The 133,133-nt window shown below is 61.4% G+C and overlaps 8 protein-coding genes across 21 annotated transcripts in view; 4 read left to right on the top strand and 4 right to left on the bottom strand.

Annotated features, from left to right (window-relative positions):
* The window catches only part of LOC119147802 (maestro heat-like repeat-containing protein family member 7), a 10,413-nt gene extending 4,922 nt beyond the window's left edge, over nucleotides 1–5,491 (bottom strand). For 2 of the 6 annotated variants that reach the window (XM_037387218.1, XM_037387223.1), the window contains exons 1-12: nucleotides 5,194–5,491; nucleotides 4,741–4,859; nucleotides 4,283–4,368; nucleotides 3,381–3,503; nucleotides 2,914–2,993; nucleotides 2,537–2,657; nucleotides 2,327–2,413; nucleotides 1,640–1,744; nucleotides 1,164–1,347; nucleotides 771–880; nucleotides 358–507; nucleotides 2–156 (exon numbers count right to left, since the gene is read on the bottom strand). In XM_037387218.1, the coding sequence (XP_037243115.1) occupies nucleotides 2–156; nucleotides 358–507; nucleotides 771–880; nucleotides 1,164–1,347; nucleotides 1,640–1,744; nucleotides 2,327–2,413; nucleotides 2,537–2,657; nucleotides 2,914–2,993; nucleotides 3,381–3,503; nucleotides 4,283–4,368; nucleotides 4,741–4,858 (1,319 nt within the window). In that variant the 5' untranslated portion in view covers nucleotide 4,859; nucleotides 5,194–5,491. Of the gene's footprint in view, nucleotide 1; nucleotides 157–357; nucleotides 508–770; nucleotides 881–1,163; nucleotides 1,348–1,639; nucleotides 1,745–2,326; nucleotides 2,414–2,536; nucleotides 2,658–2,913; nucleotides 2,994–3,380; nucleotides 3,504–3,948; nucleotides 4,081–4,282; nucleotides 4,369–4,740; nucleotides 4,860–5,193 lie in introns of those variants that run through there. The other 4 variants (XM_037387220.1, XM_037387219.1, XM_037387221.1 and 1 more) reach the window with 4 other exon arrangements.
* A 3,554-nt stretch (nucleotides 5,492–9,045) lies between these two features.
* Nucleotides 9,046–24,332, top strand: RBM5 (RNA binding motif protein 5). Its single transcript, XM_037383102.1, has 24 exons — nucleotides 9,046–9,204; nucleotides 9,343–9,790; nucleotides 10,152–10,307; nucleotides 12,102–12,171; nucleotides 12,657–12,730; nucleotides 15,073–15,156; nucleotides 15,853–15,913; nucleotides 16,074–16,139; nucleotides 16,289–16,449; nucleotides 17,494–17,591; nucleotides 18,048–18,135; nucleotides 18,349–18,426; nucleotides 18,515–18,587; nucleotides 19,116–19,201; nucleotides 19,552–19,630; nucleotides 19,897–19,988; nucleotides 20,527–20,691; nucleotides 21,145–21,291; nucleotides 21,372–21,443; nucleotides 21,872–22,051; nucleotides 22,257–22,331; nucleotides 22,813–22,910; nucleotides 22,989–23,118; nucleotides 23,681–24,332. The coding sequence occupies exons 1-24, from the start codon at nucleotides 9,188–9,190 to the stop codon at nucleotides 23,804–23,806; spliced, it is 2,724 nt and encodes a 907-aa protein (XP_037238999.1). The 5' UTR covers nucleotides 9,046–9,187; the 3' UTR covers nucleotides 23,807–24,332.
* Nucleotides 24,333–44,565: 20,233 nt separating this feature from the next.
* Nucleotides 44,566–68,148, top strand: LOC119147423 (semaphorin-3F-like). 2 transcript variants are annotated; one of them, XM_037386405.1, is made up of 19 exons: nucleotides 44,566–44,728; nucleotides 47,838–48,007; nucleotides 57,291–57,451; nucleotides 57,623–57,685; nucleotides 58,136–58,255; nucleotides 59,679–59,759; nucleotides 61,979–62,072; nucleotides 62,464–62,583; nucleotides 63,594–63,733; nucleotides 63,811–63,925; nucleotides 64,132–64,201; nucleotides 64,307–64,451; nucleotides 64,568–64,790; nucleotides 65,608–65,696; nucleotides 66,014–66,055; nucleotides 66,305–66,462; nucleotides 66,542–66,609; nucleotides 67,424–67,557; nucleotides 67,644–68,148. In XM_037386405.1, the coding sequence occupies exons 2-19, from the start codon at nucleotides 47,887–47,889 to the stop codon at nucleotides 68,052–68,054; spliced, it is 2,355 nt and encodes a 784-aa protein (XP_037242302.1). In that variant the 5' UTR covers nucleotides 44,566–44,728; nucleotides 47,838–47,886; the 3' UTR covers nucleotides 68,055–68,148. The 2 variants fall into 2 exon arrangements, with proteins under 2 accessions (XP_037242302.1, XP_037242304.1); XM_037386407.1 differs by lacking the exon at nucleotides 59,679–59,759.
* A 2,760-nt stretch (nucleotides 68,149–70,908) lies between these two features.
* Nucleotides 70,909–75,966, top strand: GNAT1 (G protein subunit alpha transducin 1). Its single transcript, XM_037385676.1, has 8 exons — nucleotides 70,909–71,200; nucleotides 72,624–72,666; nucleotides 72,899–73,040; nucleotides 73,115–73,272; nucleotides 73,356–73,484; nucleotides 73,570–73,699; nucleotides 73,786–73,939; nucleotides 74,196–75,966. Exons 1-8 carry the CDS (start codon nucleotides 71,095–71,097, stop codon nucleotides 74,384–74,386), a joined length of 1,053 nt encoding a protein of 350 aa, XP_037241573.1. The 5' UTR covers nucleotides 70,909–71,094; the 3' UTR covers nucleotides 74,387–75,966.
* A 12-nt stretch (nucleotides 75,967–75,978) lies between these two features.
* Nucleotides 75,979–91,409, bottom strand: GNAI2 (G protein subunit alpha i2). The gene is made up of 9 exons (XM_037385675.1): nucleotides 91,229–91,409; nucleotides 82,309–82,351; nucleotides 81,987–82,128; nucleotides 81,446–81,606; nucleotides 78,812–78,940; nucleotides 77,556–77,685; nucleotides 77,183–77,336; nucleotides 76,600–76,807; nucleotides 75,979–76,436 (listed from the first exon to the last, which is right to left on the bottom strand). The coding sequence occupies exons 1-8, from the start codon at nucleotides 91,344–91,346 to the stop codon at nucleotides 76,617–76,619; spliced, it is 1,068 nt and encodes a 355-aa protein (XP_037241572.1). The 5' UTR covers nucleotides 91,347–91,409; the 3' UTR covers nucleotides 75,979–76,436; nucleotides 76,600–76,616.
* A 1,673-nt stretch (nucleotides 91,410–93,082) lies between these two features.
* SLC38A3 (solute carrier family 38 member 3) lies at nucleotides 93,083–107,661 on the bottom strand. 3 transcript variants are annotated; one of them, XM_037384980.1, is made up of 16 exons: nucleotides 107,529–107,661; nucleotides 100,012–100,163; nucleotides 99,779–99,863; nucleotides 99,571–99,686; nucleotides 99,044–99,117; nucleotides 98,871–98,963; nucleotides 98,715–98,796; nucleotides 97,816–97,898; nucleotides 97,601–97,659; nucleotides 96,960–97,133; nucleotides 96,746–96,825; nucleotides 96,210–96,310; nucleotides 95,987–96,111; nucleotides 95,374–95,518; nucleotides 94,800–94,903; nucleotides 93,083–94,690 (listed from the first exon to the last, which is right to left on the bottom strand). In XM_037384980.1, the coding sequence occupies exons 2-16, from the start codon at nucleotides 100,119–100,121 to the stop codon at nucleotides 94,586–94,588; spliced, it is 1,536 nt and encodes a 511-aa protein (XP_037240877.1). In that variant the 5' UTR covers nucleotides 100,122–100,163; nucleotides 107,529–107,661; the 3' UTR covers nucleotides 93,083–94,585. The 3 variants fall into 3 exon arrangements, with proteins under 3 accessions (XP_037240877.1, XP_037240875.1, XP_037240876.1); XM_037384978.1 differs by lacking the exon at nucleotides 107,529–107,661 and adding an exon at nucleotides 102,379–102,548; XM_037384979.1 differs by lacking the exon at nucleotides 107,529–107,661 and adding an exon at nucleotides 100,687–102,338.
* Nucleotides 107,662–115,619: 7,958 nt separating this feature from the next.
* Nucleotides 115,620–128,932, top strand: SEMA3B (semaphorin 3B). 6 transcript variants are annotated; one of them, XM_037387086.1, is made up of 19 exons: nucleotides 115,964–116,495; nucleotides 119,234–119,379; nucleotides 123,445–123,578; nucleotides 124,543–124,703; nucleotides 124,788–124,850; nucleotides 124,936–125,055; nucleotides 125,132–125,225; nucleotides 125,315–125,434; nucleotides 125,736–125,881; nucleotides 125,976–126,090; nucleotides 126,182–126,251; nucleotides 126,334–126,478; nucleotides 126,586–126,805; nucleotides 126,894–126,985; nucleotides 127,155–127,196; nucleotides 127,301–127,458; nucleotides 127,570–127,625; nucleotides 127,703–127,842; nucleotides 127,921–128,932. In XM_037387086.1, the coding sequence occupies exons 3-19, from the start codon at nucleotides 123,473–123,475 to the stop codon at nucleotides 128,359–128,361; spliced, it is 2,289 nt and encodes a 762-aa protein (XP_037242983.1). In that variant the 5' UTR covers nucleotides 115,964–116,495; nucleotides 119,234–119,379; nucleotides 123,445–123,472; the 3' UTR covers nucleotides 128,362–128,932. The 6 variants fall into 6 exon arrangements, with proteins under 6 accessions (XP_037242987.1, XP_037242983.1, XP_037242982.1 ...); XM_037387090.1 differs by lacking the exons at nucleotides 115,964–116,495; nucleotides 119,234–119,379 and adding an exon at nucleotides 115,620–115,788; XM_037387085.1 differs by lacking the exon at nucleotides 119,234–119,379.
* Nucleotides 128,933–129,760: 828 nt separating this feature from the next.
* Nucleotides 129,761–132,006, bottom strand: LOC119147727 (2'-5'-oligoadenylate synthase 1-like). Its single transcript, XM_037387092.1, has 6 exons — nucleotides 131,696–132,006; nucleotides 131,227–131,521; nucleotides 130,972–131,147; nucleotides 130,648–130,889; nucleotides 130,428–130,560; nucleotides 129,761–130,348 (listed from the first exon to the last, which is right to left on the bottom strand). The coding sequence occupies exons 1-6, from the start codon at nucleotides 131,888–131,890 to the stop codon at nucleotides 129,845–129,847; spliced, it is 1,545 nt and encodes a 514-aa protein (XP_037242989.1). The 5' UTR covers nucleotides 131,891–132,006; the 3' UTR covers nucleotides 129,761–129,844.
* Nucleotides 132,007–133,133: the final 1,127 nt, after the last annotated feature.

The following is a 133,133-nucleotide window of genomic DNA, read 5'->3' as shown; positions in this document are numbered from 1 at the left end:
CTAGGTGCATGTTGGGGAGCACTGCAGCAGGCCGGCCACCACCTCGCTGGGGTGTTTGTCTGCCAGCACGCGCAGGGCCCTGTCCAGGCTGTTGACGGCTACCAGCATCCTGATGGAGGGCAGGTTTGTGTAGATGGCGCGCACGATCTTCAAGACCTGGAGAGGAGACACAGGAGGGAGTAGGGATGTCAGTCGGGTGAGCGCGGCTGTTTCCCCAGCTCCCACTGGGAGCTGCTTCTGTTCCCGTTGTGGTATGCCAGCTGGAGATGGTGTCAGCGCTGGCCAGGTGCAGAGCCGGGGGAGGAACGGTGCCCCGGGGGGCTGGAGCATCAGCTGTGCCACCCCTGGGCGACTCACCTGCCCCGGCTGGAAGGCAGGGCCCAGCACAAGGACATCCACCATGTGGGCAGCCACGCGGATGCTGTAGGTGCTTGGGTCTCTCATGTTCTTGATGGCTAGGAGGATGATGTCTGCCCGGTCAGAGGGACGGAGGTATTTCGTGAACTTCTGCGGCATGAAGGAGAGGAAGGGAGATTTGTCACCTAGAGCATCCCCCAGAGCATCTTGGCTGTGCAGGGAGTGGGACGCAGAGCCAGGCTGCACTGGGCAGATGGACGGTGGGGGTCAGGGTGCCATGGGGAACCAGAGCTCACTGGAGGCCTTTGCCTCGCCCCTGCTCAGGATCGGCGCAAGCCCCCGCTATCGCCATGCATCAGGTGTCCCTTCGCTCATGCTGATCCCGCCAGCCAGGAGCTGAAGGCCCTTCTTACCAAGAAGATTTCTCTGGCACTGCTGGTTTGCAAAAGCTGCTGGGGCTGCCTCGCTTGCCAGACCTCCTGGTGCTCCAGCTGCCCTCTGTCATGCGGCCAGCGCTGCCTGCCTGGGGAGGAGAAAACCCGGGGTGCTGAGAGAGAGGGTGCAGAGCTGGAGGTGCAGTCTGAGTGCTGGGCAGAAAAGGCACTGGCAAAGGACTGGGACGCCCTGACAGGTCTGTGGAGCAGATACGCAGGGAGGGTCCAGGGCTATTGTGAGCAGGGCTGAGAGGAAATGGCTCTTCAGACTGCAGGCAGGCAGGCAGGTTGTATGCGGCTTTCTCTGGCCAAGGAGGGTGGCCACTGGCTGCCCATGCTGGGGGGGACCAAGCCCGACACGGCCTCTCTTACTTCTCTGCTGCAGGATGAAGGTGTGCAGGTGATGGAGAGCGACTGCAGCCTCGTGGCGGGTCCTCTCATGCTTGCAGGTGCAGCAGAGAATGAGGTGCCCCACCAGCAGCCCCAGTATGGCAAACTGATGACTCTTGGAGCACTGGTGTCTGAGGACTATAGTTTGTGCAAAGCAGGAGCAGACCTGGGGGAAGAGAGGCAGTGCAGGCACAAGGTGAGGCCGGTCACAAGGTGAGCCCCAGCTGCTCCCAGAGCAGCCGGGCACCAGGCCGGAGCAGGGAAGCCAAGTTCCTGCCTGTGCCTGCGGCAGCCCTGCCCGGCCCTGCCCTGGGAGAGAGCGTGGACAGGGCAGGGACAGGGCAAAGACTCCTGCTCCCAGCCTCCTGCTGACTGGGTGCCCAACTTCCCCAGGAGGTGCCAGGGCTCCGGGCTGCAGGGACAGGGCAGTGGGACTGCCCAGACCAGGAGCTCGGTACCTGTGGCATGGAGCAGGTGGTGGTGAATTGGATCAGCGTGGCAATCCGCGCCACGGCCCTCTCCTGCACTGCTTCCCTCTGGGACTTGGTGAAGGGCAGCAGGACCTGGGAGGAGAAAAGCTGCTGGTGTGCCAGGGAGGTGGCATGGCGCAGCACGGCAGAGGCAGGCTTGCTCCGGGGCAATGCCTGGGATGGGGCATGTGTCCTTCTTGCCTCTCGCAGCAACCTGCTGCGGCCAGGCAGGTCGCCGCATCCCACTCCTGCTGCTGCCTCTGCTGCCTTCCACTCCTTCCCCCTCAAACAACGTCCCTCCACCCCCCACCCAGGGACCCCAAGGCTCTGTGGTGACCAGCTCCCTGGGGAAGGGTGGTGGGGGCTCTGGGATATGTGCCGTGGTAAAGCTGGAGGGGGAAAGCCCCAGGGCTGGGCTCCCCTTGCCAAGCCAGACAGGCAGGTCTGTCTGGGCGGGAGTGTTGGGCAGGATGGGCAGCAAGCACGGCTGCAGAGGTGGGGTGAGCTGTGGCAGGAGAAGGGGCTCTGGCAGCAGCCAGGAGGCAAGGGGCTAGTGGGAGGGGCATGGCGGGGAAGGAGGGGCATTGCCTGCCCCATTCCTTGCACCAGGCGCTGGGTGGGTCACCGCTGGAGCCGGGGGTCACTGCCCATAGGGACCCTGTGCCAAGGCCAGACCTGCAAGATGTTCTGCAGCTCCAGGATGCCAAGCGTGCCAGCACTGCATACCAGCGCCTGCAGCATGCTGTCCATCACGGCCATGGTCTGCGAGGGAGACAGAGTCTTGGGGGCAGCCCTGGAAGCCAGGGAGGGACGGCCATGGCCCTGCGGTGCCCAGGAAGGGACCCTGGGGCAGGGGATCTCCCCGTGGTTCACCCTGTGGCATACCTTGGAGTAGAGGGAAACCTCGGGGTCCTGGGTGTCCTCCTGTGGGTGCTGGTAGAAGATGCTGCAGAAGCAGGCTTGGAGGAGGCTGCTTGTCTTCTCCTCCAGAAGCAGTCCCACTCTGCTGCAGGGACAAAGGGGTGCTCTTGGGGCCCAGCCAGGGAGAGGCAGACTCTGGGGCTGGAGACCTGGCTCGGCTCCCACGCCGCAGGGGTCATGTCAAGCCCCACGCTACTGACACTCAAGTTGAGGGGGAAAACCCTGTACCGCCCCCTGCCCCTCCCTCTCAGACCCAGCACTGGGGATGCCCCCCATATGGGACGAGTGCTGTCGGGGCCACCTGGCACCGAGGAGGCCAAGCTGGGGGCCGGGGCAGGTACCTCATGGAGGTGATGGCCAACATGGCTTGCTGCCGCACCGTGGTGCCCAGGTCGTCAGTGGGCTCCTGTTGCAGCAGCACCTGGGGAGCACAGCAGGGTGAGTCACGTCAGGATGGGGCAGTCTCCTTCACCCAGCAAGAGCCTGCGGGGCTGGCAGAGCCCCGGCTGCCCCCATCCTGGCACCCACTCCCAACCCAGCACTCAGTGGTCCCAGGCCCCGTGGTGGCAAGTTCTGTGCCCATCACGGAGCCACAGGCTGGCCAAGGGACCTGCAAACATCATTGGGTCCAAACCCCAGCTCCAGTCGGGCCACGCCAGTGGCTTTAGAACATCTCCAAGGAGAGAAACCTGGAGCAGCGCTCCTTCGCACCCCCCTACCCGGCCAAGCCCTCTCCTGCCCCCAGGGCTGTGCCACTGCCCACTGCCCCTGGGCCTGCCTCTTGAGGCCTGACTGCTTGTCCCCTCACCTGGATGGTGTCCACCACCTCGCACTGAAAGTCGTTAAGCTCGTCCCACACGCTGGAGTCCATGCTGGCGGTGCCGCAGACGGTGCCGATGGCGGCCAGAAACTTCAGCTTCTGGTCTGCTTGCTGCCAGCCGAGGAGGGGACAGAGGGACAGACAGCGCTGATGTCTAGCTATGCATTCGATCCCCATTATCACATTGTAGTCAACATGAAGTGATTCACTTCTGCTCGGGAAGTTAGGGTCGCCATACGTCTGTAACTTTGTCCTAATGACAAGTGCCCTTGAAGGAGAACTCCAAGCCTGATAAGGGGAACACCTCACCCCAGGAGGTGCCAACAGCCCGTTACTTGCAACAAAGGCAAGAAGCCAGCGGAACGAGACTGTAACTAGGGGCAAGGTAAAGGCAGCGGGGGGGGGGGGGGGATACGCAACCACCGACTCCATTCAGGACTAAAGGACTCACCCTCACCCCTCCCTCAGACATGCAGTAAATGAAAAACACACTGTAACTTGAAATCAAAGCGAGAGATATATAGACCAACGGAAAGGTACCGTGCGTACTAATTACCAATAGCATCTTTTAGGTAGAGTTTGGAAAATACGTATGTATAACTAGACTGCATAAATGTTAATCTTGTTCTTCTGAGCTTTGGGCTTGCTTCGTAGAGCATCATCACCTAAGCCCAAGCTTTGCGCGAATCTGTAATAAAGAAATGCCTGGACTCTGTGCGTCGGCTGGCTCTTGCCCAACGGGCGAAGGCGCACACTTTTTGGATAACAGTGTCAGCGGGGAGAGATAGCTGGGAGGGGGCATAGTCCCCGGCACCTTGTGAGCAGGGCATGTGGGCAGAAAGACTGGCCGGGAGGTAGGGGCACAGCCTCGTAGAAGTGGCCACGCATACCTTTGGTCTGATCCTGAGGAAGCCTCGGATGATGTCCAGGGTATTCTCTTCCTCCATGGGCGCAGCCAAGTCCGAGTGGCAGGAATCTGGCGGGCACAGAGCAGGCAGGGCTGGGGTCAGGCCGTGGGGAAAGCGTGAGCCCTCCGCCCAGCTCCTGGGGATGTCCCCAGCCCCAGCTCAAGGCTGGGACACTGGTGTCCCCTGCGCGCCCCAGGGGTGAGGGTGCGATGCTGGAGGGCAGCACCAGAAGGGGGGCCCGGTGTGCCTGGGTGAAGGATGCACTGGTACCAGGGGCAGGGAGGGTCCCTGCCGCAGGGATGCTGTGGCAGGGCCGGGTCTTTGGCTGCTGCCCCATGGGAGCCTGGCTGCCAGCCTGGCCGGGGGCTGCGAGTCTGGGGCAGGGCAGGGCAGGGTGAGCAGCGTGGGCAGCCCCCTGCCCACGATGCCCTCACACTCACACGCATGCAGCAGCGGGAACTTGCAATTGTTGGGCTTCAGCCGCGAGCTGGGAGCTGGGGCAGCTCTGTCCTTCTCCTGCCAGGACTGCCTGGGGTGGCTGGCGGGTATCCTCGACATCCTGCGGCAGGGAGAGAGGAAAGGGGTGAAGGGAAGCCTGCACCACCCGGGGCTGCCCTGCCAGGGGCGGTGGGGCAGAAGTAGCTCTGTTCAGGGGGCTCCTTGCCACCAGCCTGCCCCAGCACCTTCCTCCCAGACACTGTGGGGGCAGCACTGGGTGACACGTCACGTCACAAAGTGCCCCACTGTGACCCTTCCTGATGCCCCAGGGCCCCACTGACCGCTCCTTGCCCCAGGGGGTTGGGACTGACTCCCTCTTCCTTCTTCTCCCTCTATGGGGCTGGGGTTCATCTAGACTGGGGGCATGCCACTTGTCGTAGGGACCCCTCTGTCACCTCGCTCCTGGGGCTGCACCCGCTTGTGGCCAGGCTGAGCTGGGGCTCAGCCCCCACACCGTCAGGCACGCCGAGGCTCTTCTCTCTTCCACCTGGGGCTCGGGACAAGGCCTGCGCGGCTCCCCTTGCTCCAAGGCTGGTGGGCACACAGGGACGACAGACGCCCTCCCGTGCGCTCAGCCGCAGCCGCACAGACTGGCACTGGTGGGGTCACTCGGGTTACCCTGGTCACTGTTGCCATGGTGCAGGGCACTGTTCCATCATCCCTTGGCTGGAAGCCGGGCGGGGGCGGGGGGAGTCCCCCTGCTCCTCACCCCAGCCCCACTGGGCCCAGCCCAGGCCTGCTGGGCCAACCTGGCGAGGCGAGCTTTAAAGCGAAGGATGCAGGGGGAGGGCTGCAGTGCGGCAATGCTCGTGCCATCACCTGCGCCTGGGGCCTAGGCCAGGCCAAGCAGAGCAGCGATATGTGTTCCTTAGCTGCCTCCCGAGATGAGTCCCAGAAGGCCAACCGCCTCCAGGCTGTGTATGGCGGCGGTGGATCCTCTTGCACCCCTCCCGGGAAACCTGTGTGCTCGATCGCCTCTCTGCAGTGCCCATACACCCACACACGCGGCACAGGGAATCACCAGGAAGAATGAAAGATCTGTGTGCGGTCGCAGGGCCATGATCTCATTGCAGTTACGGAGACATGGCGGGATAGCCTCCACGGCTGGGATGCTGTCGTGGGTGGCTGTGTACTTTTTAGAAAAGAGGCCAGCAGGGAGAGGTGGTGGAGTTGCTCTTTGTGTGAGGGAGCAACGGGAAGGTCTCGAGCTCTCCCTTGGGGTGGGTGCAGGACGAGTCAAGAGGTTACGGGTAAAGATGAAGGGGCCCGCCAACACGCGGGATGCCGTTGTAGGTGTTTGCTACGGGCCACCTGATGAGGGAGGGGAAGCCAGTGAGGCCTTCTACAGACAATGGCAGGCAGCCTCACGATGCCAGGCCCTGGTTCTCACGGGGGACTTCAGCCTCTCTGATACCTGCTGGAAAGACAACCCAGCTAGGCTGACACAGTCCAGGAGGTTCCTGCAGAGCACCGACGGTAACTTTTTGACGCAGGTGGTGGAGGAGCCAACGAGGCAAGGTGTGCTCTTAGAGCCTGTCTTCGCAAGCAGAGGGCTGGTTGGGGATGTGAAAGTTGAAGGCAGCCTTGGCCGCAATGACCATGAGATGGCGGAGTTCAGGGTCCTGTGCTGAGGAAGCGAGCCGACAAGTAGGATTGCCGCCCTGGCCTTCAGGAGAGCTAACGCTGGCTTCTTCAAGGACCTCCTTGGAGGAATGCCATGGGTGAGGGCTCCAGAAGGTACTCCCCAGTTCAAGAGAGACAAGGAAGTACTGGAGAGGGGCCAGCAGAGGGCTACAAAGATGGTGAGGGGACTGGAGCATCTCCCTTAGGAGGACAGGCTGAGGGGGCTGGGCCTGTTCAGCCTGCAGGAGAGAAGACTCAGGGGGGATCTGTCACATCCCAGCTATGAGGAGGGAGAGAGCGACTCAGACTCGCAAATGCCCTTGGTGTGGGTTGCGCTGAGGTAACACCCAAGGTCCGTACCTAAACATCAACTTTAATGGAACAAACACCCAGTAAACATTGACCCTTTCACAATTATATCCAACCAAGCTATGTGGCTTTAGGAGAAGCTGGGGTAGGCCTTGTATTACTTTAGGAGAAAAAGCTGAGGCGGCAGGGGCGCGCCATCGGGCAAGACAGCTAGAGAGAGAGGGAGATCACCACTCCTGGATCCAGCGCCGGAGCTGCCAGCAGGGCTGTTGGACAAAGAGTCCCAGAGGCTTCTACGTGTGCCTAGTTGGGAGCCCCAGTCCCTGGGCTCCTGGAGCCTTCTCTCGCCCCAGCTGCAGGAGTGGCTGAGGCCAGGCGGCCAGGGGAAGGGCCACCAGCCCCCGTGCCTGTCACTGCCTCCGGCACCTTCCCTCAGGGCGCTGCCTGGGCTCTGGGCACCGCACCTGGGCCTCGGCCCGACGGGATCTTATCAACGGGACAAGGGGCAACGGGCACAAACAGCCACACAGGGAGCTCCTTCCCTTCCGAGCAGGAGGAGATGGGCTTTGCTGTGGGGGTGTCACGGCCTGGGGTGGGCTGCCCCGGGGCTGGGCAGTCTCTGGAGGCTCTCAAACCCCGCCTGGCCGTGACCCTGAGCGGCCGGCTCCTGGGGGAGCTGCTTTCGCAGGGCCTTGGGCTGGATGGCCTCCAGAGGTCCCTGCCAGCCCGGACCAGTCTGATTCTGCCGCTCTGTGCGGAGGCGCGGGGCCGACCCGCGGTGCTGAGGGGTGGTGGGGCCGCAGGGGCAGCGGGGTCGGGAAGGCGGTGGCGTGGGCTCTGAGGGGCCGGTGTGCGGGACAGCCGGGAGCGGGCAGCCCGGCGGGCAGCGGGAGCGCCCTTCGGCCGGCCTCTGTGCCGCCACAGGCTCACCGCCCCGGCCATAGGTGGCCAAAGACTGTTGCCGTGCATGCCCGGGGCATCGTGGAGGGGCTGCTGGCTGCCCGCAGGTGGTCTCCCCTTTGGAGACTGGTCAAAGGCTTGGGCTTTGTTTGTTGGGCTTTGTTGATGGCTCAACAGAGGGCTTGGTTTTGCAGTGTGCCCTCTTACTGCTGCTCTCGTGACGCGCTGGGCAGCAGTGGCTGCAGGGCAGGTGGGGACAAGCGGCACGGGCAGGAGGCAGAGCTGCCCATCCTGCTGGGGACATGGAGGGGCCTGTGCTGCTGGAGCCAGAGCATCGGCGGCTTGGTAACCCCTGGGCTCGGCCACGTCAGCCCCAGGCAGTGCAGGTGAGGGTACAGTCCTGCGTCCTTCCTCAGGGGCAGAAGAAGTTATTTAGTTTTCCTGAGGCAGGTACTCCCCCAGAGGGATGGCAGCCCACAGGGGAGCCTGCACTGGGGTGGGCAAGATGAGTGAGTAGTTAGGAGTGGCAGGAGGAGGCCAGAGGCTCTCACCCTGCGTGCCACATCACCAAAGGGATGGAGAGGGACTGAATGAAGGTGGTGAGAACAGGGGGAGTGGAGACCACAAGGAGGAAGAGGAAGTGGTGTTGAGCCTCGGGAAGGGAATGTGCTTCCCTGAAGACTCCCTTTTCTTTACATCTTTGCTTGTCCATGCCTTGATTCATAGGGAAAAGGTCCCTTCTATGGACCCACCGCCCACTCCAGAGTTCGCCACTTCTGTAGTCAGTGGCTCAGTGTCCACATGGAAAACAGTGATTTTTGGGGTCCCTCAGGGGTCCATACAGAGACTAGTACTATTTAATATCCTGACAGGCTGGAGGAGCTGGGATTGTTCAGCCTGGAGAAGGCTCCAGGGAGACCTTATTCCAGCCTTTCTATGTCTAACGGGGGCTTATAAGAAAGATGGAGACTTTCACCAGGGTCTGCAGTGACAGGTCAAGGGGCAATGATTTTAAACTGAAAGCAGGCAGATTTAGGTCAGACATAAAGAACAAACGCCTTGTGATGAGGGTGGTGAGACACCGGCACAGGTTGCCCAGAGTATGTGTGGATGCCCCATTCCTGGCAGTGTCCAGGCTGGATGGGGCCTGGAGCAACCTGGACGAGTGGAAGGTGTCCCTGCCCGTGGCAGGGGGTCGGGCTGTATGATCTTTGATGGCCCGTTCCAGCCCGACGCCCCTGTGACCGCAGGACGCCGGGGAGACGGGGAGGGAGGGAAGGAGGCAGACCCCCGCCCACCGGCCCGCCCCCGGCCCCCCCCCGGCCCCGGCCCGGCCCGCACTACAGCTCCCGGCGTGCCGCTGGATGGCGGCCGCCGCCGCGCCTGCGCGCCGCTTGGAAACTTCCAGGCGGCGGCCGCTGTGCCTTCTGGGTAGAAGACGGGCAGTCACCTCGGCGCCATTTTGTGGCGAGGGAGTGAGGGGTTGCGCGGGTGTGTTCGTCGCCCCGTGGTGGCGGTTAGCGCTTCGCTGCGTGCTTTTGGATCGTAGACGGCGTCATGGGCTCGGACAAGCGGTGAGCTTGGGTGGGAGGGCGAAGACAGAGGGGAGGAAGGGATGGGGGGGGGGGGGCGGGCGGCCCCGTGGGGTGGGCGATGGTGGGAGTTCGTTGCAGGTTCTTCTCGTTCTGAGTTCGGCCCGGTGTGCCCCGCAGCGTGAGCAGGACAGAGCGGAGCGGCCGTTACGGTTCCATCGTGGAGAGGGAGGACCGTGATGAGCGGGAATCCCGGAGCCGGCGTAGGGACTCTGATTATAAGAGGTCCAGTGAGGAGCGCCGCGGTGACCGGTACGATGACTACCGCGACTACGATAGCCGGGACTACGACAGCCGAGACTATGACAGCCGCGATAGCCGAGACTGCCGGGACTACGACAGCCGAGACTACGACAGTCGCGACAGCCGGGTCTGCCGAGACTACGACAGTCGCGACAGCCGTGATTGTCGAGACTACGACAGCCGTGATTGCCGTGACTACGATAGCCGTGACAGCCGAGACTACGATTGCCGGGACTACGATAGCCGGGATTGCCGAGACTACGACAGTCGCGACAGCCGAGACTATGATAGAGACTACGACAGCCGCGATTACGATAGCCCTGAGGTGAGTGGGGCGGGCAAGCCGGGCCCGGAGCATTGCGCACTGCAGCATGGAGCAGCTCCGGCCGCCGTGGGGGGAGGGAAGGGGCCGGGGCAGGCGGTGGTGGGCTCGCCCCAGGTCCCGGTACGAGCCCTCCTGGGGCCCGGCAGCCTGGTCCCCAGTGCCAGCGTTGGCATCCCCGGGGTTTGCTAAGGGCGAAGTTGGGGGGGGGGGTGACGGGTGACCTTGGTGTTCTGCCTGAGGCCATCAGGACCAAACCTGAGAAAGGTGGTCGTATGTGGTCTTGTCGTGCTTTGTTTTTACGGCGTTGCGGGGGCACGCTGCTAGAAATTGCGCTGGTTAATTCTGGGCACTGGCTTCTCAGAGGGAGCGGGAGCGTAGGAACAGTGACAAATCTGAAGATGGATACCATTCCGATGGCGACTATGGAGAGCACGACTACAGGAATGACATTAACGATGAGAAAGAAAGCAAAACCATCATGTTACGTGGCCTTCCTATCACGGTTACAGAGAACGATGTAAGTAGCCAGAAAGGGGTTTTGCTTTTCTTGCACCTTGGGAAGTCTGCAGCTTTGTGTCAGCAGGTCTGTTAGTCACTGCTGCCATTTTGTTGAAAGCTGCATCATGGTGGCTCGCTTTCCAACGTGTTGGTTGCACTGCCATTTTGAATCCTAAAAGGTTTTAAACTGTCGCTGTTGAGTAACAGAGGTCAGTTGAATGTTAACCAGTTTCTTTCAAACAGAATAATTTGCAAATAGTCTTCTTTTTTTGTGCATGTTTGGATTTTTAAACTACCAGTGCTTTAAACAGGATTTTAAACTACCTGTGCTTTTCTGCCTTTTGGTATAGGAGGAAAGACGCATGTTTTGTTGTTTGGTTGGTTTTGGTTTTTTCCTTCTCCTCCCTGCCCCAGGAGAGAGACACAGAGGAGGTACTTACTTGAATTTTTCTGGGTCTTTATTGAGGCCAGAAGTTCTTACTGGTGGGGTTACACACAGCCACCAAGCTCCTCAGCTGAGTATGGCCCGGCACAAAGCTGCTTTGTGTGGCTACAGCTGTGGAAGTCGTAAAATGGCTGCTGTGGAGCTGAGGGAGCAAGTACAGATGAGCTTGATATGTGGTTATCTAACATTTTTTAATGGAAAGATACTAAATGTAATTGGCTTAGAGCTTTCTTTTTTAATTTTTTTTTTTTCTTCCTTGCTGGATTATTTTGATGACCAAGATACAGGCCCACAGCTGTTACTTGAGGGGTGAGTGGGAACCCTGTAAAAGCAGAACTACTCCAGTTTGTTTTCAGGCAGACTCCACCTTTGCCTCAAAGATCTTAGTGCATTTTTTTGCTAACATGAAGGATCCCTGTGCACCATTTCTGTAACAGAATTACATTTTTTTGTCTTTTCCTGATTATTTACTACCCTCCTAATACTGAGTGGGTTTTTTTTAGTCATCATGTGCTGGTCTGCTATTTTTGTAAGTGGTCACTAGTGTAAGCTCATGCATCCAAATGAGGCAACTCAGTCAGACATTACACAGAACATTTCAGAACAGTTTGTCTCTGAGGTATTAAGTGTTGTAGCTCTATAGTTTTGCAAAGAACTGTAGCATAATTTATGGGGAAGTTTATAATTCTGAACTCAACTTTAGACTGTAGATGATGCATCTTGGAACTACTAGTTGTTTTTTTAACATTACCTTAAGACTTCTGATTATGTACATATTTTTCAGCTTTTTCCACTTTTTCATGATGAAAAAGCTACTTGCACTGAAGATGTCAGTTCCAGTCAGCATGTAAATGGGCAGCTTTACATCAGATCCCCTGTAGAAGTGGAACTGTTAGAGGATGAGAACTGTAGTGTGAGCCTTAATGTATGTATCATGGAGCCTTGGAATACAGTGCTGGGAGCCAGGGGCCTTTAGGTAGCAGGGAGAGGGATGCTGACAGTGTCCTGTATAAAAACTATGGAGCAAGCACAGGGGTTTTTTTTGTCTTGTTGTGCCATAGGGATTCAGATTCTGGATGATGCTGTGGCCAAGTGAAGGTTTTGTTTTTTTCCTTCTCCTCCTACACTACAGTTGGTTTAGTGTAGCAAAGAACTGGTTTAGTGTAGCAAAGAACTGTGTGGATTCTCTGGTGCTCATCAGTCTCTTGTTAAGTTCTCCATAAAGGTTTTCTTTTTCTCTGAGATAGTTTGACAACGTTATGATTCTATGTGCCTCTTGCATGTACTGTAAGGTAGGTTGCTTCTGTGACTGTCCTAGCTGTCTGCCAGGATGTGAAAATTTAACTGTCTGATTAAAATCTCACACAGATTCGCGAGCTTATTGAGTCCTTTGAAGGTCCTCAGCCTGCAGACGTGAGGCTGATGAAAAGAAAGACAGGTGAGAGCTCTTAATCCAGTTTTTGACATCAACTTCCTCTTCCCTAGCCCAAAAGAGTATCCAGAATTGCCCCCAAACTGCAAGCACATGCAATAAAAAAAAATAAAAAATAAAAGGTTTGCCATGGCTAAGGAATGTGGCTTTTTGGAAGACTCTTAGATAGCTGGTCAACATGTAAAAAGAAGTCTGTCTGCAGGGGTTTTTGTTAACAGGTATTGGTAAGTAATGATAGTATAAACACATTTAATAGTATGTAGTCTGTTGCATGGTTACCTTTAAACATGGATTCAAATCGAGTGAAATGTAGCCAGTTAAGGGAGCTTGGTTCCTTGCCATGGCAAAATAACAAGCAGATCCCAGCAGTTGGCGTCGCATTTGTAAAGCTGCTTTGTCATGAAGTAATGAAGCAGTTGGAGAGAGATTCACCTGTTTTAAAGGAACTGACTAACACAAGTATCCCGTCTATATCTGAATGCTGTCTCTAGGTGTAAGCCGTGGTTTCGCCTTCGTGGAGTTTTATCACTTTCAAGATGCTACCAGCTGGATGGAAGCCAATCAGGTTGCTTCACTCACCAAGTCTAGATATTCCTGAAAATGGAACAAGTCTGTACAGTTTAAAAAAAAAAAAAAAAAAGGAAAAAAATAAAGGTGGAAGGAGTGGTTTGTTCCATAACAATGATTTAAAAGAATAAAGGCTTTGTATATATTAAAATTTGTAACAGCAGGACAAAATACTGGGTAAAATTAGGAGAGAAAATTGGTTGTTTTGAGCACTCCCTGGTAAAATGTGCTATGGTTTTAATGGCTTGGTTTCAATTTAATTGGCTCATGAAGGTTTAGCAAGTAGTCTTTAGAAAATCTGAACTTATTTCCACCTGATATTTCTTCTCTGTTGCCAGAGAAAGCACCAGGTCTGTGCATTACGTTGATATTAACCCTGAAAGAGAAGTGTCAGATCATGGCAATAGTGCATTCTTCCAGTTAAAGAGGAAGAACTGGCTCTTCTAGAGGAAAAGCATGTTTATTCCAACTATATTTTATAGACAGTGAATTGTCACATACGTTATGCTGTGTATTTTGGCTTTTTTGAAGTATGACTTAATGCAGGGCCAAAATGCAATGAGAGTCCTCTAGTTTCTGGGATTTCCCTGTTGCACTGCAGTTTGACTTGCTTTTGCTCCTTTTTGAATATTCATAGTCTGTTTCACAATAGAACTTAAAAACTCTCAAAGTGAGCAAAGTATATCAAATCTTTGTTTGTTTTTACAATTGAATATTTGATGTGAAGGTCCCTGGGCAGCATGAGGAATGGTATCTGCTCTGTTGGCGTTATGCATAAAGAAGTGGCGCTGTAATGGGATTCACAGGCAGTTAGTTCCAGCAGATGGAAGTTGTGTGCCTTACGCTGGAATAGGGTTTCATGTGTCCTGTACGGTGGGTGATTTCCCCAGCCAGAGAGCAGTATTCAAATACTGTTTTCCTGACATGCTGCTCAGTAGGGTTGGTGAATGCAGTGGAAAGATTTAGATCAAAAAATTCATGCTCAGCATGTTTTCAGAAACGAGATAATTTTAATATATACAAAGCTGTACTGATGCATAATTTATTGAAACATACTCAAATTCACTCCAGTAACCAGCCACCCTAGTAGTAGGGAAAACGTAGACTGTCCCCAGCAGCCCAGTTGCTGACTGTTAGATGAAAGAATGATGTATTGCAACTATGCCAGCAGCTTTGTTTCTATGTGTGCATATCCAATGAGTGCTGGGCCCTCCAACCCTCCCTCCTGCCGGTAGGAGAAATGGCTTTGCCCTATTTAGTTGTGCAGAATGTGAGAGCCTTATTCATGCTACGTGCTAGATCTATGTCAGACCCTGTTATCAAGAAAAGCCACCGGTCCTGACACTTCTGTGGTACCTCTGCAGTAAGCCAATCTGCTATAAAAATAGTTTGTTAAAATGTCTGGGGTTTGGCCTCTTAATACGCGCTTCCTCAGATGTACTTCCTCAGACAGACTTCACCTGTTTGACTAAACTATGTTGATGGCCATATTGTGAAAGGGCATTCTGCATAGCCACACCTGGCAAAGTGTGAGGCTGAGAATCAAGGCTTCTTAACTAGATGTAAATTCCTAACTCCTCTAAAGTCGGAGTGAGAGGACATGCTGAAAGCATTATGAACTTTTCCTACCCTTGGAGAAGCTTCACTTGCAGTCTAGTTACTCATTTTGGAGAGCTCCTGCCTGAATGAAGAACACAAACCTCTTGTGCAGGCTTCCCATTGAACTGATGCATTAGTCAAAGGAAACCACTCTGAGTTACATTTCAGTTGATGGCACTTGTAATCCGGTCTCCAAGAAGTCTTAAGCAGGGTCCCTTTGGGAGGAATTACTGTATTTTCAAAGGGACACTTGTGAAGAAAGTGCTTGGAAAAGTAATCCAAATGTGGTTTTTAAAAGGTCTGGGGTATTTGGAGTAGGGGAAGAAGTGAAGCCGTTACCTAAGGATGTTTAAAATGTTGCTCAGTACTATACCAGAAGTGAATAGAAATGTGGGGGCAAAGAGACTCCTAAAAACGTGTTAATCCTGAATGCAGCAGGTTAGGACTTTGTCTCCTTCGAGACACTTTCTGGTTCCATGTCAGCGTTTAGTGTTTGGCAGCTTTTTCAACACTCCCTGATTCCGTTTATCTTTGCTCCACATCCCATTCTCTTGCTGCCCTCGTCCTCCTCTCTGCAGGATTGGATGGGCAGGGTGTAGGTGGCGGTGGTTGTCCTCCACATCCTCCCCATATGTTGTCCATTTAATTCAGGAGCACTGATTCCTCCGAAGGGTGCTCTGCCATGGGAAAATGAACATGTGTGCCTCGATACAGGAATAATTGAAACCACTTTTTTTGCAGAAAAAGCTGGTGATCCAAGGGAAGCAGATCGCGATGCACTACAGCAACCCCAGGCCTAAATTTGAGGACTGGCTTTGCAACAAGGTATCACATGTGGTTCTATGGGCAGGAGTCCTCTGTGCTTTTCAGTGGCTCTGGCTTGAACAAAGTGATACGTGATCCAAACCTGCTTGTGCTCCTGGTCTGTGTGATAAGCATAGGAACAGTAAAATGCAGGAATGAAAACGTTTCCTAGCTCGGGTGGCAAAATAGATGGAGTCACTGAGGTGTTGCTGCAGAACACAGATTGGGTGGTGAGGTGTGCTAGAGTAAGAAGTTGCGAGGTGATGGCTAATTTACTGTTGAATTGCTGCTGGTCTGCTATAGGCTGCTGTGTGCTCTTTGTTTCACACAGCCAGTGGAGGTGATTTAGTAAGATGAGGACTAGGCTGTTTGTCGGGCTTTAACTACATTTCTTGCCCGTAAGGGTAACTTGTTTTCCACCCTGTGTTTGATTTTAACATGCTTTTTAAGTAGTTCCTATGCCTGGGATTGTAAGTTGAAGACCTCGCAGTTAAAATAACTGAAGAGTTCAGGAGGACTAAGGGAGAGATAGTTGGGATATTCTGAAAAGGAGCTGTGATATGGGCAAGGGTGGCTTTTGCTGTTCTTGATTGTTCTGGTGGGTTTAGCTTTGTTATGTTACTTTGTGTGAAAGTCTAGTTTTTGTTGCTATACAGCAAATGCAACCATTTTAACAAATCACTCGAGTTCTTACTAGACTTCTCTTATTCCTCATAGTGCTGCCTTTACAACTTCAGAAGGAGGCTAAAATGCTTCCGCTGTGGAGCGGACAAATTTGGTATGTTACACTGATCTCTTGGCTGTGTTTGATTTTGTGGAAAACTTTCTCTCCTGTGTAGGAAACAAAGTTCACTGTAGGTCCTAGGCTGGCTTGTGAAATGCTCGGTTTGAGAGAATGAGCCGTATTGTGACTAAAACATTTTCTTCTTCTTACGAAGATTCAGAACAGGAGGTGCCACCTGGAGCATCAGAAGCCGTTCAGTCTGTGGATTATTACTGTGATAGTAAGTAATCTTTGATTTGTTTTATAATTTGATACGTGAACGCAGGGACTGAAATCCTTCCTGTACCTCAGACTACCTGCTGAAGAACCTGAACTACGCCAGAAAGCGGTTACATGCACAGCTAATATCATACTCTCTTTTCTCCTCAGCCATCATTCTCCGAAACATTGCTCCTCACACGGTAGTGGAATCCATCATGACTGCCTTGTCTCCATACGCATCTCTGGCAGTCAATAATATTCGTCTAATCAAAGACAAGCAGACGCAGCAAAATAGAGGCTTTGCGTTTGTGCAGCTGTCTTCTGCCATGGTGAGGGCCTTACTGATGTGTTGGGAGAGAAACAGCTTGTTAACGTGCTTCTGTAGCTGAAGCATTTAGAGCTTTTGAGCTGTCTGACTGACTGCTCTGGTTCACCAAAGGTTAATTGAAACTCGGTGTGTCAAAGCTTTTCATCTTTAGCTGCAGTTGGGAAAGAAGGTGGTGGGGATGTTGTGAGCACGTAGGAAAGCTGTTTCCGTAGCAGAGAGCTATTCTGGATTAAAGGCTGGTTTCATGCTTGGATCACAAAAATAGGTCTGGGATAGTATTTTGTTAACTGAAATTAAGGTCTGGAGCATATAATATGGGACAGAGTGCGCAGAATTGGCCTTCCACCTTGAGAAGGAAGGGGAGGAGGGGGGTATTGCTGCTCTCTGCAGCATCCAAAGGGAGGGTCTAGGGACAGCAGAGAGACATTTTTCTTGAGGGTATGCAGGGATAGGACACTAGGAAATAGCATTAAGTTGAAACATGGAAAATTGCAGTGAGGTACAAGGAAAACCTCTTTACTGTGAAGGAGGACAGATACTGGCATAGGGTCCCTGAAGGATGGTAAAGTCTTTGTCCTGGAGGTCCTTAAAAGATCTGTAGATACAGCACTTAGGGACATGGTTTAGTGGTGGACTTGGCAGTGCTAGCTTTACAGTTGGACTTGATCTTAAAGGTCTTTTCCAACCTAAATGATTCTACGTACCAAACTCAAGTCAGCAGCATGATCTGTTTGGGCCTGCTGTAGGTAGAGTGGAACAGTTGTTGCTGCCTGAAAACAGGTGCCTGATCTCGATACCTGCTTGGCCTCCCTTTTGGAGTAATTTGGGGCAAACATCTTCAGTGACCTGGGGAGGGAAGCATGCACTGTTGGCATGTGGGCTGTGATCGGTCCCATTGTGCTCTTCTACATGTGTATAGTATGAGAAGATGGAGGTGTTCTTACAGCACTACCTGCTTTCAGCGGCTGTATGTGAAAAGGTGAAGCTTTGGAAACTTGTGAATCTCCAGTAACCTGCCTATAATAATGAGTGTTTTTTCTTGTAGGATGCTTCTCAACTGCTGCAGATTTTACAAAGTCTTCAGCCACCATTAAAAATTGATGGCAAAACAATTGGTGTTGACTTTGCAAAGAGTGCCAGAAAGTGAGTTGCAGTAACAGTTTATTTTTTACACCCCCCCTACCCCTGCCGTTTATATTGGAGATGTGTTGTCACCCAGGCTTTTTAAGATTACTGTCACTCCAAAGTTTTGCTTATGTGTCTTGTGTTGCATACATCCAGCTTTTTACTGTGTGTGGGGAGAGTGAAAGCAGTGTTTCCTACCACCCCTATTTCCAGTCCTCTGAAGATAACATCATAACTACTTGTGTACATAGCATGCTTGTTTCCTTGGAGACTTAGTGACTTGTTATTGACTGTACAACAATGAACCTCAAGTTCCTTTACTTGCCAAGCAGTGCTTTGGCTCATTCATTATAATCAGAATGTTTTGTAACTGCCAAGAAATCCACGTGTAAGGGCAGACTCTGCCCCCTTGCATAAGGAGACACTTCAGCAAAAAGCAGTATTTACTCAGATGCATGATTTTTGTGGTTACAGAGACTTGCTTCTCCCAGACGGTAACAGAGTCAGCGCCTTCTCTGTGGCAAGTACAGCCATTGCTGCAGCTCAGTGGTCATCCACTCAGGTATGATTTGGAGTTTGGTGCTCATAGTTGTGTTTTCCTGAAAAAGAAAATGTAGAGCATACAGTTTCACTGTTGGCCACTTGCTTGCTTGAACTGACCAAAGCTGCTTTGACGGATGTGAGCTGACAGTTGGGCTGGAGCCTAAACAGTGTCAGAATCCCTAAATACAGTAACCGTATCTGTTCTAACAAAAATTACCTGCTCGAATTTCAGCCACAGACTGGAGAAGGCAGCACCCTTGACTACAGTTACCTCCAGTCAGGACAGGATGGCTACACACAGTATGCTCAGGTTGGTAGTGGTGGTTATGCTTTAACCAGTAGGTGGTTGTAATTTGGGTATCTGCTCATCTTGCATTGTCGTTCTTCTCCATTTGCAGTACTCCCAGGATTACCAGCAGTACTACCAAAATCAAGGAGGAGTATTGGACACAGATGCAGCTACCATATCAGGTAGTACTTCTGACATGTGGGGATGCTCTTGTCTGTAATCATAGTGTTGCAATAGCAGTATTTTACTGTAGCCTTTGTTACTTTGCTGTGTAAAGGGACACTTGGCTCTCCTTGCTCTCAGGATGTGTGAATGAGTATGTGTTGCTAGAGGACCGTAACAGATTGGTTCAAGTGGGTTCTCTAGTTGGTGAGGTGAGAGCGCAGCCTCCACTCCAGCCTATTGACAAAAGCCTTGAGCTCGTGAGAACTGTGTAAGCAGCTCTAGACAAATCTTGAGCACTAGCAGCTCTCAGATGCCACGAGTCACTGGCCTTGGGAGCAGAATATTTCCTCCTGAAAAGGAAACTGTTCCTTGTCTGGTTAGAAAATACCCACTGTGTATCTGTCTCCTTTTGAACGTTTACTGCCTTGTTTGGCTGCTGGAGCTGGAATTGGGAGCTGAAACTGTAAACAAAGTAATTTTAGCACTAGGATGAAATACTGTTCTACAGATCAGTTGGCTTATCCATTATCGCTCTCTGTTGGCAGGAGCTCCAGTCACTACCACCACAGCTGCAGTCGTGTCCCAGAGTCCTCAGTTATATAATCAACAGACAAACTCACCTGACTCTCCGGTAATTACAGCACTAATTGCTCCTTGCTTTCAACACAGGGTTATGTGGGATATCTGGTTTAGCTGTTGCCTTCTCTCTTTAAAGTGGGTGGTACAGCAAAGCTGCTGAGTGTCCGTGGGTTGCTCACAGTGCTTATGGTCATAAATCATCTGCCAATTCTTTTCTGTGAAAAGTTTCTTGTTTAGTTTTTTTTTGTTGGTTAAAGGTGAGTGCTAAGTGTACTGGTGAAGAGGAACTAGCTGTTGTATGTGTGGTGTGGGCTGCTCATGCCTTAGCTCGCTGTCCTTGTTTTCTTGCACCTTGGTGACAGATTTTCTAATTGAGGTTCCTGATTTGGGTTTTTTTTTCAGACACAATCAGCACCACCTACCACTAGCACTCAGGCACAAACGGCTCCCCCGACTGGCGTAGTCCCTGGAACCAAGTACGGTAAGCAGTTGGGCGTTGCTGGTGGGGACAGGTATCTGTCACTGTATAGTAAGAGAGAGACTTGGCTTTGGCTGAGTGCTCTTATCGCCATATGTCAGTGGTGAAGCTGTCCCTGGAGTGTGTTCTGCATGGGTGATTAAGAGCCCTTTACAGACATGCCTGCCATTGTGGCTGGTAATAAACTCAGAATTTTAACTGAAATACAGAAAGATACCTGTCTGAATTCGACTGGAACGACCATATCCCACACTTTAATTTTTTTACAGCTGTCCCTGACACTTCCACCTACCAATATGATGAATCTTCAGGATATTATTATGATCCTGTAACAGGGCTCTACTATGATCCTAATTCCCAGGTAAACACAAGTTCTTCCCACCTGTCTTAACTGTTGAAGTCCATTAGTTCCCTGTCTCATCATACAAGTGAAATTAACTTTGAGGTGCACAAAATACTGAATGTAACAGATAACGTTCAGCAGTGTGTGTAGGACTGGGACTTCCCTCTGGTATAGCTCTTCCATTTTTCTCTCCTTCCCTTAATTTTCCTCACAGTTTGGCCCACATAGTGTTTGTGAAAAGAGCTAATCCTAACGGAGCTATTTTGCTGCTGGGTGCATGCAAAGTGCACCTAGCTCGGGGCTCTGGTGGGTCATCTGTTGAGAGAGGCAGAAGGCTTTCTGTAGTGCTGTTGGGCAGAAGGCCTGTGTCTGGGGGCAGCCGCTTCAGCCACGTCATGCCTTTTGACTCCTTTGTGGAGTCTGCAGAACTTGTTTGGACTCTACAGAACACCTTCCTATTTGATGCAGTAGTATGAATCAAACAGCCAGCTTTGGTTCTTCCTTGGATGTTTAGCTTGTATGAAGCATTTAACTGTCTTGACTCTTCCTTTGGCAGTATTACTACAATGCCTTAACCCAGCAGTACCTTTACTGGGATGGCGAAAAAGAGACCTACATGCCTGCTGCAGAAGGTGTCACGTACCAACAAACAGCTACCACAACTACCACCAAAGAAGTGAAGGAGAAGAAAGAGAAGCCTAAAAGTAAAACTGCTCAACAGGTAAAAGACAAAATGGGATTGTAACTGGGCTAAAGTCTTCTGTGAAATGGCATAATGGTTCTCCTTTTTCATGATAAAGGAAATCCTAGGTTATTCGGTGGGGTGTATGCCTGCAATCTGCAAGTATTGTAGAGGGCTGAGGAGAGGTGGAGTTGGCAAGGCTTCAGTGCAGAAATAAGCTCTGCATAGGAGGAATGCATATGGAATCATGCCAGGACCAGTGGGAGTATAACTAAGCCATCACTTCAAGGATTAGATCGATAAGAAGGGTTCATACAGTAAAAGAAGCAAGCTGCGGTATCTTTGAACACTGTATACAGGGAAACAGCTGCACTACATCCAGTGTCCTGTGATTTTAAAAAGAAAAGGTAGTGGGTTGACTTGTTCTGGAAACTGTACGCAAGATTGACAGCTGTGAGGGGAGCTGTCTGAGCAAACCACTCTGCATTTCAGATTGCTAAAGACATGGAGCGCTGGGCAAAGAGTTTGAACAAGCAGAAAGAGAACTTCAAGAATAGCTTCCAGCCACTGAGTACCAGGGAGGAGGAGCGGAAAGAGTCAGCGGCTGCAGATGCAGGCTTTGCCCTCTTTGAGAAGAAGGTGAAAGTGCTGGCAGTAGTATGGAGCGGGGTGTGGTATGGCAGAGAGCTTGGTGCTCATGGCATTGTTGTCTCATCCAGGGAGCTCTGTCTGAGAGACAGCAGATCTTGCCAGAGGTGTTGAAGAATGGGGATGATGAAAATCCACTGAAGGTGAGTGTGAGATACCTGGCAGAGGTATTCCCAAAGGTTACCGGTAAAGCATTTTAGAAGAGTTCTAGGAAATCCTTGCTTTCCACAGCATCATCTGTAAAAAGCTGTGGTGGTTACAGTGGTCTGACACAAGTGCAGTAAGATGAGGCTAGAAGAAATCACAGCTTTTCTCTGCTTAAGAGCTCGGTTGAGGTTTTGAGGTTTCCAAAAGCATGGTACTTAAATTACTGTTTGGTTAGTGGGAAGTAAGTCTGGCTGCCACTGTAGTATATTGTTCTTTTCAGTTGCGTTTCATCCTCAGTAATGAGAGGGTGATGCCCCTCCTGTGCAACACCAAACACATCTACAGTCTCCACGTTCCCTTTTTGGGCTCTCCAAACTGTGGTGATGCTGTCATGTTCCACCTAACACTGTCCTTCCTTTCTTAGCGTGGCCTTGTGGCTGCCTACAGTGGCGATAGTGATAACGATGAGGACTTACTGGAAAGAATGGAGAATGAGGAAGAGAAGCTGACTGACTGGAAGAAGATGGCTTGTCTGCTGTGTAGAAGGCAGTTCCCAAATAAAGATGCTCTGATTCGGCACCAGCAGCTGTCTGACTTGCACAAGGTAGTTGCGTTACGCTGTCAGGAGGGTACTTGGTTGCCATAATTCGGTGTATAAACCAAAGCTATAATACCTGTCACAGTTTGGAAAACTGTTCCTATTAAATCAAACATACTGCATTGGATTGTTGCTCTCCCAAAAGTCAGCTACTTACGTGAAAGGAGCTGTTGCATGTGTCATGCTGTTAACAGGAATCTCCTTGTTTCAGCAAAACATGGATATCTACAGGAGATCAAAGCTTTCAGAGCAGGAACTTGAAGCCTTGGAGCTGCGTGAGAGAGAGGTCAGTGCTGAGATGAGCAGATGAGTAGCTAATGGAAAACCTGCACAGGTGATATGTTGAGCTCTTTATCCTGACACATGTCACTTGAGATAATCCTTGTAAGCCAACCCCTTCTTGGGTCAAGGTTCAGAGTTGTCCTGTTGCATGGAGAGAAGTGTCCTATATCCCACGACTACTTCTTAGCAGGGAAGGGCCATTTCACCTCCAGCTCAGGGTTGCCAGAGTGGGACCAGAAACCTTTGAGTGGCTAATTGAGGGCTAATCCAGCAGGTGTTGGGGCCAGACTCTTCCTACCCTAGTGCAGGTTCCCATGTGCTCCAGGGACTTGCTTGAGGTTCTCTTCTGTGGTGTTAGTCAAGCTGTGTATTAGCAGGCTGCAGCGGACAGATACCTGTCATAGCAGGCATGTAGCTTACTCATAGCTCAAAGATGAGCAAAAGTGTCTTCAAAAATCAGTACTAAATCTGGTTCCCTCATGCAGATGAAATACAGAGACAGAGCAGCAGAGAGGCGGGAGAAGTACGGCATCCCGGAGCCTCCTGAGCCAAAGCGCAAGAAGGTGTACGATGCTGGCACAGTGTATGTATCTGAGAGCTCCTCAGCAATTGCTTCGATGCACGATGAGCAATGTGGTTAACTCCTCTCTTCTTCCTGCAGTAATTACGAGCAGCCCACCAAAGATGGCCTTGACAACAGTAACATCGGCAACAAGATGCTGCAGGCCATGGGCTGGAGGGAAGGCTCAGGCTTGGGAAGAAAATGTCAGGGCATCACAGCACCCATTGAGGTAAGTGGAGATGGATGCTGCTTTGATGAGGTTTGGTGCCTGTTTTTAATCCAGAAGCACTTGCTGCTCAAGGGACAAAATGGTTGTCCACAGCAAAGCTGCCTCTGTTGATATTCGCTCCTGCTCCTGTTTGTCCCATCAGATGCTAAAGCTGAGGCAGAGCTGGGACTCGGACAGGCAGGGCTCTGCTTCTGTCTCCCTTCAGAAATCTGCTCCTGAGGTGCTGTGGGGTGCTGTGGCAGTGGGCCTGCCCTTGAGCTGCGTACCTCGGGGTGGGCCGCCCTACCTCCCCCCAGCTGCTGGCTTTGGGTCTGGCTGCTCAGGGTTACTCTGTTAGGAACCACATTCTGTGCAGTTCCATTTCGGCTGGGGTTGGAGCAGTGTGGAGCCAGCAAGTGTGGGATGCTGTGTGCGGTCTCATCTCCTGGTGTCAGTATTTATAGCTGTGTGGGATCCCCAGGGGAGCTGGAGAAGTTGGCTGGATTGATGACTTTTCCTGTGGTGTTTTGCGTGGTGGTGTGGCCTCGCTGCAGAGCTGAAGCATGTGTATTTTCCCTTGCAGGCCCAAGTACGAATGAGAGGAGCTGGCTTGGGAGCCAAGGGCAGCTCCTACGGTGTCTCCACTGCAGATTCGTACAAAGATGCAGTGCGGAAAGCCATGTTTGCTCGCTTCACGGAGATGGAGTAACGCGCTGTGGCCCGCAAAGCACACACTTGTTAGCCAGAACTGACTGTTAAACTCTGTAGCCTTGGTGGCCTGCCTGTATCCTGGTTATGGTTTAGAGTTGACCATTTCATTCCCTTGGACTTTTTTCCCCTCTCGGCATGTAACACTTCCATGAGCAGATTGTTTGAACTGCCCCAAACTTCATGCTGGAGAGCTCCTGGTTAGACCAAAGGGGATGCTGATCTTTATACGGTCCTGTACATAATGTAATGTATTTTGTGTTTGGAGCGTGTTGTCCAGATGCTGTCCCTGCCCTCTGGAGCAGGGGCAGGACCTGTTAGCTGTGGTTTCACACCATCTCTGCTCTCTTTGTTGTATTGTCTGTCTGGGTTTTGGGTTTTTGTTTTTGGTTTGGGTTTTTGTTTTTTTTTGGAGAATTTACCTGTACATTTTGTATGATACATCTTTGTATAGACTTTTTGAAGACTTTGATTCTAGTTGCCAGTTTGGCTCATTTCCAAAAGAAATACATCCAAAAATGATCCTATTTCTGTTTCTCAGTGGGTGAATGAAGAATAAGTTGCCAATGCTACTGGTCCTTTCTGTGGTTCTGCTTCTTCCTTCATGAGAGACTTCATCCTGGAGTCTCCCTCCTCCACGTAGCGTTCCACTCTCCTGCTTCCTTTCATCCCTGTGCTGTACCTTAAGTGTCTTTGTCACAGCTTCAGCGTGAATGCTGGCTGGTGGAGGACCAGCTCTTCTTGTATCCCATCTGGCCATAGCTATGGGAGCAGGACAGGACCAGCAGAAACGCCTCTGAAGCTTGCTGCCTGCCCTGGAGCCCCTGGGTATTGCGAGCAGTGCTCCGGTGGGTGGTGGGCTGAAGGGGACAGGTTGCCAACCCCTCAGCGGGGGTCTGAGCCTGGCATGGGGCCTGTGTGCTCCCCCGAGGCGTGTCTCCAGCCTCACTGGGCACAGCGCCACAGAGCTGTGGAGGCTGGGTGATGGTGAACCACCTCTTCCCGGAGGTTTCCTCCCTTCAGTTACTGTTTTCACGTTTTTCCCTCTGCCGGCGCTTGCGTCTGGGGTATCGTCACCCTTGCACCCTCTTCCCCTTCGGCTGTGGAGCTTGCCCAGCCTCCCCTGGGAAGCCAAGCCAGGAGAAGTCTTTCCCCGTGGAGTAACCAGGCCAGCACTGTCCAGGTGGGCATAGGAACAGTTCCGGACGGAGCAGAAGCTCCACCACCCGTTGCGGTGCAAGGCCCTTCTGTGGCTGCGTTGCGGGGTGGGGTGAACCCCGCTTTGCTGCCAAACCTGCCTGGGCCGCGGGCCTCATTTCTGAGGGTTTCCCGGCGGGGGGTGGGCCGAGGTCGGGAAAGCCCCGGTCCCTGCCCCGGGGGCCGCAGCCCGGCATGCGGGACGGGGCCGGGGGACTGCGGGGGGGAGGGCGGGTGGCCGCTGCCGTGTCCCTGGGCCGTGCCACCAGGTGGCAGGCGTGGCCCGGCCGTCGCACGCCCTTCACATGCACGTTGCCTCTGTGCAAGGCTTCCTGAGCATCGCTGCGGGCCCGGGTGCAGCAGTGGGGTCTACGGTAGGATGGGTGCAGCCCCCCGGCTCGCGGTGGGCAGCTGGAGCCAGGAACGTTGCTGTGCCAGGCTGGTGGGGAGAGTGGGCGCAGAGCTGGCTCCCAGGGTGCAGCATCGCAGGGGATGCCAGGTGGGCCAGACCACCTGAGTGCCAGCGCTCTGCCTCAGTTGCCCCCCGCAGGACGATGGTAGGGGGAGACAGGCCCGGTGCACTGCGCAGGGACTGCTCTGCCTGGCAGCAGTCTCCCGCACCTCCCCGTATGCCCCAGCTGGCGATGCGGCAAAGTGGGGGGGGGGGGGGGTTGTTTCCCAGCAGGTGGACTTGATGGGTCGATAAAGTGCATTTGTGCAGCTCAGCTTCTTCCCGGCCCATCAATCCCCTTCACAGCTCATCCTCCTGATGGGGGGTCGCTGCCCCAGGCGAGGGGGGGCATGCCTGCGGTGGGCACAGTACAGCGTTCTCCTGGCTCCGGCCGGCTCCTGCCAGGCTCACTCCCTCTTTGCTGCGGCAAAGTGCTGCCCCAGCGCCAGGAGCTGAGCCAGCCCCAGCCGGTACCTCTGGCAGAGCGGCTGCGGTGCAGAGCCAGGAGCGTACTGTGGTGGCGCAGGGTCCTGTTTGTGGGGACAGCTGCTGTAGTGGGGTGCCCAAAGCAGGGCCCCTCCTGGGGCAAGGCTTTAATGGGCCTCACCGCCCCCACACATGCTGTGGATGGGTCAAAGCCCCCTTTCCAGGGGAAACGTACTGCTGCTGGGCGCCCAGGGAAAGGAAGAAGCGTTGGTGTGGGAGACGTGCAGCCCCCCTGCTCCCAGGCATGCCCTCCAGCCCCCGCGCCAGGCGCTGGAGCAGGGCATGAAGGCACCGGTGCCTGCCAGCACCCGCGCCTCCAATTTAGGCAGCGCAATGCGGCTGTTCGTGACTGAATGCGCCGTGGCCCACTGCCTTCAGAGGGACATGGTGTCCCTGCCTCCCCGGGGACCGACCTCTGGGGGCAGCGGAGGGGAGAAGCCATGGGATGCGAAGCGCGTTGTGATGAGGCAGGATCCCCCTGGCGCGGAGGGGAGCTCCCGCGGGCACAGCTCGCAGGGCCGCCAGCGCACCCACGCCGCTGCGGCTGAGCAGCCAAGCTCCCTTGTGGCTAAGGGAGCCACGGCTCCTGAGGGCTCGATCCTGACACAGATTGCCCCAGGAGGGTGCTGGGCCATGGCCAAAGTGCCAGATGGGGCTGAAGTGGGTCCTGCCAGGGGTGCAGAGGGGAGCAGGGTGCCAGAGAGAGGTTTTTGGAGCAGGCACTAGCAGGAAGAGAGGCAGAGCAGTCCCTGGCTGGGCAGAGCTGCACTGCAGTCCTTCTGTGCCTCGGTTTCCCTATTGCTAAGCAGTGACAAGGTCTCCTCCCCTGTGGACGACAGGGGAAGAGTAAGAGCACAGCTCCCAGGCTGGGGGCTGAGGGGGACACCCTAAAGGACCCCCTACCCTTTCTAAGCAACGGCAACAGGGCTCCTCCCAGGCACAGGGCTGGCTACAGGGTGACTTCCAGGGCCTCGGCACCAACCAAGCTGCGGCTCCTTCCAACACCTATAATATGCAGAATCAAAGGTTGCTGTCGGTCTTGTTGGAAGGTTTGGGATTTTTCTGGCTAGCTTTCAGTGTTATTAATATTAAAACTCCCAAGCCTGCTATGCCCTGGCTTTCCAGGAGGCCCTTCGAGCATCATGAGCTCCTGTGTGCTAATTGAGGCGAGGAAACCAGCCAAGTCGTTAGTGTGAACAGCCTCTCTCCTGAGCATTTGTTAATCGCTGGAGTTACCAACTCATGGCGGAGCTTGGCACTCTGTGTGGCCAGTCCCATGTAGGCATTGCTTGCCTGCTTGGCAGCTCACATGGTTGCCAAAACGCTGCCTGCAGGCAGGAAAACATCCTTATGCTGCTGGTCGGGGCTGCCAGTGATCTGGGGTGCAGGAGGACCAGTCTGGAGCACTTGATGCAGCAACGCATGCTTGGGGTGCTTGCAGGAGCTCGGCTTGGCCCCAGGGCTTGGTGTGGATTGGACTGGCCCTCCTGCAGTCATCCCTTGCCAAAAAGCCTGCCGTGCCCTGCCCTATGGGTGCTGTGCAGAGCCAGGGCCACCTTGGCTATGCGTGTGGCAAATTCCAGCCAAAGCAGCGCCACAGGGTATATATTCCAGGTGCTGACAGGCAGCCTGAAACAGGAGGTGCTGTGGGGCTGCAGAGGGAGAGCCCGGGCTGGGGCACATGGGCATGTGCAGCTGCATGTGTGCTTGTGCAGCTGCCTGCTCACCTGTGCCTGCATGCATGCATTTATGCACCTACGTGTGCACTTGTGCACCTGTACGTGTGTGTATGTGTGCTTAAGCTCCTCTCCATCACCTTTCCTCATTCCACTGCAGGGGCGTTAATATGGCTGCTTCCCATTCTCTTCCCCACTGTGTCTGTCCGTCCTCTCCCAAGCTACTAAATGTGTCTAAAATACTTTGGAACTGCCCTGGAATAGATTTCTCTTCCTTGCCTAAACGATTTCACCTGAGTGCCCCTCAGCCGTGGGGCTGTGGCAGGGAGGATGGGCAGGGCCATGGAGCAGCATCCTGCTGCCGCATAGCAGGTACCACTGTGGCCCCCCCAGCAGCCTGCTTGTTTGCTGGGGGGATGCTCCAGGGGCAGGAGGGTGGTGGGTGAGGTGGAGGGTGCACAAATGAAGGGCAGCCCCTTCCCTGGGAGTGATGGCATCCCATGCCAGCACCGCCTGCTGCCTCATGGCGCGGAGCCTCTGTGGCCCTGGATGGGTGGCCCAGCCCAGTGGGACCAGTGTGGGTGAGGAAGGGGAGGTGTGTCACTTATCCCTTGGCTGCTCCATCCGGATGCCATTTTGACCGAGAGCCTGTTTCTGGCTTGGGATCTGCATGGTCCAGGTTTCCCTGCTGGGGCGGAAGAAAAGATGGTTTTAATTGACTTACCATCTGCAGCAACGTGGACCCAATTTGCAGCCACGGGGGGTGGAGCAGGGGGCTCTGGTGCTGCTGGAAGAAACCAAAAGCAGATGGGGACTGGGATCCCAGGGCCTGGGACCTGTGGCCTCACCCAGCGCAGTCATTCCCCTGCCAGGCAGCCGACTGGTGTGTGGCTGCATGCCAGCCCCTGGGGCTCTGCTGTGCTGAGTGCTGGGCACGGGCAGCTCACCCTGTCCTGGGCACTTGGGACATCCTCCAGCACCAAGCTCTCCCAGGGAAGATGTTCCAGCCTTGCAGAAATGCTGAAACAGGAGAATCTGGAGGGTAAAGAAATGGCTTCCCCAGCAGAGAGTCTTCCCTGCTGTTGGCTGCGAGCTGTTGATCACCTACCAGGCAGTGCTGGCAGCCCTAGAGCCGTGACACTGGGCTGGCTGTGGTGTAGAGCTGCGGGCGGTGGAGCCGAGCCCCTGGGGGAGAGGGCGAGGGGGCTGGCTGGGCCGAGGGGCTGCAGGCAGCTGGGCAAGCCAGTGCCAAGCTTGATGGAGGCAGGGCACTGGTGACCCAGAGAGCAAACCGAGCCCCCAAGGGCATGTCATGCCTGGGGAGGTTGGTGTGTGTCATAGGCTGCCTCAGTTTCCCCCTTTTGCAGGTCACAGTGCCCATCTTGTGCTCCAAGGGGTCCCCGTGCCCCTTAGTCCTCTTCCTGCAGGGGCTGGTGTGGGAAATCAGGGCATGTGATTGACAGAGAGGGCATGATTGACAGCAGGGTGGCAAGCCACCATAGGATGCCACGCAGTGCTGGGGGTTCCTGTGGCACTGGCAATGGGTGGTGGTGGGTAGAGATGGTGCCTGGTCCAGCTCAGGGCACCCCACGGTGGGGGTCACCAAGCAGCCCCCACCAAAACACCCGAAGCCCCTTGCCCAGCACAGGGGAGGGGGTTTCAGAGAGCCAGGCTGGCTGTGCAGGCAGCGTGGCGTACACTGGGGTGCAGGCGATGGGGGGAAGCCGGAGCCCCTCGTGCTGCTCCGTCGGGCACCTCCTGGCCCCACAGCCCCCAGCAGGCAGAGGGGGGCAAGCAGCTCAGGCCCCTTGCCAGGCATGGGAGTGGGGGGAGCAGCTTGCAGTCTCCGCTGGGAGGGAACTTGGATGGGAGACTGCTTCATGTCAGAAACGTTTTCACAGGAATTTGTCACCACCTACAAACATCTTCCCCCCACCCCCCCGGCTGCTTTTTTTTTTCCCTTTAACAGCAACCAGACCCAAGGGGTGCGTGCATGCGGGTGCAATGGGAAAATGGGGGCTGGGGTGTTTTTTGCTCTAATTCCTTGGAAAAAATTATTTGGTGCTCGTTCCTCTCCTCCACAGCCTGGTTTGGGGGGAGGAACTGCTTCCTGCAGCAAGAACAAACAGGCAAGAGAGGGATTGCATTTCCCCCAGCATACCCCACCATGGTCCCCGCAGGGTCACCCTGTCCTGGGCACAATATGTGTGAGCACTGGAAGCTGCCTAAACCCCCCAGCCCTCAGCTCCATCCCACTCCCCAGCCCGAATTGGGGTGGGATGCGCCTGCAGCATCATTAGTGCTCGTCTAGCCGCCGCCGCGGTGGTTTGAACCCATTTGAAATGCACTTGAAAAGGGCGGATTTGATGGGAGGAATGTGACAGGTTTTTGTTCTCTGAGCCCCCCGGTTGAAGATGTGCGTAATGAAGAGCTGTGACTTTCACTTGGGTTATTTTGGGATGGACTACTTTTTTTTCCAAGCTGGTGGAAGACCATCAAAGCGGCACTTTGAAAAATGTCCCAGTGTATAAATAACTCTGCTGAGAGCAGAATAACGCGGGCTCCTGCGCGCGGCGCGCCGAGACGAGGCAGACGGCATCTGCCGCACGACGTTGCATTATAAAAAGGAATTATTCATCCCTTCCTCTAATTAACTGGGTACCATTCACCCGCGCGGGAGGGATGGCCCTGCATGGGAAACGCTCCCGGCCATGCCAGCAGAGCGGATGCTTCTCCTGGGGTCCCCCCGTGCCCCCCACCCCCGGACCGCACGCCTCCCAGCACCGGCAGCGGGTGGGAGCAGGCAGGCTGGTGCTGCCCTGCTGCGGGGGAGCGGTGAGGCGGGGGAGCTGGCATCGGAAAACCCGAATTCCTGGGGGACTCACTATTGCTGGGAAACACCTGATCCACTGCCTCGCCACCCCCCCTGACGAAATCCAGGCAAAAAGAAGGATGGAGGGGCAAGCCCTCAGCACCCCACTAGCTCACAGGTTCCTGGGCTGTGTTTTATGGTGCTCGGAGCTGTGAGCGTTGCGTGGGGCATCCTGCATGGAGCCACCTGCAGCCGCAGGAGCCACCCAGATCTGCCCAGAGACTCAAAGATGCACGGCTGAGCTGCACCCGGGGGTGGATTCAGGGAAGATCCCAGAGAGATGGGAGCAGCGAAGGGAGCTCCGCAACCCCCAACCCCAGGAGGGAAGCGGCCACGGTGGCAGCAGCCAGGCGGGCTCAATGCTGCGGCTGTGCCCTGGCAAGGACACAGTGGCCGGGACCTCCCGGGAGGGAGACTAATTTTAGGAGCGCTCCGGAGGGGCTATTTTGGACCCTTTGCTCTGCGTGAGTCACCTGCTATTTTTCAACCCTGCTGGGGCTATTTCGGTGGCAGAGTGATTTACGCGGGCTGGGACAATGCTGCTGTCACTTGCCTGGGGGCTTGGAGCCCAAAGCCATGCTGGGTGCACAAACACACCCCACCCCCCAAGCAGGGTGCAGGGAGGGTCCCCAGGCTGCTTGCTGGGGCTTCCAGCAGCTCCCACACGGTGCCAGGGATGCCCATAGCAGGGTGGACCAACCTGGAGCATGTCCCACCTCTCTGCCACCTTCTTAGGGGACCACATGGTTGGGCTTGAAGCCTTACAGTCCTCTTCCTTCAGTGCTTCACAGGAGAGATGGATGGGGAACGGTTGGAAATGGTGGTAGGGTGGGGTGTCGAGGCAGCTGGCAGCTGTGGGGAGGGGGACATCTCTATCTGGGGCAGTGCTGGGGGCTGAACATCCCATGGGCCACCCGCTCCCCACTGCACTGGGCTCCCCCTCCTCAAAACCTTCGGAGCCCGCCAGGCAAAAACCTGGCTGTTTCGGGGTTGTCAGAGCAACGTGATGCACCTTTCAGTTACCACGGCAACCTAGAAGAGAAGTTTTTAAAATTCAGGCAAGGTAATTTCTCCTCGCCGCTGCGATTCCGTTATCGCTTGGCTTGCTGTTCCCCAGGGACGTGGCGTCCTGCCTTGTTCCTCCGCCGGCAAGGTGGGATCTCAGAGATAAGAAATGTTGGGGCTGGCTTGGATTGTGAGGAGGGGGGTGAGCAGGTGCCCCCCTGCACCCTGTTAGCAGGCCTGGCCCGGAGACGTGGGCTGGTGCCTAATGAGCAGGGGAGGGGGGGGGAGCAGATCACAAGCACCCTGAGCTTAGGGAAAGCAGATAGATGGGCAAGAGGGATGAAGGCGAGGGCAGGTGGTGGGGTGGGCTGATGGGGCAGAAGAAGGGATTAAGGCAGTGGCGGGTGGTGGGTGGATGTCTGGCTGAGTTGGTGGGTGGATGCATGGGTGGATGGATGGGTATCTTCAGCTACCAGGATGGACAAAGAAACCACCCTGGGGTGGGTGGCAGGTGCTATGTAACCCCTGAGGGTCACGCACTCAACAGCAGGTCGAGCTGCTGTCCCCTCATTTCTCCCCATGGAAAGCACAGAGCTGCTTCACCATCCCTCCATCTCCAGGCCCTCATGAGACAGTAGGTCCCTCTTGTGCTGCCCCAGACACCATGGGCCTCCCCTGCGGGAGGTGGAGGAGCCTCCTGTGGTCCCAGCAAAGCCTTGTGCAATCCAGCCCTGCGCCTGCCCACTCGCTCTGGTCCACAGGAGAAACCCAAGACTAATATTAGGGTTTGGAGGGTCAGCAAAGCCACGGGGTTGAAGGTTCTTTCAGGAAGGGGAGGGAGAGCCAGGCACAAACACAGGGCTGCCTGTTCTGCCTGCACTGCCCCACCGGGCTGCATGGCTGCTGGAGAGCACACGGCCCCACTGAGCCCTCTGGCCCCAGTCCATATGTTGTTTATCATAAAGAACTAACAAGCTTAATTAGGGATGTGTCTGTGATAAGGTTATCAACTCATAAACACTCTGGTCCCCCTGACAGGAGCTCAGCAGCTACTGAATGAGCCCCTTGTCAGGGAGGGGAGCGAACCCGGCCAGGGGGATGCTCACTCCAGGAGGGTTTGATTCTGTCTGTGGTGCTGGTGGACAGGGCAGGGGGTGCAGGGCTGGGGAGGCTGCAGTGGTTGGGGGGAGGAGGCTGAGGGGCGGACTCCCACTCCAGCAAGATGCCTTACTCCCTGCAGGACAGGCTTTTGCCCCACCATTAGGTTTCAGAGTGAACACATACTGGAAGGGACAGAATAACACATTCCCAGCCCTCAAGATGGAGATGCCCACAGCAATGGCCAGGTTCCTGAGGGGGGGTCTGTGGCCATGTCTTGTGGGGACACGGCCCCCCAGGGAGCGGCATGGCCAGGAAGAGAGCAGAAGAAGGAGATGGAGTGTGGGAGCTCCTGGCTATGGAGGCGGTGAAGGCTCCTTTCCAGCTTTCCAAGCTTTTCTAGCAAGAATCTGACAGCCCTGAGCAAGGCTCCCTGTCCTTGTGGGCTGTTGGCGCAGGCTCACCATGCTGTTGGGAGCCGGCTGTTCCATCCCCTCTGCTGCGTGTTCACTCTGGAACCTAATGGTGGGAGCTGAGGGGGCAGCTTTAGCAGCCAAGGCACTGTCACACTGTGCAAGTGTGCATCAACAGGGGCATGTTCCAGGTGGAAGGTGCAAGCAGGTCTGTGAGCAGGGTGTAGCCAGGGCTGTAGGCAAGCCACAGGGTCCAGGGCTCGTCACCCCCCTGCCAGCCCCATCCTGCCAGGGCCGGTAGATTTATTCCTCCATGCAGGCAGCAGCAATTCCCGCTCCCTGGATGCTTTTACTAATGGAGCTGGCCCTGGGCAAGGGTTGCAGCATGTGGGACATTTGTCTTCAGCCATCTTTCCTGGGGACTCAGGCTGTCACTGTCCCCTGCGGGGGCTGCCATCAGCCTGAGGGGACAGGCAGCATCTTGTCATTGGTACTTGCCAGAGCGCTTTTCTTAATGACAAGCTCTGCTTGTCTGTCCCCTCGATTAACTCTGCTGCGCCGGCTCATTAGGCTGCACACACTGAGAAACGCTGCAGCAAAGGGATGCTGCAGTCTCACAGGCGTGCAACACCATCTCAGAGATGCACACGTATCTATGTGTGTATGTATGTGTCTCTCCATAGATGCACACAGATGCACATGCTCCCGAGAACACATACATGTGTTGACACACACATACATGTGCCCAGACGTGCACATGCTGCTGCCCATGTGTGTTCCAGCAACATCCCCTCCCCACCAGCCCACACAGGCAACCCCTGCCTGCACCCCCAGCTCCTGCTCTTCCCACTAATTGCAGGAGCTAAAGGCAATGGACAGTTTTGCAGGGGAGGTGCACAGAGCTGTAGTCTCTGGGCTGGGATTTTGCTGGGCTCCATCCCAGCTAAGCCCACCCTGAGCCAAGGAGCTGGGAGTGGGGTGCGTGGGGTGTGTGGGGCAGGATGCTGCTTCAGCACCTGTGGCCCATCTCGGGCATCTCACTGCCCTCCCTCCAGCCGGAGGACATGTGGGCAGAACGGCCACGTCTCCCACACCAGCCCTGCCCGCGGCTCTCTTGGCCTCCGGCCTGGAGGGCAGCAGGTGACGGAAAGCGAGCTCCAGCCTGGAAGGAGATGAAAGGCGGCTAGCAGCTGCGGACACCCGACGCCACCTGCCCGGGCTGTGCGGGCAGGAACCGGGATGTCCTTGCCCCCGTGGGCAGATCGCCGTCCGGCGGAGGTGGTGCAGGCTCTCCAAATGCCGAGTGCAGGCAGCGCCCTGCCAGGAGCTGCCTGCCTGTCAGGCACTGGGGAGCCCCATGGTCCCACCAGCTCATGGAGCCCTGGGATGAGCTGTGGCTGGGAATCCCAGAGCTGCCAAGTCCTGACCTTGGCTCAATCACCCCCTTGCAGTGGGGAGAGGCAGCTCCCACGGTGCCTCAGTTTACCTTCTGCCAAACACATCTCCTCCAAGATGTCTCCTCCTCTGAGGAGAGGTGGATGCCTGGGACATAGCGCTGTGCGAGTTGGGGGAGATCTGTCCAAGCAGCCCCCCAGCTGGGACATACCCTTTCTCCCTCCAGCTGGGTGCCAGGGTGCTTGCCTGAGAATAGACGTGCCCCAAGCTCCTGCACTGCCTGGTGACGCCATCTCTATTGCCACAGGAGTAAGTCCAAGCTCTGGGGAAGGCTGAGGAATTTCTAGCCCAGCCACCTGGGACTCACCCCCGTCCTGCCCCGGCAGCCCTTTCCCCTCTGTCAGCACCTGCCATGTGTGCCCTGGTGCTGCTGCCTCCGCCTGGCTAATCCTTTGCTCCATAAATCACTCCCCACACCCTGAGCTGCCCTGCGGGGCTGGGGGCTGCCAGCTTGTTTCAGATGGCCAGGACATCGCCTGAATGGGTTGTCTCCAGCACTCCTAGCCCTCTTAGTCATGGAGGCCACCATGGAGAGGTGGCCAACCCCCCAAGTTCAAGCAGTGCTGCCTGGTGCCCCCCACATTGGTGTGTCCCCACTTCAGCAGCAGCAGCAGTGCCATCACCTCCTTGCTCCTCACACCTCCATCCCAGGATGCCCGGTAAATGCCCTGACCCACAGCTGCCCTGGGGCTGCCCAGGGAATTTGTTCCTACAATTTGCCTCCTGCCTCCCAGTGGAGTCTGACTCCACAGTGGGTTCCCCCCACTCTCGGCATTCCATCCTGCTGATGCTGCAGCATCCCAGGCTTCCTGCTGCCTGCCTCCCCTCACCGAGCACCCACTCTCAGCCCCACAGGATGCCCAGGGGTCAGTCCTGCCCAGGAGTCCTGGCACCTGCATCCCACTGCTTGGTCACTGTCTCCAGAGGAGACCCTGTGGCTTGTCATTACCCCTGCACCAAGACATCCTGCTGATATGTTTCCATCCTTGGGGGGGTTGGGGGGGTGGTGTGAATAATAAGCCAGTTTTGAAGCCTATCACCTTCCTGCAAAGCTGGCTAAGGCTTAAAATTGCAACCCAGGGAGCTGGGAAACATTTTTTCTCTGTGTTTGCGGCAGGTTTGTGGCTCAGGTGAATGCTGCGGGCTCCAGGTGACTCATCCCAATTTAATTTCCCCGCTCGCTTTGGCACGGCTTGGTGCCTCTCAGCCCCTGACCGCATCTCCTCAAGACGACGAGCCCCCGGGTTGTTTTCCTCCTCTATCCGTTCTGCAGTGGAGCGGGATATTAGGTAAATCACATCCTTCCTCCGCCGTGGCCACCCACCTCCCTCCCACGCTCCAGCCTGGGGCTGCCTGCCTGCCTGCCCCCAGCCTCGGACACTTTGATCCCTGCCCTGCAGGGTCATCCCCACCCCAGGGTGCCTGGACATCCTGCCCCTGGCTGCTGGGCATCCCATGGCATCTCCCAACACCCTGGGAAACAGCCGGGATAGATGGATCTGGATCCAGCCCCTTCCCTGGGTGTCACACCATGTCCCGAGTGGGCTCTGCCTCCAATGTCCTGAGTGGGCTCTGCCTCCACACCTCCCTGCCTGCCATGCACACCCTTAGCATACCAGGAGCAAAGCTCTGACCCCTGGCCCAGGCAAAGGGGGGGGGTTCTCCTGGGGCAAGACCCCCCCAGAAATGGTGGGGAGCATTTGCATCCCCCTCCATCGGCTTTTCCAGCCCAGGACTGGCACTAACCTTTGGCGCGGCAGCAGCTCCCCCCACCCACCCTCCCTGGTGGGTTGCATATTTTTAGCTGACAAAGACAAGGGGAGAAAAAAAAAAGAGAGAGAAGAGAAACAAAGAGGAAAAAGGCTTCTTTTTTGTGGGGTTTTGAAAAAAATGGAAATTACTCTGCAGAGGAGGGGAGAAGGGCCAGGGGCTTTCAAAGCATCTCCTCCACCCTGGAAGCGATGTGGAGAAGATGCTCCAGGCCATGTGGCCTTTGGTGGCTTTGAAGTTCAGGCAGCAGCCAGGGAGGGACAGCAGTGAAGGGCAAGGCAGGGAGGCAGCTTCCCGGTGAGGCACATGCCGGCATCAGCATCGGATGCCTGGGCCTCACTCGCCCCTTGGCTGGAGCCTGGCCTTGGGGAGGGGGCAGCCCCCCAGCAAGGAGCCAGCCCTGGGGCAATGGGGCTGCAGAGGTGCTGGGAAGCAGTCTGGGGTGAGGGGAGTGATGGGGGTCGGATCCTGCATCCCCCCTTGCCATGCTTGCCTGTTGCCACGGCGACCCAGGAGCAGGAGCATCCTTTTGACAGAATTTTTCTGGGAAGGGGAGAGGCAGGTTGTGCTTCTGGGAGGGGAGGGGGAGTATCCAAGGACAGTACAGCCACAGTGGTCTGGAGGCGGGTCTCCCAATTCCCCTAGTCTCCATGGAGAATGCTTCTACCAGTATTCCCACCACAGACCCAGTCTGGTCTTCAGATTCATGCTGAGATGAATATCTTTTCTCCACCCAGAGGGATGCTGGGGGTGGCTGGGCTGTGCTGGGCATAGGGCTGTAGCCAGCATCTGTCTGTCCTCCCTGGGATGAAGGCAGCTACCCCTGGATGCATCCCAGTGAGGGGTCTTGTTGCTGAGCGATTGCTTTGTCCCGCAGCCAGAAATCCTCTCCAATTGCCTGGTGCTATTTTCTCCCTGTGTGGTGATCCAGCTCCCAGGACAACTTCTCTGGGAGGACCCACGTGCATGGACGTGTCCCAGTTTCTTTCAGCCCTTGAGCCATTCCGGCTGCCACCGCCCTGTCCTCTCCAGCTCCTCCGTGCCCGCTGATGCCCATGGCTGTACCACTGACCCACTTACACGGTACGCCAGTGCATCAGGGCTGTGCTGCAGAGCTGCTGGCCCCCACCCTCTGCCCACATTGCCTTCCTGGGCTCCTGAGAGCCCTTGGTAGCCTCAGAAAATTGGGAAGTTATCTTAAAACTGTGGAGTTATCCAGTTGGCCCTCTCCCACAGATGACACCAACCATCTCCCTGCATTTGTGGGAGCTGGAAGATGGCTCCAGGTAGCAGTGAAGTCCCCTTCAGTGAAGCTCCCCAGAGGCTCTGCACCTTGTCTGACACTGCCCTTACCCTAAAGATGATGCTTCTCCTGGCCTGGTGGCTTGGCTTTCAGTGCAGTGACCTGTGGTGGCCCTCGTGCCACCTCCCACACAGCTAACACAGCAGTGCCATTGGGCACAGACCAGCCATGGGGCAGGTGGTCCCAGACATGATCCCAGCCTTCCCCCAGAGCACGGAAAGGATCTTGTGTTGCTCCGCAATCACTGGTATTCCTAAATATGGCTTGCATGCGGGTGTGTTGGAGGGGACACAGCCAAGCTCTGTGGCACTGCTGCACATCATGACACACCCCTGCTGTCAAGTACATGTCACTGTGCCCCAGCATCACTCTACACCAATCCCTTGGGCACAGGGAACTTCACAGGGTACCCAGAGCACCCAGTGGCAAAGCAGAGGGGACTGGCCTCACTGGGAACTGGGCCACCCGCTTCCATTAGCACAACTCTTGCAAATTTCCATGGCAATGCCTAGGGTGACACAGATGTGGTCCCACACCATGCCATGGTCCCACATGTGTGTGGGCCAGAGGGCACCAGGGGTGCTTGGTCCCAGTCAGGTGCACTGTGATGGTCCTGCTGCTGCAGAGCCTGGGGATGTGCTTGTGGGGCCAGGGAGAAGAGATGGATGAGATGGGGCTGCCTCCCACACAAGGGTGGGTGATGGTTCCTTTCTCTGGAGCGTAGAGAGCCACAAGGATGGATGACCTTAATGCTGCCCACTGAGCTGCAGCTGTGGATGACATCCCACCCATCCCCCTGGCTCAGAAACCAGCACAGGGTCAGAGCAGAACAGGTCCCCACAGCTGGGCTTGTCACCGGCAGCACCAGATGGTCCTGGGCAGGGCTTGTGGCCAGTACTGTTGTCCCGAGCCTCCTGGGGAGCAGCAGGGGAGTGAAATGCCCCTGTCCTGGGGGCAGCACTGACTCCAGCAATTCCCATTTCATGAGACTCAACCTCTCCCCAGCCCCGTGCCCGCCAGCATGTCACACTGCAGACATTGCCAGGGTGCTCGTCTCCCTGCCCTCATGAGCTCCTGCTCTGCCTGGGGAACCCCAGCAGGATTTGCCCCTGCCTTTGCAGGCCACTATCGATCCACTGGGAGCCTCGCCATCATCGGCAAGAGCTGCTCTTCAAATGCCTTTGCCGTCAGCGCTGGGCTGGGCATCGATCCGGCGCCACCTTTGATGTCCTTGCCGCAGCCCCTTCCCAGAGGAGCTGCGGCTGGGTTGTCCTCTGCGCAAGAGGCTCTGCTTTCTCTGGTGCCCGTCCTGCTCCAGGCCCCTCAGCCCCCTGCCCCAGTGCACCCACTGCTAGGTAGTGCTGCCCCCCTGCCTCAGTTTCCCCACCTGCAAAGCACAGGGCTGGGTGACCCTGGGGACAGCACTGGTGCAGTGGCTGGGCTGAGCGCAGCTCTGCCTGATGGCATCTCCAGGTGCAGGGCACATCTGGGTGGCCAAATCCACTCTGCCAGGGAACAATAGGATCGACTTGTCCCCACGTCACCCTTGTTGCACACACTGGGTCCTTCTGCTTGTCCTCTCGTTTTGCCAGGATGTCACCCTGCCCATCTGGGGCAGACCCCTCTGGTGCTGCCAGAGGACCCACTTGAGCACCCACTCCAGCACAACCCCCTGTTGGCTTTCCCAGCTCGTCACGGTGCAAGGCGGAGGAGATGACATCCCCGCTCCTGCCAAGACAAACACGGCGCCTTCCAAACACGCAGGGCTTGGCAAGCCCGCTCCTCGGCCATCGATCACCGAGCCCGCCACGCTCCAGCCCACGACAGCCCAGCCGGGAAGCGAGCAGGCGAGAAGCAGCAGAGGGGGTGGGGGGGTGGGGGGTGGGGGGGGAGCTCTCAGCAAACACACACACCCCCATACACCCGCCGCCTCTCCCAGCACAGCCAGCTGAAGGATAGAGCACTCGCCTTCATCCCCTGCCTGGGACTGGGGGCTTGCCCTGGGCTCCTAGTGCCCACCCACTGTGCCACGGGGTGCTGAGCAATGCCAGGGGGTGGGTCCCCAGGCCCTTGGCATGCACAGGGTGCCCAAGGTGGGGACAGCTCATCCCCAGGGTGGCTGTGCCGAAGGGTGCCCTGCAGCTGCTGGCTTGGCCCCAGGCAGAAAGTTGGCCAGAGCCACCTCCAAGCTCTTACAATAATAAACCCCGCTCAGGCAAGCATTTGTCACTGGGGCCAGAGCGGCAAAGGCCCAGATATCCCAAACATCTGTGGGAGGGAGCATGAGAGGCAGAGGGCAGCCGGGGCGGTCCTGGAGGGGCTGGGCAGTGGCTGTCCTCTCCAGTGTCCTAGGATGGTGAGGGTAGAGCATGGCATGGCCGCATCAACCCTTCCAGAGGGCTCGATTCAGCCTGGAGGGACGAATCCTGCTCCATCCTCTGCAGCGGTTCCTGAGCTGGGAGCTGCTCAGGGTTACATATGAAGCTGGTATCTGAGAGCTGTGGCGTGTGGGCAGCTTGTGGGGACTGAGGGAGATGGAGGCTGTTCTTGTGGTGTTGCCAGGCTGAGCTGGGCTGGAAGCATGAGGCTGCAGCACTGCTGCCTCCACGCATCGAGCTGTGCCGTTCTCAGCAGCGAGGAGTGGAACCCCATGGCTGCTGCTCCCACCTGCCTCCTTTCCTGGCCCCTGTCTGCAGGGGAGACCTGCAGCTGGAGCTCTCCCGGGTGCTGGGGCACCCCCCAGCATCACTTCTCCCAGCGGGATGGGAAAAGCAGTGTGCTGGGATGGGTCAGGGGAGGCCTAGCCCCTCACCCCGCAGCCCTCTGCGTCCCCTCCAGCTCTTGCATATCCCTGCCCTGCACTGCAGGTCCTCTCTTCTCACACCCTGCATCCCCCCACCCTGCACATCCCCAGCCCCTGCATCCCTCTGCCTGCATCCCCCCGCCCTGCATCCCCCAGACCCTATATCTCCCCCACCCTACATTGCCTGTACCCTGCGCCGCCTAGACCCTGCATCCCGCTGCCCTGCCCAGCCTCTGAGCCCTGTGCCCCCGTTCCCAGCCCCCAGCCGCAGCTTCCCCGGCACTGCCCCCCGCAAAGCCCTGCGGGGTGGGCAGGGGGCCCGGCAGCCACCTGCAGCCCTGCCTCGGTCCGCCCGCTCCTGTCCTGGAGGGTGCCGGCTGCGGGCACTCTGCGGACCTGGAGGGGCCACCCCTGCCGCCCGGCCGGGCTGGGGGGCACTGGCAGCGCCGGGGGTCGCTGCTGTTCGTCGGACCTCGGGGCGCGGCCAGGGGCAGCTAGTGCCGCCCGGAGGCTGCGGGACGAGGAGCGGGACAGCAGAGGGTTAAGCAGCGCCTGGCAGGCGGGAAGGGGACGGAGAGGAGGGGGGAGAGATGGAGGAGTTTGTTTAATAGCTGGAGACAAGCTATGCAGCTGTGCAGGTCGAACAGGCCCTGCACGCCCCGACCCCTGCTGCCCCGCTCCCCGGCCTTGCCCGGGCACGGCCCCCGGGCTGCCCCGGCGCGGGCAGGCTGGCACTGGGCTGGCACTGGGGAGAGGCAGGAGGGTTATAAAAAGCAGGAATGCTTCCCTCAGCAGCAGGACAGCAAAGGCAATGCCTGCCAGCCCGGGGAAGGCAGCGCTGCCCGCCCAGCTGGCAGCAGGGAGCTGGCACGGAGGGGTCCCAGTGCCCAAGCCCCCAGCCCGGGGTGATGGGGCTGCTTTGGCACCAGGGATGCTTGGCACCAGGGCAAGCCCCGAAGGGCTGAGCAAGTCATCGGGTCCCTGCAGGCTACCTGGGGTGGGTGGCAGTGAGCTGGTCCCCAGGATGAGACAGAGGGGCCACCAAACCTAGTGCAGGCTTTGCCCCCACCACTTGGATGGCAGCATTGCCCAGCTCCCTCCTGGCACCATCCTTCACCCCAGGGACACCCACCCACTGCCTCCTCCACCCCGGGGACACCCACTCTGGTGCCCACCAGCATCCACTTCCCATGGTGGGTGAGACAGGGACCCCTGGCCCCAAGGAGGAGGTGTGAGACAGCAGGCAGGCAGGGGACAGATGGCTGGAGTGGGAAGCTGGCATGGGCTGTGCTGAGGCATCCGGGCGCAGCCTGGGGTCTCTGGCACCGCCGTGCAGCAGGGCCATGGAGAAGGGGGGCCAGGGAGGGAAGCGGGGCAGCGGGGACAGGAATGGGGATGGGGATAGGAATTGGGACAGGAAAAGGGATAGGAATGGGGACACAGATAGGGATGAGAACAGGAATAGGGACAGGAATGGGGAAAAGGATAAGGATAAAAATAGGGGTGAGGATGCAGATAGCTATAGAGACGGGGATGGAAACAGGAACAGGGATGGGGTCAGGGACAGGGGTGGCACCTGAGACAGGAACAGGGATGAAGACAGGGATAGGGTGCTGGGTGGTGGCAAGTGCCCACCCCATGCCTGCAGGCAGGGGCTGAGACAGGCAGGGCACCTGCCCTCAGCAGTGGCATGAATGTGGCCACGTCGGTGCTTCCCATCCCTGGTGCTGGGGGCAGGGCTTGAGGCACAGGGAAGGATCCGAGGGTCAATGCATGAACAGGGGATGCAGTGACCCACCCCTCAGAGAGGCTTAGAAGCATAAAGAGGCTGAGGGCCAATTAACCTCACTGGTTAATTAGGACAGGAAGCCACAGGCTTAAACTGCAGCAGGGGAGAGGGAAGTTATGGGAAGGCTGATTTATAACGATGGGAACTTGGGAGACTCCAGCCGTTAATGGCTCAGTTCTGGGTTAATGATACACTGGGTGGGACCAGGACCCTTTCTGTGCCAGCGAGACAGGGTTCATGGGGACAGAGAGGGGACAGTAGGCACCCAGGTGCATAGCCCTGGCTCCTTTGCAAGTCTCCAGGACGCCCACACCCATTCTGGGGGACAGGTGGCCTGGGGCAGGGCTGGGCACCCCCTCTTCTGACCAGTGTTACCCCACCGCAGCTCAAGGGAGAACCTGCAGGGCCCCCCAGCACCAGGCAGGTAGTGGGGGAGTGGGGTGTGACTGAGACCAGCCTACGGCTGCGGCTGTCCCAGTTTAATGCACTGCCAAATGTGTGTCATCACCCACAGAACAGCAACCGGGGGCCAGGAGGCTGGGCTGGAGCCCAGTGGCCCTGGGATGCCGTGAGCCAGGGGAGGCCAGGTGACCTGCCATCACTGCAGCCCAGCGTGCCAAAGCGCCGGCGCAGGGGAGAGGGTGCCCCAAAGCATCGCCCAGCTCGCCAGCTGCAAGAAGAGAAAGTGAGACGAGAAATTCAGGACAGCCTTTGTGTTTGGACCAGACCACAAGCGACTGGGGCTCTGAAGTGAAAATAAAACCTCTCCTTAGAAATTCTTTTATCCCAGGAAGCTCCGGCGTATCGTGTTTCGGGCCATTTATTTGTGCTGCTGACTGAGGCCATTGCGGCTGCCCTCTCCCGCACACAGAGTGGCTGGTGATGAGAAGCCGGTGACAAACTCCTCGTTTTTCAGAGACAGCCAGAGGAGAGGCGTGAGGGCAAAGGATGGAGCCTGCTTATTTCCGAGGAGCCATCCCTGGAAAGGAGGCGGTGGCAGTGGGGCAGTCACAGCAGGGCTGGGAGCAGACACCCCTTCTGCCTCCTCCTTGAGCCCCAGTGGGTGCCAGGGTGACAAGGTGGCCCTGCCTGGCTGGAGACCCTGCCCTGCTGTGTCCCCTCCCTGTGGTGTGACTGAGGGAATCAAGGGCCACAGGGACAGAGCAGGGGGCTGTGCTCAGGGGAGGAATTGCCCCAGCAGCACCTGCTTGCAGGTATCTACTGCTCTCCATCCCGTGGCCCCTGTGCCAGGATGGCCCTGGCTCCCCCCAGCCTGGCTCCAAGGCACCGGCACCACCCTGGGGAGGGGGAATGGCCCAGGCCCACCCACCCACCCACCCACCCGATGGGTGTAAGATCAGGGCATCTTCCCTTCCAGCACTCCCTTCCGTGCTTTCTCAGCACCCTTAAGACCTCATTACTCCACATGGGAACAGGGTAGCAGAGGGAAAGGTGGCAAACCTGTGGATGGGACCGCTGAGGCCAAGGGGGAAGGTCTTGCCAAGGTGGGGGGCACGGGGCCAAGCTCGGCGGTGCTTGCAGGGGCCGTACCCATAACAGGGGGAGGCAGCTTCTGCCTTTGCGGGCGGCACCGCAGACACCCCCAGCCCGGCGGGAGCAGAGCGGGGCACCTAGGGCACATGCCCGGCATCTGAAGGGCTCCGAGGCACCCAGCTCGGGGCAGGAGGGAGCAGGGCAGGACGCCGGGGCTCAGCTGCACGGCACCTGCCCGCCGTGCCTCGGGGGAAGCTGCTGCGGCGTGTGGGGAGCCGGGGCCGGGCGGGGAGGGGGCCGGCACATCCCGGAGCGGAGGGATGCCGGCGCCAGTGCTGGGCAGGGAGCGCCCGGGGGCTGGCAGGTCCCCGGGGCAGGGGGACTCCAGGGGACTGGAGAGGGGCAGGCATCACCTGTCTCCCCGCGGCTGAGGACCGGGGACCACCGGGGCGGGGGCGACAGCAGCAACGAGGTGGGGCCGGGGGAAGGTGCCCCTCTTCCTGCCCGAGGGGCTGCCGTGTGTGGGAGGCGGTTTCTCGCCGGAGCCGGAGCCCTCACAAAGCCGCCGGCTCGCCCGGGCTCGGCTCCCCGCTGCCTCCCGCTGCCTCCCGCTGCCTCCCGCCGCCCGCCTCGGCAGACAAAGGAGGGACGGCACTTATGTAGGCGCTTCCTTCCCGGGGCCGGCGGGAGTGGTGGGCGCCGGAGGCCAACCTTGCTGCCCGCGGCCTCACACGGCGCGGGGCTCCGCCGGCACGGAGCAACAAAAGGCCGGAGTCGGAGGTGAGCGGCGGGGGCGGCGGGGCTCGAACCCGCTGTCCCAGGAGGGGGGGAGGCGGGGCTGGGGGGCGGGGCTATGCAAACGACGCCCCCCGCGGCGCCCCGCGACAAGCGCAGGGGCTGCGGCGCCCACTCGGGGCCGGGCCGCCACCGCCCGCCGCCCCGGCCCCGCCCCGCGCCCCGCCCCGCCCCGCCGCCGCTCCACGGGCCGGGGCCGCGGCGGCAGTCGCGGCCGCGAGATGGCGGGGGGCCGCGGGTGCCCGGCGCGGCGCTGAGCCCCGCCGCCCTCCACACCCCCCCGCCAGCCGCCGCCGCCGCCGGGACCCCCGCAGAGGTAAGGGCGGGGAGCGGGCGGCGGAGCGGGGGCGCCCCGAGAAAACTTTCCGCCGCTCGGAACTCGCGTGTGCGTGCCTGTGTCCCCCCCGCCGCAACTTGCCGGTGAAGCGGGCAGGTGGGGCGTGGGGGCGGCTTGGTGCCTGCGCACCGGGGTCGGGACCTCTGCCCCGAGCCGGCGGCGACGCCGGGCGCTTTGCAGCCCTCCCCACCGCCCCGCCTCGCAGGGGGGCCGGTACCGGGGGTGGGGTGGGGTGTCTTTGCTGGTCCCCCCACACCCGGGAGCCCGGCGCGCCCCGGTGCCGCCCGGGGCGGGGGTACGGTCCCCGGGGAGCACGGTGCGGGCAGGGGACGGGGGCTGGCAAAGACCTCCCGGGGCAGGGGGGGCTGCGGCAGGGCTGGGCGGCGGGTGGGTGGCTGAGGAGGGGGTGCTGGGGAGGGGGGCACTCGCCAGACGCCCTCCCCCAGCCCTGTGGAGCCGCCAGCCGCCGCCAGCCCGGGGGGACCGGGAGCCCCAGCGGGGCACGGGGCGCGGGGGGGCAGAGCGCCCGGGGGCGCAGGGGACAGGGGGCTCTCCCCCGGGACTGGCCAGGCGTGCCGGAGGGCTGGCGGCGCAAAGTTGCGCAAAGTTATTTCCCGGGTGCGAGGGGCCGCGCTGGCCGGTTAACGTTATTATTTTATTTTCTTTCTTTCTTTCTTTTTTGGGTTTTTTTTTATTCCGCCCCCTTCCCACCGGTGCCACCGTGCACTCGGGCACCATGGCCGAGAGCTGGGGCGGACTCCCCTCCCGCTGCCCATCCTGCCGGTCTCTCTTTTCCCTCCCGAAGCGTTTCCTGCTCCCGGGGGTCGCTCCCGAGGCCCCAGGACCAGGCGTGCGGGCAGCCTTACCTCCGAGCCCCCCCGGCCCCCCTCGGCCCCGGGGACTCGGTCCCCCAGAGGAGTCCCTGTTCTAGCCGGGAAAACCTTTCCCCAATCGCTTGGGCTCGGTGGCGCTGGGCTGACCGGCCTGGGAGGGGGGATAATGCCGAGCGGGATTTTGATCTTCCTGCGGCAGCACCAGCAATGGCCAAACTTTAATTGCCAACATCCCCCCCACCCCCAGCCAGCCCGGGTGCTGGGGGGAGGAGGAACGTGGCCGCTCTCCCCTGGAGTTCCCAGTTTCCCTGGAGCGCAGATGACCCTGGAAATAAAGATTTCCCGTCCAAGGTGCACTCCGATGGGCCGTTTCCCCTTTTTGCTTCCTTGGAATTTGCCTTTCCCAGCCGGGCCTGGGTGCCCCCCGCTCGCCGCCGGCCCTTTCCCCCCTCCTCGCCCTGCGCTCGCTGCGCTCCCCTCCTCTCCCTTTTCCTTTGTTTGCCATCTCGCTCCCTGTCTCTGACGCGTACGCCGCTCCATCCAAATGCAATAGTGGGATTTGCCAGAATTATTTCCTAAAGCTGCCGGGGAGAGGGGGGGAGGCTTGGATGGAGGGGGGTTATTTAACTGCAACCAACTGGAGTTTTGGCTGGCGAAGGAACTGGGGGCTCGGGCTGTCCCGGCCCGGCGCTGATGGGAAGGGCAGAGCCTGGGAACGGGTGGGAGAAGCAGGGGGGCCAGCCTGGAAGGGGACCGAATGCCAGTACAATGGAGCAGAGCTGGGTGTGCTCAGGGGGAGAAGAGCAAATCGAAATATTTACTGACTCCAAAGGCAAGAGTGAGGAAAAAAAAAAATACTGAGCCCCCGGGGAGCGGCAGTGCCGCCGTGCTCCAGGTCTTGCCCTGCCGCCCGAGGAAGCGGCGCTGGAGGGGCTGCGGTTGGAGGGGCTGCGGTGGTGCCCGCCTGGCGGTGTCGGTGCTGCTGTCCTTGTCCCGCTCGGGGCCAGGGCTGGCACCCTGGCTTCTGTGCACCCCGGGAGGGGCTGGCCGGACCACCTGGGTGGCCTTGTGGGCAGAGCCCCGGGATGCGGGACTGCCCCCCTGGCAGCTCAGCATCTCTCTGCTGGGGTGCCCTGAAGGGGTCCTGGCCATCCACCCGCCGCCTTCCTGTGTGCCTGTCCCCTGCGGGGCTATGCAGTGGCAGCTGGCACGTCCCCATGGGGGTGGCACGATGGGAACCCCCCGGTGCAGCATGCAGGCAGGCAGTGCCCATCCTTGCGGTGCAGACACCTTTGACTGGGTGCTGCCTGGATGCCTGAGCCCACCCAGGTACCACGGCACAGCGCATCCCACCCTGGGTGTGCAGCTCCCTGGGGACGTGAGTAGCTTCCCGCCGCAGCCCTCCTCCCAAATCCTGCCTTAAGCCTCCTGGAGCCCCCTGGGAGGGTGCTGCCTTGGGAGAGGGACCTGGGCCCGAGGAGATGATCCCTCTCCCCGAGGGGCAGTGGGGCACACTGGGGGCACTGCATGCCATGCTGTGCCATGCCGTGCTGTGCCGGGGTGCGTGTGTGGCTTGCTGGAGGCAGCTTGGCGGACTCCACTCAGTGCTGGAGCCCCAGGGAGTCCAGCTGCCTGGCACACAGGCAGGGTTTTTTTTTTCTTCTTCTTTTTCCTCCTCTTTTATTTATGAAAAAAAAAATCCCCCCCCCTTTTTTTTTTTTTTTTTGTACGTTCTTGGAATAATGAAGTCCAGATTTCCTTCATGTTGGAAAGATTTGATCCCAGCTCTGCTCACTGTGGCTTTGCTGGGGGCTGGGAGGAGAGGTGGGGCGAAGAGGGGTGGGAATGGGACCCCTCTAGGTGCTGGGGGAGAGCCATCTCAGCGCAGTGGGGATGCTGCAGGCTAGGGGGGTGAGGAGGGATGCTCCTCACCTGGGCAAGGTTCGCTGGCTTAGGTGGGGGAGCGTGCTGCAGTGGTGCTCACTGCCGTGCTCGCCTCACTCTGCATGCTTAGCTTGGCACCCTAGAAGGTGAGACTGGGCACCCCCACCAATTCCTGCCCCCCACACCCCAGCCTGCAGAGCAGGGTTCACCTGAGCCCCCCCAGGGCTTGCTCCCAGCCCTCCCCACAGGGTGCTGTGTGCCGGCGAGTGATGAAGAGTGGCATGATGATGGGGAGGTGTGGGACTTGTACCCCACATCCCAGGGTGGGTGCAGCAAACTGATGTCCCTCCCTGCTATGCCCTCTTTGGCAGGCTCAGCTCCCCAAGTCCCGGACTCCCCTCGACATCGGTGCCCAGGTGCATGCCCACCATGCCCGTGGTCAGCGTCCTCCTCTGGGCCACCCTGCTGACTCTGGGCTGGCGGGCTGCCCATGCCAAGGACCACGGCTTTGCTACCCCGAGGGTCCAGCTCTCCTTCAAAGGTAAGAGCCTGGCAGCAGGAGTCGCGGGGTGGGGGTGGGGAGCAGGGTGGGACCCCAAGAAGGTGGAGGACATCAGGGGCACCGTGGTCCAGGCTTCCTCCTCCCTTCTCACCTGGTAGCAGGGGTATCAGTAGGCTGCACCCCCAGAAATCTCCATGGGGATCGGTGTGGCTGAGCTCCCAGTTTGCCCCCTCCCCCCCGCTCCCATTCTTGGGGGGGTTGTGGGGCTGGTAGCCTGCCCAGTCCCCCTAGTACGCTTCCCCTTGTGGGTGTGTGACTCCCTCCATCTGGCGAAGCTGGGTGCTGAGGTGCGAGAAGCCCCCCCCCAGCAGCGCCCCGAGTCCAAACAGCAGCTTGGCGCTGCCCTGGCCCCCCCAGCTGGCATTAATGCCTGGGAGCTGGCTGGGAGCCGGCTAGAGGCAGGAGGGGAGGATGCCGGGGTGGGGGAAAGGGGCTTAACCCTTTGGTACCGGGGCTGCCCGACCCACCCAGCCCACTCTAGGAGCCAGGGGAACAATCCCGGGTCAGCTTTGGGGTGCATGTTGGTGGAGGGGTTGGTCCTGAGCTCCTGCCTCGAGGATGCTGAGAGGGAGCTGGATGGGGCGATGAGGCAGTGCTCAGGGTTACAAACCTGGAGGAGCTTCCGCCAGCACAGGGTGTTTGGTACTGCCCTCGCCCCAGGCCCTGCTGGGACCAGCTGCCCTCTTGGATTCGTCCCAGCCCAGGGATGTGTGTCAGGAGGGTGACAGGCACACAGAGCCTTGTGTCTGCCTTTTCTTGGGGTCCTGGGGAACGTGAGCCATCCTGGGAGAGCCGGGGCCATGCTGCCTGCGCCCTGCCATGCTTTCCCACCGTGCCTTTGCCCTCCGGTCATGTACCGAACCGGTGAGCCCGGGATGCAGTGGCGGAGCCGATGGTGAGCACAGCAGTTCTGGTCCGGTCCAGCAGAGCCCCCTGGCAGGAGGGGCTCAGGGGGCTCGCGGCAAACAAGGCTCAGGCAGGGCGAGCCTCTGGCTTTAAAGGCTGGTCTCGGCAGGAAAAATGGCTGGTATGAAGCGGCTGGGGACAAGTCCAGGCTGGAAAGGTGTGTGCAGTTCCTCTCTGCGTGGCAGGCACCACTTTTCTCTCCAAAAGGCGGTTTCGGAGAGGTTTTGGGGGCTGCTGGGGCACTTTGGCCGCTGCTGTTTCCCACCTAGGGATGCATCCCTTATCCTGGCTCAGAGCATCTCTTCCTTGTGGCTGCAGTGGGAGGAGGCTGTGGTGAAGCCCTGGCTTGACCCGGTGCCCCCCACCCCGGCAAGGTGTGTGTTAATGCTTGTTGCCATCCCGCAGTGCCGGCATGCCCGGGAGCAGGATTAATTCCGGATAAGTGTGGTTAGGCCTGCTGTGCAGCGGGGTGGGGGCTGGTTTGGGTTTGGTTTTTGGGCCCTGGCTGGGTGGAGTGGAGTTCCCTGGCCATGACCGGGGGACCTGGTGGTGTCACCCAAGTGCCTGTGCCAGGATCTCTGGTCCTTCTCCCTCCTGCCTGGGGTGGCCTGGCATGGCTCCCCCTGCACAGAGAGGGCATTTGTGGTGTGAGAAGGGCCAGTTTGCACTGGCACATGGAGAAGAAATGCTGGTGATGTGCTGGATCCAAGCATCAGGATTGGGAAGGGATGCTGCTCACCTCCTCCCCGCCTACGCTCTTGCAGCAGTGGCAGCAGAGGAGAATTAGCCTGGGGTCTTCCTCGAGGGCCAGCCAGGAGCCGCACACCAGGCTGCCGGTAAGCAGCTTCCCTGAGTCAATAATCTGCCCGCAGCCTCCTCAAAGCCGTGGGGCTGCGAGATGTGGTGTGGTAGTGGCAATTGCTGGCTGGTCCGGCCCCTTTCTTGCTTGGGGAGCCTGGATCAGTACCCAGATCCCCTGCCCCAAATCCCTTGAGGCAGCTGCAGGCAGTGGGGCTGGGCGTGATGGGGGCTGGGCTGTGGGGCACTGGTGTGATGAGCTGGGCTGGGCTGTGCTGGCAGGGACATGGTTGTGGTACTTCAGGGGACCTGGTGCCTGTTGGTGTGGGCAGGGCTGGAGGGATGCTGCTGGGCTTGGGGTGCAGGTCCCCACCACCAGCGTCCCTCTGGCTGAAGCATCCCCATGCCAAGGTACTGCCCGGTAGGACCCAGGTGGCTGTGGCATCGCATTGGCACCTAGTGGGGTGCTGGGGAAAGATTTGTGCTGGAGGGAGCCACTGTATCCTTGTGTCCATCCGTCCCCCCCCAGTGCCTCGCCTCAGCCACGCTGCCTGGAGCCCCGCCAGCCCCGGGAGCGTCTCTGGGTTTGTTTGCCTTTGCTTGTTATCGCGCGCCGGAGGTTTGTCGCAGCTCCCCGGGGCCTGCGTCATCCTCTACGGAGCCCCGTCGTCTCTGAGTGCTTTAAAAAAAGAAAAAAAATTAAAAAATAATGAAGCAATAAGAATAGGGCAGGAGCCGAGCTCCTTCACCCCAGCGCAGGGTGATGGGCTGGGCAGGGTCATCCCGCAGTCGTCCCCCTCACCCTGCGACCCCCATGGTTGCTGTCCGTCTGTCCTCCCTCTCAAGGCTTTCCTGTCCATGTGTCGTGCAGGAGGAAGGTGACCGGCACGGAAAGAACAGCACTGGGAGCGGCTCCGGCACAGCTCCCTTTTGCCAGCAGCTCTTCCCAGATCTCAGCCCGGTGCTGGCCAGAAATAGGGTGGATATTTTTAATCATCTTCTTGCTAACAATTCCCCCCCCATCTCCTGTACACATCCTGTGGCCCCCTCTCCTCTGGGCCTTCCTCCGTGCCGGGGGCTCGGGCACCGCAGAGGTCTGTGCTTTCACCACAAGGATGCAGGAGGTGATGATGATGGTGATGGTGATTCATCCCTCTGTGTCCTGCTCCCTGTCCGGCATGGGAAAAGCATGCGGGAAGGAAGGGTGGGCTCTCACCCCGCATCGCCGCGGGAAGCCCTCGAGGTCAGGGCTCTCCATGGGGCTTCAAAGGGGGAGCCGCTGCTCCCCGTGCCCCCCCCCCCCCCCCCCCCCCGCACCAACGTGGCAATGGGAACAGCCGTGCTGGCACCTCTTGGAAAAGCCGTGGCAGAGGTCCAGCCAGGGACAGCCCTGGCCAGGAGGGGCCGGGTGAGAGGCAGGGCAGTTCCTGCAGGGGGAAAAAATCACTTTAAAAAGAATAAATCAAGTGGTGGAGGCTCCTCTCGCCTCTGCTGCCAGCCCCCTGCGTGACCTTGCTTCTGGATGCCTTGTGCCTCAGTTTCCCCTCCCATCCTGCTGGCATCTCGGCTGGGGGACATCGGCACGCTTGATCCAGGCCGGGAGGTGGCAGATGGCTGGAGAGGAGCCCGGCAAGGGGGCTGTGTCCCCGGGGCCACCCAGGCGCCCTCCTAAGCTGCCGCAGCTGTGGGCACTGCCTGGCGACAGCAGGCTGGGATAAACATGGGGAGGACACGGGGGGGTGCACAGGCAGGGCCAAGGGCTCGGGGACAGCCAGCCGTGGGGATGTGCTGGGAGGGCTGGTGCTGTTGGTCCTCACCCCAGCACAGAGTGGGGGTGTGCTGGACCTCTGTGCTGCTCCTTGGACCCCTCAAAGGTAGGGGAGATGCCACGGTCCCCTCTCCTGTGCCCTGGGGGACAGGGACATGAGGGTGAGCTCTGTGACTCCCTAAAAGGATTTCTTTGGCTGGGGAGGTTGTGGGGCTGTGGCAGGGCCCCCCCACCCACCAGGACCGGCTGCTGCTGGGGCTGAGCCCGGACTCCGGCTGCAAAGCTCCATAAGCTCCTTTAAACCTTCCTCCCAAAAAACCACCCTGTGCGATTTTAGCCCCCCCCCCAGCATATATCTAGTAAGCTCATTATCCCTCAAATTAACAACACTCCTGGAGCAGTGCAGCCAGCATGGCCCTTCCTGGCATCTGTGTCCCCCATCCCTGGCTCCAGTGCTGCCGGCCCCTGCCCGGAGCACCCCAGCCACTGCCTTCCCTGTTGTCTTTTTGGCACAGAGCGAATGGCCTGGAAAAGCAACTGCATTCCCACCAAGGCAACCTTGTGCTGCTTTCAGGGGCTGTGGAAGAAAATGTTAAAAAATGTATAAAAAAACGCCCCAAAGGGCGGCGGGTGGGGACCCTCAGCTCAGCTCTTTGCTTTTGGGGGCACTGAAGTGTTTTTTTCTGAAGCCAGGCTCCTTCCCGAGGGGTTTTTCCTGCTGCCGGAGTATCCCCTGGCCCAGCTCCCCAGTGGGGACCGGGGTCACCGCTGCCATGTGATGCTCGGTGGGGACAGGGCCCCCCCCTACCAGAGATGCTCGTTGGGGCACGTCCACCCGCGAGCACTTCGGGCAAGCTCGCTGGGGGATGAATCAGCGGTTTCGGCTGAAAAAATGTGGGTTTTCTTTTTTTTTTTTTTTTTTTTGGCCTGTGCCCAATCGTCCAGGCTGCGATGGGGGGGGGGGGGGGGGGGGAAAGCACCCGGCTCACCCTGCTTTCATCCCAAGGGATTTGAGCCGGGTGGCTGTGGCACCTGTCCCCTGCTGCAGGGGCCAGTGGAGCGGGTGCCGGCACGGGGCGATGCTCCCGGGGGGCGCTGGATATGGTCGGGGGTGGAAGGCAGCAAGCGGGAGCTGGAGCCATTTCATCTCCCAAGCCCCAGCAAGGCGGCTTTGGTTTCCTCCCACCTGTGAATCGGTTAAATGGGAAAAAAGCTTGGCTGGGGGCCACGGAAACTCTCTTATTACATGTAATTAGCTTAATTACATCATAAATAACCCATCAAGGGGTAGCGGAGTGATGCTCAAACAAATAAGCAATTCTGCTTTCATCGGGTGACCCACCCAGCTCTTTGATCAGACCCAGTAACAACAAATGCTTTAAACACGGGAGGGGACACATCCAGCCCCCCATCCCTTTCCCAGCATTGCTCCCCATCCTTCCTCTTTGCCAGGTACCCAAAAAGCTGCATCCCTGATTTCAAGCAGGGGAAAAATTAGGGGGAAGCATCCTGAAAATTTGGGGCACACTTATAAATTTATGGGATAAACCGCTTTGGGATGGAGCCAGGATTTATCCCTGCTGGGCCAGGCTCCCTTGGGATCAGTGCTGGCTTCTCCATCGGCATGCGGTGTGAATTCATTCACCCCCATGCAAAGAAAGGGCTCCCAAAAGGCACTGCCTCTGCCAGCCAGGGGGAGAGCGGTTATTGAATATAAACACGCTGTGTAATTTACATGCTAATTATGTTGAATGCACTACAAGCCCATAATTAGAAACTAATTAGGTGAGAGCGCCTGTAATTGGTTTCAGGGGGGTGCAGCAATAGTGCACCTGGGGAGGTGACCAGTTCTGGTCCTATAGTGGCATTAACTCTCCATGCCGGCGCTCCGGTGGTGTTTGAGGGGGTTGGGGGTATTTGGGGCGCTGGGATGAGATGCCCTCTGGATGCTCGGTTTATCAGGGGCCCCTAAAATCTCACCCTTGCTTTGGAGATCAGTGCTGGCCTCTGTGCCAGTGGGCAGGGACCACTCATCCCTGCCCGATGGGGGACGGTGGTGGTAGCCAGCGAGGGTGGAGGTGTGGGCAGCTGCTGGAGCTGTAAATTCAGCCCGAATTTGGCATGACCGGGGGGGGCGGGGGGGGATTTGGCTTTGCAGAGCATGTAATTGGGCGGTGCTGCTTGCCATCACTGCGGGCAGAGCCAAGCAGGCAGAGCTGAGCATCACCCCTTGTTGCTGGCCAAGGGTCTGACGGTTCCTGGCCGCCAGCATCGCTCGAAGGCGCAGGGTAATTAAATCTCAATGCCTGAGGCCACCAAACGATACTAGGGAGGTGAGTCCGATGGAGGCTTGGTGGGGGCTCTGCAGGATGCTGCGAGGGGACCGTCCCCATCCCCGGGGAGGCCACCCTGGCTGTGATGCTGGGCGGCTCCTGGCTCCGGTGCTGGGCAATTAAAATGGGATTAGGCTCCTGGCCAGCCAGGGGAGCTCTGCCGGTGCTGGGGTTGGCAGCAGGGATGCGGGAGGGAATATGCTCATCAGGGCACATCGGCTAACCAGCCAGCTTCCCTAGCCCCAAGGGGGGCCCCTGCCCCGCTCTGTCCCCAGGGCCCCCCCGTGGCTGCCGGGGGCAGGTTTGGGGGCACAGTGGTGGTGGGGGATTAGGCAGGGAGGGCGGGAAGGCGGCGGTTCAGGAGGTCAGAAGTTGGGGTGGGGGCTCACCCATCCGTCCATCCCCTTTGGAGAGGGCGTCACGGGGCAGTGGGTCCGTCACCACCCTGCTTTGGGGATGCCCCCTCTGATCGCTGGGCCGTGGGGGGCTGAATGGTGCCCCCAGCGGGGGGCCAGGGCCCTTTGTGCTGCTGGCTCTGTCCCCTGACAAGTCCTGGGGCCGGCCATCCTGATGGATGTGGGATATTTGGGACTGTCACGGGACCCTGCACTGCTGGTGTCCTGGTGCTGCCCGGCTCAGCCCCAGGGTCCCAGCTGGGAGGTGAGGATGGGAGCATGCCCCTGGGGAGGTTGGACGTGGTGTCCCCAGGCCAGGCAGCGATGGCAGATGCGGGGCTGTCCCAGCATGGGGGTCTGCCTGGTTTAACCTCCATCCCCAGCTCTGCCTGCACCAGGGCTGTCCCTGCCCCAAGCAGGATGACTTGGGCGTATGGCTCTGGCAGCTGGTCCCTAGTGCTGGGGACGAGCCCTCTTGCTCTGCCTGCGTCACCCCACTGCTGAAGCCACCCTGCCCTTTCCTGGCTCCTGAGCTCCAGAGCCTCCCCGACACTAGCATACCTCTGGGGGAAGCCCCAAGAAAGTCACCCTGTGTCCCCAGGGCACTGTGTGGGGCACACACATGCACACAGACACGTGCTGTGTGAGGTACACGTGCATGCACACACACTGTGTGGGGCACACATGCACATATGTAATGGTATGGGGCACTCACCTGTACTCGCACACACACATGTACACATGCACGCACACAGTGAGGCACACACATGCACAGATGCGCTGTGTGGGGCACGCACAGTGTGGGGGGCACACACGCACAGTGTACGTGCACACACACACATGCTGCGTGGGATGCACACACATGCTGTGTGGGGCACACACGCATGCACACGTGTTGCATGCTGTACATGCATACGCACACACGCACTGCGTGGGTGAGTGGGGCAGCTGTGGGCCGTGGCACAGGCAGAGACTGGACCCAGTGCACTGTGGCACAGGCAGAGGCACTGTGGGACAGGCAGGGAGCACCATGGGACAGGCAGGGAATGCCACAAGTGGCAGGCAAGCCAGCACTGGCAACAGGGAACATCTGGAGCCCAGATGGGACAGGCAGGAGGAGTGTGCTCACCAGGTGGGTGAGCAGCCCCCCTGTCCCCCTGTCCTTTGCACCGTGGCACCCCACCCTGCCCACCAGCCCCTCCACGTGCCCACCATGCTCACCCCCTCTATCCAGCCCTGGCTGGCAGGCAGACCCCTGGGCCAGGGGGATGTTGATGTCACGTCCTGTGACAGCATTTCCCACAGCCCCAGCAGATTTGTGCCCCGTGGTGCCCGGCATGTAGCGGCCTCCCCACTGCAGCTGAGCAGTGCTGAGTGGGCTGCAGGTGCCGTGCGGCAGGGCTGGGGGCTGGGGGGCAGCGCTGCTGGCCATGGGACAGGGCGGGTTCTCCCAGTGACACCGGTGGGCACAGATCTGGCTGCTCCTGTGCACCGCTGTGCCCCCTTGGCATGGGCTCCCATGGAGACCTCCCTTTCCCCTGGCTGGCAGGAGTGTAGGTGCCCACCCTGCCCCAGAGGTGCCCACCCCCCTGCCAGTCCGCCAGCCCAGCCCCAGAATGCCAAGCAGGGTGTCCCCAGGGCTGTGCAAGGGGGTCCCTGCCACCGCCAGGGTGCAGGGCACAGCCCCCCAGCCCTCTCAGTCCCCAAAGAGGGCAGCCCCCCATGTCTTCAGGGTGCCCAGGATGGGAAGGAGCCCTGGGGATGCCTGTGGGACATTGCCAGCCCCCCATGGGGCTGGAAGGTGAGAGGTCAGGGAGATCTGCAGGCGCTTGGCATCCTGGCTGGGAGCGGCAGCTGGCCGCTGGAGCCCTGCCCAGCCCTGCCTGGAAGCCGGCATGCTCCTTCCCGCCACCGAGCTGCAGGAACCTGCTCCACTCCCACCCGGGAAGGGGGGTCCCCGGTGCACAGGGCACACCCCGGTGTGGAGGGACAAAATGCAGGGTGGGGGGTGCTCATGGGGCCAGCATCCCGTGGCAGTCCCATGAGACCCCCATGTCTAATGGCTGAAGGGGGGAATCCAAAGGGGGTGGCATCTCCAGAGGGGGTGGCATCTGGGGCAGATTGTGTCCCATGGAGGTGGCATCTAGAGTGGCACCTCCAAAGGGGATGGCATATGGGGAAGATGATATCCCATGGGAGTGGCATCTTATGGCTGGGAGTGACATCGGATGGCTGTTGGTGGCATCCAAAGGGGTGGCACCTCCAAAGGGAGTGACATCCAGGGCAGGTGTCATCCCATGGAGGTGGCATCAGATGGCTGGGCTTGACATCGGAAGGGAGTGACACCTCCAGAGGGGGTGGCATCCAGAGTAGGTAGTGTCCCATGGGGGTAGGGTTCTGTCTTGCTCGTGTCCTGGCCCCTGCTGCGTGGTCCTTGGCACTGGCCCACATCATCTGCAGCACTTCTGCCTTCCATCTGGCTGCCTCATTGCACTTGTGAATATTCATGACCCTCATTATCCTCTTTCACTCATTGCTCCCACACTCAGGCTAAAAATAACTTCCCAAGGGGGGATGGGGTGCGTGGGGCCGGGGAGAGGTTTGTCCCCTCCCCGGGAGGGAGCTCCTTGGGGTCCCAGCTTCCCCATCGAGGAGCCAGTGGACTGGCTGAGACGTGGGGTCACAGGGCAGGAGAGGGATGATGCCGGAGATTTTGGGAGCTGCGGGCTCTTGGCTAGTGTGCCAGGGAGCCCCTGCTTCCCGCCCCATCTCAGTGGGGAGCTCCACTCCCTCCTGTGGGGTGCTGGGTCTCCTGAGCCCAGGTCCTGCTGTCCCCCTCCCCTGGCCACTCTTGGTTGTCCCAACCAGCCATGTGCATCTCTGTCATTGTCCCATGTCCTATGTAGAGGTGGCAGTATCATGGCTCTCATGGAGGGAAAGGTGGGCATCTCCTCTGGCAGGATGTCCTCCAGCTGGGACCAGCCTTGAACTCAGGGGCAGAGGTGGCACCAGGGCAGGTGGGGGTCCCTGGGGTGCTGACACCTGCCCCTTTGCCCCCACAGAGCTGAAGGCAACTGGCACAGCGCACTTCTTCAACTTCCTCCTCAACTCCAGCGACTACCGCATCTTGCTGAAAGACGAGGACCACGACCGCATGTACGTGGGCAGCAAGGACTACGTCCTCTCGCTGGACCTCCATGACATCAACCGCGAGCCCCTCATTGTAAGCTGCCATCGCAGGGTAGGGGGGGCACAGGTGGGAGGGGGGCAACTGGGCACACGAGGGGGCATTTTGGATGCTGGGGCAGGAGCTCGATGGGCGTTGCTGGCACTGGTGGGGAAGAGGTGGGGCTGGATGTGAGCCCTGGTCTCCCCTGGGCTTGTGTCTCTGCAGATCCACTGGCCCGCATCCCAGCAGAGGATCGAAGAGTGCATCCTGTCAGGCAAGAACAGCAACGTGAGTGGACACCATGAACCCCCTTCTGGCCAGCACTCAGGGGGATTTGTGTCCTCATGTCATACCCTGAAAAAGCCATCCCCCAGGTCCCCTCTAGTGCAGCAGCATCTGCAGCCATGCCGGGATGGGGTGGCATCCCATGGTGTCACAGTGTTCTCTCACCCCTTCTGTCCCAGCCCTGCAGGTCCTGGAGAGCTTCATGGGCAAGTAGGAGGCCAAGCTCCTCATGTTTCCTCCTGCCAGCCAGGGCTGGGCCTTCTAGCTTGCCAGCTCGTGGCTCATGCTAGCCCCTGACTCATGCTGTCCCATGCCCCATGCCATCCCGTGGCCCATGCCAACCCATGACCCACACCATCCCATGACCCACACCAACCCATGGTGCCAGCCCATGGCCCCACCCCAACCTATGGCCCCCTGCTGGGGTTGGCACCCCCCTCCTCTGCTTCCCAGGGGGAGTGTGGCAACTTCATCCGCCTGATCCAGCCCTGGAACCGGACCCACCTCTACGTGTGTGGCACCGGCGCCTACAACCCCATCTGCGCCTTCGTCAACCGTGGGCGCAAAGCCCAGGTAAGGGGTGGGTGGGATGGGTGGGGGCTGAGCCAGTGCCTGGACCAGTGGTGCTGGTGCAGCCACCACAGGACTGCAGCGGGGTGCAGGAGGGCAGCACGGCATGGCTTGCCTCTGCTGGTTGGTGTCAGGGGGTTTGGGGAGCAGAGGGTTGGGGGCCACAGCAGGCAGTGGGGTGACCGTGGCTAACAGTGCTGTGCTGCTGAGTGGGGCCAAGCCATCTCCACAGACAGAGGACTTCTCTTCATGCTGGAACTGGGCCACCCTGGCTGGACCTTGATGCTGGCTTCCATGTGATGTGCCCTCGCACCCTGCTGGTCGCAGCCACTGCTGGATCTCCACCGGAGCAAGAGATGTGTCACCCCCAGCTTCCCACCCACCACCAGGCTGCGGAGCCCCTTGCCGTGGATGCAGAGGATGCCTGGCACTGTGCCAGTGCTGGTGTTGCACAGGGAAAACTGTGGCAGGGGCTGTGCCAGTGCATGTGGCTGTGTCGGGGACATCCCTGTATGAATGCCACACAGCCCCAAGGACCATGGTATGCACTGAGAGGGTGGTCAAAGCCGTGTGCCACCAGGCTGGATGTGTGGCAGACAGAGGAGCAGTTTCAGAATAGTCCTGGGAGGAAGCCAGTCTCTGCAAGTAGCAACGTGGGTGTCCTGGGGGGCCCCAAGCCCTGTGAGGTGTCGATCCCCTCTGCGCTGGGGTGGCAGGTCCTGGGCTGTGTCCTCTTCTGTGGTCAGAGGGAGCTGGGTGCTGCCAGCCTGAGCTGAGGGAGGAACGCGGCGCTGGACATGGAGGATGTGTGTCTGCCCCGATGCCCCCAAGCCTGGCACAGGCACCAAGAAGGGTGGACGCTGCTTGGGCCAGTCCAGATTAGGACTGGATTGGGACCAGGCTGGGCAGCAGCAGCATTTGAGGAGGAGCAGGGGTGCTGGTGCAATTGAGGACAGCATCGTGTGTCCCCTCCAGCAGACCAGCAGCGCTGTGGCGGGGACAGGGCATTCCAGTGACCCTGTAGTGCCAGTAGCTTCCCCCATGCCGTGACTGGGCGCCGGGGGCTGGGGCATTGCTTCTCTGCTCAGGGTGCTGCCACCTGGGTGGCAGGTGCCATCTTTGTGTGCCCAGGTGTGAGCCTAACCTGGCTGGCTGCGGGCAGCTGCCTCTCCGCTCTCTCCTTCCCTGTGCCAGGGCACCCCAGTTCTGTGGGAGAGAGTAGGATCTGTCCTGGAGAAGCTCCTGCTGGAGGACGGCCCAGCCTGGAGCATCCGGAGACCCCCACCAGCACCACCCAGGGGGACCACAGCTCTGCTGCTCCATGGGCACCCATCACCCCAGCTCTTGGGGTCCCCCCACCCGCCCCTGCCCTGGGGGGTCCTTCCCCCCACGGGCGCTAACTCTCTGCCCTGCTCCTTTTCCCCAGGGGTTTCCGTCGAGCCAGCCGGGAGGCCGGGAAAGCAGATCCACCGACAGCCCCCTCAGCCCGAGACCAGCACAAAGCAAGGTGGGAACCGGTCTGGGAGCCCGCCGCAGCCGTGCCCAACTCTCCCCGGGGCGCGCCAGAGCCGCGGGCTCCTTCTCCCTCCCACCGGCATGCTTCCGACCCCTGGGCCAGGCGCCCTGTGCCGTGGGCATCCCCGGTTCCGTGGGCATCCCCGCCGTCTCCTTCCCTCTCAGCACAGCATCTTTCGGCCACCGGCCTGGCGTCTGCTCTCCTTCTCTCACTAACTCCTTCCTCCCAGGCCATGTACGGGTCCCCTGTGGGGGACACTGTCAGGGACGGTGGCTCTCCCCCCTGCCACCAGCTTTGCCCAGCTCCAGGCTTGCTGTGTCCCTTGGAAGTGGGGCCACTTGTCGGTAGAGCCACAGGGCTTGAGGTGGTTCAGGGGAGGATGCCAAGGCCATGTGCAGGAGGTGTTTTGGTAGGGTCTACAAAAACGTGACTAAGCAGCTGCTTTGCCCTGCCCCGGGGAGGGCTTGTGTCATGCCAGCGGGCAAGCAGGCTCAGGGAGGCGATGGCAGCCCCAGCTTCTGGGAACACCCAGCGTCCTGCCCACCCTGACAGTGTCACCCCCCAAGCCTCTCCCCTCCAGACTAACATGGGTCAGTGCATGGGCTGGGGAGCAGGTGGGGCGTGGGCATCCTGTGGCAGCCTGGGTCTCCCTCCTGCCTGGCCCTCTGCCCCTGCTGGCCCCTCCGCTCCAAGGATGGGTGGTAGGGGGGGCAGAGGGTGATGCTCAGCTGCGAGCATCTCACTGGCTGCGGGCAGCTCCTGCTGCTGACTTCCCCAGTGCCAGCTGGGCAAGCCCTGTTGCCATTTCAGCCCCCTCGAGCTCCCCTGGTTCCTCCCTCCCTGCCAGATCTGGCCCCAGCATCCACAGGGAGAAGCTCCCTGGTGCAGCTCCCTGTGCCCTGGGCGGGGGCTCCCTGGGGGCTGCCAGCACCTGCTTTCCCGCAACTCCGATGCATTTCAAGGTGCGTTAGCCCAGCAGTGGTGCCGGCACCGTGATGGCTCATGGGTTGCCTGACTGGGAGGGTGAGATGATGCGGCTGGGGCCAGGGCTGCACTGGAGAGCCAGGTTTTCCCTGTGATGGTTTGCTCAGCTCGGGAGCAGGGCTGTCACCAGGCAGAGGCGTTTGTGATGGTGATGGTGGCTCTGGCAGCGCAGTGCAGCAATGGGGACGGTGGAAGTGTGGCTGTGCCCATCTCTGGGGCTGAGGTGCCCCAGGAGGAGCTGGCATGAGCAAAACCTCTGGTGGGAGATGTGCTCGGTGAGCATCCCAGCTCCCCACCATATCCTGCCCTTCCTGGAGCTGGGGGCTCTGCCAGGACGCTGTTCACCTTTTGATGGAGGATGGCTGCCACCATGTCCATCACCCCTGCGTCAAAGCCAGGGCATGGGGCCAGTGGGCAGTTCCGCCACTCTGATTTGGTTGCTTGAGGTACCCCCCTGCACCCGGGCTCCTCACAAGTGCTGCCATGCTGCTGCTTCATCCCTGCTCTGATGGTCCCTATGTCAGGTGGTGCAGGGTGCCCTGGCTGGGCCAGCCTGGCCCTGCCTGCCCCCAGCTGGCTCTGGCAGAGGTTTTTGTGTCTGTCTCTGGAGGCAGTGTGGGTCTTGCCTGGCTGGGGATGTGTGACAGTGCCAGGGATGGCCACAGGGGAGGCAGAGGTGGAGAGACAGCTAACAGTGTGGGGGCAAATCCCCCAGTGTGGGTGCAGCATCTCCCCATGATGCCACCTTGGCAGTGCCTGCTGGAAGATGGGTCCTGGCAAGAGGACTGCGGTGGGTCTGGCAGCCAAGCTGTGCTGAGCTGTGCCACTGGCCAAACTCTGCCTGCCAAAGCTGCTGGAGCTGAGTGACCTGGAGCCAGCCAAATGGCAACGTGCGACGCGGCCAGCTGGAGCAAAGAGGTGGCCAAAGGGAGATGTTTGCCCAGAAGTGGACCTGGGGGATGGATGCCCTGTTTCAACCCAGCAGTTCAACCAAGTCTCCAAGTGGTGGAGGGCATGGAGAAGCACCCAGCACCGTTGGAGGAGTAGCTCACGGGGACCTCAGCTTCTCAGAAGACCTGCAGACCCCTGGTGTGGTCCACCCGCATCCATCCTTGCTGCTGGCCTTCATCCTGGAGGAGCCTGCTTCTCCTGGTGGGCTTTGGAAGATGCCACAGGGATGGAGGGGTGAAAGTCTAATCAGCTCCTCCATTTGCTTCCTTCTCCAGGATTATATCTTCTACCTGGAGCCAGACAAGCTGGAGTCAGGGAAGGGGAAGTGTTCCTATGACCCCAAAGTAGACACCGTCTCTGCGTTAATAAGTGAGTTCTGTAGCTCCCTGGGGCCAGTGCTGCCTGTGTTGGGCAGAGGAAGCATGTAGGCGGGATGGGATAGCTGCTCCCACAGTCTTCCTGCATTGCCCAAATATCCCCTGGGAGTCAGGTTCCTGCCCCTGCCACCCCTGCTTGCTCCAGCGGTGGATGGCTGGGCACCCGGGATGCCCAGTCCTTGGGCAGTTGGCCCAGCAGAGGTGGAGGTCCTGGTTACAGACCAGTGGCAACCTTCTGAGCTCTCTGAGATGGCCACAGGCAGTGGCTCTTGGTGCCTTGTGGCTACTGGCTGGAGCTAGGGCTGGATGGAGCCCAGAGCAGTGGGAGAAGGTGGGTGGATGGGACTAGGTGGGGGTCCCTGGCTGATTCCTGCCCTCTGCAGATGAAGAGCTCTACGCTGGTGTCTACATCGACTTCATGGGCACAGATGCCGCCATCTTCCGCACCATGGGCAAGCAGACAGCCATGAGGACAGACCAATACAATTCACGCTGGCTCAACGGTGAGTTTGGGTGTCATTGGCTCAGGTTCCCTGGGGCCCACGCAGCTCCAGCCCTAGAGATGAAACTCATCGTGTTGTACTATGTCCTCCCAGGACAGAGACAGTAGCCAGTATGGGCAGGTGGATGGGTGGTGGAGTGGGAAGGATGGATGGATGGATGGATGGATGGATGGATGGACAGCTGATGGATGGGTGGATGGATGGATGGATGGGTGGTTGACAGTTGACAGCTGATGGATGCGTGGACAGATGGGTGGACACATGATGTATGGGTGGATGATGGATGGGTGGAGGGATGTGTGATGGATGGATGGATGGATGGATGGGTGGAAATCTAGGCAGAATAGCAGAGGGACAGCTGTGTGTGGCAGTGGCAGATGTGCTGGGAGCTTTGCTGGATGGTGGGAGCAGTCAGCTGGTGAGAGATTGGGCTGGCTCTGCCAGAGTCTGTGTGTAGGTTTCTGCAGGGCTGAGATGTCAACCATGTCGCCTGCAGTCGGTGACCCTGAGCACTCATCCTGCCCCCCTCAGAGCACCCCTGCCTGCAGGGCGGCAGCTGAGTAAACAGAGCAGAGCAGATGGGATGATCCTGCGGGGCTGGGGAGCCGGCGGGGCGGTAACCTGAAGAGGGAGAGCTGTCAGCACGGCTGGGTACCGGCTGATGGATGGCAGGGAGAAGCTTCCTGAGAAGCTTCCAGTCTGCGTGGTTCCTCCCCGGGGGAAGACTGGTTCCCACCGCCCTGTTCAGAGCTGCTGGAGCTCTCCACTCTGTGGATCTCAGGGGTGCTCCCAAGGACCTCAGGGAAGCTCCAAGGCACTCCTGGAGCACTGATGACCACCAGAGAGACCGAGTTCCTCTGCTCACCTCTGCAGCTATGGTCCAGATCCAGCTGTCTCCCTGCAACCACAGCAGTGCTTTTCCAGGAGCAGAGGAAAGGGGGGCTCAGCATCCCGCTGCAGCCAGGGGCAGGCTTCTGCTGGGCTGACAGTGCTGTGCCGTGCCGTTCCAGACCCGGCCTTTGTCCGTGCCCAGCTCATACCCGACAGCAGCGAGAGGAATGACGACAAGCTCTACTTCTTCTTCCGAGAGAAGTCAGCTGATGCCCCGCTGAGCCCTGGGGTCTATTCCCGCATCGGGCGCATCTGCCTGGTAGGTGGAGCAGCAGGCAGGCAGGGGAGTGGGCAAGGGAGTGGGCAGGGCTCAGCATGGGGGTTCCTCTGTTGCAGAATGACGACGGGGGCCACTGCTGCCTCGTGAACAAGTGGAGCACCTTCCTGAAGGCCCGGCTCGTCTGCTCTGTGCCAGGACCTGATGGGATCGAAACGCACTTTGATGAGCTCCGTGAGTGGGCAAGGAGGGGGATGGAGACCTTCTCCACTCCTGCAGGCTTGGGGGGCACCCTGGGGAGAGCTGGGGACCCTCTTGCTGCCCCCCCACCTCTTGCTGTCCCATGGGGAGCTGCTCTCCCCCCTATCCTGGCATCCCTGAGTGCAAGGGTGTTCCTGCCTACCTTCCCCATGGTGACACCCCCATCTTTCTGTCCCAAGAGGATGTCTTCATCCAGCAGACTCAGGACACCAAGAACCCCGTTATCTACGCTGTGTTCTCTGCTTCGGGGTGAGTGCTGACACTCCCAGCACAGAGCAGCAGAGGATGGGCCCCTGCTGGGTGGGGGTCCCTGTGATGCCACAGTGTAGGGTGGCAGCAGGTCCTTCCTCCCAGGTCGGTCTTCAAGGGTTCTGCCGTGTGTGTCTACTCCATGGCTGACATCCGCATGGTCTTCAACGGGCCCTTTGCACACAAGGAGGGACCCAACTACCAGTGGGTGCCCTACACAGGCAAAATGCCCTACCCCCGGCCAGGCACTGTAAGTACCCCCTGGGCACACGTGGGGAGGTGAGCTGGCACCTGCCATGCAACCGGCACCCTCGGTCGCATGCCCAAATACCAGCTCACTGAGCACTGGTGATGTTTGTGCCACAGTGCCCCGGGGGAACCTTCACCCCATCCATGAAGTCGACGAAGGATTATCCTGATGAAGTGATCAACTTCATGCGTACGCACCCGCTGATGTACCACGCTGTCTATCCCACCCACCGCCAGCCGCTGGTGGTCCGCACCAACGTCAACTACCGCTTCACCACCGTGGCCGTCGACCAGGTGGATGCGGCAGACGGGCGCTATGAGGTGCTTTTCCTGGGCACAGGTACCCACGCCGCGCACCGCGGGGAACGCAGCATGCTCCGGCGCGGCCCCGGAGGGCACGGGCACCACCAGGGCTGGCCAGAGCACGGTGCCCTCCGCCACGCTGGAGCAGGGTGAGGGGCTGAGACCCCTCCCCTGAGATCCCTGCCCCTCTTTGAGGCTCCAGCCTGGTCCATCCCCTGCCCCGGTGCCCATCCCATGGACCCCCACCATCCAGCCTGGTCTTTCCCTTAGCCCAGTTCCCATCCCCAGAGCCAGCAACCCAGCATGATACCTCCCATCCTAGGGATGCCACCAGCCAGCCTGGTCCTTCCCCTGCCCTGCCCGTCCCACGGCCCCCACCATTCAGCCTCATCCTTTCCTGACCCCAGTGCCTATCCTGCATTCTTCCCATTGCGCATCCTAAGCCCACCATCATCCAGCTTCATGCCTCCCCTGCCCAGCTGCCCATTCTAGAGGCACTAGCATCCAGCCCTGTCCTTCCCCTGCCCCAGTGCCCATCCTGCAGGCACCATCATCCAGCTCAGTGCCTCCGCTGCTCCAATGCACATCCCAGAGCCCCCATGGTCCGTCCTGATCCTTTCCCAGCTGCTGTCCCCACCCTGCCCTGGGTGGCAGCAGTGCCTAGCCACAGGCAGTGTCCTGAGCTGGTACACCGCGCCCCAGGCACAGCTGCCTGCTGCAGCAGGAGAGAGATGGGCATGGGCTTGGGGGAATCCTTCCTCCCCCCAGTCCCAGCAGGAACCCCCTTCCCAGGCTTGGAGGGCACAGGTGCTCAAGGGTGGCACTGAGTGCCCGGGCACCATGGTGTCTTGCAGATCGGGGCACCGTGCAGAAGGTCATCGTGCTCCCCCGGGATGACATGGAGACGGAGGAGCTCATGCTGGAGGAGATCGAGGTGTTCAAGGTAAGGGCTGGCCTGCCCTCCACGCCCTGCTGAGTGTCCTCAACCGGGCCAACCATCCCCTTGGGACACCAGCCATTCTTTGGGACACCAACCTGCCCCCTGGGACATCAGCAAGTCCCTTGGGATACCAGCCACCCATTGTCTGGCTCTGGAGGAACCCCAAGCATTGGTCCTCCTGCCTGCTGCCTTCTCGCATCTCCCCCTGCCCGCCCCTGCCTGCCCTAGCTGCCTGCAGGGGTCTGGGGCGCCCACCCCAGGGCTGCAGCATCAGGCCAGGCAGTCACCCCTCATTCTCTTTCACTTCTGCTCTCATCTAGGTGCCAGCACCCATCAAGACAATGACCATCTCCTCCAAGAGGGTGAGTCATGGCAAATGGCAGGGTGCTGGGCAGATCCCATTACGGGCCTGGCCGCGGCACTGCCTAGTGTCACCCCAGCACCAGAAGGGGAGGCGCATGGGTAGCCCCAGGCAAGCTGGCTCGAGTGACCCCAGGTGGCCCTGGTGTCTTGGCCAGTTCCAGTACCAGGAGGCTGCAGCTCATTCTGGGTGGTCCTTGTGGGGTGGGGACAAGATAGCATCTCACTTTGTCCTCTTTGTCACCCAACAGCAACAGCTGTACGTGTCCTCGGCTGTAGGTGTGACCCACCTGGCCCTACACCGCTGCGATGTGTACGGGGAAGCCTGTGCTGACTGCTGCCTGGCCCGGGACCCGTACTGTGCCTGGGATGGCAGCGCCTGCACCCGCTACTCTGCCTCCTCCAAGAGGTACGGGGGGCCAGGGGACAGCGGCAGGGAGGGACACCCTGGCTTCAGGCTCCCCAGCTCACCTTCCACCTCCCCACAGGCGGAGCCGGCGGCAGGATGTCCGGCATGGCAACCCCATCCGCCAGTGCCGAGGCTACAACTCCAACGGTGAGCGAGGTCTGGGGCACAGCCCCACAGCATGGGGGGGCGGCTGCGGGGCGTGCTGAGGGTGGGGTGTGGGGGGTGTGTAGGCAATGACCAGAGTGGCACAGAGGTGGATGGATGCCCTGGTGGGCTGATGGTTGTGTGGGTGGGTATATGGGAAGAAGGTGAGCATGGATGGATGGATGGATGAATGGATGGATAGATGAAATAATGGGTACAATGGGGAGGAGGATGAGCCCAGATGGATGGGTTGGTGGGTAGATGGATGTGTGAATGAGTGGATACATTGGAGAGGAGGATGAATGTGGATGGTTGGGTGGATGGGTGGGTGGATACATTGGGGAGTAGGATGAACATGGATGGGTAGATGGATACATTAAGGATGGAGGATGGATAGATAGATGGATATGTTGTGGAGGAGAATGATCAGATTTGAATGGGTAGATTGAGGAAGGGATGGATGGATGGATGGATGGATGAATGGATGGATGGATACGGTGGGGAGAAGGATGATTACAAATGGGTGGGTGTGTAGACGAATGAATGGGTGGATGGATGAGCGTATGGATACTTCAGAGGAAGATGAACATGGGTGGGTGGGTGGATGGATGGACAGACAGACAGACAGACACCCTTGCAGAAGCATGGCTACACTAGAGGTGAAGGAGCATACTCGCTGGGTGTCTGGGGAGCAGGCAGGCCTGTGGCTGGAGATGGACAGGACCTCTCCCTTGGAGAGTTGGTGGGCTGGGCAGGACGGCAGCGGGGCAGGGGTGCGGAGGCGTGTGACCCAGCTGCCCATGGCCCACCCCTGCAGCTAACAAGAACATGGTGGAGGCAGTGCAGTATGGGGTGGAGGGCAGCACTGCCTTCCTGGAGTGCCAGCCCCGCTCGCCCCAGGCCAGCATCAAGTGGCTGCTGCAGAAGGACAACAGTGACCGGCGGAAAGAGGTAGGGCAGGGTGCTGCTTGGGAGGGGGTGTGGGGTGGGGGGCCAGGGACCAGCCCACTGAGCCATGCCACCTCTCCCCCTGACAGCTGCGGGTGGAAGGCCGGGTGCTGCGGACGGAGCAGGGCTTGCTGCTGCGTGCCCTCCAGCTCGCCGACAGTGGCCTCTACTCCTGCACCGCCACCGAGAACAACTTCAAGCACACGGTGACCAAGGTGCAGCTCCGTGTCCTCAGTGGCCGCGCCGTCCACGCTGTGCTGGTCCAGGCGGAGTCCCCCCCTGGCCTGCCGGGTGCCCCCACTCCTCGCTACCAGGACCTGCTGCAGCTCCTCACCCAGCCAGAAATGGGACTTCTGGACCAGTACTGCCAGGGCTACTGGCGGCACACGGCCGCTAGCCCCCCACAGCCACTAGCTGGCCTCAAAGCCAAGGAGCAGCAGGACCAGAAGAAGCCTCGAAACCGCCGGAATCACCAGCCAGAGACCTACGGGCATACATGAAACCATCATCAGGGACTTTGCTAGCACAGTGGTCTATTTTTCCCCCCTTTTAATATTAAAAATATCTATAAATAAATAAAAATATATATATATATATGTACATCCACGCACACACGCACGCAGACACACGCACTCCTCCCCTCCCACGGGAGATGGTATTTATTTGTAGGTTGTACATAGTCACTGGGGTGATGTGACTCCCACCTCCTGGCCCCAGGCAGGGGTGGGGACCCCCAAGGCAGCCGCCACCAGCACTGCTGTCTTCCCCCCTGCCCCAGGACCCCGGGATCCTGGTGTGTGGGGACTACTGGGCACTGCAGCTGCTGTCTTCCCACAGCTGGGGCATGGCCCTGCGCTGGGGGGCCAGAGGTGCTGGGTCCTGCTGTGGGAGGGGGTGATGCCCTGTGGAGGGGAACAAACCCCAGCCAAGGCAGTGGGAGAGGCAGCGCCACCAAGGTCTGCCCCTGCAAGCTGTGCGCAGCCCTCGCAGCTTCATGCCTCAGTTTCCCCACCTGGTTATTGAGGAGCAAGTGCTTTCTGTGGGGAAGCTGCAGACCACCAGGCAAGCCTAGGAGAAGGGGGCCGTGGGACCAGGGTGTGCAGCCCTGTCCCCCTCCCTGGGGAGTTGGTCAGGGGGACAGGACCCTTGTGGCAGTATCCAGGTGTCCAGGCCATGGTGGGGGCTCGGCCGGGGTCTTTGGGTGGGGAAGAGAAGGAGAAGGGGCTGTGCCTGGGGTAAAACTTCGAGCAGCCACTGGTGCTCACTGGCACTGGCACCCACGGGCGCTGGGGCACCCAGCCTGTCAGCTGCCCCTTGGGGCACCCAGGCAGGTGCAGGGGCTTGTAAATAGTTGTACATGGGAAGCGCAGGGGTGGCAGGGGCCAAGCAAGTGCCCCCTGCCGCAGCCAGGGGCACCCCCAAATAAACACTGGCTTTGGGACAGATGTGGGCGCCTGCGTGTGCTCTGTGGGGGGCAGGGAGCGGGCAGGGAGCAGGCAGGGAGCAGGCAGGCAGGGCCTGTGCTGCTGCCTGATCCCGGGCACATAATCCCCTTAACTCTGCCCCCGAACCCTGCCAGGGGGGCAGGGGTGGGCTGGAGCCAGGCAGGCAGCGGGGGGGGGGGGGCCTGGAGAGGCCCTGGGGGGTGGGCCCTGGTCAGGACTGGGGAGCACGGGGAGGTGGCAGTACAGGGTGTGCTGCCTGGGGGTTAGGGTTATGCTGGGGCATGCACTGGACTGGGCTAGTGGCCAGTACTGGGTGTTACCGAAGGCACTGGGAGGACTCAGAGTCAGTACTGGGAGCACTGGGGGTGGTACTGGAACACTAGGATTTGATACTGGGAGCGAGTACTTGATGGTACTGGGGGCATGGGGGGACGGCTCTGCATGGAGCACTGGGGGTTGTAAGTGGGTAATACTGGGCTGTATTGGGAGCATGTCAGTACAAGGAGCAATGGAGGTAGTACTGAGCTCCTCTGGGCAGTCCCCACAGACACTGGGGTCAGTGCTGGGAGGTCCTGGGCTATATTGGGGGCAGTACTGGGCACACTGAGGGCGGTGCAGGGCTGTACTGGGGCAGTAGTGGGTGCACTGGAAGCGGCGCAGGGCTGTACTGGGCACACTGGGTGGTGCAGGGCTGTATTGGGCAGTACTGGGCACACTGTGGGCGGTGTAAGGCTGTTACCGGGGCAATACCGGGTATACTGGTGGTGCTGTGCTGGGTCCTTTTGCCCCCTGGCGGCCGAGCGCGGCGCTGCAGGAGCCCCGCGGTGCCGTGCGGCGGGACACTGGGGACGGGGGGGTGGGACACTGGGCTCTACTGGGGGTACCTGGGGGAGTCCTGGCAGGTCCTGGGGGCACTGGAGGAAGTGGCATGGGGACACAGAGGGATTACTGGGGTGTCCCTGGGGACACTTAAGTTTTACTGAGGTGGCCACAATGGCAGTGGAGGGTGCGTGGGACACTGGAGAGGGGCCTGGGGACATTGCGGGGGTCACTTCGGTTGGCATGGGGACATTGGGGTGGCACTGGGGTGCCCCTAGATGTTGGACAGGTTTTTTTGGGAGGTATGTCCTAAGGACACGGGTTGACTGGAGTTGCTTGACAACACTGGCGGGGGGATCCTAGGATTTCTCCTTGGGATACTGGGGAGTGTTACTGGGGAGGGGCTTGGAGACCTGGGGGAGGGTACTCGGGGCATCCCTGAGGACATTGTGCAGGTGTTGCTGGAGGGGCCTGGGGACATTCTGGGGAGTGATACTGGGCTGGCCTGGTGACGCTGGGAGTGTACTGGTCGGTGGCTGGGGACACTGAGTGCACCCGGGAAGCCTGAGGACATTGACTGAGGGTCCTAGAAGGGACCCTGGGGACACAGGGTGGGGTGACTGGGGCTGGCATTCCATCACTGGAGGTACAGGGATGCCCTGGGGGCAGAGGGACCTGGAGAACTGGGATGGGATTTACCGGTGGGAGGGACTGTGGGCAGTGGTCCAGAGCTGGGGAGGGGCATGACCAGTGTAAGCTGGGGACAATGGGGACATTTCCACCCACTGCCCCCAGCCCCTGCAAACCCTGGTGGACACCTCCTCACCACCCCCACCCCCAGCTTCAACTCCCCACCCCGGGGTCCACAGCAGAGCCGGAGCTATGTGGGGGTCCCGTGTCCCCAGGGGTGGCCAGGTCACTGCCCCAGCCTCAGAGCAGGGGCAAAGTGGGGGGCTGGCCGGCCTTGCCCCCCCCGCAGAAGCGCTGACACCGGGAGCTGCAGAACTGCTGAGCTCAGCCCGCTGCAGATTTAGGGGGGTTTATCTGTGGAGGGGAGCGGGGGCCCAGCTTAAGCCACAGGTGCTGAGCACAGCACCTCACCGGGCGGCCCCCGGGGACCTTGGCCACGTCCTTGGCCCACATTGGGTGGTGGGTTGCGGCAGTGGCGGCGGGCACAGGGAGGAGTGCGCTGGAGACGGCGGGGGGCTGGAGCTCGTTGCCCATCCTGGTGCTGACCTCCAAGGAGCGGGTGAGCCAGAGGGCCGTAGGGCGGAGGATGGGCGCCGGGGCCAGCGCAGAGGAGAAGCACTCCCGTGAACTGGAGAAGAAGCTCAAGGAGGACGCTGAGAAGGATGCCAGGACCGTCAAGCTGCTGCTGCTGGGTATGGAGGGGACAATATCCTGGGCGAGATACCCATCCTTTGTGCGTCTCACCCCAACATCCCGTCCGGCATTCCTCTGACACCTCCTGGCACCCCTCAACCCAACCAGCCCACCCCAACATCCCACCCAGCGTTCCTCTGACAGCTCCTGGCACCCCTCGACCCAACCAAGCCCCCCCAACATCCCACCCAATGCTCTTCTGACACCCCCTCCAGACACACCCCCTAAACCCAAGCAGCCCAGCCCAACAAATCACCCAATGTTTCCCTGACTCCCCCAACACCCCTAAAACCAACCAGCCCACCCCAACAGTACCCCCATTCTTAGGTAGTCCTAAAACTACCCCTCCACACCTCAACAGCCCACCCAATGTTTCCCTGATGCCTCCAGCACCCCTAAACCCAGCCAGCCCACCCCAAGCATGCCCCCAACAGCCTCCTGGTCCCAGGCAACCCTAAAACCAACCAACCCACCCCAAGTACCCACCCAAAGTTTCCCTGACACCCCCCATACCCAACCAGCCCAGTCCAACAGTCAACCCAACAGCTCCCTGCTCCTAAGTACCCCTAAACCCCACCAGCCCACCCCAAACGTTCATCCAATGTTTTCCTGATCCCCTCCAGCACCCCTAAACCCAACCAGCCCACCCTAACAGTCCCTCATTCCCAGGCTCCCCTAAAAGAGCTCATGTCAACAGCTTGCTCAAGACCCGCCCCCCCATCAGGCACCCCAAACCCAACAACTCAACAGCTCACCCTACGATCCCCCAGCTTCCAGGTATCGCCCAAACTCAACCAACCCACCCAACATCCCCTGACTCCCAGGCCCCCTGACCCCAACCAACCCATCTTAAGAGCTTTCACAACACCACCTACCAGCACCCTACCCCAGCAGCACCCCCAACCTCACCCCATCCTCCTAGGCACCTCCATGCAGCCCACACCATCACCCCGGTGTCTGTCCCTGAAACCCTCTGGCACTGTGGGTCCCTCCCAGTCCCTTCCAGCTGTCCTGGTGATGCCTGAGAACTGGGGTGCCCTGGACATGGTGGGGCCATGGGTGCCATTGGGTGCTGTCCTCCTGGCCCAGCCCAGGGCACGTCCCCTTGCACTGCCACAGGCTTGGGGCATTGGGTGGTGGGTGGCAGGGTTGCAATGCCACCATGTCCCTAGCCTCTCCCTGGGTCCCCAAGCACGTCCCCAGCTAAGCCACCACAGATCTCATTAGCCACGGTGGCTCAGCCCAGCCTTAATGCCCACTGGCACCAGTCTGTAATCCCCCTGCCCTGAGCCATTGACCTGGCATGACCACCAGTGCCCCCAAGCTGTGCCAGGCACTGGGGGTCTCAGGGGGCCAGTGCAGGGTGGAGCCAGGGCTGCTCATGGTGTGGGTGTCACCGTGACCCGTGCTTTGTCCCCTCAGGAGCAGGGGAGTCGGGGAAGAGCACCATCGTCAAGCAGATGAAGTAAGTGCCACTCAGATGTGCTCCACCGTGCCACGTGCCTGCCCCATGCCACAGCCATGGGGTGGCCCTGTCCCACCATGCCCACCTCTGCCCCATGCCACAGCCATGGGTTGCATCCACCCCTTAGCGCCTGGCTCAGCTCCATGGCGCCCAGCTCGTCCCCATGCTGCATCCATGGGTGCCCCCCACCCCATGGTGCCCAGCTCAGCCCCACGTCTCCCTCCCTGGCCAGGATCATCCACAAAGACGGTTACTCGCTGGAGGAATGCCTGGAGTTCATCAGCATCATCTACAGCAACACGCTCCAGTCCATTCTGGCCATCGTGCGAGCCATGAACACCCTCAATATCCAGTATGGGGACGCGGCTCGCCAGGTGGGGAGCACTCCACTCTGGGCAGGAGAGGTTCCCCCAGCCCCCTGGCCCTGCTGAGCCCCTCTCCCTTGTAGGATGATGCCCGCAAGCTGGTGCACCTCGCGGACACCATCGAGGAGGGCACCATGCCCAAGGAAATGTCAGACATCATCGGGCGGCTCTGGAAGGACTCAGGCATCCAAGCCTGCTTCGACCGTGCCTCTGAGTACCAGCTCAATGACTCAGCCGGCTAGTACGTGTGGTGGGGGGGTCTGGGAAGGAAGGGCGATCTGGGAGTGCTGACCTGTGTCTCATGCTCCCTGCGTGCTTGGCCAGCTACCTGTCAGACCTGGAGCGCCTGGTGACCCCTGGCTATGTCCCTACGGAGCAGGACGTGCTGCGCTCCCGTGTCAAGACCACCGGCATTATCGAGACCCAGTTCTCCTTCAAAGACCTCAATTTCAGGTGGGGGCTGAGACCTTGGCAAGGTATGGTGCCAGGGGTGGGTGGGCAGGGGGTGGGGGTGCTGATCCCACCTTGTTCTTCTCAGGATGTTTGATGTGGGTGGCCAGCGCTCGGAGCGGAAGAAATGGATCCACTGCTTCGAGGGGGTGACCTGCATCATCTTCATCGCGGCCCTCAGCGCCTACGACATGGTCCTGGTGGAGGATGACGAAGTGGTGAGGAAGGGTCACCACTCCATACCCCCTCCGCTTTGTCCCCATCACAACGTGGGGGGTCACCATGGGGCTGCATCCCTCCACAGAACCGCATGCACGAGAGCCTGCACCTCTTCAACAGCATCTGCAACCACCGCTACTTTGCCACCACCTCCATCGTCCTCTTCCTCAACAAGAAGGACGTCTTTCTGGAGAAGATCAAGAAGGCCCACCTCAGCATCTGCTTTCCTGACTATGACGGTGAGGATGGCAGCAGCTCTCCCACCGGGTGCGGGCGGGTGGCGGTGGGGTGGTGGTGAAGGGCTGGGTGCTAGCACCCTGCAGCAGCCACCCACCAGGTGGCCCCAGCACCCCATGCAAGTGATGCTGCACCAGCCTTGTTCATGGCCCAGCGAGGTTTGCCCGCTGGGGGAGCACTGGGTGACACCGTGCCAGCACCCACGGCGGGGGGGCACACCAGCCCAAGAGGGGACCCTGCTCATTGCCATGCCACCAGGTCCCAACACCTACGATGATGCGGGCAACTACATCAAGCTGCAGTTCCTGGAGCTGAACATGCGGCGGGACGTGAAGGAGATCTACTCCCATATGACCTGCGCCACCGATACCGAGAACGTCAAGTTCGTCTTCGACGCTGTCACTGACATCATCATCAAGGAGAACCTCAAGGACTGCGGGCTCTTCTGAGTCCCAGCCCCAGCACCCCCTCCTCAGCCTGGGCCTCCCCTCCACTGGGGGCCAGCCCCACTGCTGCCCCCAACCCCATCTCCGCTTGCCCCGAACCCCCAGGATTTGACCCGTTCAGCCCCAGAGCCACCCCTGAGTGGGTGGCACAGCCTCACTCCCCCTCCCTCCCAGTCATCTTACCAGCCAGCACTGTGGGCACCCAGTGCTGCTGGGTGCTGGGGGTCCCTGGGGCTTCCAGATGCTGGGGGCCACTGGGTGACCCTGGGGTGCTGGGGCTCCCTGGCTACCCCTTGGATCTGGGGGGTACTGGGGGTCCCTTGGGCTGCTGTAAGGTGCTGGGGCTCCCTGGGTACCCCTTGGAGCTGGGGGTACCGGGGGTCCCTTGGGCTGCTGCAGGGTGCTGGGGCTCTCTGGGTACCCCTTGGAGCTGGGGGTACTGGGAGTCCCTTGGGTGGTGGGTGGTCCCAGGGGTCCTTTGGGCTGCTGCATGGTGCTGGGTGTCCCTGAGTTCCCCTTGTTGCTGAGGGGTGCTGAGGAGTCCTGGGTTCCCACTGGAGGTGAGGGGTGCTGGTGGTCCCTGGATGACCCTTGGCACTGGGGAGACTGGGGTTCTTTGGGTACCCCCTGGTGCTCCGTGTCCCTTGGGGTGCTGCAGGGTGCTGGAATTCCCCAGTACCCCTTTGGAGCTGAAGGGTGCTGGGGGATCCCTTGGGTGCTGGCATTCCCTGGGTACCCCTTAGAGCTGGGTGCTGCTGGGGGGTCCCTGGGGGCTGCTGGGTGCAAGGGGTGGTAGCTCTCCCTCGGGGCCACAGGTCACAGGGTACATAGTACTGGGGGCCCCCCGAGTGCCACCGTCCCACTGCTGAAGGGCCAGGGGATAGCCATGCCCCCCCCAGCAGCAACCCCAGCTGCTGAGCCAGCACCCCCGGATGGGCTCAGCCCCCCAGCAACCACCCTCCCCAAGGGTCCCACTGCTGCCCTCACCTCCCATTCCCAGGGGATGCAGCTGAGCCCCCAGTGTGACGCCAGCCCACCCCAGGTCCCTCTCCCACCCCCAGGGGACCCCCCCAGCCCTCCCGCAGAGGTGAAGCACCCACCCCCACGAGGGCAGCAGTACATATATTTTTTTTCTTTTCTTTTTTTTTTTTTTTTTTCCTTTCTACATTTTATTATTTCAAACCATGTGAACAATTCGGTAAAACATCCTGTGGGAAAAGCAAGGCCGCAGGCACCGGCTGAGGGGCCCCCCCGGGCTGGAGGGGGGACAGCAGGGGCCACTGTACAGCGGGCTCTCCTCGCCCAATGCAACAGCTAGCCCTACAAAACTAGGCTTAGAAAGAAGGCGGGGGTGGGGGTGGGATACAGGCAGCAGGCAGCATCCCCCTGCCCGCCAGGGGCTGCCCATCCCTCTGGACAGCAAAGCGGAGGGCAGCGAGGCGGGGTGGGGCGCAGACACCCCCCCCCCCCCAAGGCACACATTTGGGGGGTGGGCTGGCCATGGAGGACACCGCCACCACGTAGCACTTGACGCTTTTAAATAGTTTGGTAAAAAGGTTTCTTTAAAAAGCAACCTTGCCCCAGCCGGTGTGGTGTGGTTTTTTGCATGGTTTTGAGTTTGTGGTGGGGTTTTTTTTTTTTCTTCCTTTTTCTTTCTTTCTTCTCTGGTCTACTAAAAGGAATGTCATCAGTCGTGTTTTTTGGCTGGGTGGGCATCCCCGAGGGGACCCCCCGTGTCCCCCCACAGCCAGCAACACTTGCAATGTAAACAGTGAGAGCGCTAGGGCTCGGGAGCGAATGACAAGGGGGGCTGGAGCGGTTCAGGGGTTAAAAACCAAGATGAAAACCTTGTTTTCCCCAGGAAGGGTGACACCGGTGAGGAGAAGAAGGATGGCGGGGGGCAAGCATGGGTGGCAGGGGGGACATGGGCCCTGCCACTGCACTGGCACCCAAAAAGTCTCTTTATGGGGTGGGGGCGGAGGGATGAATCCAAAGAGAAGCAGGAGGTGGGGAGGGCGATGTGGTCCTTCTTTTGCCGGCAGGGCCGGGGGTCCTAGGAGAGAGCAGGTGGTGAGCAGGTGGGGTCTGGGGACAGGGGACACGGGCACCTACCACCAGCCTGTGCCACAGCAGGACCCCAGGCAGCGCCCGTCCCAGCCCCAGGGGATGCTCTGTGACACCCCATTTGGGAGGCCACCAGCAGGACCACCACCCACCTGGGCAGCGCCAGCCCTCAGAAGAGCCCGCAGTCCTTCAGGTTGTTTTTGATGATGACGTCAGTAACGGCATCAAAGACAAACTGCACGTTCTTGGTGTCGGTGGCACAGGTGAAGTGAGTGTAGATCTCCTTGGTGTCCTTCCGCTTGTTCAGGTCCTCAAACTTGCTCTGGATGTAGCCAGCTGCCTCATCATACTTGTTAGCCCCTGGGGAGGAGGAGACATGGGGGTGCCCCACAGTCGCCCAGGGACACTGGCACCCCCCCGCCAAAGGGGCTTGCACTCAGCTTGGCTCCCCACGCCACTGCAGCCACCGCCCCGATGCCAAACTGATGCTCCCCAGGCACAGCAAGCCTCAGCTAAACACCCCAGGGCTGCTGCCCCTTGTCACCCCTCATCTTCCCCCATCCCCTGGGGCACCCAAACACCACCATACCCCACTTGCTGCCCCAACACATGGCTGCCTGGGCACAGGAGAGCCACCATCTCCATCCTCAGCATCTTCTGCCACGCTGCCCAGGCAAGGTGCTGCCCACTCCTCCTGCCAGGGGCATGGGGGCCTACCACGGGTCCCAGCAGTACCTGTGTACTCGGGGAAGCAAATGGTGAGGGGGCTGTGCACGATCTTCTCCTCAAAGAGGTCTTTCTTGTTGAGGAAGAGGATGATGGATGTGTCCGTGAACCACTTGTTGTTGCAGATGCTGTCAAACAGCTTCATGCTCTCGTGCATCCGGTTCTGACAGGAGAGGTGGCAGCTGAGCCAGGCAGGGACCCCCAGGCAGCACCCACCCCACTGCTGCCCAGCTCCTGCCTGTCTAGGCAGGGGATGCTGACAGCCCTGCAAGGCTTGGGCCATGCTGGCCAGGGCACTGGTGGCCACCAGAGGAGGGTGTGCTCCCCCAGCCCCCCAGGGAGGGAATGGCTTATGGTGCCGTCTCCATCCCCCTTGACTCACCATCTCCTCGTCTTCAGCCAGCACCAGATCATAGGCACTCAGGGCCACGCAGAAAATTATGGCCGTCACCCCCTCGAAGCAGTGGATCCACTTCTTCCGCTCCGAGCGCTGGCCACCCACGTCGAACATCCTGCAGCAGTGGCAGGGCCATAGGCAGCAGCTCCTGGCCCCACCCCCCATCCAGCCTCAGTTTCCCCAGCTGCCTGGAGCAGGAGTGGCACCGGGCAGGCAGAGCATGATGCCTCTGCCCCAGGGATTCTGCTGGTGCCATGGATCTGCCCCGGCACCCACTGTGCATCCCAGCGACAGGGCAGGCTCAGGCTGCCCCTCCATGGGGTGTCAGTGCAATGCTCCCTGGAGCAGTAGATGCTCCTGGAGACCCGCTCTGGATCGGGCATTGCGGGGTTTTGATGGACACCTTGGCCCAGGGGGAGCCACGGTGCTTGGACAAGTGGCTGTGGGCTCAGTGGGATCACGGGCAGCACGAGGGCTCAGGGGATGATCCCAGTGCACCAACATGCCGCTCCTGCTGCCAGCAGCAGAGGATGCCCTGCCACCATGGAGAAGGGCTGGCAGCAGCGCCATGGCTGCTGTCAACCACCCAGCTGGCAGGGAGGCTGCCTCACTGCTGTGTCCCCACCAGAACATGCTGGATCCCCCTGGACCATCCCCTCTGCCACAATGACACCCCCAAAGCACTGCCCTAGCAATGTGTGACGAAGCGCCTCCATCCCACCAGGGTGGCACAGGGGTCCCTGCCAGCGCCCCCGCACTCAGAGAGGACCCCAGCAGATCCTTCTGCCAGCAGCTCCGTTGCCAAGTGACTAAATCCCCAGGGATGTGTGCAATGCCAGGTTTTTGCCTCTGAAATCATTGCCCTTATGATTTCCCGTGGGTTTGCAGTGAAAAGCAGCCCCGGGGTGCCAGCAGCAGCACTGGTGCCTGACCCCAAGACTCCCAGCTCCCGCCCTGCACCCTTCCCGCTGCGGAAGCAGCGTCACCACACCCGGAGGATGCCTTCCCCCTTCTCCTCCTCACCAGGGCTGGATCCGCCCCTGGGCTGAGCCCTGTGAGGCGTTTTTGAGGCTGCTCCAGCTATTTCGGTGGTTTCCGCTCTCTCTCAGGCAGCGGCTCCCGCCATGAGCAAACCCAAGAGGGCTCAGTGCATGCAGCGTTCAAGCAGAACCCAACCCAGCATTGGGAGAAAAAGGTTTTTTTTTCCTTGGAAAAGGCAAAAGGGGAAGGGTCGGACATACTTGAAGTGCAGGTCCTTGAAAGTGAAGTGGGTCTCTACGATGCCGGTGGTCTTCACCCTAGTGCGTAGCACGTCCTGCTGGGTGGGGATGTAGTCAGCACGGGCTATCCTCTCCAGGTCATTCAGATAGCTGGGGAAGGAGCAAAAGGCGCTGTGGAAGCTGAACCATGGGGTACGACTCACCCAAATCCCATGGGGCATCCCCACATCACCCCAGGGTCCCCTGCCCACATCCCGTCATCATCCATTCTGGCTGGGCACCTGCACCCCAGAGTCACCCCGCAGCCCTGCCAGCCACGGGCAGGGCAGGACAGCCAGCTGCTGGGGTGGCGAGGGGACACACAGGAACGAGGGCTTGGCGGGGGGCAGTGTGTCAGCACTGGGGGGCTGAACAGGGGATGCAGCCCAGGCTGGGGGGCTCCCCCCATTCCCCTGGCTGTGCGCAGGGGGGAAACGGCAAGAGGAAAGTATTCACTACTATGGCAACCGACTGCAGTGCCGGCGGAAACAATCGATGGCACCGTGCCATTTATAGTCAAAAAACACAAAGGGCCAGCGTCCTGGGAGGAAGCAGGAGGCAGGCAGCTGGAGAGATGGGGAGCAGCGTGGCCAGGAGGCTGCCGTCTGCGCCCAGCCCCCCGGGGTGGCACTGCCTTCCCTGCTGCCTGTCCCAGCCCTGCCAGATCCCAGCTGCCGGCGGCGGTGGCTCGGTCCCCAGCTGCAGCACCCACTGGGACCGGCCGAGGCTTGCTGGGGTTTTGATTTCTCCAGCTCACATTGCTTTAATTGGGTTACTATAAACAGGCTCCTTTAAGCAAATTAGGCTTGTGTTAATTAAGACATTTGCAGCCCTGTAATCTGGTGAAAGCCAGATTACAACTCGTAAGGCCACACGGATCCCTGGCTCTGACAGCAGCACAGCCGCTCGCCAGCTCCCGGGAAACCCTCTGGCGTGGCAAAGCCGGAGGCGTAGGTTCCCCGGGACCCTGCCAGGGTACGATGGCGGGGAGGCCGGCATGACGCTGCCACTGAGGCTCAAAAACAGCCGGAAACACACACGGCCTCCGGCTGACAAAAAAACAGGAAACACGGCAGCAGGGCTGTGCGCAGCGCTCGGAGCTCGCACCCAGCCCTGGGGAGATGGCGAGCGCCCGCCCAGCCACCCCGAGCTCCTGGCACCCCAAGGGGCTGCGGAGGAGGAGGCGGGGGGCTGCTGCAGAGGGCTGGAGTGCGGGTGGGCTGCCTGCCAGGTGCATCACGGGGCTCCTCATCCCCAGGGTGCCCTGTGCCAGCAGCACCGAAGGCAGAGCACCACCCCCGCGGGGATGGATGGCATATCAACCACCACACCGGCATCTCCGTGGGGCTGGAAAAAGGCTGGAGCAGCAGCTCGAGGGGGCTCCTAATTAATGCTTATCCAACCCCCGCAATGTGCCAAATGCTCCATGAACGCACTTACAGTAATACTCAATTTGCAGACACTTTGCAGATACATTTGCTCGAACTGTGCATGCGAGCTGCCAGGCACCTGCTGGGTCTCCCGTGGCTCCAAACCAGCACCCACGGCACAGCGCGGCACCACCAGGGAAATGCCAGCACCAGCTGGGGAGCAATGGGGCTGAGCAGAACAGGGGCCAGGGGGGCAGGCGGGTGCCAGGCAGGAGGAAACAAAAGCTGCAGGCACCGGAGGAAAGCACCAGCAGGAGCTTCTCCGGGGTTAGTGCTTGCCATGAGCTTTCCTGCAACCTTTTCCACCCCGTGGCCTCAGTGCAGAAAAGGGACCCACTCACGTCAAGCAGAAGGGGACAGCTGGGCTGGCACGGGGGGGCACCGAGCAGCCCCCAGGACGGCACCAAGTCCCAAGGATGCTCAATCCCTGGCACGGCCAGCCCTGGCGGGATTTTCCTGGCACATCACGAGCTCCCCTCAGCACTGCTTTATCATGAGGGCTCTGGGCAGAGAGGGCAGAAGAGTGCTGTGCGAGCTGAACAAGGCTTCGGCTGCACCACCCTCTCCAGCAATCATACTTTAGGCAGATTAACTTATTTATTAAATCTCTTCAGGGATAAACCCAACCAGATGCAGGCAATTTACCTAAACACTAGTTTGCTGATTAATACGTTAGTGTGATGCCAAGTCCTTCCATATAAACTCAGTTAAAAAGAAGCCTCTTGTGCATGCATCTTACTCATCCTGTTCAGATACAAGGGTCCCCAGTACTTTCTTTGGGGCTTTTTCTTGCCTTCGTGGCCCGTTAAGGGCTATGAGGGTGGGCAGGACCCCCAGCTGTGCTCAGGTGGACATGGACGGGAGCCATCTCAGGGAGGCCAGGGGAGAGCAGCCCCCAGGGCAGGGCAGTGTGGACAGAGCACTGGCTGGAGGGGGACACCCTGGTGCCCACCACCCAGGGGACACGGCACCCTGCCAGAGGAGGAAACAGCTTTTGAAACATCTGCCTTCCCAGTTCTGCTCCAGCTCAGCCCCAGTGCTGGGCGGGAAGTAGCAGTACCAGCCCCCAAGCCTGGCAATGGGGAACAGCAGCCCCCAGGGGTTTTTTTCTGTTGCTCAGTAAAAGCCATGTGTCCCGCAGGGCTCGGATCCAGCCAAGATGGGGGAGAAAGGCAGGGGTACTCACTAGGCAGCGGAGTCATTCAGCTGGTACTCTCGGGAGCGGTTAAAACAAGCCTGGACCCCGTTGTCAGCCCACAGCCTCCGGATCACATTGGCCAAGTCCTCTGGCATGATGCCCTGCTCCTCGGCGGTGCAGGAGAGCGCAAACAACTGTCGAGCGTCATCCTGCAGGGAAAAACCAGGGCTCAAGCATCTGCATGGAGTTATCGAAGCTCACTCTGCCTCAAAGGACCTCACCAGACCCCACCGCATCCCACCCAGACAGCAGGACAGGAGCTCCAGCGGTGGATGGGGACAAGACCCAAAGGAAGCAGCGGGACTCCCCACCCCTGCACCCGCCAGGGGCTGTGCCAGGGCAGCCACCCATGGATTATGCTTTGGGTCCTCCCATTCTCAGCGCCAGGGACAGGAGGTCACAGCCAGCCAGGGAGCAGCAGGGCTTGTGCAGGGCCACACTTAATTCTGGTCCAGCTTCGGGAGCATCTGCTTTTGCACCCAAGAACCCCCACCCCTGCCAGGCATGGCAGGAACAGGAGGGCACCCACCGCTCTGGAAGAGTCTCCGAAGTCAATCTGTAGGTTCCCCATTGCCTTGATGATGGCCATGATGGACTGGATGGTGTTGCTGTAGACCACAGCTTTGTACTGCCGGCACTCCTCCTCTGAGTAGCCATCCTCATGGATGATCCTGGGGCAGGGGAGAAACACAGGCAAGGTCAGCCCTTGGCGGGGCACCCTGGGGTGCTGCTCCCGACCCATGCTCTGTGGCAACACTGCTGGGGAGCTTTGCCCAGCCACCACCAGTTTCAGAGCCCATGGCCGAGATCTGCGTGACACCGGCCACAGCGATGGTGCAGGGACCACTCACTTCATCTGTTTGACGATGGTGCTCTTCCCAGACTCGCCGGCACCTGGGGAGAAACGAGAAGGGGGGGTGAGCAGTGAGGTGCTGCCCTAAGCTGGGGACCCCCACCCTACTGGGACCCCCGCAGCCCAGGAAGGGAGGGCAGTGGGTGCCTCAGCCATTGGAGAAGAGCTCCCAGTGCTGCCCAGAGCAGATGCTTGGGTGGGCACTGCGAATGTCAGGGCCAAGAAAGGGGGAGGAAAAGGGAAGCCCTGGGGGACCTTGCAATAGCTCCCAAAGGGAGAAATGACACCTTCTGTGGGCCAGGAAAACAGCACCAACACACTAACATTTGCCCCACAGTCCTGGCATGCTGCAGCCAAGGTGACCGGCAGTCCCGGCTTCAGCTGAGCTTGGGGACCCCCTGCGATGGGGGGCTAAGCCCTACCCATCACTTCCCACCCCAGCTCCAGGCCCTGGTATGCCAGGGAACAGTGGGAGTGCCAGCCTCACCGTGTGTCCGTGGCTGGAGCCAGCAGCAGCCAGGACGGGGAGATGCTCGTGCCCCCAGGTACAGGCTGGGGGCCAGGCACCCAAAGCTGAGCACCCCAGGGAACTCGGGAAGAAGCTGCTGCCTCTGCCAGCCGGCTCGAGCGGCTCCCAGCGGGATCAGCCACCCCCGGGTTGCTTCGTACACAGCGCGCACTCCAGCCTGCGGGTCCCTGCCCCAGCCCCGCTGCAGAGGCGGCTGCCAGCAGGGAAAGCCAACAGCTTTTTGGGTGGGTTTATTTTTCAGCATCCAAACGTGGGGTGCCAGGGGTTCAGAGGGGACAGCCAGGGCACCTAAGGCTCCCCCTCTTGCCACCCTCTCCCCCTTGGGGACATCATCCCTGCACAGGCGACACGCAGCTCCTGGCCCAGCCCTGCCTCCCTGGCCTGGGAGCGGGGAAGGAGCAAAGTCACCCCGGCTGCAAGAAAGGGGAAGCGCAAAGGGGAAGCTGAAAGGGATGGCGTATGTCCCTTGTCCCCCTAGGCAGGGAGTGCCACTGAGATGGATGAACGCCTGTCTCACCTCACCCCAGGACCTGCAGCAGGATGAGCCCCCTTTGGCCGGGGACCAGTGTGGCCCCAGCCTCTGGGTGCAAATCCCAGGGGATCCCCCCAAACCAAGTCTACACCTGCATCCTTTCCCAGCCTTCTTGGCGGGTCCCCCCACTGCTGCCCTCAGCCATGGAGCCGCCCTTACAGGGGGCCCCAAGCAGGCAGTGGCAGGGCTGTGCTGGCATGGCCACAGAGGGGGAAGAGAGATTACAGAGGAGCTTACAAAAAAAAAACAACACACCAACCAAAACCCCCAAAAAAGTAAATGGAGATTATGCTAAAATTAACTGGGAAAAACAGAGCCTGTCGTGCCAGCTGAGACATGGCAGCAGTGAGCAAATGCCTTCTGCCCATGCCACCTAGGTGATGGGCATGTCCCCCGCAGGCACTATCACGGGCACGGCTCAGGGCATGGGCCCCCCTGACATTGGGGCCATGCAGACCCTATATTTATGGCCATGACTGCCCCACTGCACAGCTTCCATGCTCTATGTGCTGAGGGAGCAGCTTTGCCCAGCCCAGAGGTGAGCGCGGGGCACGGCAGGGGCTCTCCGGCTTCTGCCGGCGCCCTTGGGATGCTGACGCGGCACCCGGCGCAGCCCAGCCGGTGTTCGTGGTCAGTGCTGGCAACTCCTGCCCAGAGCTGGGAGCAGGGTGGGGGAAGGACTAAGCATATCCCTTCATTTTTTCCATGAAATACCTCTGGTTTCTGACAACGCCACCCCCTACGGCTGGGCTAGGCGGCCAAGGGCTGGCTGCATTCACTGTGCCCTTCCCCAGCGGGTGCCTGGACAGGGAAACTGAGGCACAGGGCAAGGCAGGACCCTGCTTATAAGCAACTCCAGGCTGAGGTGCTGGACAGCCATCCCCCAGCCTCCTGCTCTGCCTGACATTTGCTCCTTGCCCTGGAGCAAAAAACCCTGCTGGGACCTCCTGCCTGCTCCCAGCAGGGTGACAGTCACCGGCAGGGTGACAGTGGCTGGCAGCCACCACGGCCAGCCATTATCCTTGCAAACTTTCCCCGTGGCTCCCATTTTCCCCACAGCCTGCGGAAGGCGGCTGTGCCATCGCCCCTGTTTCAAGCCAGCATCCCCACATGCCGCCAGGAGCTCGCCTGGCACTGGAGCCCGTGTGCTTGCGGTGAGCAGACATTCAGGCCTGAATCAGTAACACCCACCAGCTGTCCCACCAGTGCCCCTTAAGCAGCCGGGGCAGCAGCAATTAGCATTGGCCCCCTGTTCCCACATCCCTCTCACCTAATGGCCTTTGCCCACCGAAGGGGCCAGGTAACGGCCGGGGAAGCTGCGCGCCTTCCCTCGCCGTGCCACCCCCAGCATCTGCTGAGGGCTGGCAGGTGTCCTGGCACCAGCGACTCCCACCCAGCCGAGCATGGGGGGACCCTTCTTGCCCCCCCCAGGTGAGCACGGCAGAGCGGAAGGGTTTCCAATCCCCGGAAAACCCTGGCTGCCGTCCATTCAACCCCAAAACAATCTCCAGGCAGGGTGCCAGCTGCCACCTTCCACCCTCCTGCCCAAATCAGGCAACACCAGGGGGGCTTTGTGTCCTTCAGACCCCCTGCCCCAGCCAGGCATCGGCAGGGGACATGGAGAGAAGCCCCCCACCATGAGCTGACCCTAGGGATGGGCTTCCTCCAGACCTGCCTGCTCCCTGCCCACCCTTCCTGCCTGCCAGGACCAGGCAGTGCTCATTCCCAGTGCGGCGCCTGTCAAAAATAGGAGGAAAGCTTTCTCTTGGGCTGATTTCCTCCTTTTTTTTTTTTTTTTTAATAATCTTCAAAAATTTAAAATAAGCAAGCAGCTGCCTGGCTCCAAAACGCCCCATTAATCCACCAGCAAAAAATTATTTAGCCAACATATATTTTGCAGCCTATGATTTTAGATGCCTTCTGGCCAGCATATGTGTAATGCAGTATATGCAATGTATTTCTGTCCAGCATATATTTAATCCCATATATTTAAGGAGCTGGTCACAGATTTTGGGGTCCGCCTTACCCCACACTGCCAAGAGGGGATTTTCCATCTTGCCATACGGCAGCATCCTGGTTTATGCATTCAAATATTCAGGCATGGATGGAAGCGATGCACAGCTGGAAAATTTTCATTATTACAGGGGAGAAGCTGGAATTCAATCCACCAGTGGGTCTGGAGCCATCCCCGTCCTCAGCACCCGGAGTTCCATCCCCAGCTGCTGTGCCGGCAAGTTTTCCCGGCCCAGCAAACAGCAGCTATTATTTGAGCATGGATTTACCGATGGTTTTGACTTCTGGACAAACACATTGGATCCCCTTCCCTGCAGGACAGAGGGATGGCTGGACAGAGGGACGGCTGCAGAGCCCACCCCCCTTGGCACCTTCGTGAGCACCATCAAACAGGACTGTCAAAGGTGTGTGTTAAAAAGCAGCGTTAACCTAAAGACTCAAATAATAATAATAAAAAAGATTCCCCTCGGCATTTTCCTTCCTACCCAAAATAGATGGAAAATTGCTGTAAAAATAATCTCATTTTTTTTAAAACCCCACAGAGACACAGGGCGTTTTTCCCAAGGGCTGTCCCGTTCCGGCACAGGGCTGGCTGCTTCCCAGGAGGAACCCATGCAGCGGCAGCTGGTGGGATGCCATGTCCCCAGGCGGGACCACAAAAAGTTGGGGGACACCAGTGAGGCGCGGACCCCCCTGTCCAAGGCATCTGATGGAGATGCAACAACCCCCCGACCCCCCCCCCCAAAAAAGAAAAAAAAGAAAATAGAAACCAATCAGCAGTGGGAAGGATGTTTGTAGTGCCCAGGGGAGGAGGAGGTGGGCTGGGGATGGTTTCCCAGGGGGAGCACAGCAAACGCACCCCCAGTGCCAACAATGACCACCGCTGTTCACAAACTGGACAAAACTACCCTTGTGCCAGGCTTTTTCCAGGAATTCCTGAAACTTTGCTGCTCTGTTCCTGCCCCTGCTGTGGCTGTAGCGGTCCCTCTCCCCCTCCGCTGGCACTAACTGCCTCCATGCCCTCGCCCCCTCCCAGAGTGGCTGGGGAAGAGCCCCCCGCACGGCTCAGCGGCGAGCAGACACTTTTGGGGTCACTAGCATCAATTTGGGGGCTCACCCCTAGAAAAGGGGCTTCCTGAAGACTGTCACCCACCGTACCCCCCCAGTCACTCTAGGCACGGGGACACCACGATGCTCCCCATGCCAAACACCCGGAGCGGCTCCGGCGCAGCCCAAGCCAGAGAGCTGCCCCCGGCAGGGCCGTGTCCCCACACCTGGGTGCCATTGTCACCCTCCATCTCGCCCTGATGGGGTGGGGACTTACCCGCTGGCACAGCCAGGATGCTGCCATCACCTTGCTCCCCCCACCTAGGTTTTCTGCCAGTGGGGATGGAGAATTACTCAGCTCCCCCAGCTCTGGTGATTCAGCCGGTCTCCGGCCCGGAAACCCGCGCTCCGGCCCGGAGCAGGAAACCCAGAGGCTGTGGAGCAGCCAGGCCAGCCCTGGCTACAACAATGGCACTTGGGCACACCACAGCCCTGGCCCTGCTGGCACCACAGCCCTGGGCGGGCTCAGCCCACGGCAGACCTTCTTCTGTAAAGCCATATATATTTTTTCTTCTTAATACATATAAAAATAAATTTATATATTGCTCCATACAAAAAAGCAATACATACATACAAAAAAGCGATGCCTATACATATAAATATATAAAATACATTTCTAATGCATATATGTCAAAATATATACATACTAGCCTGCCCCCTCTCCTGGGCAAAGCCTAAGTGCTGATCTTAGAGCAGGGGACTGCTGCCTGCACCTGGGACGTCACCAGTGGGGACATCAGGGTGACCAATCCCAGCACCCAGGTGCCAGGCTCCTTCCTCCCATCCCAATCCCAACCCATCCCACACCCGGCCGCCAGTTGCAAGGGGTTGGACGTGGGGTCCTCCTGGATCTAACAGCACCAAGCTCTTCCCCGCTCCCCCCACACCATGGCACCTCCTGGTCCATGGCCAGAAACACAACCAGTGTCCCCACCGGAGGGAAAAGCCGGTCCCTTCCCATCACCCTGGGCTGGGGCAGGAGGGAAGACAAAAACAAAACCCCAAGACAGGACAAAGCGCAGCAAAACCGGTGGGTGGCTCACACGCAAGCCCTGGGCAGTGCCGGGGCTCCGAAAGTCGCAGCTGGTCCCTCCCTTCCTCTATTTTTATGCACACACACACCCCCCCAAAATAAAAAAAAAAAAAAGCTGCCAAGCCCTGCCCCTGCCGTCCTCACCCCAGCTACCGGCTCGCCCAGGCAGGATCTTGTACAGGCAGCTGCCTGCACGATTTACCCTGGTGCAACCCAGCCCGGGCGGGGTGTGAGGGGAGCATCCTCGCCCCAGGGTTTGCACCTCCAGCATAGAAAACCACTGAGGATCAACACAATTACCCCACCAGCGCCTTCCCCTGCCCCAGGCACCTTCACAGCCTCTAACCTCTCCCCGAGTAGCCAAGAAAGCCTTTTGCTTTCTAATCTTCCAAAGGAAGATAAGGAACCAGGGAATGAGGTGACTGCTTGCCTGCCTCTGATCCTGCACCCCCCGGAGCACCCTGGCTCCCATGGGCAGGGAGGCGGGCTGAGCAGAACCCAACTTCCACCGCTGCCCAGCAGAAACAGTCGGTGACTTCAGAGGTTTGAGCCCTGGTGATGCCAAAGAGCCGGCAGCAGGAGCTGCTGGCTGCACTGCTGCAAGGGGCAGATGCACCAGGTGCTTTCAGGTGCCAACAGCGGCTTCTGGCCTCTCCCAGCACCAAAACCTTGGGAGATTGTTGGTTTCCAGTGGCAGAGAGTGAGGGGATTGCTTCGTTTGGGGGGCAGGGATTGCTTCATTTGGGTCTTCTCCCCATCAGAGACTGGAGCTTCAAATTACCCAGCACGCAACCTATTTGCCAGAGCCAGCAAACAGCAGAGGAAAACCTCCAGGCAGAGACAGGTGCCGCAGGCAGAGTGGTGCTGCGCCCACACCTGCAGTGCCACGTGGCATCGGGGGGGGTCCTGCATGCCCCCACCACGCCAACAGTGCACGTCCATCCCCCTCCAGCTCGCCTGCCCCGGCAGAGGGAAGGCAGAAGTGGGCTCGTGGCCACACACAGGGCACAGCACCGAGCCAAGGTGGCTTCACCAGTCAGCCCCAAGCCCTCTGCGGTGCTGGTGGTCGCCACGCTGCTACACTCCCACTGCCACATGCCGATACTGGTGCTCTCTGCTCACGCCACGTCCTGCCCGGCTGCACCAGCAGCTCCAAGCTGCAGCTGTGGGACGGCACGAGTCACCAGCAAAAGCAGCACAGTGCTCGGAAGAGGCATCTCTTTGTGCCGCAGACTGATTCGGCACAAAGGGTGAAGCTATTTTTCTCCTCATTTTTATTCCTCCCTAATTTTTCCTCCCTATTTCTGGAGGATGCTGGAGGGCTGCAGCCCCCAGGGAGGACCGCGAAGCTCTGCCTTGCTACGCGCGCCCAAGAGCCATGGTGCTCACCAAAAAGCACCTGCCTGGGCTCATGTGAGGCCACAGTTCTCCTCAAAGCTTCCTCCAACCATGGGGGAAAAAACAAGCCATAGGAAGGGCAGGCAGCAGGGACATGGGAGCATCCTCCCAGCACCACATCCCCACCTCGATGGGTTCTCATGGATGCTGCAAGCAGCAGCCCCTGGGGGGCCAACACCATTCCCACCTCCCCAGCTGCTCCCTGCCAGCTCAGGAGGATTTTCTGGCCACAGCTTGGCTTGGAAATGGACAGTAGTGACCCAAGGCTCTGGTGCTATTTACACCTGAACAGCTGTTAGGGGAAAAAATAAACATTTTTAAAAAAATATTAAAAACCGAACCATTTTGCTCTATTTTTGGCTTTAGAAACCAGCCGAGATCAGAAATGCCACTCGTAAACACCAGCCCCGTCAGAAGGGAGTGCGGCCATCCTCCTCCTCCTCCTCCTTCTGCTTCGGCACAGAGCACGCCATGGGAAAGGGAGGCCGGCCAGCCCACACCGTGGTCCTCACTGCCCAGCGAGCCCCTGGCCGCCCCTCAGTGCAGCTCAGCGCCAGCTGGCCAGGCTCCCCCAACCCCTGCACCAGCACTGGGGTGATGCTGCCCACCCCAGCCAGTCCCCAGAGCCTGCAGAAAGGAGATGCCAACCTCCCCCAGCCGGCTGCACCCCCTGGCACCGTTATGTCACCCCGGGCAGCAGTCCGAGAGGAATGAAGCCAGCAGCAAGGCCCCGCGCAGGAGCAGCTCGCGATGAAGGGGGACCACGTGTTTCCCCAACAGCCTGCAAACCCCGTGGGGTTTCACTCCACCGGCGCCCTCCCCTCCCCGGAAACAAGCAGGTCAGTGAGGTTGCACAACCAGCCAACCCCTCCCCAACATCACAGACCCCCACCCAGCCCCCCCGAGGATGGGTCTTGCCACTAAGCAGTATTCACGTCAAGGCATAAATACAACAAAAAATCAACCCGAAAAAGCCCAAGCGCTTGGTTGACCGGGCATTTCAAGGCGTTAATTACGTATTTCTCAAGGCAGGCAGGGGTTGAGCAAATAAAGGGCTGCCGGATTTCGGCGTGACTTCCTGCTGCCGGCAGCTTCCTCCGCCGACAAGCCCAAAGACATTTTCTGCCGGTGCAGCAGGCAGGGATTTCTCCTCCTGCCCCGAGCTCTGCTGCCCCACGGCGCCGTGGGAGCCCCCCGCACTCCCGCTTCACACCTGGAGCGAGGCTCTCCCTGGGAATTTCAGGAAGGGAATAAAAATCTCAACTCTGAGTTATTAAAAAATATGAATAAATAAGAATAACTAAGCAGCTGCCTGGCCCACAGGCACAGGGCAGGTCTGTGAACGCCCACGGGAGCATCGCCGGGGTGCTTTGAAGAGTGTGAGCGGCCCGTTATCAGTGGAAAATCGGGTACCCGTGGGGCAGAGCCTGGGGGTACAGCCTGCTGCCCCAGCCCCCTGGCCTCCCACTGCCCGGGAAGGCCAGAGCGGTGTGGAGGGGCTGGGGCTTGCCCTGGCACCCAGGCAGAGGGGGGCACAGGGCGGCAGGTGCCCCTCAGCCCCATCACCTCTGCCCCAGCTGGCCCAGGGCCAGGGTGAGGGAAGCCCATGGAGGAGCCCACCACCATGGCTGGGCAGCTGGGGGTCCCAGGCAGGCAGGATGCCCCATCCCAGGCTTGCAAGGCCTTTGCCAGGGATGCTCCCACCTGCATCCCAAAGGGATGTGCCAGGGCTGGGTGTCAATGGGGTGGGAGGCACAAGGTGGGGTGGAGTGGGGCCGTGACCCCACTTCTGGGGGCCACCCCACAGCACAGGGTGGAGCTGGCACCCCATTCCTGAGGGGCACCCAAGGCTTGCTAGGGGACCAGCAACCCGCTCTGAGGGGGGGATCCCTGTGATAGGGTCAGCATCCCATTCCGGTGGTCGGGGATCCCCGGGATGGGGCCAGCACAGCATCCCACTCCGGTGGGGGAGGGGGATCCCCGGGATGGGGCCAGCACCCCACTCCGGTGGGGGAGGGGGATCCCCGGGATGGGGCCAGCACCCCACTCCGGTGGGGGAAGATCCCCGGGATGGGGCCAGCACCCCACTGAGGGGGGTGGGTGGTGCCGAGGCCTGGGCTGGGAGCAGCATCCTACTGCCGGGGATCCCCGGGGCGGGGCCGGCACCCCGCGGGCTGGTGCCCAGGGTGGCTCCGGGCAGCACGGGGCGGGGGCGGCGGCGGGGCTGCCCGGTTCCGGCAGGGCCGGGCGGGGGAGCCCCAGAGGGGGGATGGGGGGTGCCCGGGGGGCGGTCCCGGGGGGCTCACCGAGCAGCAGCAGCTTCACCTCCCTCGCCGCCTTCTCGCCGTCCTCCCGCAGGTTCTTGTCGATCATGCGGGAGCGCTCGGCGGCCGCCTTGTCCTCGGCGCTCACGGTGCAGCCCATGGCGGCGGCGGCGGCGGCTGCCTGCGCGCGCCCGCGGCTCTGCCCTGCCCGGCCCGGCCCGGCTCGCCCCGCCCACTGCGCGCCGCCGGGAGGACGGGGTCGCCGGGAGGGCGGGGCCGGGCGGAGAGGCGGGGCCGGGCGGAGGGGCGGGGCCGGGCGGAGGGGAGGGGTGGCTGCGGGCGGAGGGGCGGGGCGGCCGCTGGCCGAGGGGCGGGGCCTCATCCCCTCCCGGCGGGTGGTGAGGCACGGTGCGCCCCCGGCCGGGCGGGCAGTGGGACGCGCCGCGCCCCGGGGCGGGCAGGAGGGGGTGGGTGGAGCCTGGGTGCTGCGTTTCGGGTCTGGGGTCCTGTGGGGGCAGAGAGGTGGGTGCAGCCAGGGGTCAGCGCTGTGAGGGGATGCTGTGCCTCAAAGGCCACCTTCTGTGGCGACACGGTGTCACAGGGTTGTGGCTCAGCCCTCGGGGACCCGCATGCGACATTGCCGGAGGAGGGAGCACCTTGGCAGGTGTCAGGGTGCCCGCGGCAAGGGATGGGGCTGGGAGGGACTGCCCAAGGTGGCACCGGGCAGGGTGGGGCACCCAGTAGCTCTCTCCCAGGGCAGGGGACACCCCCAGACCTTGTGTGTCCCCCCTCCCTGGCTCCCAGGGAATTGGACACCCCACGCAGCCCGAGGAGGGTGCACGGCTGTGCCAGCTGCCCCGTGGGGCTGGCCTGTGCCGAGGAAGCCCCTGGGCCCCCCAGCCCCTCCTCACCCCCAGGCTGGCACCCCCCAAGCAAGGTGGGGGGCAGCAAGGGATGCCCTTATTTCGAAACCACCACGTCAGGGGGAAGGGGTGCAGCATCCTCAAACGCAGCCCAGCGTGGGGTCCATGAGTGGCCCTGGTGTGGAGGGGGCAGGGTTGTTCCCGTGGGAGCGGGATGCAGTGCTAATAAGGCTTTGCTAACAAGCTGGCGCCGTGCCCAGGCCTGGGGCCGGCTGGAGTGAAGCCCCGTGCCCGCGGGCAGGGGGGAAGATGGGCCCACGCCTGGGGAGGGGCCGGAGGGGTCTCACCTCCACTCCACACCGTGCTGTGGGAGAGGGCTGGGGGGCTTGGGGTCTGCCTCCGGAGGGTGCTGGGAGACACTGGGGGCACCTGCTGCCCTGGCACTAGGCGTGGGATGCCCCTAGCCCTGCTTCCGCAGCAGTCCCGCTCTCCTGGCGGTCCTGCTTCCACGAGGGTCCTGCTCACCGGGAGTCCCACTCCCCAGGGTCTGGCTGCCCGAGGTCCCATTCCCCGGGGTCCCGCTTCCCGAGGTCCGGATCCCCGGAGCCCCATTGCCCAAGGTCCCGCTTCCCGGGATCCCGGTGCCCTGGTCAGTTTCCCGCGGGCGGCACCGTGCGTGGGAGCGCAGCGCCCCCTGGCGGCCGCAAAGCGCTGCCCCCCGCGTGTGCGTGTCCCCGTGTCCCCGCGCCTGTGTCCCGGCTGTCCCCTGTCTGTCTGTGTGTGTGTGTGTGTGTGTGTGTCCATCTGTCCCCGTGGGTGCGTGGGACCATCCGTACGCCCACGCTGTCCCCATGTGCATCTGTGCATGCATGTGCATGGACCCTGTGCGTCCGCGTGTCCTTGCTGTCCCCACGTACACCCGTGCACCCACATGCACGTGTGTCCCTCTGTCCGTGCTGTCCTAGGACGCTGCGTGCCAGGTGCCAGCCTGCGTGCCAGCTCCTTGCACACCCAGTGACGCCCGAGACCTGGGCACGTTCACATCTTTATTCTCGCTGCCAGAGATGTTGCCGGCCGGCCTCCTGGCCAGCACAGACATCCACCCCACGGATAATTTAAAAGCGTCACCCCCCTGGCACAGCACAGGGGTGGCCAGGCTGAGGCAGGGGTGCCAGGGGCTGCTGCCACGGTGAGGGTCCACAGCAGTTCCCTTCAGTGGCAGCGGGTCACACCCCCCCCCGCCCCATACAGATATGTACATTATACAGAGCTACCCAGAGCAACACAACACGTTAAAAAAGATCTACTCTTATATACAGTATTTATAAAAAGCATCCCAGCCTCCACCACCCCAGTAAAAAAATACGTCTTTTATGTACTTTGCTGCAAGGCAGCACCACCCCCCCACCCCCCCATGCTCCCACCCTGCCAGGCTGCCCCCCCACACTGGGAGGGGAGCTGGGGGGTGGGAGAGCCACTCTCTGGGTTTTGGCGTGGCGTGGGGCATCGCAGCAGGATGGATGGATGGGCGGTTAGGAGAGGGCTGTGGAGTCTGGGTGCTGGCCTCAGGTGCCAGGCAAGCAGGGCCAGCTTGAACTGGGGTCTGCCCATCACCCTGGCATCTGGGCACACGGGTAGGGGGGTGGCTCCAGAGCCTTGAGTTGGACGCCGATGAGCGCTGCCCCCAGCATCCCCCCCCCCCCCCCCCCCCCGCACTCCTGACCTGCACCCCTCGGCAGCGCCAGGTCCTGGGCAGCCAAACCAAAGCATGGGCAGGATGCCAGCGGGCACCAAGCCCCTGCAGGCGTGCCACCTCCCCACGGTGGTGCAGCCTGTCCCCAAGTATGGCCTGGGGGTCACCAGGGTCCCATCCACAGGCACCAGGAGCCAACTGTTCCCCAAGCAGGCTCAAAAGCAGTAGGCTGGGTACCACCAACCATGGCAGCAGGACCACACTTGCCAGTGGGGACTGGGGTGCCCCCGTGATGCTGGGGTGGCATCTCTCTGGGGAGCAGGGCATGGCAGGAGGAGAGGATGGGTGGCTTGGGGATGGGTCCTGGCATGGGTCCCCACTGAACTCCAGCCCCTGGAGGGGCCCAGGATACTGCCCCAGTCCTCAGCCCCTGTGGTGGGCAGTGGCCCGCACCCTTGGCAGTGCCTGTTGCTGGTGGCTCTGGGTGCACAGAGATGAGCTCCACCTGACAGCCAGCTCCTGGTGAGGTAGGGCAGTGTTATTCTCCCCATTTTACAGATGGGGAAACTGAGGCGCGAAGCAGGAAGGGTACCTGCTGGAGCGGGGGTGGGGGGCACAGCACCTGCCCTGGGCTTGCTGCCCCACCCCGAGCACAGGTCTGGGGGTCCCCGTGCCTGCCATGGCTCATGCCCCCTCACCACCACCACCACGGGTGATGGCAGCGATGGCGGAAGGTCCCCAGAGAAGCCTGGTGGGGCCATGGTGTGGGAGCTGAGCCCAGGGCCGGCTCTCCCTGGGGCACCGGTAGGTGGGGGGGAGGTTGGCATGGGCACCCGGTGCTGGCTAGTGGCTGCCGCCGCTCTTCCCTCCCCCTGTGGCCCAGTCGATGATGATGAAGCTCAAACTCATGATCATGAAGATCACCCCAAGGAGGGCAAAGCAGGCAGCCTGTGGGGACAAGGAAGTGGGTCAGGGATGGCCAGGTCCACGAGGTCCCCAGTCCAGCCCTAGGACCCCCATCCCTGTCCCCATCTCTGCCCGCCCCTGCCATGCTTACCAAGATTTTGGGGGTGGAGCGCAGCGGCTCCTTGTCCTTGGGCATGATGCGGATGTAGAAGATGGCGGGGAAGATGAAGATGAGGCAGGGAGCAGAGGTGGCACCTGGAGCAGACAGGGACAGAGCGGGCAAGGGGCCCCCGTCCCGCAGCTCAGCTCTGCCAGCCCCGCTGCCAGGCCAGGTCCTGTCCCCCTCTGCCCCCCCACGCCAGCCCTGGCAAAGCCTTCCAGGAACCTGGGGACACCGTGTCCTGGCACCATCCCCACACCCCTCCCCGCAGCCAGGGCCTTGGCACCGAGCCAGGTGCTGAGCAGGGGGAGCCTGGCTTGGGGGATCAAGGGAAGTGCCCAGGAGAGAAGCAAGCAGTGGCCGGCAGTGCAGCATCACGCTGCAGGAACCAGCCTGCTGCAACACGGATGGGGGGCACCCCATATGCCACCTGGTCCCAGCATGTTGAGAAGGGGAAACTGAAGCACGGGGGTTCAGGCAGAGCACCAGGCAGGGGTTGAGGCTGATGTGCTGCCTGCAACACGTAGCACCCAGGGCAGGACAGGAGTGGGGCACTGTCACGCACCAATCATGCCAAAGATGCCAAGGATGGAGGGGGCAAAGATGACCAAGAGGTTGATGAAGGTCAGCAGGACCACGGCGATGGTGACATGGCGGATCCAGCTAAAGTCTTTCCCTTGGAACAGCATCTGCTGGATGGCCCGGCGCACCTGGGGACAGGGACAGGGTGTCATACATCATCCTTGGAGTCAGGCCCCATCCCAACCCCTGTCCCTGCAGTCCTGCTCATCCCCATCTCCTCTGTCCCAGCCCTGACACTGATGCCCCACTGGTCCCTGTTGTCCCTTCCCCTGCCCCAGCCCTGTCCCCATGGCTGTGCTGGTCTCTCTCACCCCTTCCCCTGCCCCAGCCCTGTCCCCATGGCACCACTGGTCCCTGTCACCGCTTCCCAGCCGTGTCCCCATGGCCCTGCTGGTCTCCATCACCCATGCCCCAGCCCTGTCCCTGACACTCACCTGGTCCTACTCCCCAATCCCTGCTGCCCCGCTGATCCCTGCTATCCTGTTCCCAGGTTTCAGCCCATCGCTGCCTCAGTTTCCCCTCTCAAAGCCTCAACCCAAAGCCCTGTGGCAGCCAGGGGTGGTGGCATCATCTGGCATCCCCACAGGGCCACTCACCGGGAAGAGGACAATGGGGACGGTGAGGGTGACAGCCGTCAGCACGGCCACCCGCACACACAGGATGAGCACATCGAAGGGGTCCACCTTGTTGTACGTGTGCAGCAGCTCTGACTCCACCCGGCCTGTGGGCACCGGCGGGGAGCCACTGGGTGAGTCCCATCACTGCCACCCCGGTGCCAGCATGCCGGTAGGGTGCCCAGCCCCCTCCCCAAGGGCTCACCATAGAACGTGAGGTATCCAAAAAGGGCAGCCAAGAAGTACATGAGGTACATGACCATGATGGAGATGTTGGAGATGCACTGCATTTTCTTCTTGGAGGGACTGCAGGAGATGGTGAGCTCAGCATGGCCCCCACAGGCCAGCCCACCCTGTGGCAACCCCTGGCACCAAGGACCCACCCATCAAGGAGGGGTGATGCCAGAGCACCCTGGGGTGCACAGGGGCTCTGTTCCCCTTCCTGGGCTGCGTGGTGGGTCAGATCACCCATCATCATCCACCCACCCTGGGTCATAACACCCACCTTCCAGGGGTGATATCACCCACTACCAGCCAGCCACCCACCCACCCCAGGCTGTATCACCCACCTCCTGGGACTGACACCACCCATCCCAGGTCCTACCACCCGCCACCCACCCAGGGTCATATCGCTCACCTCCCCATGATGCCCTGGCGCAGGTCCCACACCCAGACGGCACTGCCTTTGGGTGGGTGCCAGAAGCCCACCCCTCCCCATGGGTGCCCCCACCCAGGACTCACTCCTTCAGCTCTGTGTAGATGGGCAGGACCTCAGGGTGGCAGACGAAGGCAAAGGCCATGATGGGGATGGTGTATGCTGTCTGCATGAGAGGAGGGTGGCTGAGTGCCAGGGGCCCAGCTGGCAGGTGCTGTCAGGGCCAGGACCACCCACTTTCATAGGGTGCACAGGGTGGGGGCTCATCCGGAGCCCTAGGGGTGCATCCAAGGTCCCTACCTGGGAGTTCAGGGTGAAGAAGCTGGGGTTGCAAGTGCCCTGCTCAGGGGCCTGGAGGACAGTGTAGCCGTTCTGGTAGTCGCTGGTGCTGATGGCAGTGGCATTGAGGCTGCCCGTGAGGTTCCCCTCCTGCTCAGGGAGTGGGCAGGGGATCTGGAACTTCTTGTAGATGACCTGGGGGGAAAGATGGACATGGGGAGGGGCAGCACCAGCACCCCCCAGCACCAGCTGCCCAAGCCAACACCGCACCCGGCAGGAGGGTGCCCCTGCAGGGACCCCTCCATGGGTCACCCTTTGCCAGCAGTGCCCCACAGTGATGCTGGTCCCACAGTGATGCTGGACCCCCAGCCTGCCCCTGCAAGGGTGGGCAGCGGGGCAGAGCAGGGCAGTGGCACGTGGAGGGCCCACACACACAGTTCCCCCCAGCACCCTCTCCCTTCCCCTTTCCCCAGCGCTTGGCTTCTTCAGCCAAAAATAACCCAGCAGTGTGACAGCACCACAGCATCTCTGCAGCCCCGAGCACCCACTGTCCCTGCTGTCACCACAGCACACAGCCCAGCCACGCGCCAGCAGAGCCACGCACCCCAGCAGAAGGGATGCTTGGCACCCCAAGCTGCCAGCATGTGCCAGCAGGTGCTCACCGAGATGAGGAAGAAGACCATACAGCTGAGGGAGAAGCCGCTAGCGTAGCCAAGGTAGCCTGGGGAGGGAGGAGAGCAGCTGGTGGGTCCAGGCAGGACCCTTGTGCTGGATGGGTGCCCCCTCCTTGCCCACCACCCCCAGGCTGACACCGTGACCCCACAGGAATCCCGGACTGTCAGACCCCAGGGCTGCAGGTGGCATCCCCCTGACTTACCGAGCTGCTTCATGAGAGCCAGGGGCAGGATAATGGTGACAGAAACCAGGATCACCAGGTAGTTCCCGTTCATGTACCAGTCCCTGAAAGCAGAGGGACTGCTCACTGCCCTGCTCTGCTGGGGCACAGGAGGCACAGGAAGCCATTGGTGGGGGGCTGTCTGCCATCTGTGGGGATCCCAGATCTGGCAGCCCCAAGGATGCTGGCAGCTTTGCTGTGCTAGCGTCCCTGGGGACCCCTGAGGCCAGTGTCCCTGGGGGCAATTGAGCTGGGGTCCTGCCTACCCCCATAGTAGTGCAACCCCAAGGGTTACAGCTGCTGTGGGGAAGGCTGAGAACTGCTGTTCTCAGCACATATTTGCCTGTGGGCAGCCCAGGGTACCAGCATCTGTGAGGGGACTCAGCCAGGTCCTCAACACCCCAGGTGGAGAGAGCTGCCCCTGGCTGCCCACAGGGCAGGACCCCTGCCCAGCCCTGGTCCTACATGTGGTCAAACACCTCAGAGCAGTTGGGGTTGAGCCTGGTTGGGATGCCCAGTCCAGGACTGGTGGAGGTCCCAGTGGCAGCTCTGCCCAGCTCTCACCCCCCATGGCTCTGGTGGGGATGCAGGTATGGGGTGGGGATGCGGGGACCCATTCCCAACCAGAGTTCCCATCCCCCACCCCACAGCCCTGGGCTCTACTCAAGGAGGAAAGCCTGATCCCAAGGGGATGTGAGGAGCAGGGATTGGAAGTTCAGCCCAGTTTAATCCCACCCAGGGGCTTATTCAGCACTGACAGTTATCAAAAATAGTAGTGGCTTAATGGCAGTAAATCCCTGCCATGGGCTGCACAGCTGGAGCCGAAGCTCTGGCACCTGCCCGAGGAAGGCACACAGGCAGCGTGGGCAGGAGGCACTCACGTGGTCTTCTCCTCCAGGTTGAGGAAGGTCTGGATGACAAGAGGCACTTCGGATTTGACGATGTATAGGTAGCTGGACATGGCTGTGGGGCAGAGCGAGGTCATGCTGCGTCAGCATGCTCCAGTCCCATCCCTTGTCCCCAGCCCCACTCCTCACCTCCGATGTTCTGCAGCGTGATGGCGATGGCTGCAGCCAGCTTCCCTGGCGTGCCAAAGGCTCGGTAGCCCAGCTGCTCATAGGCACGGATGCCTGCAGGACAGGGAGTGGTGGCAGGGTGAAAGTCAGGAGGGGATCCCCTGGCACAGCCCCACTGAGGACCCGACACTCACCCACGATGCCCGAGGACTTGAGCAGCAGGTGGATGGAGTAGCTGGAGAGCAGGGCCACTGCCGTCAGGAGGAAGCTGCGGGAGGACAGCGCCGTCACCAGCAAGTCACAGCACCAGGCTCGGACACAGCCGTAGGGCAAATCCCACACAGGCAGGCTCTGCCTGCAGGCAGCCATCCTGGCAGGTCACCCGGCCCCTCGCCTCGGCACCGGCTGGGTGCTCACAGGGTGGATGGGCCACAGGCCCAAGGGCAGCCGGCACCTGCGTCCTTTGGGCCACGTGGGGAAATCTGGTCTTGTATGAAGGAAGTCAAGCCTTCCTCCTCCTCCCCAGTGGGGCACAGCGCCTGGCAGGGGCAGACAGGCTCATGCTAGGGACGGGCATTGCTCAGGCAGTGGGACACCAGTCCCTGCACCACCCCAAGCCAGGGACCCCTTTTATGTCTGCACCCCTAGGACCCACCGATGCCCTTGGAGAGGCGCCCCCCAGCGCCCCTCACCCAAGCCCCCATGGGCGCACCACACTCACAGGAAGAGGATGATGCCGGTGTTGGCCATGGCGTAGGCCAGTCCCAGGATGCCGCTGCCCATGATGGCGTTGCTCAGGTTGAAGACAGACATCCCGAAAGATGTCTTCCCTTCGAACTGTGCACACAAGACACAGCAGGGATGGGACGCTCCGGTCACACCAGGAGCTACCCCCATCCCACAACCACAGTGCCCATGCTGATACTCACATCGGTGAAGTGCGTCTGCTTCTTGTCAGTGCCGTGGGGCAGGAACTCCTCCATCTCTGCTGCACTGGACTGGTTCTCCTCAAACCTGGGCACCGGAGGGGGTGGGGTGAGGCCAAAGTAGACACAAGGGCCACCATGCCCCCCCCCCTCCATGCCCAGGTATTGCAAGGGCAGGGAGCAGCTGGCAGGACCCCCCAAGCCCCTGGCACCTCCACTTATCCTGGGGCCCCTACCTGTTGCCTGCCAGCGAGGGGACAGTGGAGGCGGTGAGCGCAGTCGTGTGCTTCCCATTGGGCACCAGCTCCACCATCTCAGCCTGGAGGGGCACGTCTGTGGCATCCATGGCGAGGAGGTGGCTGGGCTCACTGCAGGCTCTCCTTGGGCTCTGCAAGAGGGGGGCAACAGGGGTCTGGAGACGGGCTGCCCTTGGGATCCACAAGTCCCGCATCCACCAGGGATGCTAGAGTCAGGCACAGCACCAGCGCTGATGCCATCGCAAGGACAGGCTGGACTTCTCCCTTCTGCTCGCTTGGCACACAACGTCCCACAGAGCTTGCCCCGGCTCCAACAGCTCCACGAGGGTCCCCAGGTGGAACTGTCCCCTCGCTCAGCCAGCCATGCCACAGCCCACCCATCCCGCAGCCCACCCCACAGAGCTGCTCCGCTCCCTTGCACGCAGCACTGCAGTAGCCCAGCCCCAAAGCCTCCATCCACAACGCCTGCCCACCTCCACTACCCTGCCTGCAGCAATCAGCTCCGTGCCTCAGTTTCCCCTCTCAGAGGTGGGTGCCGACAGGCGAGTGGGGGTGTTTGGGAGGGCAGCTGGGGACGGGGTGGGGAGCTCAGGGTCCCCCCAGCCACCACCGTTACTTAAAGCCTTGTGGTACTGCCCGGCGCAAAAGGCTCACCCGCATCCCGCCGCCCAGGGCCAGTGCTGCCAAGGTGCCAAGGCAGGGGTCTTGGGGGCACGTCAGGGCTGGACAAACGGAGCAGGAAAGAGCGCGGGGCCAGGAGACAGCTCCTTGGCAGGGGAAGGCAGCCAGGCTGCCGAGCGCGGGACGCCTTGGCACACCACACAAAGCTGCCTCTGTGCAAGCCCCAGCCCTCCCCGCCCCGCTGGGAAACGGCACAGGGTGGCTTTCTGGGGCAGGCTGGCAGCTGGGCAGGGTCACCCACCACCCTGAGGGTCTGGGGTCCTGTCCGGCTGGCTGGGGTGCTCCATACTGGGGCCATCTCTGGCCAAGGGATAATGCCACCCAGCCCAGGGTGATGGCTGGCTGGGATGCAGCGCGGTCCCCAACCCCAGGGAGGATGCTGGTGCCCTGTCACTGGATCCCTGTGGGGTTAAAAGGGGACATGCCCATCTTTCTTCTAGGGGATCAGTGGCCCTGGGGACCAGGCAAGCCTTCCTGTGGCACTGCTGGAGCACGGAGATGACAGGGACAGCAGCCCCCACAGCACGCAAGGGAAGGATGTCACAGCAGGGTGTGGGCGTCAGCACCTCCGGACTCCTGAGCTGCTGCCCTGCCTGTCCCTGCCCATTCAGGCCACAGAGGAGACCTGGCGGGGTCATCCCAGGCCACGCACTGGCTGCCAGCACTGCTGGGGAGGGGGGGCCAAGCCCCTAAGGCTGGCCTAGGGTAGGGGGCACAAGGCTGGGCCACCCTGCCTGCGACACCCAGCCTGGTGGGGAAACTGAGGCAGGGCACAGGCCAGCGAGGACCAGAGCAGGGAGGCTCAGCTGTGCAGGGGGGAAGAGAGGGAAGCACAGGGCGGGCGCTGGGTGATGATTTATCCCCTCCACTAGGCCTCTGCTTGGGCCAGATCCAGGCATGAACATGGCTGCCAGCACGTCCAAACACCACCGTTAACTCTGCGCCTTCCCGCCACCATGGGCAGGCATTGCCAAGCCCACCACTCCCAGTGCCGGGCTGGAGGGGGACCACCAGGTCCCCGGTGCTCCATCACCTCCCTGATGCCCACCAGCACTGCTGGGCTGCCCACAGGCACAGGCTTCGCTGCCTCCCACCAGCAGCAGGCAGGAGCTGCCCCGCTCCCCCTGCCCGCTCCCCCACGGGCGCCAGGGAGGCTGGGCGCTCTCCTCTGCAGCCCCTTTCTTCTCCCAGGTTATAATTACACCTCGCCGGACGGCTCAGGAAATACCAGCTTCTTCCCCCGAGCGCCTCTCGGAATAGCAAGCGGCACGGCCAGGCTCATTCTGCATGCACCGGGCTTAGCACTGCCACCCAGACGCTTCCTCCCGCCGGGCAGCCCCGGCACAGCCCTGGCACAGCCCCGGCACAGCCCTGGCACAGCCCCGGCACCGCTCACCGCCACCTCCCCAGCCAGCCCCGGCCTTTGCCCCTCGGCCAGGGTCTCCCAGAGGCAGTGGCCAGGGAAGAGGGGGGAGATGAAAGGGGAGGGATCAGGAGACGCTTCGATCGGGCAGAGCGTGCCCTGCCTGCCGCTGTTTGCCTTGCGATAAGGCCAGGCAGAACAGCAAATACATGGAGCGGTGGACGGCCCCCGGTTGGGGGGGGTGGCGTGTGTCCCCCCAGGGCTAGGGGGTGGCAGGCTCACCCCTGTCCCTGTGCACCCACCTCAGCCGGGGATGCTCCACTCCAGGCAAAAAGCATCTCCCAGGGATCTCACCCCATGGTATGCGCATCCCCGCCACACAGACGGGGTGTTGCCATCCTGGCTGCCGCCTTGGGCAGCCCATGTGCTCTTCCAAGGGCTGCTCCTGCTGTCCCACTGCTCAGTGACACCAGGGCCATCATCCACCCCAACAGTGCTCCGGCACAGCCAGGCAGCCCGCGCCGGGCCCCGGTGCTGTCCCGCAGCCCCCCCGCGGGGAACGGCAAGCCGTATGCGTGGGGCGGCACGTACCCTCCCCGCCGGCCACGTCTGCGCACCAGGGGAGGCTACATTTGGTCTCTCACACCACGTCCCGGCCAGCACAGATGCCTGCTCCGCCTCACCGAGATGGGGACACGTGTATGGGGCAGCAGGGCTCCCAAATCCCTTTCCCTGGCAGGCAGCCAGGCAGCCCTGGGCTTGCCCCAGCCCCCCTGTCAGCCTTCCTCGGGGGCCAGGACACCATGGTGGGGGATGTGGTCCTGGAAGGGGCTGCATCCCTCTGCCCAGCATCTCGCTTCCACTCAGACTTTATTTCAAAGGTGGAAAAACCCAGCTGGGAGCAAGGCACAGCCAGGAACAGGGCGGGCTGGGGCAGGAGAGCTCGGTCGGCAATACCAGAGGAATGTGTCGGAGGTCCATCACACCTGGCAGCATGGTGAGGAGGGCACATATCACCCTGGGAAAGCCAGACACTCGCACTATGCTGGTTCCCCTGGTCAAGCCTCAGCACAGCACAGTCCCTGCTGGGGCACGCCATGCCGGTGGGAGTACAGCACGCTGCCTGCCAGCCCTGCCTGCGCCACACAGTGCCAGCCTGGGATGCAACGACCTGCCATGTGCCCGCAGCCCGCGACTCTCACCCATGAGGGACAAAGGCACCGGGTCTCCCTGGCTGTGGGTGGGTGTTCCCCCAAGCCAGGGACCCCTGCCGGCCAGAGACCCCCCTCTCTATCTCCTCTCCCTCTGCAGATGAATCCCAGCTAATCCACCCCAGCTGGGACAGTGGGACTATTCCGGGTGGTAATCCGGCTTTAATGCCAAGCCTGCCACAGCTGCCGGCCTGCGTGCTCACAGCCAGGTACTCCACTGCCGCCGGTGTATGCTGGGGGGCAGGCAGAAAGGCCCCCCTGTCGGTGCCTGCCTGCCCAGGTGGCTGTTCGGGTTTCCACAAAGCTGGGCACACAGAGGTCTCATGTTCCCTGGGGCTTCGCTGGTGACATAGCCCTCCCAGAGGGACAGGCGGCATGGTCAAGCAGGCAGAGATGCCAGCTGTCCCCCCCCACCACTGCCATCGGCCCCCAGACCTGGGGGTACCCGCAGCACCGCTGCTGGGCACAGGGTGACCTCCAACCTGGGGTCCCTGGTGAGCCCCCAGAACCACCATAGGCACACAGGCAGGGCTGGGGCAACAGCCCAAATCTCGGGGGTCCCCGGGCATCACCTCCCCAGGGAGGCTGGCTCCAGCAGGGCAGACACACAGTGGGGACCCCCCCACACCTCTCGTTGACCCTCCACAGAGAATCCCCTCCCCGGGTGGCCCTGGGAGCCTGAGCACTGGGAGCCGAGCCAGCCCAACCCTGCAGGAGCAGGGCCTGCCCTTCCCCCCGAGCGCACGCAGGCATGGCTTTCCCCCTGACCTGCCTTCCTAAAATTAGCACCCCAAACCTGTTTTTAAATCTACGGCATTTCTCTCTCCTCCACCTCACAGCCAAGCAAAGGCAGTGCCATTGTCCCACCTCCCCGGGAGCAGTGGGCACCCAGAAGGGCAGATCTGGCTGCCCAGGGGCATGGCCAGGCACCTCACCTTTGGGGTGAGGGTTCTGAGGTGCACCCCCATGCGCATGGGGACACCATCAGCCGTGGGGAGGCTTACCTGGAGGCAATTTGCCCACTGCATGGCTGGAGAGCCCCTCTGGGTAGCCCCACTGTAGACCCTCCCCAAACAGACCTGCTGGAGACCCTCATTAGATAGCCCCACCAGAGACCTTCACCAGATAGCCTCCCAGATGATCATGCCAGTCAGCCCTGCTCACGGTCCCAGCACAAGCTGGGCAGCACGCTCACTGCTCCTGGGCTCATCTAGACCTGGGGCAACCTGGGGTTTCAGCCCCAAATACTGCACCACGACTCAGCCTCAGGCTAGGTGATGCCCATGGCACTACAGCCAGGGCAGAATTGGCAGTGGCAACAAGAAGCAAGCGGTTCTTGAAGACACTGTCCCAGCTAGCAGGGCTCCAGGGGCACCAACACCTACCCCAGCAGCTCCAGGCCATCCCTGCCATGCCATGCAGCGAGCAGCATCCACCCAGGATCTTCCTTCAAACAGCACAAGCGGCACCCATGTCCTCAGGGACAGCTCTGCCCAAGCACAGGGATGTGCCCACAGGCAGAGTGTGCCAGCAGCTGGGCTGGCTTGTGGCCACCCCAGCACCATCCCACAGCAGTGGATGTGCTTGGGTCTGGGACATACTGGGGAGGGGAAGGCACTGCAGGGAAGGGGGTGGCAGAGCTAAACATCACAGGGGGGCCATGGGGAGGGTTTTCTAGTGCCGGAGCCATGGCACAGCTCAGCCATGGCAATCCCCTGCCAGCCATATGCCCCAGGATGGGGCCATAGGAGGATCAAGTGGCTGCAGCACAGGTGCCAGCCACCCCCATCGCACCAGGTCCTCCTGCATCCAAGCGCCAGTACCAAGGAGAGCTGGGGAGAACAGTGGGGAAACAGAGGCCAGGCAAGGGGAGCCGTGCACAGCATCGGGACAGCCCAGGCTGACACAACTCAGTGTGGAAGGAAGGGGTTGAGCCCATGTGGGACAAGGTCAGGCAGCAGAGGCAGCTGGCAGCGTGGGGACAGGGTAGGCACAGCATGAGGCTAGTGGCACCCAGCGTGGCTCTGGGGGAAGCCAGGTGTAAACGGCAGCTTGAGCCCAAACAGCTGGCTCTAGGCTAAATGTTGGATTTTGCTTTAAACTTAAAGCCAATGCACTGCCCATCAGGACCTCAGGGCCACCCAGGGAGCATGGTGGCACTGTGGTGGTGACCGATGGGCAGGTACTGTCTGAAAAAATGGTTGTGTTTTCTATCACAGCTCTGGAGTGTGTTTTGCCTTGGAAGTGAGACGCTTTCCAGGAGTTCCCACTCCCTAAAACACACCTGGCCTTGGTGGGATGACACTGAGGGGTCAATGGCAAAAAATCCAAACTGTCATTTGCTGCCGGCAGCACCAAGGACATCAGGAGGGACCAGCCTCAGCTGCACCCTCGTATGCCCCCGGCACCCCCAACATAGTACCCTGTCCCAGCCTGGGGCCAAGACCTGCCCAAGCCCCGTGGGACCACTGCCACCCCTGGCCTTGCAGCTCTAGCCATTGGGCCACCCCACCAGCCTGGCATCTGCTCCCCAGCCCGGGGATGGCAGGACCAGGCTGGCTGTCCCCCTGCTGGCACGGGGAACCCAGCCAGCCCCAAACCTGCGTCAGCAGCCAGGGAGGTGCGCAGTGCCCGAGACCCACACGGTGAGAGAGGCTGGGGGCATGGGGGGCCCATCCTGTCCCCAATCCACCTCTGTTTTCTCAAGGGCTGCATTTCCAAAGGAGCCCGTGGGATCCCACTCCTTCCCCCCGTCTCCACGTGCCAAGGAAAATAGGCTCTGCCGGTGCCTGTTTGTTTGCCGTGGCTGCAGCCCTGGCGTGTGATTACAGCTGCAGCGCGGTCGGGCGCTGCGGGGCCCTTTGCACCTCGGCCAGGCTCCCCCACAGCGCCAGCACCCCCCCCATGCCACCCCTGGGTGGGCCAGAGTGCCCCCACCGCCCCCCCAAGTATCACTGGCCACCAGAGCCCAGTCATGCCAGTGCTCAGTCTCCAGGGGACAGGGCAGTGTCATGGGGCATGGATGGCTTTCTGTGGGGTGCCCCCATGAAGCCAGGAGGCAAGAGCGTGCCCGTGGCCGGCAGCAGGGACCAGGCAGGTCTAATGGCTCAACTTGGGCGTGATCCAACCACCAGTGGAAAATTCCCCATCTCCTCTGTGGCAGCTCAGCGCGGCCATGCCCTCCACAGTCAGCCGCGGCTCAGCCCTGCACGGGGGCTCTGCCTTCCCTCCATCCCACCTGCTGGGGACTTGCTAGGTCCCCTGGTCACCTGTGCCACCACATAGCCAGCCCCAGCATGGAGAACCCACGGCCAGCAGCCACCTGCCATGCCTCAGGGCACTACCTTTGGGGTAGATGTCTCTCCGGCAGGACATTTGCAAGCCGCTTCAGGCAGCGCAAGCCACCACACCGCTGGCATGGGACACGCGTGGCCAGTGGGAACGCAATGTGCCGCCTGCCTTTCCACACCGCTGTCCCGGCCAGCCAGACTCTATAAATACCCCGGCCCGGGGAAGCACGGCACGCACAGCCCGGCCAAGCCCCGGCAGCACCGCGACCGCCAGCATCGCTCTCCCTGGCTGTGCCCCCCGCCGCGCTCCGCTCCTCGCCCCAGCACCCTGACACCCGATCCTGCCCGCGCACACTTCCAGCCTTAAGAAACATATGTCGTTCCCACGGGCAATTAAAAATTAAAAGTGGAAAAAAGGGACAGAAAAAGGGGGTCTGGAGGTTGGTGTTATTTTTATCAGCAAAGCAGGCGGCGATGCCGAACCCCCCCCCGGCACCGCGCCGCGGGAGGAGCTTTGCTGGGTGCTGGGGTGGAAAGGCGGCGGGGCGGGGGGGCCTCTGCCTTCCCTCTGCCCTCGCAGGATTTTTTACCCACCCGTGGGAGGCTTTAAGCAGCTGGAGAGGCAAGCGGCAGCAGAAAAGCAAAGCAAACAGCCCCCGGGCACCGCCACCTGCCAGGGCTGTCGGAGCCCCCGAGCCCTCCCAGGGCTGCCGGGGGCGGGGGGGGGGGGGGGGGCTTGCCCGCCTCCGGGAGGAGGAGGAGGGCAGCGGGGCACGGTGGGGGGAAAACGGGGCCGGGCGGGGGGTTAGGGCGGGCTGCGGGGGGGACCAAGGGGAGGCGAGGGCTCCGAAGCCCCGGCAGCCTTCAGCCACGGAGTTTCCCGAAGGAGAAGGCAAAAAGCACGGGGGTGCGTGCAACTGGGGAGACTGGGAGGGACTGGAGAGGACTTACCTGCCCCCCTCTCCGGCGGTGCCTCTGCTTCGGGCTGGGGCGAGCAGCCCCGGTAGCCGGTGCCGCGGATTAGACTATCCTACGGCCGTAATCCCGGCCGAGCCGGAGATTAAACCGGAGCCGGGCCCGCCCCCAGCGCGGCGGCTCCCAATCTCCGCGCCGCCGGGGCAGCGTCAGGGGCAGCGCCGGGGAGGGACCGGCCGGGGGGAGAGCAGCCGGCCCCCGCCCCGGCCCCGGCCCCGCCTCGCCCCGGCCCCAGCCGCTGTCACCGCCCCCGCCGGGCATCGCTCTCCCGCTGGGAATCACCGACGCACCGGGCATCAGTGTCCCACCCGGCATCGGTGTCCCACCGGGCATGGACGCCCCGCCAGGTACTGGCCCCCGCAGCACCCGGGGGCTGCTGCCGGAGCCCGGCCGCTGGCTGGGGTTTCTCCCCTCTCGGGGGGAGCAGAGTCACCCGACAGCTGGGGAGGGTCCCCCCAACACCCCCCAACCAGGCTCTCCCCCCGGCCTGCCAAGCTCAAGTCGCTACCACGTTAAGGCAGCCCGGCCCGGGGTGCCAGCTGCCCCCGCAGGGGCTGTCCGGGTACCTCAGAACACTGGGAGAAAACAATCCGTGTGGGATCATCCCAGTGTGACCCAGAGTGGGGGGGACAGTCCAGTCCCCTCCTCTCGTCTCCATCAAACTTCCCCACTTGAGCTGAAACACCTCTTTTTTCTTGGAGACACAACTTAGGCATCTATCCCCACAAAAATGCCCCAAAGAAGAAATTTCTTCTTCCAAGAGCATCTCACACACTGCAGGGAGAGCCAGCAGCTCCTGGCCAGCCATCAGCATGTCCCTGTGGGTTCCCTGCCCTTTCCCAAGGGCTGTCACCCCCAAACCACCTCCTGCTCCTCTGCCCTGCCTGGCTTTAACTTCAGAGTAAATCTCTGGGGCTCGGTGCACCCTCCTCCCCGTTAGAGCCGCAAGCCCTGCACAGCCACTGCACGTTAGCAGGACGGCTCCGCGCGTTGCTGGGAGCCTTTATTTGTGTTACGCATATCTTTCATAAATCCTTGCGAAGCCTCGGGTGGCCTGGGATGGAAATAACACCAACGGCCGGCAGTGAGCGTCGCCATCGGGCTGGGAGGAGGAAAATCTCCCCTCGGCAGCACCCTCTCGCCTGGGACGTTAAATGTTCAATGGCAGCTCTGCTCTCGCGCTCCCAGCAATCCTGCGGCTCCTGTTACTGCCGCTCTCCGTTGGCTGGAGACATCCATTAACTAATTTCTAATAACAGCAGCATGCGTAAGTTCTGAACCAGCGCTGGCTGGCATGCTGGGGGACCGGAGGCAGCCAGGTTTGGCAGCTTGGTAGGAGGGGGTGGGGGGTCAGAGGGAGGGAGTCAGAGACACCCAGGGCCATGGGCATGGCTGGGCTTCAGCCATCCACTTAACCCTTCCCCTGCCCTGGCGAAGGTGGGCGCCAGCCATGTGGCACCAGCAAGGAGATGTCCCAAGAATGGGTGGCAACCCACCTCGCCACCCATTGTAAAAGGAGTCTGAGAGCTGCCACCCTGTAAGAAAACACAGCGCGGGCAGCTGGGGATGGGGACAGGCAGGGTGGACCCATGGCATGGGGGTGCAGCATGTGCCAGCAGGGTGGTCATGCTGGGGGGCTGGGCTGTGGACAGTGACTCAGAGCCTGGCTGCTCCTTCCCAGCCCTTCCCCTTCTCCTGTTGGCACAAATGAAGCCATGACCCCTTTTTATCACCCCCTGTCTTGTCTGGCATGTGACATCCCTCTATCATTTCCCCCTTTTCAGCTGGGCAGAGGAGATATTCACACCATCCCCACCGTACCTACCTGAAGCTTTGTAGAAAATCAAAGCTATGAGAAGGAGAGGAGGAAAAGGGAGCAAAGACATCCCCAGACCTCCCAGAGCCTGTCCCAGAGGGTCCCCACATCCCACAGCCAGCATGTGGTGGCTCCAGCCCCATGCAGCCAGGCTGGCCATGCACTGGGGAGCCAGCATGGGGACCAGTCCCCTCGTCGCAGCTGGGGCTGCCTAGGAGAGGGGTGGGCTAACACCCTCCTCTCAGCCCCCTGAACCCCCTGGCTGATGGTGCCTCCCCAGCACAGCCCAGGGCCGTTTCACCACTGGCTCTGGTGGTGTCAGGCCTGTGCCTGGGCTCCAGTGCATTGCGAAACTGCAGCCGTGTGGTTTTCTCCGGCCAGCTGGAAAGTTTGACACTGGATTCCCAGATGTGAGGAGCCTTTGGGGGAGCGTGGCACGGCACGGTATGTCCTGACGGCAGCATCCTGCCTCACCAGTGGCAGGGAGCTGAGCACTGTGCCGGCTGTGCTGTGCCACAGCCCTTGCCTGCAGCCCACCCCCATGTGGTTTGCTTTCTTACGAATCCCCCCAGCCAAAAGCTGACCTATTTTTCATCCTTCAGCCACACTCAGAGATAGAGCCGATTAAAGTGAGCCCCCTTAAAACCCCTTGGCCTCGATAGCATCTTGGCATGGGACAAGGCCAGCCAGGACCCAGCCATGAAGGAGTGGGTGCCATGCACAGCCAGGGCATGCTCTCCTTGTCACGCTTGGTTTCCTTACATGGCCTCTGTGCCTGCTGCCTGGCTGCTGCCTGCCACTGCCCACTGTTCCCAGGGTCGAAATGGGAGATGGCAGGAAGATATGGCAGAGATAATGGTTAGATCTGCAACCCAAGCAGTGCCCTGCCCCCGTCACAACCATGTCCTCTCGAGCAAGAAGCCCCCCAGAGCTTGTCCTTGCCAAGAACACACCGGCAGGTGCCTCTGGTCCCCAGCACTAGCCATCCCACAGGCATGGCCCCAGCACCTGTCAGGGGCTCTAAGACCCCAGCTGCCCCCCCGACCCCATCACTGGGGAGCAAGCAAGTCACAAAAGGGGCCAGAAATGCTGGTGGCAGGAGGAGAGGGATGCCTGTGGCCAGTGGCGTGGGCTGGGAGGACTCCAGGGTGACACTTCCCCAAGGCCATGCCCAGGGCAGGAGCCTTCCTCCCCCCAGCCTGTCCCTCTGCAGAAGCCCCCCAAATGCCAGCAGCATGGCACCTGGGCCCAGAGCTGGCAGGGAGCAGCCTGTGGCCCCCTCCCTCGCCCTTGACCATCACCTCCCTCGCAGCACACGCTGTCATGTGGCAGGGCACAACAACAACAAGGACTAATTGGTTAATGTGATTTCAAAACATGATTTGCAATTATAACTTGCCAGAGAGCATTCAATGATCCCGCACATCAGGAGAGTGGGTTTTTCTCCTTCGTTTGTTCCTGGAACCTCGAAACCAATTAACTTTACAGAAGCCAGAAGCAAAGCGCTGCTCAGCAGACCTGAAGGGTGGGTTATCTCTGCACTCAATCGCTTCCCTGCCAAGCGCTACACCAGGAACCAAGGACCTGAGGACAAGCCCAGGGTAACCCCACTGCTTCTCCCCACAGTCCTGTGAGGTTTGGAAGAGGGTCCTGGGACCCCCAGCTCCTGCAGCTCCCACCAGGACACCAGTCCCACACAGGCTCCTCCAGCCATCAAGCACCACAGGTGCTTGGAAGCACTTGAGGGTGGAAGAATGCCCTGAGCTCTAGGAGATGGGAAGAAACTGTTCCTCTTGGAGTAGGGGGACCATCCTCTCTGTCACCTTCAAAAGTGCTGGCAGCAGCCTGCACATCTCTGCCACTCAGGCAGGGCAGCCATGTCCCCGCTGTCCCTGCTGGCAGCACCCACAGCCTCACTGGGGCTAGGGGCTTTGCCTCCATGGGCTTGCCATCCTGCAGCAAGGGCTTAAATGCCTTTAAGGCAATTATGCAAGGACTTAGCAAGGACTTCAATACTTTTAAATGCAACTTAAATGCATTATTAAAGCCAAACAAGCCCAAGCGGCCATGATGCTCCTGAGATGTCCGGCACCCAATGCCCTGCTCTGGGCCAGCTCCTCTGAGTCTTGGCCTGTTTCCCCAGTGCCCCCAGTTACCGAGCTCTGTTGCTTCCTATATCTCACTGGAAAGCCAGGAATAGGGCTGGCAGCATTTTCCTTCAAGCAGGCAAAGAGGTGCTGGGTGGCAGCTGCTGGAGAGACAGATGCTCTGGCAGCTCTCCCTTGGGATGGTGCCAGGGTCCTGCTCTGCTGGGGGACCTGGGCTCACAGGGGGACCCACCAGCCTGCAGGGAACACTCCCATGTGCACAGGGCCTGAGGCTTTCTGGGCTGCGAGCTGCCGACCATCAGCTCCCCGAGTCCGAAGGTCCTCCATCCCACAGGGAGCTCGGCCATCCCACATTGCAGCTACCTCAGCTACCCAAGGACAGGGAGGGAGCTCAGGCAGCTCCCAGAGACTCCAAGAAGGCATGGGGGGCTCATGACAGCGCCAGGCAGCAGGGCTGGGTTGCCCTATGCCCCAAAATCCGCCTGGGCTAGGGCCAGGCCAGACCCCCAGCCAAACCCTGCTGGGACACCAGGTCCACGGCTGAGCCACAGCTGGGCTGGGTGGTTAATGTTTAGCAGAGCAGGAGCAGGGCCCTGGCATGGGGCAGCAGAAGGAAATGTGGGACAGCACTGGGTGGTCCGCAGCACCCAGGGAGGGGGGGTCTCCTGTTCAAGCTCCCCAGCAAGCTGTTACAAGCACAGAGCCGGCTGGGGGAGCCCCAGGGGGGCCGAGGCACACTGCTCAGGGCCTGGGCAGTAGGGCGGCAGATGGCTGGGGAGCTGGGGAGCAGGAAGCGGGGAAGGACCAGGGATGCCTTTTGGCCCAGGCAACTGTAGCATCCTTGTTTAAAGATATAAATAACTGGGCCAAAAATGGAGACGTGGCCACAGCCGTGTCCCTCCTCTCCCTGGGGGGCAGCGGTTGGTCCAGAGCTGACTGAGGAGAAGATAGGGCTTGTGCAGCCCCAGCAAAGCTGCTGTCTGCTCCCACTCCTGGTGGGATGTACCAGTGGGGCTGTGCTGGACCTCCACCCTTGCCAGGGTAACTGGCAGCCCTGGGGCCAGACAGCAGCACAGGGTCCTGCCAGGTGTGATCCAGCCATGAGGAGGAGAGGGGATAAAGGCCCTTTCATGGCCTGCCAGGGCAAGGGATTCAGCAGGAGAAGCACAAAAGGACATGGCAGCGCTCAGGACTGAGGCTGCTGTGTTCCCCAGCATCAGGGTACTCAGCCTCCCACAGCGGTGGAATGCAGGGGGTGCCTGCCCCAGCCAGCGTGCAGCTGGGGAGCACTAGGTTCCGGGGTCCCGGAGGGCACCCCCAGGTCCCCGCTGGCATCACCCAGCTTTGCGCTTGGGTGGGTTGAGCCTGGCACTGTTTCTGGCTGCACAGTGCTGGCATCTTGGCCCCCTCCATGGTTGGGAAAGCCCCAGAGCGGCTGCCCCTCTCCCTCCCCTCTGAGCTGGCTGACAATTGGCTGCCCGAGGGACGCCGGCCTTGATCCGCATCGCTGGCCGTCCCCATAGCTGAGCAAACAGAGAGGAAAACAGCCCCCGCTGGCCCCAGCACGTGGCCAGGCACCTGGCACCCCCCAGCACTCCCATCCTCAGGACCCCCCCCACCAAGCAGAGCTGGCAGTATCACCCTGCCCAGCGCTGCCAGGGGGGTTAACAGTACCAGCCCACCTGCCCCACAGCTGGGAAAGAGCCTGGGGGTTGTGGGTGCTGAGCTGGGAGTTGGGCTGACAGAGCAGGAGCAGGGCTAAGCACCCACCATGCTGGCACAGGAGCTGTGCCAAGGCAGTCAGCACAGCAGGTAAAGTGCTGGGGCGGCCCCGTGACTGCTGGCCCTGGGTGTGGGGCGGTCCCTCCTTGCCCAGTCCAGGGGTCAGCTTGCCCAGTTCAGAGCTGTTTGCTGTGGGGCTGGGCCAGTCCCCGCGGCCTGCGGTCCAGCCTGTTGGGGGCAGGCGGCCAGTGTGCACCAGGGGCACGTGCCCGGGCCCTGCCCAGCTGCCCCACGTGCTTCCCCCACAGCCTGATTCCCCGAAACTCTTCCCCACCAGCAGAGCGTGGTGCTTCATGGAAACCTCCCTGCCCCCTCACGTTGCTTCCCCATCGGAGGGGCACCCCACTTCTGGCAGAGGCTGGGGGGATGGCAAAGGCTGTTTCCCCATCCCATTCTCCCTCTGGACATCCCCTGCCACCCAAAGACCCTGCTGCCTGCTCCCAGGATCCACATCCTGCCTGCAGGCAGCGGCTCCCACCCATCACCAACACCAGGCTCCGCATGGGTGGAATGGGGGATGCTGCCACCAGCAGTGGTGCTCATGGCGGCACCACGGCCAGGGTAGGGCTGGGGGATACGGGCTTCCAGCTGCCCTACCCAGCCCTGTAGCTGCGGCTTGTCCTCAGGGAGGACAGGCCATGGGTGCAGGGCACAGGTGGCTGCTCCAGCTCTGCTGGCTGCGCCAGGAGCACTGCCCGCTCCTTGTCCTGCCGCCGGCAAGGTGAGTGTGCTGCTGTGGCCACAGCCGGCCAGCTGCTCCCAGTTCGCACTGGCTGAAGCGACGGGCACGGGGCTGGTGACCCTGCAGTCCGCCCACGCAGGGACACCACCATCCCATGACTGTGACGGTGTGGGTAGGGGGAACCAGCCCACGTCCTGCAGCCCCCGCAGCCCCGCTGCCAGGCAGGAGCACATGATGCAGCCGGTGATGGCTCTGCCCTGGCATGGCCGTCACTGCCGGGAGAGGGCCAGGGGCACCGGCACCAGAGGGCCCCGCCTGCCCCACAGCGGCACCCGGCTGCCCCACACGAGGCCCAGGCTGCCCCACGTCGGACCCCGGCCGCCTGACGCCACAGCCAGGCTGCGCCGCACCAGGCCCGGCCCCGCCCGGCCCGCGCTCCGGCTGCCCCGCGTCAGGCCCCGGCCGGCTCAGCCCCGCCCCGGCCCGGCCGCGCGGGCCCCGATCGCCCTCTGACGGCAGCCGGCGGCTCGGCCTGGCCTCGGCCCGCCCCGGGCCCGCCCCCTGCCCGCCCCGGGCCCGCCTCCTGCCCGCCCCGGGCCCGCCCCCTGCCCGCCCCGGGCCTGCCCCGGGCCCGCCCGCTCCCCATACCGGGCCTGCCCCGGGCCTGTGCCCTGCTGTGTCCTGCCCGCCCTGGGCCCGCGGCCTGTCTGCACCGGGCCTGCACCCTGCCCGCACTGGGCCTGCACCATGCCTGTACCCTGCCATGCCCTGCACACACCTGGCTGCACCCTGCCCATGGCCCGCCCGCCCCCTACCCTTGCCTTGCCTGCACCCTGCCCACACCTACCCTGCCCCCCGCCTGCGCCTGGCCTGCACCCTGCCTGCCCCCAGCCTGGCCCTGCTGGGGCTCCCCAGGCACCCACCACCCTGCCACACTCATGTGACCCCAGGCCTGTGTCCCCCCAAAAGCCCTCTCTCCCTGCCTGCACCTCAGCACTCTGCCTGCTCTGCCATGGGGCAGCCCCTGCCTCCCCTGGTTCCTCCCACAGGAAGGGGTGGCTGTGCCACCCCCCACCTCACCAGTGGGGCCACCCACACCCCAGGGCCCCCGACTCCCCAAAAGTGACCCACAGAGCTCAACACTGCATGGCGCCCATGGCTTTCACACGGCACCATGTGGCACGGCAAGCCCTGCAGCCGTGCTGCTGTCAGCTCTGGGGCACCATGGCCTGCAGCTGCACAGGCGAGACCCAGCTCCCCAGTGGCACTGGCATCCCAGGGTCTGGGTCCTCCCAGCCCCGCGCCTCCTGCACAGGACATGGTGCCCCAGGGGGAGGCTGGGGCCCCCGTGCTCCCCCAGCGCAGCTCCCCTGCTCCTGTCTGGGCCCGCCCAGCTTTGCCTGTCTCCACAGCTGGAGGCTTCACAGCCTCTGGGGTAGCCATGCCAGTGCCTGGACACTGTAGCAGCAGAAAAAAAAATTTTCTTGCCTTCGGATGGAATTTCCTTCTTGGTTTATTTTTATTAAATTGGTGCCCGTTGCCTCCCATGATACTGGGCACCACAGAGCAGAGCCCAGCTCCCTCAACCTCACACCCTGCCGGCGGGCAGCTGGGCTGAGCCTTTCAGAGTCTGGGGTGGGTGTGGGTTGTGGGTCAGCCTACTGGCTCCCCACAGGGAATGGGCTTGTTCCTGTCCCAGCCTGGTGCGCTACTTGTTCTGCTCCTTCCAGCAGGTGTTGAAGTCCCCCCAGCATGCCCAGCCACAGGACAGACTTTACTCTCCTTCCTGCCCTCTGCTCGGCTCCTGCTGGGATAGACCTGCCACATCCCTGGCTCCCAGCATACCAGGTAGGCAAGAGGAACCATGCAGCTCAAACCGCCTCAGCCTGGTCAGGGGCTCGTTACACATTTACCCCGTGTTAATGAGGCGGTACGGGCTGCTCCTGGCCTTCGGACCACAGGGATGCATTACAGGCAGCCACCCAGCCCCATAGCCCCAGCAGGGCAGGGCTTTGGGGGTCCCGTGGGGTGAGTCCCCTGGGCACGGGCACTGCAGCAGCAGCCACGTCTGTCTGGGCTGGGCTTTGCAGGAGCAGATGAGGCAGGGGAACAGAAACAAGCACCTTTGCTTTGGCACCCCTCCAGGCAGGGACAGGACCAAATGGGCAGGAATGGCTCCTTGGGGGCGTCAGGATGCTCCGCAGCTAGGATCAGGGTCCCAGGGCTTGCTCATGCTTCTCCTGGCTTCCCAGTGCAGGCAGAGGGGGTGGCAGCACCCTGGAGAGCCCTGGGGTCCCAAGGGGCTGTCCCCCTGAGCTGCTGACTAGGTCGCTGGGTGCACAGGGAGGACACGGGACACAGCTGCCTTTTGTTGGTGCCGGCCCCGGGAGCGGGGACCAGGGCTTTGCGTCCCCTCCCTCCGCCCCCGCCACTGGCGGGACTGGCGCCCGGCACTGAGGATTTGGGGTTTAAAGAGCAGGCGGCAGCCACAGCCCCGGCTCACCCGCTGGGCAAGAAGACAGACAAGCTCCGGCAGATCCCACACACCATAGCAGGTGAGACAGTAGCCGTGGGGCACCGGGCTTGCCCCATCGAAGGGGGCTGCGGGGTTGGGGGGCCAGGGCCGTGGAGCTGCCCAGGGGGCTGACAGGTTCCTGTCTCCCCTCAGTGGGTGCTGCATGCCGGCATGCTTGGACATAGTCCTGAGAGGGACATGAAGGCATCTCTGGGCATGAGCCACCTGCTTGTCCCTGTCACCCCATGGCTGAGTGGGGACCCTGAAGCCCTGTCCCAGCTGGGGTGGCAGGGGCACGCACCGCCGTATTGGGGGGTTTCCCTAGCAATGCCTCATCCCTGGACACTGGTTTACGGGAAAGGGGTGTTCACCCTGTGCCTTTCCACCCATGGCTCCTGCTGCATGCTCGCCTGCTTGGCCGCAAGCAGGGTTTGTCCTGGCTGGCACCTGGGCGAGCTCTGAGCCACTCGGGGAAGAGGGGAGCCCAATGCTGGGCACAGGGCTGAGCAGGAGCAGGAGCTGGGCCAGCAGACAAGGCCCTATTGTGCCGTGCCGGGGCTGCCGGCTCGCCCATCAATAGCCGCATTATGCTCAGTGACAGCCCCCCCCAGCCTTCCCAGCCGCCGTGGCTCTGCGGGAGCACCGTGGGAGGCAATCTAAAGTGGCTGTTGTGTTGGGGGGCCAGTGTGAAAGGAGGAGGGTGGGCAGGCAGGGTGCCGGGACCCCTCTGCCACCACCTGGCTGGGTGCTGCTGGGTGCTGTGATGGTGGGATGCTGCACTCCCTGGTGCCACCAGCTTTGGGGGCAAGATGCCCAGGATGGGGAGTGGGCCGGCTCAAGGGGCACCCGGGCACCTCTCTCCCTGCTCCCCTGCCCTTGCCATCCCACAGGTGAGTGCTGTGCCCAAGGTGGCTGGGCTGCACCGCTGAGCACTGTGCCGGGGCAGGGGCAAGCAAGTGTGCAGTGAGGGGCTGACATCAGCCCCGGGTGTGGATGCAGCTAGGCCAGTGGGAGCAGATGAAAGGTTCTGCATGCTTCTTAGTGAGGCACACCCCGGCTAAAATTACGACCCTGTGGCAGGGACATCAGCCTATTTTTACAGCCTGGAGGAGGTGGATGCCACCAATTGGTGTGGCATAGGGCAGGGCCAGAGGGTCTGGGGCAGGGCAGCAGGCAGGGCTGTTCAGCCAGAATCTCTCCTGCCTTCCCACCAGGATGGGGAGAGGGGTGGGCTGATGGCAGGAGCCTGCCAAAGCTCCTGCCTCACTGGGATGGTTTTGAGGAGCTTCAAGCTTAGGGGCTTTCAGTGCATGGGATGCAGCCCCGCTGTCTGCCCTGGAGCCTGGCTGCCAGCAGCCACAAAGCCGAGGGTGGATGGTCACCGTGGGGCAGCAGCATGGGATGAAGCCCAGGATCCCTCCCTTTCCCAAAAAGCCATTGTTGCACCGGGAGGATGGATGCCTCCTTCTTCATCACCACCCCAAAGGTTCACCATGCACCTTATGGCTCGGTCCCACAGCAGGGACACCCGATGATGGCACCCCAAACATGCTCAGGCACTGGGGTGCACCCAGCACCCTGCATCCCCTGGGTGGCCTGGCTCAGCCCAGTGTGGCATGGGGACAATTAAAAAGGGATTAGCTAGTCTACACCGGCATGGCACTGCCTGGAGCCGGCACCTAATCCCAGCAGGAATGTGCCTGGGCCACGCGGGTGCCTGCTGTGGGGGTCTTGCGCCAGCATGCTATGATGGAGGTGGTGGATGTAGGGTTGGGGGGGTGTATCCATAGACGGGGTGTGATCCCTAAGCTGGTGTCACCCCAAGACACCACCACCATGCTTGCACTACAAGTATGCAGCTGGCTCAGGTGCATCTGCTCGCCACTAGCCAAGCCCTCACGCCGGCATGCTTGGGACTCCATGGGCTCCGTCCCCTGCCTGGCACATCCTCCCCTTGCACCAGGGACATGGAAGCCACTTGAGACCTGATGCTAACCTGTGGCCCAACACCACATGCCACAGGGACATGCGACCACTTCCCTGCCTTCCTGCACAGCCAAGCCAGGCATGTCAGCAAGGAGAAACCAGCATGCCCATCAAAGTGGTGATGGGAGAGCTCCCTGTGGTATTCATGGCACAGTAGGGCCCAACTCTCCCCACTGGAAAATCCACAGGCTGTGCTGGGGAGCAGGTCTTGGGATGGAGGAGCCATGCAGGCAGCTGGTGAGGAGCCCCATGCTGGGGGGACTCCCAAAGGAGTCCTAAAACCACATCTCTGGTGCTGTCGCAAACCACCAAGGGCTTTTTGGGGTGGCCAGGCCCAGGGGGTACCAGCTTAGAGGCCATGACCGGGCCATAGGTGCAGGCTGGGGTGAGGATGCCTCTCCACCCTCTGCACACTCCCCTCCCCCCAGCAAGCTGGGAGTGTCGCTGGGAGTGCAGGCAAAGGCCATCCTGCTGCACAAGTGTATCTCTTGGCTGGGGAGCATGCCAAGCCCAGGTGGCACGGGGATACCTACGGCACTGGTTGGCATGACACAGCTCACCTTGTTCCCCTGGTTTTTGGCTGGCCCCAGCCAGGATGGCTCCACCAGGGCAGAGGGATGCTCCTTAGCTCCCAGGGAGATGAGGGGCCACCCTGGAGCCCCCCCACTCTGGGTCATCCCGCAGGTCCCTGTGGCATCACCAGGACTCTCCCAGCAAGGTACTGTTCCCGTTTGGGGTGCAGGACTTGTCCCCATGCTTGTGGCTAGTGGATGCCCATCTCCCTTCATGCAGGCTCTCCAGCTGGTCCTGGTCACCCATCCGATGGCATGCATACATCCCACACCGTGCCAGCTCGCCCACCAGCACAGAAGGTGTGGGAGCTGTTGACTGCTGCCTTACCACCGTGCCACCCCCAGGAGCCCTGCGGAGGCGGAGAGGTGCCGTTTCCTTCCACAAACACCGCTGGGGGCTCGGGTGCTGCCAGCAGAGCTACCGATGCTCACTGGAGCCGGAACCGCCAGGGGAGATTTGGCCCAGGCAGCGGTCCCCGGGCACGGATCTGCTGGCAGCAGGGAAGGGATCAAAGAGCGAAGGCGCCAGCACCTGCTCGCACCGCTGGCGGTGACACCCACGCGCTGGCGGGAAGCCAGGCCACCAGCACCTGGCTGTGCGGCCGTCCCTGGGGTTGGCAGCGAGCGTGGGCATGAGGGCGGGACGCTGGTGGCGATGCTCCTTCCAGCTGGGGACCGTCACCGTGCCAGAGCCCGGCAGCTTCAGTGCTTGCCAGGATCACCCGCTGGGGCGGGAAGGGGTGGCCAGCGGGCGACGTGGCGCATCCCTCCCGCGCCGTTTTTTCCGGGATGGAAGCCCGGCCCTTCTGACGCCTGATGGTTTCTCCAGGCGGAGCTGCTGCCTGCGAGGTCCCTGCAGGGCTCCGGGGCTGGGGTGACAGTGACGTCACCTGGCCACCTCACCATGCCAAACCGAGAGCAGCACCAGCTGAAAAGGTCCCAGTTGGGTGGAGGGAAACTGAGGCAGGGTGCTGGCACAGCACAGGAAGGTGCCCACTGTGCAGGGTTAGGCATGGCATCCCTGTCCCCTGGCAGGCTGGGACAGTGGGGACAGGGATGCCGTGCCCGATCCTGTGGGGGCCACCCAGCCCAAAGTCCTGCTGCAGTGCCTGGGCAAAGTCTTACAGCAGAGTAACCCCTGCCATACCGGTGCCAGCGGCTCCGCAGCCCTCCAACCCCCTCCCCTCACTATCCCTGTCCCCCTTGCCACCCATGATGCTGGGCTGGCACTCAGCACCGTGGCACAGCCAGGAGGGGAACAAGCGCTGGCCACCAGCCTGCCAGCACGCCGGTGTGCCCAGGCTGGCAGCAGGAGGGTTACCGGCAGTGAGACGGAAGGGCATTGTCCAGGCACCCTGCCTGGCACGGCTGCTCCTGCCTGCTGCTGGCCTGCCTGTGCCTGCCTGCCACGCTCCCACTGCCTGTTGAACCCACCTGCACTTGCACCTGACCAGCCTGCACCCACTGCCGGGCTGCCGGCACCTGCTGCCACCCTGCGACTGCTGCCAGCCTGCCTGCACCCACTGCTGGCCTGCCTGCACCTGCTGCCCACCTGCCTGTGCTCACTGCCGGCCCACCTGCACCGGCTGCCTGCCTGTACCCCCTGCCTCCCCACTTACCCTGCACCTGCCTGCATCCCCTGCCTGCCTGCACCCCCTGCCTCATGCTGGACCTGCCTTCCTGGACTCCTGCACCCGCAGGTAGGGACATCCAGGGGCACGGAGGGGGGAGCAAGGCCGGGGGTGGCCCCCGGGGCAGCCCATGTTCCCCCCGGCCCCCAGCCCTGCCTGCCGAGGCGCGCGTGGCCCCGCTGCCGGCAGCGCTCGGCACTTGCTATTCTTGGCAGCAGCGGCTGGAAAATGGGAGGCAGCGGAGGAATTTTGTTTGCTCCGGGCTGGGCCCGGGCCAGACATCTGGGCTGCAGCTGAGCGGGGCGCGGGACCGGCCCCCCGCCACCCCCGGCACGGCCTCCGGTGCCCCCCGGCACGGCCCCTGCACACCCCGGCGCGGCCCGTGGCACCCCACGCGCGGCCGGAGCTGACAGCTCGGGGGATGAGGCGGCCCCGCCACGCGTGTGCCGAGCCACTCGTGTGCCCAGCGTGGACGCTCGGCCCTGCCCTGGGGGCAGCGGGTGTCACCGCGGGTGTCACCCACGGGGGGTGGCAGCACGGCTCCCCGCGGGTGTGCGCGCGTGTGAGCGTGCCTGGGTGATTTTGCACGCCTGTGCCTGCGTGTGAGTGGGTGTGTGTGCACGTGTGGGTGAGTCTGAGCGTGCCCGGGTGGTTTTGCCTGTGCGTGTTTTTGCACGTCTGCACGCGCGTGCGAGTGCCCGCGAGTGTGTGCTTGCACGCGGGTGCGGGTGCCGGGCCGGCCGGGCCTCGGGTGGCACCCGCGTATGCGCTCGCACGCGCACGAGTGTGCGTACCCACGCGTGCCCACACGTGCGCGCCCGTGTCCGCGTGCCCCCCGGGCGGGCCGCGCCCGCCGCCCCGCCCCGCCCCGCCGGGGCCGCCCCGCTCCCTCCCGGCGGACGCGGAGGGCGGGGCCGGGCCGGGCCGAGCCGAGCCGGGACCCAGGTGGGTGCCGGGGGCCGGGCAGGGTGCGGGGGCTGCCGGGGCTGCTACGGGGGCTGGCCTGGGCCGGGGTCTCTGCCTTTCCGTCGGGGGACTCTGCCCGGGCGGGCAGAGGGGCGCTGGCGGTGAGGTCGGGGGCCCGGCTGGCACCGGGAGGCTGGGGGCTGGGTCTGCCCCGGCTGGCACCGAGGGGTCGCGGAGGGCTGGGTCCGTGCCGGGGCTGGCACTGGGGGGGCGGGGCCGGGGTCGGTACCGGCGGACCTGGGGGGTTGGCACCGGGGGTCTCGGTGGTGGCGTCTGTCAGTGCTGGCACCGCGGGGCTCCGGTGCTGCCGCTGCTGCCCGCCCCTCCCAACCTGCCCCCCGTGCCAGCATCGGGCCGGGGAAGCCGGCGGGGGAGGGGGGGCGGGAGTCCGTGCCCGAGGGTCTGCCCCGGCCCTCCCGGCGGGTGCTGGCAGGTGCCGGGCAGGCGGGAGGACCCATGGTGCCCCCGCCACGGCCCTTGCTGGCTGGTGGCTGGAGGGGCTGGCAGGGCCCCGTGGGTCCCCCGCCTTATCCCAGCACCTCTGGAAATGCCATTAGCGCCTGCTGCCCTCGCGCCAGGCCAGCGGGCAGCCCAGCCCTGCGGCGCTGTGCCCGGCCGGGGCCGCTGCCCGCTGCCCACCAGGACTCACTCCCACCCTGCCAGCCCCGGAGGGGGCTGCCCCTGCCCGTAGGAGCCCAGGGCAAGCTCTGGCCAGCTGTGCTGGGCAGCAGGCAGACGTGCCCTGATCTGTGCCGGGCACCGCCATGCACGCGTGCCTTCTCTGGTCTGGCTCCCACCGTGCCTGAGCAGGACGGCAGATCCTGGGGCAGTTGCACCCACCCCGGTGGCACAGCGAGGCTTCAGTCATCACCGGTGTCCCAGCGAGGGCCTGGGGGCTGTGGCAGGGGTGAAACCCATCGGCCGTGCCAGGGGCTGGTGGCCGGCGTGGCTGAGCTTGTGCTTCGCATGTGGCGCAGGGAGGTGCCGGCTGGCACGTCCCAGCTGCCTGCAGCTGCCCGGGGCTGCTGCGGCCCGGCAGGCGAGGTGGGGAGCTGCGTGTTGGCGTGGTGCTCACGATAACCATCGCCTCCTGCTCCCCAGGGCAGAGCGTGCCAGTGCTGGAGCCAGGGAAGCTCTTCCCTACCCTGTGGTGGGAGCCCATGAGGGTAGTGGGCATGCTGGCATAAGCCCCTCCAGGAGCTGTGGGCACCTGCTCAGCCAGAGCCCCCCCCAAACCCAGCTCCCGTTTGCAGGGTGGTACAAGGAGGTCCAGGGGCCAAACTGTGGGGGCTGTAGCAGTGGAGGAAACTGAGTCACGGAACCCTGCGACTCCCACAGTGGCCAGTTTGCCTGGTGCTCAGGAGTGTGCTGCCTGCCTAGAGTGCCCTGTCCGGCTGGCACCACCCAGGTGCTTGCCCTGTCCTTGTCCCCATCCCCACAGGACAGCTCTCTGCTTGCAGGCAGGAATGGGCAGAGCCCGCACCCTCCTGCTGGCAGGGCTTGAGCCGGCATGGGGAGGGCTGGGTGCTGCTTGGCTGGGCTGCCTCAGTTTCCCCATGTGCAGGAGTGGGAGGGCTGTTCCTGGAGCAACTTAGGTTCAGGGTTGGATTAATGGGGGCTTAAAAACCAGGAAGAGATGTGGCTGGCTCGTGGCCCCCCCATAATCACCAGGTCAAGTCCAGTAGGAGGGGTCCCCTCGTGCTGTGCCGGGGTTGCCCTGTGCCGGTGCTTGGGGCTCTCTGGATCCCATCAGCAGCTCCGGGGAGGGATCGTGGTCTGGGGGCTGCGGGGAGGGGGCTGTAACCCGAGCTGAGGTCTTGCTTCTCTGCCCTAGCTGTGGGGCCGCCAGCCAGACCCCAGCCATGAGCCGCACGCTGCTCCTGCTCCTGCTCCTGCTGCGCAGCACCGCCGCCGCCGCCGGTCACCCCCCGCCTGCTGCCACCCCCCGCCTCAAGCTGGCCTTCCCCGGTGAGCCTGGGACACGGGCAGGGTTGGGGGACGTGGGGTCAGGTGCCAGTGCACTGGTTCTGTGTCACCACCCAGCATCGTCCCGGGGGATGGGAGCATCTGGGTGGGTGGGTGGGGTGGGCAGCATGATGTGAGGGGTGCAAGCCCCCAGCTCTGCCACTGCACCGGCACTAGTGCTGCCTGGCACTGGCACGGGCTGCCACGTTCCTTGCCTGTTGCCAGCCCCCCAGGGCCACCTGCCTGCTCTTGGGGCTGTGCTTGCACTTGGGCCTTCACTCCTGGCCCCAGGCATGTGCCCACTCAGGTGCCTGTGCCCCTGCGGTGCACCGCGGTGGCACTCCTCAGCCACAGCTCTGCCATGCCTGGCGGGGATGCCGTGCCAGCCGTGGAGCTGTTGCTGTGCCCTGACTGGCCACCCCATGGGCTCCAGCACAGTGCGGGGGGCTTTGTCCGGCGGCAGGTCCAGGCAAGCGCTCTCCTCCCAGCCTGACAAAGGGCTGTTTGTTCCCGCCACGGTGGGATTAGCGCCACGGGGCAGGGAATGGCCCCTTCTCCCCCACCTCCTGCCGCCGGGGCAGGCGGTGCAGGGATGGGTGCTGGGCTTGTTTGAGAATGGGTGCTGGGTGGTGTAGGGATGGGTGCTGAGCTGGTTCAAGGATGGGCGCTGGGTGATGTGGGGATGGGTGCTGGGCCAACACCAGGATCGGTGCTGGGGGGTGTGGGGATGGGTGCTGGGCCAACACAGGGATGGGTGCTGGGAGATGTGGGGATGGGTGCTGGGCCAACACAGGGACGGGTGAACCTGGTCAAGCCAGTGGGACAGGTTTGGGGGAGGGGATGGCATGGCAGGGGGGCCATGGCCAGACCCAAGTCCCCCTGGGGCATGTGTCTGGGGCAGGGGAGTGTGCCAGGCAGTGGCAGGTGCCGCAGCAGGGCTGGGCTGAGCAGTGCCGGCGGGTCCCAGCAGAGCTGCAGGCTCGCCACGGGCTGCGCCTCTTCGCGCTGGAGCGCTCATGCTGCTATGAGGCCCTGCTGCTGGACGAGGAGCGTGGCCGCCTCTTCGCTGGTGCCCAGAACCACCTCCTCTCCTTGGCCCTGGATGACATCAGCCAGAGGGACAGGAAGGTAATGGGGGGGGACATGACACACGATGGCTGGGCAGCCATGGGCACACCTCAGTGCTGTGAGCATCTCCCTCTCCCCCTGCAGATCTACTGGCCGGCGCCAGTGGAGTGGAGGGAAGAGTGCAACTGGGCAGGCAAGGACATCACTGTGAGCGCCGGGGGGTGCCAAGGGGAGCCAGGGGAGTGCTGGGGGGCTGCCCTCAGCACTGCCTCCCCATGCCCTCCATCCCCAGGTTGAGTGCATGAACTTTGTGAAGATCCTGCACCCCTACAACCGGACCCACCTGTATGCCTGTGGCACCGGTGCCTTCCATCCTGTTTGTGCCTTTGTGGAGGCTGGCCAGCACGCAGAGGTGAGCCCCCTCCCAGCACCGCTGTGGCCCCTTCGCTGCCACCGCCTGCCCACCGCCTGTCCTTACCTCTCTTCAGGAGCCCGTCTTCAAGCTGGACCCCCGGCGCACTGAGGATGGCAAGGGGAAGAGCCCGTATGACCCCCGGCATACAGCTGCCTCCGTCCTCGTGGGTAAGGGGGAGCTGAGCCCAGCGCTGGGGGCCAGTGTGGCAGGGAGGTGCTGGGGGGACTCCCGTAACGCTTCCCTTGGTGCCTACCAGGCGAGGAGCTCTACTCTGGGGTGGCCACCGATCTGATGGGCCGTGACTTTACCATCTTCCGCAGCCTGGGCCGGCGTCCCTCCATCCGCACTGAGCAGCATGACTCCCGCTGGCTCAACGGTCAGTGCTGGGAAGTGGGAGGGCGGCGGGGCTGCTGGCACCCCGGCGTGGCATCGCTGCTCCCTGGAGGCATCAGGGCAATGAGTCCTCCAGGCCCGGCCGCACCCTGTCCTCTGCTGCCTGTGGAGGGTGGTTTGGGGGGTCCTCGTGCCCTCTGCAGACCCCTGGTGCCCAGTGGGGTCCCACCCTCACTCTGCCTCTGCCCTGCAGCTGGGCAGGGGGGGGACCCCGGCAGGTGCCCCAGGCTCCCTGGGGAGCAGAGCTAGCAGGGGCACTGGAGATGGCACCTCTCTGCCCCCAGAGCCCAAGTTCGTGGCCGTTTTTTGGGTGCCGGAGAGCGAGGACCCTGACGATGACAAGATCTACTTCTTCTTCCGTGAGACTGCGGTGGAGCGGCAGCAGGGGCTGGGCAAGACCAGCTTTGCCCGCATTGGCCAGATCTGCCGGGTGAGAGCATCCACAGACAGGTGGCCAGGGGGCCGGGAGTGCCCATTGGTTCCACCAGCTGCTGCTGATGCTGGTGCCCTCCTTTTCCTGACAGAATGATATGGGTGGGCAGCGCAGCCTGGTGAACAAGTGGACAACCTTCCTGAAGGCTCGGCTTGTCTGTGCTGTACCAGGACCTGACGGGGCAGACACCCACTTTGATGAGCTCCGTGAGTGCAGGGCAGGGGCAGCCCCCCAGGGTGGCTGTGGGTGTCCCTGGCACATTGGGGTGACACTGGTGCCCACCCTCCCTCCTTGCAGGGGATGTTTTCCTGCTGCAGACAAGGGACAAGCGCAACCCCCTGGTCTACGCCGTCTTCTCCACCTCCAGGTCGAGACCCCTCCCCACTGCTCCCTCTGTGCCCAGTGGTGCCCTCCTCACCCCTCACATCATCCTCTCTCTCTCCCACCAGCTCTGTTTTCCAGGGCTCTGCTGTCTGTGTTTACACCATGGCTGACATCCGCCGGGCTTTCCTGGGCCCCTTTGCTCACAAGGAAGGTCCCAACTACCAGTGGGTGTCGTACCAGGGGCGCGTGCCATACCCCCGCCCGGGCATGGTATGTGGTGCAGGGGTGTCCTGGCTGGTGCCACTGGTGGATGCTGGTACTCAGGGTGGGGGCACTGGGGAGCAAGACCCTGCTCAGCCAGCACCACCTCCCCGCAGTGCCCCAGCAAAACCTTTGGCACCTTCGGCTCCACCAAGGACTTCCCAGACGAAGTGATCCAGTTCGCCCGGCACCACCCACTGATGTACAACCCAGTGCTGCCACATGGCCAGCGTCCCCTCTTCCTGCAAGCCGCCATGCCCTACACCTTCACCCGCATCGCCGTGGACCATGTCACCGCTGCTGATGGGCACTACGATGTCCTCTTCATCGGCACAGGTACATGGTGGCCCCGGGGCTGGGGCAGGGTGGGTGGCTGGGGGATGACAGGGCTGGGATCCGCAGCCTTAGTTCTCCCTGCCTGCAGATGTGGGCACAGTGCTGAAGGTGGTCTCGGTGCCCAAGGAGAGCTGGCACCACATGGAGCCACTGCTGCTGGAGGAGCTGCAAGTCTTCCAGGTGAGGGAGGCGTTCTGCACGCCCCCCAAGTTGGACCCCCGTCACCCCATTGTGCTGCCTGTGCTCTGAGTTGTGCCGGGGCACTCCAGCTGCCAGGACATGGGAGCCGGCAAGCTGGATGCCTGGGTCCTCCTGCGCACTCTAACTCCTGCCGACGCTCTGCCTGCAGGATGCCTCCCCCATCACCAGCTTGCAGCTCTCCTCCAAGCGGGTAAGGGAGGACTCCAGCTGGGTCCCCGTGTCCCACCGTGAATTTGCCTGGCTCCATGCTGCAGTGCAGGGGTGCTCAGCTGTGCTCTGTCCCCCCAACCCCAGCAACAGCTCTATGTTGGCTCAACTACGGCGCTGGCCCAGCTGCCCCTGCACCGCTGTGGCGCCTATGGCAAAGCCTGCGCCGAGTGCTGCCTGGCCCGGGACCCGTACTGTGCCTGGGATGGCACTGCCTGCACCCGCTACGTGCCCAACACCAAGAGGTAGGTGAAGTGCCGGGCTGTGGTGCTGAGGTGGCCCACCTGCCCCGAGGCCATGGTGAGGGATGCAGGTCCTGCTGCTGCATCCCCTGCTCTTCCCCAACCTCCCCACAGGCGTTTCCGCCGGCAGGATGTCCGCAACGGTGACCCCAATGTGCTCTGCTCCGAAGGTGAGCTAGGATCTGGCTGGGGGTTGGGGGTCAGCCCTACCAGTGTGGGGGCTGACAGCCAGGCTATGTCCCCCCAGACCCCCGCCGGGGCAGCGTACCCCAGAAGCAGCTCTATGGGGTGGAGGGCAGCACCGCCTTCCTGGAGTGCATCCCCAAATCCCTGCAAGCCCGTGTCTTCTGGATGTACCAGCGCACCCCAGATGACCCCCAGCAAGAGGTAGGCTCTCCCCAGCTGGGTGCCGCTGGTAGGACCTTGCTGTGCCAAGCTGACCACCTGTCCCTGTGGGTGCTGCAGGTGCAGATGGATGAGCGGGTGGTGCGGACAGAGCGGGGTGTCCTGCTGCGCAGTGTGCAGCGTGCTGACGCCGGCCTCTACCTCTGCCACGCCACCGAGCATGGCTTCACCCAGCCCCTGCTGCGGCTCTCCCTGGAGGTGATCAGCGCCAGGCAGGCAGCAGGCATGGCGCCTGACGGAGACCTCCAGCTCATCGCTGGCCCCGCTGGACGCAAGGTCTGGTACAGGGACTTCCTCCAGCTGGTGGAGCGCCCGCCGCTGGGGGCTGCGGACAGAGTCTGCCAGCGGCTCTGGAGCCGGAGAAGACCCCCCCCGCCCCCCCGCGCCCAAGCTGGACCCCCCAGCCGTGGGCAGAGTGAGGAGCTGCGCAAAGCCCGACACCGGCGCACCCATGAGGGGCCGCGGGCCGAGCGGGGCCCCCGCAGCGCATCCCCCTGGTGACCCCGGGGCCAGCCCCGGGCACCGGGCTCTGCCTAGGAGCGGGGCCGCGGGCAGGGGCAAAGCCCCCCACTGGCCTCGGCCGCCCCACCGGCAGCACCGGAGCTGGGCGTGGCAGCGGCTGGGGGCTGCAGCTCCAGGGCCAGGAGGGCAGCCGGGCTGATCACCAACCCTGAGGGGCTGCTGGCCATCCTTGTCACCAGCTCCAGCACTGGTGGGGACACCCAGCCGGCTGCTGGCACCGCAGAGCCACCAAAATATTTATTAACGGCTGTTACGGATGAATGTAAACCTGCCCCAGTGGGAGGGCAGCAGGGCCAGGCTGTGCTCCCCTGGGCATGGTGCCGAGGGGGTTGGGGCAGCAGGGCCACCCTCGGGTCCCAGAGAGCTGCAGGCAGGAACGGGACTCTGGAGGGGCAGGACAGGCGCTGGCGGGACGCTGGAGGCCCGGCAGGAGGAGGGGTGCCCAGAGCAGAGATGTGGGGGGGCACAGAGGTAGTGCCCAGTGCCCCTGGTGCAGAGCAGCAGCGCGAGGGGGCTTGTACTAATTGAGCACAATAAAGCAGAGGATTCAGCCCAGGGTCTCAAGTCTTTGCCACCCCCAGGGAGCACTCATGGGGAGGGCAGCTCAGTGCCCTACATCAGTGGCACCCACTGGCTCCTTGAGCCAAGAGGGTTGGGGAGCTCAGAAGCACCTGGGGAGCTGCAGGAGCCAAACCCTGCCAGGACATCACCAAGGTGGACAAGGGGCTCCCAGGCTCCCACTCCCCCCCACCCTTTCATTTCTGGAAGATAAAAAGTGAAACCCCAATGCCAACAGCCCAGTGCCTAAGGCAGTGCCCAGAGGGTGACTTCGGGGTCTGCTGCCTCCCACTGCTGTGGTGGCACCAGGGCACCCAGTGACATTGGCACCACCTACATCCCATTGCCTATGGTGGCACCGTGCCACCAGCCGTGTCCTAGCACTGGCTGCGAGCCAGCCCGGGCACTTGACCCCCTGGCCAGGCCCCACCCAGCCTCTGCGGTGGGACTCTGCCTCCGGCCAGCTGAGCACCCAGGGGACACCCTGAGCAGGAGCACCCTGGGGACCCAGGGCTGGGGCCACCTTAACTTCCCAATGGTGATCAGGGCAGTGGCTGGGGAAGGTTTAAAAGCTGCTGCAGGCAGGAGCAGACAGAGGATGGAACTGTTTTTTCCCTGAGGTCCTGCTGGCACTGGGCTTGCATCTCAGACCCCACTGGGCACCCTGGGTTTGGGCAGCACCACTGCTCTGCACCTATGTGTCTCTGTGCTGTCCCAGCAGCTGCTGGCATTGAGATCTGCCCTCATCCCAATGGGGTGCCCCCTTGACCACCCCCCATGCCACTTGGCACCATCCCCAGCCCAGTAAGCAGCACAGGGATCTACTAAGGCATTTATTTCTAGCATGACAGGGATGGTGCTGGAGCGTGTGGGGCAACAGTCAGGAGGGCAAGCAGGCAGGGAACTAGGAGTTCTGGGGACCTGTGCCCCCCCGGAGCCGCAGGAGCATGAAGATGGTGCTCCTGGGCTGGATATTGTAGTGCGCCAGCGTGTGTCGGTCCTCCAGCTCCCTGGAGCCATATGTCAGGCGCTGCTGGCTGGCGGGAGGCCCCCTGTGGCTGTGGATCTGTTCCTTCAGCTGCTGGACGGTGTCAGTGGGCAACACTGTGTAGGTGGTGGTCCGGTTCTTGTCATCCTTCACAAAGACTTCCATTGTCTGGGGCTCAGTTTGCAGAAGCATCAGCGTGGTGTTGTAGAAGATGCCATGGGTGGCCAGGGTATCACCATCCTCTAGGATTAGGGTGCTCCTGCCTGGTTCCTGCTGCGCCAGGCGCTGCCTGTACCGGGGGATGCCCCATGCCTGCTCGATCTCCTCCTTCAGCTGCCAGATGGTGGTGCCCGGGCTGACGGTCCTGCTCAGGCTGACACCCACCAGCTGCCTCACCTCAATCGTCACAGGCCGGGCCGGCTGTGGGGACAGAAGAGTAGGTGGGCAAGGTCGGCAGGGGCAGGGGGGCCATGACACCCGCAGGCACAGACGGCCTTACCTGCACGTCCCAGGGCTGAGCGGTATTGACACAGGGCAGTGAGCGGTGGCGGGCAGCTTCCTGTGCCAGCAGGTCCCAATCCTTGCCTTGGCCCAGGATCCCTGTGGGGTCAGCAGGGTCCAGGATGATGGGGCTGTAAACAGAGAGGGTGGGGGCTGCCATCAGTCCCAGGCAGTGCCATGGGGTGGGTGGCACAGGTCCCACCAGGCACAGTCCTCACCGGGGACTGCGTAGCAGTCTCTTGACGTGGGCACCGATCTGTCTGTGCTGGAGTGAGTAATAGATCTCCCAGTAGATGCAGATCTCCCGGTGCCGGCACAGCAGCTCCAGCACTGTACGGAAGCCCTCAGCCATAACGAAGGACTCGTGGGAGCCTGTGCCCTCCTCCCAGGCATAGATGGTCAGCAGCTCCAGGGCATACTTGGGGGGCAGGTCTGCAGTGGGGTACTGTGGCTTCAGCATCTGGGGAGAAGACAGGGATGGAGGTGAGAGCTGCCAGGGTGAGTTCCCAATGGGTGCCAGGGAAGCCTGGGCAGCCCCTCACCTCCTTGTACCAGTGCTTGACCAGGCGCAGGAGGTTCTTCAGCTTGGCAGGGTAACGCTTCACAAACTTCTTCTGCAGCTCAGTGAAGCAGGGGGAGAACTCACCAGGGCCACTGCTGGCATTCAGGAGCCCCACGTATACCTCCACGTCTGGTGGGGCATCCTTGCTCACCTGCCCTGCAGGGCAAGAAGGAGGGTGAGAGCCATCCCGGTGCTGATGCTGCAGCCCAACCCCGTGCCAGCCCACAGCTCTTACCCAAGGCATTGTAGGCAGGCAAGATGTCCACCTCGATGGACTCCAAGGTCTCCTTGGAGCAGAGAGTGAGGCTGAGGGAGCGCGGTGTATTGCCGGGACCCTTGTACCGGGGCTCGCTGATGCTCACAGTGAACATCAGGCTCTGCCTGCAGGCTTGCAGCCTACTCTTGATCAAATCCAGGATATAGGGTCTCTCCTGTTTCTGCTCCTGGTAGCTGGAGAAGCAGCTGAGGAAGAGCACCACATCGGCATCGGAGTTGTTCCGCAGGGCTGTGCCCTTGCCTGCTGAGCCGCCCTACAGAAAGACAACCTGCCTGTTCAGCACTGCTGACCCTCGGCGTGGGGACTGCCTTCTGCCATTCCTGGACCTGCCAGGGGAAACTGAGGCAGAGCAGGAATGGGAGAAGCAGAAGAGAGGGAAGGGTGAAAGCAGGGGTGCCAGCTGGTTCCCGAGCTGAGCAGTGCTCACCTTGACAGTCTTGTGAACGTGGATATTGCCCTCGAAGCAGTCCTCCTTCAGGAAGTCACAGATCTGCTTCACTGTCATCTTCACCTGCTTGCTGAAAGCCGTGCTGGGCTGCAGGGTCTCCATGATCCAGCTATCCAGCCTGTCGGCAGTCACCGTCCTCAGCCCATTCATGGATGTCACCTGCGCCACATCCATCCTGCTAGATGTGGTCAGGATCCCGCTCCTGACTTGCTGCCTGCCAGCTCCTGCCTGCAAGCCTCGCTCGCCCCGCTGGCCCTTGCCCGCCGCGGTCCCTCCGTCGGCTCCCGACCGGCAGCTTTAAACCTCCCCCGGCCGCCGCCTCTGTGGCGTCACCGCCGGGAAGTTAAGGTGGCGCCGGCCTCGGCTTCCCGGGGGGCTCCTCCCCACGGGTTCCCCGGTGCCATCGCCACGGGGGCTGGAAGGGACAGGAGGGGCAGCGCCGCACCGCCATCAGCCGGCATCCAGCTGGGGGGCGGCACTGACACCTTGGTGGGTCTGGGGTGCCGCAGGACCTCGTGGCCCGGGGGGTCCGAAGTGGCACAGGGTATCCTCTGGGTGCCCAGCTGACCGGAGGCAGTGTCCCACCACGGGGGCTGGGTGTGCCCTGCCTCCACCGGCGCCTGCCTGTGCCCATGCCGGGAGCTCGAGTGCCTGGGCTGGGGTGCAGCCAGTGCTGGGACATGGCTGGTGGCACATTGCCACCACAGGCAATGGGATGTGGCCACTGGCAGTGCCAGCAGAGGCCCTGGTGTCACCACAGACTATGGCACACAGCCAGTGCCACTGGAGGCTCTGGTGTCACCCTAGGCAATGGGGCACAGCTGGTGCTGGCATCACCAGAGGCCCTGGTATCACTACAGACAATGAGATGCAGCCAGTGCCAGTGTCACCAGTGGCTCTGGTATCACCTCAGGCAACAAGACATGGCCAGTGCCACTTAGGGGGGCCCTGGTGTCACCCACAGCAGTGGGACATGGCTGGTGCCAACAGCACCAAAGGTCCTGGTACCTGCCCTGTCAGAGGGACGCAGCTGGTGCCAGCATCACCAGGCGTCCTGGTGCCACCCGCAGCAGTGGGACACAGCCGGTGTCAGTATCATCGGGGGTCCTGCTGACCACCCTGGCAGTGGGACACAGCTGGTGCCAGCATCACAGGGGGTCCTGCTGCCACCCACAGCAGTGGGATGCAGCTGGTGCCAGTATCACTAGGAGTCCTGCTGACCCCGCTGGCATTGGGACACAGCCAGTGCCAACATCACAGGGGGTCTGGCTGACCTCCCCGGCCGCGGGAGGCAGCCGGTGCCAGCAGCACAGGGGGTGCTGGTGCCCCCCCGGGCGCGGGAGGCAGCGGGCTGTACGGGTACGGCGCTGCTGCCCGCGCTGCCTTAAGCGCCGGAGCCGGGAAACGGGAGTTTCAG

This window comes from Falco rusticolus, chromosome 4, assembly GCF_015220075.1.
Source record: "Falco rusticolus isolate bFalRus1 chromosome 4, bFalRus1.pri, whole genome shotgun sequence".
NCBI classification, from domain to species: Eukaryota; Metazoa; Chordata; class Aves; order Falconiformes; family Falconidae; genus Falco; species Falco rusticolus.
Note: the sequence above shows the minus strand (reverse complement) of the source record. Positions and strands in the feature narration are given on the sequence as shown.

Excerpts from the sequence above, each read along its gene's own strand:
- RBM5 (XM_037383102.1), top strand. Across the intron at positions 9,791-10,151 it reads GCGATTACGATAGCCCTGAG|AGGGAGCGGGAGCGTAGGAA; the intron begins GTGAGTGGGGCG and ends CTGGCTTCTCAG. Across the intron at positions 16,140-16,288 it reads TGTGGATTATTACTGTGATA|CCATCATTCTCCGAAACATT; the intron begins GTAAGTAATCTT and ends TTTTCTCCTCAG.
- LOC119147423 (XM_037386405.1), top strand. The coding sequence starts at position 47,887 with ATGCCCACCATGCCCGTGGTCAGCGTCCTCCTCTGGGCCACCCTGCTG. Across the intron at positions 62,073-62,463 it reads CACCGTCTCTGCGTTAATAA|ATGAAGAGCTCTACGCTGGT; the intron begins GTGAGTTCTGTA and ends TGCCCTCTGCAG. Across the intron at positions 66,056-66,304 it reads TGACCATCTCCTCCAAGAGG|CAACAGCTGTACGTGTCCTC; the intron begins GTGAGTCATGGC and ends GTCACCCAACAG.
- GNAT1 (XM_037385676.1), top strand. The coding sequence starts at position 71,095 with ATGGGCGCCGGGGCCAGCGCAGAGGAGAAGCACTCCCGTGAACTGGAG. Across the intron at positions 73,041-73,114 it reads ATGGGGACGCGGCTCGCCAG|GATGATGCCCGCAAGCTGGT; the intron begins GTGGGGAGCACT and ends TCTCCCTTGTAG. Across the intron at positions 73,485-73,569 it reads TTCAAAGACCTCAATTTCAG|GATGTTTGATGTGGGTGGCC; the intron begins GTGGGGGCTGAG and ends TGTTCTTCTCAG.
- GNAI2 (XM_037385675.1), bottom strand. The coding sequence starts at position 91,346 with ATGGGCTGCACCGTGAGCGCCGAGGACAAGGCGGCCGCCGAGCGCTCC. Across the intron at positions 78,941-81,445 it reads CTGAATGACTCCGCTGCCTA|CTATCTGAATGACCTGGAGA; the intron begins GTGAGTACCCCT and ends CTCCTTCCCCAG. Across the intron at positions 77,686-78,811 it reads TTCAAGGACCTGCACTTCAA|GATGTTCGACGTGGGTGGCC; the intron begins GTATGTCCGACC and ends CCACTGCTGCAG.
- SLC38A3 (XM_037384978.1), bottom strand. The coding sequence starts at position 102,414 with ATGCTTTTTGCCTGGAGTGGAGCATCCCCGGCTGAG. Across the intron at positions 98,964-99,043 it reads CAAGTCCTCGGGCATCGTGG|GCATCCGTGCCTATGAGCAG; the intron begins GTGAGTGTCGGG and ends CCTGTCCTGCAG. Across the intron at positions 96,826-96,959 it reads TCTTCACCCTGAACTCCCAG|ACAGCATACACCATCCCCAT; the intron begins GTAGGGACCTTG and ends CCTCTCATGCAG.
- SEMA3B (XM_037387090.1), top strand. The coding sequence starts at position 123,473 with ATGAGCCGCACGCTGCTCCTGCTCCTGCTCCTGCTGCGCAGCACCGCC. Across the intron at positions 126,479-126,585 it reads CATACCCCCGCCCGGGCATG|TGCCCCAGCAAAACCTTTGG; the intron begins GTATGTGGTGCA and ends ACCTCCCCGCAG. Across the intron at positions 127,626-127,702 it reads CAATGTGCTCTGCTCCGAAG|ACCCCCGCCGGGGCAGCGTA; the intron begins GTGAGCTAGGAT and ends ATGTCCCCCCAG.
- LOC119147727 (XM_037387092.1), bottom strand. The coding sequence starts at position 131,890 with ATGGATGTGGCGCAGGTGACATCCATGAATGGGCTGAGGACGGTGACT. Across the intron at positions 131,522-131,695 it reads ACGTTCACAAGACTGTCAAG|GGCGGCTCAGCAGGCAAGGG; the intron begins GTGAGCACTGCT and ends GTCTTTCTGTAG. Across the intron at positions 130,561-130,647 it reads AGACTGCTACGCAGTCCCCG|CCCCATCATCCTGGACCCTG; the intron begins GTGAGGACTGTG and ends CTCTGTTTACAG.